This window comes from Puntigrus tetrazona, chromosome 6 (assembly GCF_018831695.1).
Source record: "Puntigrus tetrazona isolate hp1 chromosome 6, ASM1883169v1, whole genome shotgun sequence".
NCBI classification, from domain to species: domain Eukaryota; kingdom Metazoa; phylum Chordata; class Actinopteri; order Cypriniformes; family Cyprinidae; genus Puntigrus; species Puntigrus tetrazona.
Genome location: NC_056704.1, coordinates 22,068,095 through 22,212,273, shown reverse-complemented (window position 1 = coordinate 22,212,273; position 144,179 = coordinate 22,068,095). Strand labels below are relative to the sequence as shown.

At 37.4% G+C, this 144,179-nt stretch overlaps 1 protein-coding gene across 4 annotated transcripts; it reads left to right on the top strand.

The window, feature by feature from the left end:
* The first annotated feature begins 63,790 nt into the window (after positions 1-63,790).
* pdzrn3b (PDZ domain containing RING finger 3b) lies at positions 63,791-138,651 on the top strand. 4 transcript variants are annotated; one of them, XM_043242832.1, is made up of 10 exons: positions 63,791-64,645; positions 67,578-67,664; positions 69,673-69,780; positions 131,633-131,886; positions 132,566-132,653; positions 134,386-134,484; positions 134,615-134,677; positions 134,762-134,863; positions 134,958-135,074; positions 136,366-138,651. In XM_043242832.1, exons 1-10 carry the CDS (start codon positions 63,932-63,934, stop codon positions 137,896-137,898), a joined length of 3,165 nt encoding a protein of 1,054 aa, XP_043098767.1. In that variant the 5' UTR covers positions 63,791-63,931; the 3' UTR covers positions 137,899-138,651. The 4 variants fall into 4 exon arrangements, with proteins under 4 accessions (XP_043098767.1, XP_043098766.1, XP_043098768.1 ...); XM_043242831.1 differs by having other exon boundaries at positions 136,363-138,651; XM_043242833.1 differs by lacking the exons at positions 63,791-64,645; positions 67,578-67,664 and adding an exon at positions 109,006-109,114 and having other exon boundaries at positions 136,363-138,651.
* Positions 138,652-144,179: the final 5,528 nt, after the last annotated feature.

The following is a 144,179-nucleotide window of genomic DNA, read 5'->3' as shown; positions in this document are numbered from 1 at the left end:
TTTTAATATTTTTATGTAATTTATTTCCGTAGTGGCAAAGCTGAATTTTTAAAAGTCATTACTAAAGTCTTCAGTGTCTCAAGATTGTTCAGAAATCATTCTAATCTGTTGATTTGGGATTTGAAATTATTACTATTATTAATGTTGAAAACAGTGCTGTTTTTTTTTTTTTTTTTTTTTTGAACAACTGGTTTTGGGAATTATTTAAATATAAAGTTCAAAAGAACAGCATTTATTTGTTTTGTAACATTGCAAATGTTTTCACTGTGACTTTAGATCAGTTTAATATGCCCTTGTTAAATAAAAGTAGTCATTTATTTCAAAAACATCATACTTAAATGTTTGATTTCACAGATGTCTCATCACCTTGAATCGCTGCAATGTCACTTCTTATAGCTTTTGCTATATATATAGCATTGTTCACTATGTAAATCAGTACAGTTTTTTCTGTATATAAACTGTACAGAAAGAAAGAAAGTATAGCACATTACAATTAACCATGACTCTTGTTTAAAAAAAAGCACATCTGTTAGAAATTTCTCATCACGCTTCCCTTAGAAATGAATGGTTAACTCTATGGTAAACATGGTTTCATTTCCATTCTAAACACAACCCTCGATCATAAGATACATCGTTTGTTATTTCTAACATCTCCATTAAAGTTCTAATGCTATTTATGTAGATCACTACCCACGTAGGCATTAGACAGCAGTGACACTTGGGTAGCTGCAATTCAAATGATGTTTAATAAAGAGAAAAGAGCGAGCTCTAGCTGTCTAAGTATGTACAGAGCATGACATGTACCTCTCAGGCTGATATGCCTTAATCTCATTAGTTAGAAAATGAAGTCTCGATTATTGGCATGTTGTCAAGCATAACCACCCCCATTACTGGTGGCAGGCAGCCTGTTCATCTGTGCCTTTGACAGATTCAGTGTGCACATCCAGAAGGCAGAGCTAGCTAATAAACGTCAACATGAATACCCGATATATCTTATTCACATCACAGAAAGAAAAGAGTAAAAGAGTGCATTTGTAATACACAGATAAGCTGCTCTATCTATGCATATCACATCACAGGTTATTAACCACCTAATGACAGAAGCGCACGGGGAAAGAAAACATTAGCTCAGTTTGTTGTGATGCAATGGCACAACCAGCTTGAAAATATGTTTTTATATATATGACAGTTCGGTTTTATTGAAGGTTGATTTAAAAGCATTTAGCAGAGTATTAAACACTTGCTTAAAGTGGCTGTTATGGATTTTTGAAAATGTCCGTTCGTGCAGTGTGTAACAACTCTAAGTGAATGAAAACATCGGGCAGTTTTAAATCGGAACGTATAGCGTGTATGAAGTTATTGTCTCTCAAAAGAAAGAGTTGACTCTGAATCATTGTCACGAGTCGTTTTTTAAAACGAATCCCAAGTCATTTTATGTTGATGTTAAAAAAATGCTAATTCTTTCCTTGCACCTAAGTGCGCTAAGTTTTAAAATAGCTGTTTCCCTGGTAACACCGTAAACAAAGCAGCAAAAATGATATGTTTTGTATCTATTGACAATGGTTGCACACATTCATCAGAATATCTTCTCTTGTGTTCAAAAGAAAGACGTTCACACGGGTTTGAAAGAGCATGAATTTTACATGATTAGTTTTTTTTCTGAACTATGCCTTTAAGTCTACAATGCGCCTCTTGCAACAAGCCATATAATTTGAGCTTTCTAAAGCACTATTCAGTCCTTGGGGGCGCATTCAGTCCTTAAACCTTAAGATATAGACATGTTACATACATTCACACGTGTAGGTTGAGAATAAAACAGGACATGCTTTTTGACCTAGCTCCAGGCATTTCTTCCAGGATTTTCCGTGTTTTTAACACACGTTTCATGTTTTCTTCCTCACGGGTCATTTCTTCAGTCATGCTCGTCATCTTTTGTGTGGCTGTCAGAGGAAACACCGCTGTGAAGCTGCCACCTGAGAGTTCAGAATAATTCTTACAGCGAAACACCGAATTGCCTCGGCTTACATCAGTCTTTCGATCCTAGAAAGAGAGCACCTGTGAGAAAACTCTTAATTATGATCTACCAACACTTCCTTCAAAATATCAATCTTGCTAATTCTTCTTTAATGCTTTGCCGTCAGAGTGACGGTTATTCACAAAAAGAAGTCTTGAAAGAGGGTGATGCATGAGCGTAATGCCTTCACTAGATTACAGGCCAAGCAGACAACTCGTTCTCAGTCACACCTGATCTTTGAGTATGTGTTCGTCTACCATCAGCAGCAAGCTAACATGCCACACTGCTGCATTATTAACCACACCGACGGGGAAAAAAAAGAGTTATGGTCAAGAATGAGAAATCCACAACCACCTAATGAAGCCGATTCCTGTCACATATCAAATTTACAGACTTGCTTTGGGAAAACAGCAGGCAATCATTTACATCTTTGAGCAATGTTTTGATTGAGGCCGGATTTTCACGCAGTAAATTCTCTAAGAGCTTTGAAATCTAAAGGCACAATGAAAGCACAAGATATCCGGTGAACCCTAGACGAGCAAGTCTTAAATTATTCATACTATACACTCTCTTCCATCAAAGCCTTTGAATACATACATGCAACAAATAAGAAAGGAAAGGGCCTGGATTTGTCTCCCTTTTAATAGCTCTAAAGTGTGGTTCCTAATTGTTTGGGATTTGAGTCGGGGGGGAAGTACTAGATTTGAAATGTTCATGGCACATTTGCCATTTTTTTTTCAGATGGTTGATTTTTTTCATCTCATCTTCAAATAATTAAAATTCCAAACAGCTTCTGTCCAACGTCTGTTACTACCAGTGAGCATTTGCCTCCAGAAATGTAAAACTCAAAGCCTGGAAAGACGAGAAAATTATATATGTTTAAGATTGAAGCTTAAATAAAAAAATAGTATAATTCTAAATAGCATATAATAAAATATGCATATATAAATATTAAATAATTAATAACAATAACCCCTCCTCCTGTGTGTGTGAGTGTGTGCAGCTGGTATTTATCATGTTATGGGGACAAATGTCCGCACAAGGATAGGAATAACAGTATATTTTTTAGGTCCCCATGAGGAAACAAGTTTATAAAACATACAAGATAGAATTTTTTGACAAACTACAAATGGCAGTAGTTTCCTGTAAGGGGTAGATTTAGGTCTAGGGTTGGTGTAGACATACAGTAACACATACAGTCTGTGCAGTATAAAAACCATTACGCCTATGGAGAGTCCACATAAAACATGGAAACACAATGTGTGTGTGTGTGTGTGTGTGTGTGTGTGTGTGTGTGTGTGTGTACACACAAATACCCAAATGTTGTATTATTACTTCAGTTTTTCTGAAAAAAGCATTTGTACTCCAGCCAAGCATGTTGAGATCGTAACAAATCGTATGAAACCCCCAATATTTCCTCACAGTTTTCTTCATAAGACAGAGTGCACCACACATGGCCCGCTGCTTGCATGTAGACCACACAATCAGTATCCTGACCCATATCCTAGAGTTTTCAGGAAATGGGTCACCCCTTCTCCCCCCTATTCTGATGAAAGCAAATAGAAAGACACTTGTGTGCTTTGAGGTATAATGTGTACATTGTCACAACAGAGTCTGAAATGTCTGCATCAGCCACTTCCCTAGATCAGCATCCTGGAAGCTGACACAATGGGGCTGCGGTGCCGTCACTCCGTTCAGAGCCAGTTTAATTAAAACAGAACCACTGGAGAAGACTCTGCCATTGTAACCCACCCATCAGATTTTAACTTCACTATCAGAGAAGAAACCAAATGAATGGAAAGCCCCTTAACAAAATGTTCTAATAATGAGATGTGTACCCCTGGGGGGGAATGGCTAGGCTATTAGGAGCTCAATTTAGAAAGAAGAATTTAAAAAATATATTAAAATAAATTAAGTACTAAAAAATAAATAAATAAAATGACAAATTTTCAATTAAATTGCTACTATTATTATTAGAACTTGGATTCCTATGTAGATAAAGAGATCAAAAACGAGCAAAAATGGCTCCAAGCTAAATCACAGTTCATGTTAGTCAAGCAAGGCAATAAGGAAGTGCAGGTTACTTTTGTCCTTTGGGCATTTGTTACATTTACCAACAAGCTATGCTTTTACCTAAGGTCAAACAGAGCTGCTTTCTAAGGAAGCTGAGTTATGTTGGCAGTACAACTTGCAAGAGTTTCTGTCACAGTCTCACATATATAATTTACTGCTGATGCTCTTTTACCACAAGACCTTTAAAATTAGATTATCCTCAGACAGGAATGCAATAACCACGGAAAAAGAAGGGTATTTGCTCAAGTGACCTCCCTAACAAGCTTGATTCTCTCTAGCCTGTTGTCTTTGCATCGAATGTAGTTGAGAGGTCGGTTTAAGCAAAGCCCTCACCCGCAGTCACTGTTCTCGAGCACTCAGCAGGATGTCACTTTTTTTGCTGCCCTTTTTTCCCCCTTTGCAAAAAAAACCCAGGGGTTCTCAGATCCCCCTGGAGGCCTGGCCTGGGACTCAGCGTGTCCATCACAGCAAAATACTCAGCAGATTCTCTGACAATATGGGGCGTTTAGACAAGCACATTAACAAAATAATTCTTTTGCAGAGCTTCGGCTGAATACAGTGGTTATAAGAGACGTTTCTTAATAATAATTTAAACCATAAACTGTGCTTAAATGCCTTACCATAAAAGGGAAAACAGTGAAGACACAATAACAACTCTCAACTCTAGGTAGACTATAGGTTGACTTGCAGACACATCGAACTGAATCAACAATCTTTCAACTGAATAACAACTGTTAGGAAATAACTGCTTTACATAACTGAATTCTGTTTGCATCATTTAATTATTATTTCAATGTTTATCACTAAAGCTGCAATTTTTAAGACTGTGCTTAATAACAAAACAATTTAATGCTCAAAAAGCAACTATTGCCAACTAACGCTGTAAATATATATAGTCAATAAACAAATCTATTTAGTGCACAATTTAATAAAACTTGTGTCACTGTGATAAATCAAAATGAATATTGTGATAACTGTACAGTGTGGAAGAGAAGTGCAAAGGTGAGACTAACAACAAAAATCAGTATGAACACAAGCTCTGCACTTAATCACAAAACAACAACCTAATAACAAAACCTCTTCTGAATCTTAATCTAACAGAACATTAAACACTAACAAGTTCCTTCCTCCTCTCATCTTTCTCAAAAACAGTAACACTCTCCTCAACAGTAACAACTATCCTCATCCAGTCGCATGCAAAGCATTCTGGGATCTGAAAATCGCCTTCCTGCAACAAACAAAAAAACTTAAAATCTCAATGCGAATGGAATTATTTAAAAGACATTGCAGTGTTAAATAGGTTGAGTGGAAAGACAAAGAATTTTTTTGCACTGGCTCATTTAAATTAATTGAGCAAGCAGTAAAAATACATTTTTATTTTGAGTGCACAGTGGAATTTAAACTGAGTGCTAACTTATTGCTTTCCAAAAAAAGCTAAACACATATTACCTATGTATTCAAAGATATTATGGGAATAATAAAAAAAATAAATAAATAAATAAATAAATAAATAAATATATATATATATATATATATATATATATATATATATATATATATATATATATATATATATATATATATATATATATATATATAGGATATATATATATATATATATATATATATATATACACACACACACACACACACACTTTCTAATAGAGGACAATGTAATGTCAAGCACTTATTATGCATTTCAGGTTTGAAATGAAACAAGGGTTAATTTTTGGCTAAACCATCCATTTAATACATTGCATTAAGAAAATAACTCTCTTATTCCACTAAAACCACCACGATCACAAATAACAATGAGAATGACTTTTTTTTTGTTGTTGTTCAGATAAGCAATCAGAGAAGCCGGAATGTTTCTCTGACAGCACGCTGGTAATACTTCAAAACAACAGGCTCTGTCAGCTTTGAGAATGGCACTTTGAATTAAAGTCCAACTTCATCAGACAGAAATGAGCGGCTGGATCAAAAAGGCATGAAATGCATGCAAAGCTTTTGTTACCAATTTCCCCCGCCCCAGGGCACACATGCTGAAGTGGAGGTAGTCAAATTAGACAGCAAATTGCACACTGAATTGATGCACATTTTGAGTCTGTTCGGGGGGGTTGGGGGTAAAACATGCCTTCATCAGAAAAGCGTCATGAAATCTGTCGACCTCTAACAAGGACTGATAATGACATCCACTTCGGTCTATAGTGTCTGACTCATAAGATGTGCCATCATGCAAAAGAGGATGTAAAATTAATATAAAGAAAGCATACAGGCGTGCAATTTTATGTGTCATTTATACTAAGATCTTTAGAGAAAAGGTGACATAATGCAGTGACGTATGTAAAGCAGCATGGCTTTCTATAATAAACAACATTACTCACAATTACCCTGCATTGAAAAGCATTGAATTTTTGCCACTAAAATGTCTTCCGTTCGCTGAGTAGCATGTGATTTGTGTCTTACTTAAAGATGTGCTAATGGTTTCCACTGTCTATGAAGTCCAGTTGAATCATCGCTGCCTTATGCTCGAATCAATATCAGGATGTGAGACTGAAGCCTTTTTTTTTCTCTCACCTGCTGATTTGAGACGGCCTTAATTGCTGAAAGCTATTCAATTGATAAGGAATCACTCCCATTAATGTGCAGCTCATTAACTCACAACTAATTAAAGGGGTGAAATGAGAGACAGAACTGGCTAATTAATTGAGCTAGGCTCGATTATATTCAAACAGCACTGATGCCCTGATCGTCGTTTCGACCAAGTTACAACTACTGTGTAAATATAACATTCTAGCTGGCGAGATGAGGCTGGCTGCAGAACAAAGAAAAATGTTCCTTTTCATCAAATTCATTCTCAGAGCATCTCTTTTCCTTACAAACATGCGCTTTAACAAGGTCTATCAGCAGGGAAATGGCTGTTATGTGACTGTTTGGCATTCTTAAAGGAATAGTCTACCTAGAAAGGAAAGTGCTGTTATTATTTACTCGCATTGTTCCAAACCCGTATGTCGTTGTTTATTTAGTGAAACACAAAAGTAGAATTTTTTTTAACAAATGTTATGCCGCATGACGACAATTCAAAGTGACAAAAAGCACTATGAAACTGGTCCGTGACTTATGCAATGTGTTCCATGTCTTCTAAAGCCGTATGACACTCTTGTGTGAAACACAGACTGAAGAATAAACACAATAACTGAATGATTATAATGACGATCAGTTTCATTAACCACACTGTTATTGAATCTACAGTAAATGTTTATTATGTAAAAGGTTTATGAGCTTGAATTGCAAATATGTGATGAGAGAGATGAAGACTGGGTGCTGCAAAGTAAAACAGTAAATTTGTAATACGCAGAAAATTGCTTTTTTTTTGATCGAACAATTATTTGTAATGAATCGGCCATGTCAATTATGAACTCATGAATTGCCGTTTGAATCATAACTCATAACACATAAACAATTGTTTCTTTGTTACAGCATGCGAACATAAGATTTGTGAAAAAGTGATACACTTTTGGTTTATTGTACTTTCATTTCATTTAATTGCCCTCAAACACACACACATTCTGGTTTTCCATGTTTTTGGGGACATTTCATAGACATATTTTCTATCCCTCCACCCTAACGCTAAACCTACCTCTCACAGAATACTTTCTGCAAAAAAAATCACTATGAGGTCTAAATTTACTGGTATTACTATCCTTGTGGGGACAAGATTTTGGGAAAATCAGGACCACACGCACACATACACACAAAACATACTCGCAGTGCAATTACACTGCTGGAAAGTCATTTCTGGGTGCTGCGGTATGGATTATAATAGCAGTCATTTTATAAATATTAGCGCTGGTGCATATTTTCAGCTTGGCTGGTTCCATTCATTCTTATTAGATGACAAACAGGAACAGACGCCCTTGTTTTGGAGGCAAAAAGCTATGCCTGCCTCATGAAAAAAAACAATATACTTTTAGAAGCTGATTCTACAATGCCAAAAATGAAAATAAAAATAAAATTTATGCTTGCAAACAGGCACAATGTATTGCAACTGATTCTGCATGCATTTTCTGCAAATTAGTACTACTTCATTAGACAGACTATTATGGTAATGATACTATGGTACTGAGGTCAAATTATTTTAATTGCGACTAGTGAGGTTTAAACAATTAATTATATTGCATGGCAGTACTATTATTATTTTTTTGACTACTACTACCAATGCTTCTGCATTAAATATTGATACCTTTTATCATATTGCTGTTACCAGTGCTTTATAAGCAAAAAGATAGCTTCACCAACCCGTGCGATGCCATTAGTCCAAAATCTTGCTCCTACATCAAGCAGTGGAAGTTTTGTGGGACTAATTGAATGTCCCATTGCACCTCATAATAGCTTTTTGCTTTAGGACGATAAGATATTTTTACTGAAAACAGGACAAACACATCGATTAACACTGGGGAACTTGGACACATCGTCCTTTTTTGACCACAGACAGAGTAAAACAGTCCAGTAAACAGTACAGAATGGCATTCAGTGCATTTAGGTCAGCTTCTCATTGTTCATAGTGTAAGGCTGTGTCAATAATTTAATAACAAATGCTGCTTTTAATGTCAAAAAAACGACCCACTGAATCATTTACAATGAGTTCTGAGAGTTGTCGCCAAGGCCTCACAGCGGCACTTTTCATCCCTCTGTTTCTGCCGGTGTTTTCATGCCTCCCTTTCCCTCCTTTTCCCCTTGAGGGTGTTTCATCCTCAGCTAATCAGCTCTTTTTTCTCCTCATGAAAAATTTGTGAACAGATGTCCGTTGGAAAAAAAAGAGCGCAATGGGAAAGAGCGGGGAAGAGAGAAACGGAGATAAAAATGAAATAAATAAAACAAAAATGAAGTCCTGAACTGTGGTTCCACGGACGCACATGCCAGCTCAGCTATTTTTAGCTGCTGGTACTGAGCCAGGGGACATGAGCTGTTGCGGCCAAGGTGGCACGGACAGAGAGAGAGAGAAAGAGAGAGAGAGAGACATTCATGAGAGCCGCTCCTTATCAGGGAGTTGGAGATTACTCCCGGTACTTTTTTACTGCAGCCCATCACCTCTGCAGCCCTAGAGGCTGCACTCATTTACAGAGTTCAGACGTAAAGGACAGCAAGCTGAGAGAGTAAACACATAAACAGAACTGCACTCTCCCTCCCTCGCTCCTTCTGTGAGATACTGCATGGTGCTTCCTTTACCCACAGCAACTAATGCCCTTCTGTGTACGGGAAAAAAAAAAAAAAACATCCATACTGCCTGGAGTCTGTTTGTCTAAAGCTTCCACTGTCTGAGATTGTGGGGTTTTTTTTCCTGCCACATTGTATGACAGTTTGGAACAGAATGTTTTGGGGTTTTAAAATAAATAAATACCTGTACGAGAGCTTATGCTGAGACGACAGAATAGCTAGCTGTCACACTGTTCGTATGAAAAGTCTACACACAAAAAGCTAATGCAAAGTTAAAATAATCATATTTAATTTAATTGATGTACTGCAACCTTGTTATAATGTGTCTTTGTTATGCATTGTAGTAAATGTCCTCTTTTAAAATACAAAGAGTCTTAGAAACAAACTTTTAATGATGCAGAAGATCCAGCCTGATCTCATGTTTATAGGTGAATATGAATACCCAACATTTACAAGCATAAAGTGTACAAATAAGTGAGAGCAAAGTACTTAACAAACATTTTTTTTTAACACTTATCACCAGTACCAATAACATTTAACCTGATGAGCATTAACTCTGATCTTGGTCTTCACACTCTTTTCTGGTCTTTCTGTGCACTGCTGAATGTTTTGGCAGTATAGAAGTTTTTTTTTACTGTGGTAATTTTTAAAGGTGCTGTAGTTTTTTTTTTTTTTTCTTTGGTCATTTTCTCACAGAAAAGAAATGACACACATAAGCAGAAATCTATTATACATTGGTGCTAAACGGTGTGATTTGTAGGCCTCTCGGTAATAAGTACATTAAGGTAAAAGGTTGGAGAGGTAAAAGGAATTTTGTTATTGAACACTTTCACTCAGAAAGTTGATAAAAATTTGTAATTAGATTCCTCGTTGAAAAACATAAAGTGGGCTTAAATGGTTCCACTGTTAATATTGAAACTATGGGCATAACTGGAATCCCAGTGAGTAATCCTTTAAAAATGCAAGATATGTTTACAAAACATGCATGGAACTTAAATATAACGTGTACTAGGCATCATAATCATTTCATTGTGCCCACATTAAGTAATGTTAAGTTTTTTCATTTAACGTTAGCGTGTGTTGGCTATAGTTTGCATGTGTTTTATGGCATTGTACAATTTAAGCCCATCTTTTAAAAATAGCTAATTCATTAAAATTATATGCTCTACATAACAATTTATTATGCATTTATTTGTAAATTAATATAAAATGAATTAAAAAAAACATAAACATCTGGTTTCACAAACAAAAGCCTAGCTGAGGTGTTTAAAATTGAAAGAAAATTGCACTGATTGATCTTAAAACATGTGCCTTTGTCTTGTGTTAAGATGCACACCAGTAATGTTTTTTTCAAAGGCATGTTTAGATAAATTACTTGTCATAATTGAACTGTGGTCTAATCCTGGCTTAGGCTAAGCCCTGTCTATGAAACTGGGCCTCAGTGTTTGTAGTTCACATGCTTAATTTGTTGGCAGTCTATCTTTCAGTAAGGCTAACGGTTTGACCTTGAGGTTAGCTTTGTGTGCAAGATAATAAAACTCACCTTTACCTTTAAAGAAGAATTATATAAAATGATAAAGTACTATTTGTTTATACATAAACTCTCTCTTTTTTTAATTTGATGTCAAAGTTGAAAGTGGGCTTAATGGGTAAACTTAACCTATATGCATATATATAAAAACATGAGAAAATATTTCATATTCAAATATTTCACTAAAACAAACTAAACTCAGAATTCTGAGAAAAGGATTTCTAGAATTCTCAGATGTAAATTTGCAATTTCAAGAAACTTTTCCTGAGAAATGTGAGTTTATATCACGTTTTTATCTTTAATTTTGAAATCTGATTTTGCATATTGCTTTTCAGAATCACAGAATTGCAAGAAAAAGTTTTTTTTGTAGCACAAACAGGCTTTCTAGGTGCTTGCTGGAATGACTGCTACTGTAGAATGATTTTTATTTGCTACTAAAATGTGAAATTTGTTCATAATATTTAAATTCTTTAAGCTGCTGAAATGCAGCCCTTGTTGTGACAACTAGCCCCAGTCTCCTTTATATAGGTCATAACTGCCCCCCGTCAGGTGTGTTGAAACTACCCTGTTACCATTTGACCTTTCCCACCATATGAGCTTGCCTTTTTTCATTTCCATTCCTTCACTGATTCCCAAGCATCTCGTGTGTTTATTTCTCTGTGGCTTTGGCCGACATTTTAACTTATCTCATTAAGATATGGGAGACTGACATTTTTACGGGAAGCAGGCAGGCATCCTTCTGGCGATTCCCACATGAAGAAGTGAAAAACACACACACAAATCCCCGGCTCTTGAGACACTCAGACGCATGAATGTTTATACGATAACGACGAACTGGCTCGGTATTTCAACACACGCCACTGGATTCGCAATCCCCTCTCGAGATGAGATTATATCTGTCTGGATGTGTACACTCGTCTGTGTGTGTCAAGGGGCCGAGCTGATGTCGATGTAGGTGGCCGGAGCCTTGTACTCACATGTTATTTGTGTTACGGGTTCAAGCCTTGACAAGACACGTCAAATCATATTCTGTCTAATGAGACACCAGCAAGCATCGGGAGATCAGTTCTCTCTCCCTCACCAGTCATCCGTCCCATCAGCCCCAAACTCCCACCCCCATCATGACAGAATGTCGATCCTTTGGGAAGACCTTCTGGTCATTAAAGTCTATGGGTGGATGGACATTATTCACAGAGCATAACTGCGTTCCAACTTAACAAGATAACATCGAGCTTCTTGAAGGGTGAATTTCCCAGTAGGCAAGTTCTTGGTCACTGACTAATTGATCTTAACAAGTGATAATGTTTAGTTTTATGTTATTTATTCTAAATGACAGGCATCATTAGTCATTCTCACAGACTGTGGCTTGACAGTTCTTCAATACAAAGCCGCTCCAACCAGATGTTACCTTCTGAATAACGTTCATATGTTCTTTTTAGATGTTTGCTCACATATAAATTGTCAGTTTTGAAAACCGTATTTCCCAAAAAGACATATTTCTAAACTGGTAAGACACTCAAAGTAAAGATAAATTAGAAATGGCAGGCGCAACTTTCTCACTTGGGACTAAAAGCAAAAAAAGTCGCTCGTTTATAAGACACTTTGATTGCCAAACCACCGAGACTTAAGAATTTATTTTATCCAAAACTAAAAATCCTGTCATTATTTATGCATCCAAATGTCATTCATGCAGCTGTTTTTTGATGCCAAGACCCCTTAAATATGATGCCTTTTGAAAGGGACCCCCTTCCTAAAACATAATATTTATTAAGCATAACATATGCTTATCATGTTGAAAATAATTGTGCTGCTATCTTTGTGGAAACTGCAATACACTTGTCCCATACAGGATTCTTCAATGACTAAAAAACGTTCATTTTGTGATCTGATTAATTGTATTTTAATCCCCAAATTCTGTAAATATGTAAATATATATATATATATATATATATATATATATATATATATATATATATATATATATATATATGTATAACATATTTAATATCTTGTGCTTACAACTTCAATGCAAATAATTCTCTTAGTTTGGAAACTTATAGTGAGGTTTTATAATGAACATTTGTATTCACTGAAAATCTCACTCTTGTTTGTTATTAAACTTTAGATGTTACAGTTAAAACATGATAATAAATGCTGTTTGGCATCTTTGACATCAAAACGAAGTATCTTCACACACTGTATTTAAGTAGATGCAAAAGTGAATGAGTTCTGAAAGCTGCAGTGAAGGAGAACATTTTCACTGAATTATTTGAACACAATACGAGAGTGAGAAAATGATGGTGGAACATTTCTTTTTGTGAAAACCAGGGCTTTAAAATACATAAAAAAACAATCTTCCTTACAGATAAAGTAGCGAAAGAAAAACTGTGCTTCATTCTGACACCACATTTCAAGCTTAGGTTCTTAATAGCTCTTGAGGTGATTTGTAATGGACTTGAGTGCGCACTCAGCATTCAAAAGCACCTTTAGATGAAATGAAAGAGGATGAGGTTGGTTACAAAATGCATTTTGTGCTTGAGCCACAAGCTACTCTGGGGAGCTGTCTACTTTTGTCAACATTTCCCGGTGAACTGCCCCTTGAAATGATCCAAAGGTGTATTTGCACAATACTGTCATGCGAGGTATGATAACACTACATCAAGGTCTTCCAAGTCTTCTATGCAGAGCCTTACCCATCATCCCTCTCTCACACATAACCATAGCACGTAGTGACATTCATAGTGCGGTCTTGCTTTAGAAAAAGTAGGCAGTGTGACCTCCTTTCAGATCTACTGTTTCGTGCTCATTCTGCAGAAATATTGCTTTGACCCAAAGCCACTCTGCGTAAATAAAGTTCAAGGAGAACATCCATTCATCAAGCAGCTGATTGCCCTGCTCAGCTCCCTAAACTTCGGCCAACCACAATTAGCGTCTTAAAACCTTCAGAGTAGAAGCGGAGGAACTCAAGAAACCACTAAATGGTGATTAATAGCTGTTGTTTAGTGGATGATATATAGATTGTTTGAACAGAGGCCGTTCAAGATGCTTTATGATTCATGAGAGAGAACAACAGATCAGTGTGCAAATGTTCACCACACTAAAATTCAACAAATATTATTGTTGTATTCATTAAAATAGTTTTTATACAGTATTTCTAAGTATTTTGAGTTTTTAATACCATATACAGCACAAAAAAAAGCACCAAATCCAATCCTAAATATACCCAATAGTGTTAACAAATGCAAAAAATTTTGCAAAATTACACTTTTTTAATTAAATTTGTGTGAAAAGGAATAAAAGGTTTTACTGCCTCTAGTGTTCATTTCTTTTGGAAACTGTACTTATTGGTACATATTTTGTGTCTCGCTAAAAAGCGCACCCAAGTATGTTTATGCCATAAGACCAGGTAGAAAAACGACAGTTCGTATAAAAATGGAAATGTTCATTGAATATTCAAATGTTCATATTGTTCCAAATCTGAAATCACTTTCTTTTGAATGTGGGGTAAAAAAAGAAATTAAATTAAATTAAATTAAATTAAATTAAATTAAATTAAATTAAATTAAATTAAATTAAATTACATTTAATTTCATTTAATTTAATTTCATTTCATTTGCTGCATATTTAAACTACATTTTAGCTATTATTGCATGAAGGTTTCCCCACTAGAATGTTGTTGTATGCATTGGAAAAACAAGGGGGTGGATAAATGATAAATGATGTCAGATTTTTAGTTTTTGGGTGAACTATCCCTTTAAGCTATACAGCATTGTTGATTAAGCTTATTAAACAGCCTGTTGGGGACTTTCCTGCGGGGTGCCGTATCTTCTCTCTTTTTTATCAGACATTAGGAAGATTCCCTCCTGTTCTCATCATCCCTTTCCTTCTCTTGCAAACACCAGGCACGATCTCTCCCTTTCTTCTTCTCCTCCCTCCTCTGCCCTGAAAACCCAGCTGTGCCTGTGGAATTGAGACTTCCATACACACCGAGACACTCTGCTCACCTTGCACTAGACTCCCGTCTCCTTAATTGGCCTCATTGATGATAGGAGGTAAACAACATTGCACACACAAACCTCAGAGCATAGGCCTGCTTTTCCACTTAAACGAGTAGTTCTGTCATTATTTACTCATCCTGTCATTCCAAACCCGCTGCTATTGTTTCCACTGAACAACCAAAGAATTTCTGAATTTCTGTATTGATCAAGGGCTGTCAAAGAACAAGTCACTACAGAAGCACCCAAAAAAGTGGTCTAAGTGCACTACATTTGCAGGTATAGAAAAGCTTTAAGTGACCAGAAGATCATGTGACTCCCAAAGAAGAAATGGAGCCTATAGAAAAGGTTGCCCTCTCCCCTGTAAAAAACACTCCAGTTATGTCACTCCAAATGCCTTTTTTTCTTCTGTGAGACATAATCGAGGTACAATGTGCAATGTAACTACAGTGGTGAGTACCAAAATACCAAAAAGTCTTAAATTCTTAAAATTTAAACAAGGTGAGAAAACAATCAGAATTTTCATTTTAATTTGAACTATCCCTTCAAAGTCCAGTGTTTTCAGTACACAGTTATAATATGAAGGCATGAGGGTTTTGATAGCGATTATTAAATAAGGATGGAACTTTTATCATTTTGATTACTAGTATTTTGCATTAAACACTCAATCCAGCCATTATCACGTCTTTATCATTATCACTTTTTTTTCTACTTCCTTTGTAATTATTTGTGTAATATACAAGCAATTTCTGAATTGTGTTTTTAAACCCAGTGTATCTATTAAAAAAAGAGAAACACCCAAATAACAACCATTTATTATCAGCATTTAGTTTGTTTGAAATCGTGAAGCATGAGCTTGTTTGGTGGATAGTTTATACCATATTTCTTTTTGTTTATGAGGCTCTTCATCTGCTCTTTGTGTTAATTAATCTGAAAGGGGTGCAGAGTTAGATTGAAACCCGATCACGTGACTTCAAAACCCTATAATAGCTTGCATTCAGTTAATGCTACAGCATGTTTCCCAGTCTGCTATGAGACGCTGCCGTCTCAGAAGTGAACATATCAAACAACATCAGTTAATGAAATTACTGTGCCATGCTTTAAGCCATTATGTGCCATTGATATGCTTGCAGTGTGATGATAAAGGCTATGAGAGAAGGAAAAAAGGCAGAAGGAAAGAGATGTGTGTGGTGTGTTTCTTGTGAGTGTAGGAGCTCTGGGGGTGGCAGAGAGAAAGAGATCATACAGCATAGAGGATGATGTTTTTGGGAGTGATACAAAGGCTACAGCATTTGAGGATGTCTCCAGAGCTCCAGCATCAGTTTGAGGGAGATGGATAAATATGAACTGATGGAAAACGTGTTCCCAGCGGCATGTGAAATGTGCTATGCTGTTTATAGTGGAAGGATGGTGCCAGTTGAAGAGCCAAGCACTTTTTTGCTCTTCTTACTTGGGGAGGTAGATCCCAGAAGGGTGAATCCAAGAATTTACTTTTAATGTGTGAATAACTGTATTGACCATTTTTAAAGCGATATAGTCTTAGGTAATATGTGCAATAATATATGGATTCTTCAAGGTTTAACCAGTGAACATTGTGTAAAATAAGGTATGAGAGATCAGGGATGGTTGTAATACTTTTTGCTTTAACATCTGTAACTGTGATTTTGCTCTATTTATCTCGTTTTAAAATAACTGTATATAATATATAATATCTGATATAATTTACAACCTTCTAAACTGTACATGTAAAGTGCGTTTTTATAACACTATAAAAGACATAGATGTCTTTATCATTTTTGTAAAGGTTCTTATTTTGTTAATAATACAGTATTTTTTGTAAATATTACTGTAACTTTTTTACTAGTAGTATGTATACAGTAGAAAGCATTTTAATAAAAAAAAAAACATAAGAAAAAATTAATTAATTTGAAATTAATAAAATGAATAAAAGAGAGAAAAGTATAACAACCCTACTCAAGCTAAGGCAAAGCAAGTTTATTTTGGTTTACACAAACTGCTTTACATAAAAGGAAATAAAATAATCAACAAAAATAATAATCAATATAACAAAGAATTTAACTTTAGAATTATTAAAAAAAATATTATAATGTTAATGTTAAATATAAGATTAAACAAGATTATAATGTAGATCTAAAATTATGATTTTTCTCTCTATGTTTATTTTTTACTATATGCATAAAATCATGTATGATGCACCCTATTTCTAAACTGATTTTAACTGCATCCCAGTCTCTGTATTCAGTATTCGCTGTGTGATGCAAACTTACACAAGAAAGTTTTACTAAACAGAGTGTGTTGTTAATTAGTCAAATCAAACTTCAGATTTATGGCAACGTCTGTAGATGATGTTCTAGAGATTAATCTAGTGCCACGCCGATCATGATAGATGTTAATATCAGGCAATTATCGTTCATATAATTCAAATACAGCTCCTGAGAAATGCTGACTGTGTGAATCAATCCCTGTAATGAATGATAATGCCTCTTTATTCAACATAGCATCTGCCATTGTTCTCTTTATGAGCTATGAGTTATACCTACGGCTGGGAATATTTCGTACATGCTTAACAGTTTAATCATGCTTGGTTGTTTTCTTCTGAAAATTTATCATGCCCCATTTGTACATTATGGAAAGTGTTTGTGAGTAAATTCAGTGCCACTGCCCCATATACATTATACCAAGTGGATTTCCACCGTCACTGAAAAGCCAATTCCTCAGTGTTTTATGAATAGGCCCCTTCCCTGGATGATATATTATTATTTCTCATTACCGACAGAGTTAACCACCAGGGGATTATGTTTGGAAGAGCAGTGCACTTAGGTGATTGGCTTCCCTCGCTCTCTCTTTCACTCTCTTGCTAGAATTGATTACGTTTGTTCTCCCACCGTTTCTATTTAATCTCAAACTCAAAATACATTGACCCCAATTTCCATGAGAAATGCTCTGTTAATGGATGTGGTCATGTGGCAGGTTTGGGCCACTTTTAACACAAATGAATACTTAATTTGCAAATTACACCTGCAAAGAGATCATGTGGATACAGAAATAACAGTGGCTTGTGCTACAATACAAATATGTAGCTCCACTGAATGAATTCATATTACTGATCTCATAGATATCTGATTGTGACTGGGAAACGAGGCAAGCTGTTAGATGTTAAAAGATGAAAATTACCTATACAAAACTGGTGCAAAAATGAAAATTCTGTATTATATTCATGCAAAGCAGCACATGCATGAAGCAGGCAGTATGCAATTGTGAATGTGACTTTGCTTTTATACAACATACATTTTAGATGCAATATTTATTAACTGAATAAGTATCTCTGAACAACACAAAGTCTATAAATTTTTTTTTTTTTTTTTTTTTTTTTAATGAAGTGATTCAGTGACTTACTCAGTCATAGGGTGATGGGCCATTTTCACATGACAGGTCCTTGCAAGGATTGCCTAAAATATTTTGGCTATTTGCACTGTCCAGGTAAATCATTGTGTGACATTCATGAGAGCTATAGAGAACAGATTGGGTGGCTCCTTATGCTTTTGAATCACCCACCGATATTGTGGTGTCTTTTTTGATTGGTGCTCATTTTTCACGAACTTATTAATGATGTACTACAGGATATGCTGGATAAGTTTGTATTTTCTAATTTTCTCTTGTTGCTATAAAGAGTATTTCCAACATGTCCAAATTGTTTTATCTCAACTGCTGAAAAATGGCTCTTTGTCAAACTGGAGAAGAGCTTCCCACTGTCTCCTTTCTTGGATTCATTGTCTCTAGTGGCAACGTCCAGATGGATCCTGGCAAGATTCAAGCAGTTCTAAACTGGGACTAAACTTTCTGGGATTTGCCAACTTTTATATGAGGTTCATTAGGAACCTTAGTGCTATTGCAGAACCACTGACTGCTCATACCAAGAAGAAGTCAAGCCCATTTAAGTGGACTGAGAGGGATAATCATGTATTCAACTGACTCAAGCAGCTCTTAATTTCCACTCCCATTCCGACTCTCCCAGGTGTTGGAGTAGAAGCAGTCTTTTTGCAGAGAGCAAGAGGTGAACACAACCTTCCTCCTTGTGCTTATTTCTCATGTTGATTCTCCCCAGCCAAGATTAATTATGTCAGATAAATCAGTCAAGTTGGCAGTTTAATAGTGGAGACATTGGCTGGAGGGAGCCAAACAGCTCCTTATCTGGACAGATCACAGCAACCTCACCTATATCTGTAAGGTCAAGAGATTGAGTTCAAGTCAGACTTGTTAGGCCCTCTTCCTTAACCGCTTTGACTTTACTCTCTCATATCGTCCAGGTTTTAAGAACTCATAGCTTGATGCCCTCTCAAGGCAGTTTGATCCACCAGAGGTGGAGGACAAACCTAAACCAATCTTACCCAGCTGTGGTGGCATCGATCAAGTGGGGAATTCCCATCCCAGGTAACATCCCATCCCAGGTAACCCTCTGCTGCATAGCGTTGCCCTCAGGGAACAGAAAGTTTTTCTTATGCCCCATGTTCAGTACATGTTTTTTTTAATTGATTGCAACCAACTTAAATGTTTGAAAAGTATCAAAGAACAGTCCAATAAGGTGTGGGAGTCACTATCATGCAACATTTTAAGGTGGGACGTCCTGTTCAAAAGTGATGTGCAAAAAGTGTAAGATGTACCTTTGTTTCACAGCAGAGAAGAAGTGATTCTTGAAGTTTAAAGTTGAGTAAAATCTCAATCCAAGAAGTAAATGATATGACACAACACACCACATAAGGGCTAAGAACCTTTGCTCCTGGAGGGCCATTGTCCTGCAGAGTTAAAGCTCCAACCCTAATCAAACACATCTGAACTAGCAAATGAATGTATTTTAAGATCACTACAAAGCTACAGACAGGTGTTTTTTAAATTTTAAATTCTGCAGGACGATGGCCCTCCAGGACCAGAACAAGAAGAGCAGAACCCACTCTCATGGCCTACTGCACCCACTACTATGGCTTTCCCCAAGATATGGTGTCTGACTGGGGATCACAATTCACCTCCCGGTTCTGGAAGTCTTTTAGATACCTAACTGGGGCATCCATTAGCCTGCCCGCAGGATTTCACCTCCAATCAAATGGACAGACAGAGAGAGTCAACCAGGAGATTGAAAAGAATCTCAGATACCCCTAACAATCAGAATGCTTGGAGCACACAGTTCATCTGGGCTGAATTTGCACAACACGTTACACCACTCTCTTTGAATACCAGTTTGGTTTCTCTCCCCCTCCGTTCCTTGAACAGGATCCCGAGATTTGTGTACCAGCAGTTGCTCAACTTGTTTAGAGGTGTCAGGGGCATGACAGAGACCCTACTGAGAGTCACAACCACGGTAGAATTGGACCATCACTTAGATCAGGACAGAGGGTGTGACTGTCTACTAGGGATTTCCTGTTGCACGTTGAGTCATGAAAACTAGCACCTCGCTTCATCGGGTCTTTCAAAGTCCTTAGAAGGATTAATCCAGTGTCCTACTGACTTCTTCTGCACATTCATCCCACCTTTCACATTTCCCGTTTGAAATCAAACCACATCCTTTTAATGACTCTCCCAGCCACTAGGTAGCTCTAGCAACTGTAGAATTCATTGTATTGCTACTGATTAGGTCTTGATTGTTTTTACCTGTGGGTCATTACCTTGCTTCCTATTTAAGTATGTTTCAGTTGTGTTCAGGCTACTATGGATGCGTTATTCTTGTTAAGAAAGCTAAGTCTGTTGTTTTCTTTGTATGTAAAGCACCACTTCCTTTTGTTGTACTTTTGAATTTGGATTCCACAGTAAAGCACTTTTGTTCAGTCATCTACCCTTGGTTATTTGTCACCCACCAAAGCTCAGTGATAAAGAGGCAGTTCAATTCCAGCCTTAGACACCCATCACATCACAAGTTGCATTGCACACGGAGCTATAATGTTGGTTATCATGCAAATTATATGAAAGGCATCAATAGCATCATATTTAAGAAGACTATTGTAAGCAGCACCACATAACCACATAAAAACAGCGGCACAATCAGTGTTTATCATAGCAAACATAACATACTGTATCATATGAATTCCGAGAGCAGAGGACAAGAGTTAATTAGCATTAATTATTGCATTGAAAAACTAAGTTGTAGTAGAAGTCACAATGTAGCACTGTGTGCCAAATTTTCTGATATTGCCAGAATTTTGTCTTAGGTAAAAGTTGATTACAATGGCCATTAATCGGCTGTCAGTAAACATGTAAACAGTAAACACAAACCAACAATCAAAGACTATAGATTTTAGCCTAGAATTATAGAAATCCTTCAGTATTTTCAAAATGTTCTCTCAGTCAGCCAAATTGTGGCAAAAATCATATAACGGGCTTTAGAAATTTTAGGTTTTTATTGAAGTCAATAGATCATGATTCACTATACTACATGTGGGTTTTTTTGAGAGGTTCAGTAATGCACATAATTAATGTTTTTCACATATAGAACAGTTTACTGATTAATATCTTGATCCAGGTAATATTGTTCCTGTAGTGGCATAAAGCAAGCTTTCATGAAGTCACAAAGCTACTGATCAGGAAAATGTTGATTACATTCACAGAAGGAGATCTCCTGGGGGGAAACTGAGAAGAGTATAGAAAAAAAGCGGTCTGTTGCATGATTAGAAACCAGGCGTTACTGACATCAGAAGGAATATCAAAGTCTGAAAGAAATATAATAGGTCTATTCCACCAGCACTTTTGCACATAAAGAAGCCTTTGGAAACTTAAGCCACATTTAAAGGAATTTCACTGCATTAGATAACAAAACCCCAAACCAAATGGGATCTGCAAACAAATTATGCTTGACCTTTTCTTAGAACCACATTCACTATTCTTAGCCTTTTTGCAATTACTTTTAACCTCATCCCAATGTCATTTATAGTGAATGTGTAAGAATAATAAGAGCGTGAAATAAATTAAGCTTTCTGACCACACTGCTCCCAATTACAGTATCTAGGGCAGGAGACACCATAACAATTAGGCTCCACGTTCTTTTGCAAGATTAATAGTCGAGTGTTGCCAAACATCAAGACTACAGTATAGGGATTTAGTCTTATAGTCATTTAGAGCCTTTAAGCAATAACTTATGGCAAAGTATTAAACGTGTCTTATGTTCTGAGCTTTAAACACTTGGCACTCATGTCAAAGCTATAGCTAAAACCCATTGCAGTGAAGTTCAACAGCAAATAAAGCAGCATCAGGTGACACAGCGTGGTGTCTGCAGCAGTTAGTATCAAAACTACACCTTTAAAAAAGCAATGTAACACCAACAACTACAAACCTCTTAGAAGGAGTGAAGCAACACTGTTAAAGTGGCATTAAGGCTAAATAAAGTTGAAATACAAGACTTTAGAGAATGGCACATCCATTGATGATGTGTCAAGGACTAAGAAGACAGAAGTTACAATTGCAGCAAATGAGACAACGCAATTGAGCATGTTCACAAGGTAATATGTAGACTGGATAATATTGTAATCGTTTTACATTACAATTAATAACTCAAATACAATAACCCACCCCACAGTGAACAAAACAATCCCAAAAACACTCTTATCATACATATCAGTACATATTACAGTTTCCAAAATAAATGAACACTATGGGCAGTAAAACTCTGCATACATACCTGAAGCAATGTAATAAAAAGACAGCAGTGTGTACCTATATCAGCGTGACAAAAACATGCCAGGATGCCATTAATGGAAACGACGAATTTAGTGGAAACTGCAGTGATATGTATTTAATGATACATATTTCAAGTTGACAGGTTCATTTATGCCATGATACCATGTTGAAGACACTATATAAGATAATACTGGTTAACAACAGAATCCACATACATATGCTATCCTGATATTTTTAAATGCAATGACATTCGTACGGCTTGTTTACACTGCACACAAATCAGGTCTGGTTTTCAAATCCAGTCTTTAGAACTGACTATCATTTCGTAAATGAGGGATTCTGAACATCAGCTGCTATATTAATGACGTGAGCATCAGCACAATGATAAGAGACTTTCTCATACTAGGACAAAACTGGACATTTGCTGAACTCTGCTTACATCATGTCACGGCGGTGCTGAACTCACAAGATGCATGAGGGAACATGAGCGGCAGAGACATCTTACCCATTCATGCATATACTTTGTCCAATACTGCTGACTCATGCAGTCTTTCACCATTTGCTACATAGCGGATGTCATATGAAATATGATGTAGAATAAAATAAAATATAACAAATAAGACAATCTTCCGCATATTGCAGGATGTTATGTACATGTCACTTTCTGAGTCATAGAAAAAACTACCCGAAAGATACATTCCATAAAAAAAAGATTTCAAATTGAGTTCCATGTGTTTTATTATTATTATATTTATCTTCTGCTGCTGCTCAGTCTGCAAGGAAATAAACAGATTCGACTTTCGGGTTTTATCAAAATACTTTTTGTTGTCAGTGTCTTTTGAATCTGCTGACTTGATATTTCTATTTATTTAGAGTTATGAAAAAGCCTATAGACAGTGAGAAGCCAGTGTTAAGGGCACAGAGCCTGCAGGTTTGTGTGAGTGAGTTGACAGAGAAACCATGAAAAAGAGAAGAGAAAAGAAGTGGGTGAATGTGGACTTTTCCTCTAAAAGGTAACAGCAGTAGGTGTACGATTAAAGTGGCAGGGGGTGAGCGAGCAAAGGTCGACAGTATGTTCAGGGGCGTCACGTCTCCTGAAGAAGCAGGTCAAGTTTGTTTGCCAGCCTTGTGAGGCGAGAGCTTTCAGGAAGATCACAGACATGTGATAGAATACTTGTAAAGCAGAACGCTAACATCTCCTTGAGGAGAAAGTGTGGAGTAATCATCGGGGAGTGGCTGAGAAGCACGACTTCATCCAGATAATTGCCCAGTGGACCTGAACAAGGGCACAAAACTACAATATTTTAGCTTAGCAAGGTGGGCTGGTAATTGAAAAGAGAGAATAGAAAGTTCAGATGAGTGTGAGATGAGTAAAGCAGTGTTCTCTCGTGACTAGAGGGGCGTGAATGCAGTGAAGAATCTGTAAAGTAATTGAAGTCTCTGTGAGTGCCTGAAGATGAAGCTATCAAACTGGGCTGAGTGATTCTATTTTCCTTAAGAGACATTCGATGACGTGACCTGCGATTGGATCACTAGGTTTACTGGAGCACAGAAAGGATGTCTGGACAAAGGGTGAGAGAAAACAAGAGAACAACGAACGCATGTTGTGTTTTGATCAGTTAATTAAATAAATAAATACAAATAAATTTCTTGGAGCAAACTTTTTTGATTGACAGCACCAAATAGATCTTTTGTCCAACAAGGAAACAAAAAGGCAACTGCTACAAAGCGTGCTTCCCATTTGATCAATAGCAGTACCAATTAGTTAATTTGAAGGCAGATGTGAGTTGTTGTTTTTTTACAGCTCTCTCAGAAAAATGACTTTTCATTAAATACCACAGCATTTGACGCAAAATGTTAGCAAATATAACTAACCTGTTCAAAAATGCTCAACAGAGGTTTTGGATGTCAACGGCACATCAACATGAGAAACCAGAAAAAGTTTATTAAATGCAGTGATAACTATTTTTAAAACAAAGAGAATTAATTTAAAAATAATAATTTTTTATTGATTCAAGAGAGCTCATTTGAATTTAACACTCAATATATGGTGGTGGTTTTGTTTTCTTAGAACATCAAAGGATAAAAAGAAGACCTTCTTTCATTTTCTGTAAGACATGTTTAAAATAGAGCCCGGTCTCATAAAAGTGCAAATAAACATTACCCTAAATAAAAACAAAAAACTTGCTGTACTGATGAGCAAAAAAAGTTGTTTAGAAGTGAGGAGTACCGGTCCGAATGTAACTACTGTTAGAAAAACATCTCAAATCTGTGTAAAAGGAAGTTGAAATGGCACAGTTGCATTAATGTGTTCTTATATCAGTTTTGCGTTTGTTAACTGTTGGGTAGGTTTAAGATAGGATTTGGTATAGGGCAAATTTACAACATGATATTAATATTAACCTTTAGCAACAGTCCTTGGTGAATTCAATTCTGAACTGCTGTAATACATATTTCAACGTAATTTAAACGTGTTAAAATTAGTAATCTATTGCATGTCGTGCATTCTCTCAATCTAAACTTCTGAACAAATATTAACAATAATAGTTGTATAATATCGTATTGAACACACATTAGAGGATAACATTATTTCACTCAAAGCAAAACATTCAAGAATAAAACTGTCCTCATTTATGCACCCCGATGGCTGTCTTCATTGAAATGGACACTGATTTTTTTTACGGCATGCTCCAAAATGCCACAAAAGCTTCATTTTTGTGGTGTAAGAAAAGGTGCAATGGTGAGTTTTCCTCAAGATGGTCTTGCCCTGGTCAGAGACACTGTACGTGGGGTATTTGATCTCAATCTAGCGTGAGTCCATGTAGTGCGAGTGGGGTTAATAGAGTTCACTTTAATGATACATGCAATTCCAGTTAAAAAGCCTCTCATTCTGCAGAAAAAAATATATTATGCAGTTATTATTGACTAAACCCAAAGCAAGAGACATGTCATAATTTAAAAGGATGAGCAGGCAAGGAAAGTGTAGTGTCACTTTCACTTTACATTTAAAAAATCATTGGTATGCCTTTGGACCGAAGATTTTCCAAAATGCAGGGATCTAAACTATTCTGCCTCAAAAATGATTTGTTTTGGCTAAATTCTGAAACAGTTAGATATGTGTACTCAATACTTTATTTTACAGTCCTGTAGATATTATGTACTTATTATAGTAATTACAATTACAATGTAATAACTAGATATTAACCCTAAAACTATCCCTAGACCTATCCCTACCCCATACAGTTACCTTATATTACAGTACTAGTTGCTATGCATCTTTATTATTGTTAAATCATATTTTAATTATTAAAGCTTAGCATTTATGTGGTGTTTAACATTTGGTGCACAGACTTGTCGACCATATAGAGTGTTAAAAATTGGGCACTTATGAGGTTCCATGACAGTGCTGCCTATGTAGACAGCCGGCAATGTGGCACCTCACTAGGTTTTGGAACAAAGCTGGCCTGAGATGCATGATTGAGTGATTTAATTGGTAGCAAAACAGTGGAAAAAACACTACCAATTGGAATTAAAAAAACTCTTTAAGTCTCTATCTGGTAATGCAATACATATTTTGCTCAAGTTGGCTAATGAGGTCAGAAATCTCAGCAAGACCACCGTGCTACCCCAAATTTGTCACGGAAATTAAAAAACACGTAGCTACATTCGGTTTCTGCCAACCGAATCAGGTTCGAGAAATTAGAGCATTAACTGACTTGATTAAGTTCATTCCAATACTCCGTGCGGGACGGCAGCTATCAAATTGATTCTGCCGACACAGAACATTAAACATCATGCATAACAAGCAGTGGGCATGATGTGTTGCGTTAGCATTTAATTACTTCTGATTACAATTAAACAGAAACATTGCGACCAAAATGATTTCTCAGGACATTTTTCGATACCTTTTCAGTTTTCTTATTAAGTAAATGGTAGAGGGGAAAAAAAAAGGCCAGAGAGGTAACTCACTTACCCATCAATGTGTAGACGACGTAGCAGAAACCGTGTAAAATTGATCATCCCATCTGTGTGGCACCCTCAGGAATAGCATTTCTCTATCAGTGTCGCTGGCAGGCTGCAAGTGCTAAAATATGATGTGTGCCCAGAAGAGCATTCCATATGGCGTGTGTATTTTGACAGAACCGTGACCTTAAACAGATGTGTCAGTTTTTCGGGTGTGCATGCTGGGTGGGTGTCACACCTGTTTTTTCCATGACAACGCAAGCAGATTTCAAACAATCACTGGCTTGCAACTGGTTTTGCTAAAAAGCCCAGATTTCTTGATGCAAGAATCTGAACAGCTGATAAAAACATTCTACAAGGATTTAATGTGACTACATTATGGACTTTCACATGTTGGGACGATGTCTTTCATGCTTTTCTTGACCTTGACAGTATAATTTACTTGGCAGTCAATGGGACAGTCACAAGCCTCCCGGTCTCAAATCTTAAACTGTGTTCCAAGGACAAACAATTTGGAATGACATTGGGGGAAGTGATTAATGACACTTAGAGTAGAGAGTAAGGGTGATTTTGGGCAAATTTTTCCCCTTCCGACAATCTTAGTTAATGTCCTGATTATCTTGGTGGTTCTAAAGATTATCAAATCAGATTTTCCTGTGGTTTGATGTGTGTTAAGAGTGACTGAATCTGCTCTGAAGAAAGTCAGAGGTGCCCCTATCTTGAATGCGTTGAATATTTATGTTCAGAAATCCGGATGTGTGGTGGAGAACTCAGAGGACAACACACACTATAGGAGAAAACGGTTAAATTTATAATTTAATTTCCTCATGTTTGGGGTCTGTCACATTTTGCGAATATAAGATTCAAAAAATCTTTTAGTGTGTACTCCTGGATTACTGTGATGTTTTTTGGGGGGTTTTTTATGAGCTGTTTAAGGCTCATACACACCGGGATGATTATTGCGTGCAAACATCGTCAGCGTTTTTCGCTGTTCATGCAGTGAATGAACCGGACCAAACGATTTTCGTTGACATTGAGCCAACGGTACTTGTTTAAAAACAGAAATACCTCGGTACACAAGGTGGCGCTGTGTAACTTTTTATGCTTCGGACACTCGCTTGTCACACAGAATAAGAAAGGAGCCAGAAGATGCAAATCCTATTTGATCTGCAATTCCTCTCCATAACGACTCCCTCTTATTGAGATTTTTGTAGCCGCTTCCGCACTTGTCGTACAGCTCTTTACTTTCAGAAACCAACGAGACCAGCAGCTCTACATTCATCTTGCCTCAGTGCATCTTCTTCGTCTATTAACTTCCTTACTTGCTTAGCAAGGCCATTTTGTGCTTAAGAGCCACCAAGCCATGTACTGTAGATTCACCAGCTCCAGGCAAGTGAACAAAAGCAGCAATTTTATTGGTTGGCCAGTTTTTAACGGGGCGTGTTAAACAAAAACGAGTTATGCTTTTACACTTTACGTTTTACACCTCGGTGTGCACACTCACATTGGCGCCCTTTGTTTAGTCACAAGTCATTAAACGTTGGTGATATTTCTGGGCAATAATCGTCCCCATGTGTACGAGACTCTCACTTTGACGGTAGCCATTCACTTCAGAAGATCCCTTTTTTTTTCTTTTATGGTCAGTTTTATCATTTGCCTGATGAAATCTTTAAGTCTGATGCCATAAAAGTAACAGTACAATACTCTTAATAAGCCACATAGTTAAAACGTTGGGGCTTATAATGAGCAGTAATGCTAGTAATTCTACCCACCACTAATATACATAACATTCACCACAGAGAGCCTTTTGATAACATTTATGGCTCATGTATCAGTGATCTAGCATTTTGGTTCATGACTGCAGTATATTTTCCAGTAGACTAATGTTGTAAATTATGAAGCCTGCCAGTCTTGATTTAGTGCATTATCTCCATTTCTAACATGAGCATGTTAAAAATTCATAGGGCAAACTGCATATGACACTTTATCAATATTATACTGTGATAAAGCGAATAACACCGTGACTAGTGTACTAATTCCTTGTCTTTCTTTTTTAAAATGTATTTATTTATTATTATCTATTTATTTTTGTAGTTCTGGACTGCAGATCTTATATTTGCTAACCAGAGGATGGAAATCATTACATATGGTTATGGCCAATACTTGCCATAAAGGCCAAATAAAGCCCTGAGAAAATATGTAGTGCTAAATTTACATACTGTAAAGCAAATACAAAAAGCAAAAAGAAGTACAAGAGAACCGTTCATTACAATAAGCTTGCATATTAAACAAATAGCCACTTGCAATTGGCCATTTTAATGGTTTAGGTAAATTTTTTTAAACTTTAATACAAAAAAGCTGTACTACAGATTAAACAATTACTTGTGATTTAATATCAATGGTAAAAATATCTAAGCATATTTAAAACTGGCTTGATATTGCAGCTCAGTAACCTAACAGTGATACTCCATGGCAAAGGTTTGCCTCATGAATATTAATAAGAATGGATTAGATTACCTGTCTGGACATCCTTTAAAAAGCTGAACTGTTTTAACTGACACAGGGTGTTAAATCCAAAGTGCTCATAAACTGCAAAACAACCCGAAGACATTTATCTAGTAAATAGAAAAACAACTGCATAAAAGCAGTAGAATGTATTATGTGAAAGACCCCTATAGGAAGATCGCCTAGCAAGACTGCAGACTAAATATACCTACACTGTATGCAAGCATACCGACAACTGTCCACAGCACACAGAAATGCTTCAAGGATTTAAAAGGCTTTCTGAAGTAGCGGCTAACCTGCTCACGGTTATTCTTTCAAAAGATGTGCAGTTTCACATTTCACGTAGCTGAACACCTGCGAAGGACACTGATTGTCACTTAAGAGGTGAAGAACAGAATCCTTCCGAGGCTGTTACTGAATACTAGGAGCTCGAGTTGCATGCTTAAAACAAGCTTTACGGTTTGATACACCGACCGTGTGAAGTACCATCAGACAGGAGACGCTGTGATGTGGAATCTACGGATCCATTGTGTATTCTGCGCACAAGTGTTGAGCGCTGTGAACAGGTGTGAAGTACTCCGGGCTTCACAGTATAATTTGTCTCAATGACATATCTGTCATCCGCAGCTCTTTATTGAGGTGTGTCCGTTATACCACAGAGTGCATCCAACAATTTTCCTAAAAAACGGAGACAGAATCTGGAACCAGTTATGTGTGACGAAAACATGGGTGATAGATTGATAGCTCGTTGACAAATGAATTAAAAAGGGAAATTAAGGAGAGTTTTGTGCTGGGAAAAAAGTATCAGTATTTAATATCTAAACATCTTTACGACTATATAAATTTACTAGTTTTTTTATTATTATAAAATAATTAATTAAAATGCAATAATATGCTAAATATACACGCTAACTTTCTTTTAAGATTTTTTGAAGAACTGTTCTTGTGAAAAAAGTATCCCAGTTGCCATGAAAGTATTAAGCAGCACAACTGCAAGATTTTTAATAACGTTTCATGGGAACCATATATATTCATGATCATTATTATTATTTTATTACAGGGTTGCTCTGCTCCCAACCATTAGAATATCAAAATAGCTTTTTAACCTTCTGATCACGCTGTAAAAAGGTGTTAATTTTCCTCTATGGATATCATAAGTTTCTTGAGAAATGTTTATGATAAAACAAGAAGAAATAGGTTATCTAGGATAAAATAACTTCATTCAAAAGGGAAAAAGTTTTCATTCCCCATTTGACAGATATGTGGTCATGTTTCAAACATTATACTTAATTATAAAAATGTATTTTGTTCTGTTTCCATCAGTTTCCATCTAGTGCATCTTTATTTAGGGATGTTTACATATTTGTATTGAAAAAACAAACCTAATAAAACTTTATTTTTTTAGTGAATGTAACATTTCATGCCAGGACTATGCAGGATTATGCCCAGATTTTTAATATTTTTTTAGGCCTTCCGATATTGCCACAAATGAAAAAAAGGACCACCAAGAATCAAATAATCCAAGTGTGTATGAAAACATGGCATAACCTGAGACCTATAGAGGGAATCTTATTTAAAGAAGGAGGTCTATCACCTGTTGGTGATCACAGATAATGGCTTCAATTTGTGCTGTACCCAAGTTTTATAAGAAGTAATGGAAATGACATTTCTTTAAATCAGATCATATAACACTCTCCGGTGTATTGCTGAACTTTTTTTTCCAAATGAGGTGCATTCTTCACTTTCCATAAATGAGGAGGGGTTCCATATTTAAATGTAGTAATTAAAGTACAATTAAGGTCCACTAATAAAACCTCATCTGATTCCTTGATGATCGGCAAAGTCAATTACTTTGTATCTATGCATTTTATTTTCTCATTACAATTTCCAGCGCTCCCCTATTTGCCACTTTTAAATTAAAGCAAGCACTCAGTGCATCAAGCTCGGGTTTAATCAAGTGGAAACCTCCAAAGCCCCTCTGACTCTGCGGCATGCAATCAAATCCAGCCTCTCAACCTATCACCAGGAGCCTGAGCCTCATCAGGATCAGCCACACTGTGGCATATCTGCATTACGGCGGGCAGCAATATCGGCGACTTGCTGAAAAGGCCCTCGCTGTGACTAATGTCCAAAAGTAAGCTGAAATCTTGCCTGACTTTCAGAAGAAGACAAGGTGGGGGAGAGGAGATGACCTCTCGACATTGTTTGAAAGCTATAATAACTTAAATGATGGCAGGCTGAAGTCTCATTGAATGATTTATGGCTGGCAAAGAGTAACATCTGTGGCGGGATGTCAGCTGTCAGCTGTCAAGAGATGAAAGCTTTCAGACGAGGCTTGCAGCATTTGCCAATATGCCACAGTATCCTGCAGCCCCGGGAAAGAGTGAGGGGCATGGGGTGTCTCGAGCAGATGTCATGCTTGAACGCAGCCTCCGTAACACATTATGATGTGGGACGTGGGAGGGAAAATGCTGGAGGATGCTAGCCAGACATAACGTGGCGACTAGTGCTCTTGTAGAACACATCGCTTTTCCCAAAGGTGTGGTAATCCCATACTCACAGGAGAGCCTGCGGGTCATAAAATCTCTGAATGCGGTAACAATGTTACGTACACACATCGGAGTGCAAAAAAACACCCCCTCTCCGCATATTAGGACAATCCTGATCATAACCAAAACCTCTTCATTATTTAACCCTGATGTTTTTGCAGCAGTTCTTCTTCAAGGTTTTCCGTCTTCTCAAAGTACTAAGCTGAAAGTCGCACTAACTAATTCACGAATGCTTATTCATATACAATGCAATTAGACTTTCTGCTGCCTCCATCAGTTCATCGTGTCATTGCAGGTAGGCTGCTGGCTACTGTACAGTTTGCATGTATTAAAGTGCCCCTATTATGGATTTTTGAATATTACCTTTCATGCAGTGTGTAACACAGCTCTAAGTGAATGCGTCAAGTGTATAAGTGAGCGTCAATATGAAACATTAGCATGTTGCATGTCCACTTGTTGGCCTTTTCACGTTGGCCTGAATGAGAATGCAAATTCATTCTTTGACACTAGGTCCTGGTATTGTAGCGGTTAAAAAAGCCGTTTCCTCTGTAACGCTGAAAAGCAACACAAACACTACTTTATCAGGCATTACAGGCATTATGATAAAGGAAATGAGACCAATCACAGCAGATTAGCATCACACAAGGGAGTAGTCTGGATATATGAATAGCTAAACTAATTTTGAATGAAAATTTTTTTTTTTAACTTGCATGTATGTCAAAATATGAAACTTTCATTTCAAAATTTCAACTTTAACTCTTTCCTTGACATCATCAAAAATTTTTATTAAAGGGCTCATCAGATACGACACGCACTGCTAGAAGTACACAACCACCTTAATGATAAACATCTAACCAGGGTTTTTTTTCATTCTTTTTCCTTTTTTCGATCTCAGATGCCTGTCTGTGTGACATCACACAGACTCAGGACCTCCCATGACTGTTGATTGACACTGGTTTGAGCACTAGTTTTACCTTTATCTTCAGTGAGTATGGAAGTGAGTATAAGGCCACAGATGTTACTGTTTGCCAGCCATAAATCATTCAATGAGACTTCAGCCTGCCATCATTTAAGTTATAATAGCTTTCAAACAATGCCGAGACTTCATCTCCTCTCCCCCACCTTGTTTTCTTCTGAAAGTCATGCAAGATTTTAGCTTACATTTGGACATAAAGAAGAACCATTCCTAATTGCGTGCTAATTAGAAAGTTTCATGGCAAAAGTAAACAGTCTAATAAGAACTGTGTGTCACTCCACAGAAGAGAGGGGCAGAGCTAATTAGCATTTAAAGAAACATTCACTAAAACAGATCGCTAGAAACAGAGCTGATTTTGACAAGTTCTCTCTCTTGACTGTTTTAAACTACCACTGAGAAATTGTAACCAAAGTATGTTACAGACTTTTCACTAAGACCCTGAAATATCATATGAACTTGTGGGAAATGGGCACTTGATGACCTCTTTAAAAAATATTCAAGCGTTGATAAAAAAATAAATAAATAAATAAATAAAGGAAGCTACAATAAAACAAGGGTTTTCATTAAAAGTGGTGGCTCTGTACTTTCTTTTAACTGCATTTTCAGATATTCATGCAAAAAAATATTCTGGGGACTATGAAGATTTTGTGAAAATGATCCAAAATGGTAGTGGTAGCTAAATATATTTTCTGCCGATATACTTTTGGCCATTTATTTGCATATAATATATTTTATAATATATTTTTGTGAAAAATATATATTTTACACTATAAATTTTATTTATATATATTTTTAAATCATTCACTTATGTCACCTTTAAAGAAAACCAAGAACTTACTTTACAATGTTCAAAAATATAGGTATATATAGTTGGCTGTACACGCTTTGAAAAATAAGGTCTTTTATTGGCATCTGTGGTTTGATGAAGAACCTTTAATTTCCTTTAAGTTTCCTATGATCATTATTTGATTTAAAATGAATAACTGGCCCTAAAGTCCATTTCAGCTGGAAACTGCAATGTAGTTAATATATAGGTATACGTTTGAGTGAATGTCTTCTCAAGTTCTCTGTATGTATACCTTTTTAAAATGTACCTTTTGATGTCAGTGATGTCTTATGTGTATATCCCTGAACTGTATCATGTATTAATATAAGTTTTTCCTTGAGTCTCAATTAAAAGATTCATCTGTAACTTTAAAGTCACAGATCATATGTATTTCATACCACCAAAGCGGTGATTTGCATTTGTGAATTATGTCAGTATTCAGCAACATTTCTGAATAAGAGATGGAGGGCAACCACAATAAGACAGCAAACATACAAAATAAAAGGCTTGCATAAACTGAAGACTGACCATCAGATCAATAGGACTGTAGGCAATTATTTCAATCCAGATATTAATTGCCTTACTTGAGACTTACAAATACATACAACAGCATCAAAATATCAGCTCCAACAGCAAAATTAAAGATAATATAAAGATATGATATATATATATATATGAATTAAACATTATATAAATAGCTAGTGTTGCAGTTTTTATACAAGAGGCACTCTTGCCTATAGCCGTTTTCACATTTATTTCAGCCCTTGCACTGGAAATCAGTAATATAGCAAGGTCGGTATTATTCAAAGGTTGAGAGGAGGTCAGGATGTGCACTACACTATGTCTGAAACAACAGAGCATGTTGCCGGTGCTATTTTTATGGAAGAAAATAACAGATTTTTAATTGTGAAGAGTCATTGCCTGGAGAGTTCTATTCAAAAGGGGGCAAGCTGCAGAGGTCAGTTTTATCAGATGCAGAATGCACAATATGTTAATTTCAAGTGAGCGGTTTGCATTAAAATGTCATGGCAGTGTTCCTTTCATATTGCGCAGTAATCTGTATGCTCTTGAATGTGAACAAGGAATATTTTTAAATTTTAAGGAGAGCGTGTCAGTGTTGGGAAATTACTCAAAATACAGCTCGCTGAAACCAGCTATGCCACAGATTAGTTGATGTTAGCTGAAAGCTTGAATTTAGAGTACCACAAGATAAAAAAAAAGTAGCAAGCATTTAAAAACATTCTAAAAAAAAATAAACAGTAATTACTATACATGGAAACATGCTACATGGACGTGTATATGTGTGTGTGTGTGTGTGTGTGTGTGTGTGTGTGTGTGTGTGTGTGTGTGTGTATGCAATAAAAAAAAAAATTCAGCGATTTTGATTAAAAAATATTTGAACATTTCAATATAAATATAAAAGATTTACAAACAGTATAAACATTAGTCAACTGTAAAATAATAATATTAATAATCACCAAAGGTGTAACAGGGTTGAGAAAACCTGAGAGCAGTCCGAAAAAACAAGCGATGGTGAGTCCATGGCAAACGTAATCCAATGGGGTGAGACAGAGAGATAATCCAGGGGAGCAAGCAATTAATCAAGCGAAGTGTAAAACAGTAGGCAAAGGGTTAATCCAAAATACCAAATTCCAAAAGTCTAACAATGGGAAAACAGGTCAGGCAAGATAGTATACAGAATGGCTGTTTATGGTGTGTGTGAGTGTAATGTCTTTCAGGTGAGTGTGTGATTGGTGACAGCTGTGTGTATGGAATTAGGCTGATGGGAAATGCAGTCCAGGATGAAGTGCAACAGACTGAGGGACTATAATGGGACGGTGACATCTGATGGTAAGTGAAGGAAAGTCCATGGACTGAGTTCATGACAAAAGGAAGTACAACAGATTTTTTTCTAAAGTTACAATTTTATATGTATGAAACCTCATTATATCTAGGGGTGTAACGATTCACATTGTGTGTCATATGATTCACGGTCATTTTCTAAATCATCAAAGTGATCATCCTTATCCCCTTGTTAGTGGGAACTTGAAGAGAGTCATTATTTAGTCGTTTGGAATGCACTTGTCAAAGGGAGCGATGTAATCTCCTCATTATCTTCAGCTGGGATGTTCCCATGACAACGAACGCAGCACGGAGTACTGTATCACAGGGGTACTCTTGCACATTTACATAATTACTAAGGGGAAAAAATGTGTAGCTGTGCATGCACACTATGAGTTTACCTTTGTTTGGTAATGAAAGGTAAAAGTAAAAGGTAATATGAGGATTTCTCCGGTTCTCTGCAATGGCTTTTGGAACAACCGGAAGTATCTATGCACACACCCGCTAGACCGGAAATCCAAGATGGCGGAGATATGCAACTAGCCCACAAAAAGGCATTTATGACTAAAACAGTGAAATCTGCTGATGCACATCGTGCTGCGTTCATTGTCACAGGAACATCCCAGCTGAAGATAATGAGGAAATTACATCATTCTCTTTGAGAAGTAGATAGGGACGATCACTATGATTTGGAAAATGACCATGAATCATGAATCACATTGCATGATACGCGGTATTCGACTCGTTAAGCCCCTAATTACGTCAAGTCAAGGGATTTAAGTCAAATGTCTACATGATTCACTTTGAATATGTAACTAACCTGTTGAACAGAACCGACTCAAACTAGTGATTCAACAAGTCACTAGTTCTGGTGCAAAACGAACTGAAAAAACACACAACTCGATCGCTAAAAAGTCTTCTGATGAATTTTGGAAATGAACTGAATCAAGATTGAAATAACTGCTGTCTTCGGTGGTGTGGAGTTTTGCTGCTAAGAAATTTATTTAATTTACAATAAATATGTTTGTTGTATGTTGCAATAATACCATTACTATGTACAGAAAGCTCTTCAAATGTAATATCCTGTATCCAACATCATCAATGGACTCAAGCTCCATTCTGGGGCTTCTATAGATGATTTTTAAGGGCAAGACCTGAGTATTCCTTCAGAAAAAAAAAAATCCAAACCTTTGGAAGTATCTCTCACGAGTCTGGCATCAGGTTCACTCTCCCATATAGAAGCATCTGCAGAAACTTTGATGCAAGCAGACATTCTGGTGCATAATTTAGTGATCTGATGCAAAATGTCCAGCTATTCCTTCTCATCAGTTTTCTCCGCACTCCAACTCACCAGACGAATTAATGCTTTCATGAACTTCTCAAACCAAAACAATCAATATGCTCAACATATAAGACCAGAGTAAAGCAGCTTACATCTTAATTACATTTTGAATATTTTTCAAATATATTACAATAAAAATATATTTTAAATCATAATAATGTTTGTTTTTTTCACAAATTTTAATTGAATAAATACAGCTATAATGAGCTTAGAAGACCTCTTTCAACATAACTGTGCCACACTTCCTACAGAACAATTTCCAGAAACATCTCTTGGCCTAGCATTTAATTCAGACGCCTGTTTTATCCTCGTACTGAATTTTCAAGATCACACAACTTAATAAGCACTCATGCTTTATAAACCCGTCTGGGATGAAACGTCCTCTGGTCCAATAAAAGAGAAAGACTTAAGGTGTGTTCTTCCAGCTGACATTAATATTCCATACTTCAGAACCAGCGCTGGATATCAGACGCCTTTTTAACACCTCTGAGAGATGTACTGGATAGGGACCTGAGCCTCCGACCAAGAAACATGAAAAATACTGCCTGACAGAAAATGGAAGGATTTAGCGAGGATTTGAAAATGAATCTTTGGTTCTGTTATCAGGCAGGATCAGCCGCAGCAGAGAGATGGAGAATCTCTTCCTTCCTCTGTAACATGAGCCCTCACATTCTCTCGGCTCTTCTCTTGATCTGACGACATACGTGTCTACTCAGCAGTGTGCAGGGAACGTGTTCTGCAGAGAGCAGCGTGCCAGAAAAAAAAAATCGATCTGAATAGGGGGGAATAATCATAGGAGTCCATCCACTTATCAGCTCCTATTAAATTATTATATCTATCTATTAATATTTCAAATGACCTATATGTACATTATATGTGTGTGTGTGTGTGTGTGTGTGTGTGTGTATATATTTATAATTTAATTTGTTTTTTGTTCATTTTGATTTGTCTTTTAATTTTTATTACAATTTTAATTTTAGTAATGTTTATACTTTTATATCAGTTACATGGCAACAACTTTCGCTATTTAATTATTTAATTAAAAAATATTTCATTTTAGATTTTCTTTTAGGTAGCAATAACAGCACCGCAAAACCATCCAAACCAGTCTGACAAAAAGTTTCTATGATTTTGTTTAACGTAAAGATGGTGTCGTCTTAGATCTGTATTCTTTGTTTTATGTATTATTCATTTGCTTATTGGGTAAAAACGGGGATGTTTTATTTAACGTTATCAGGTTAAACGAGCTACATAATAAAGTGTTAAAAACACAGCCTCTGTATTTGAATTGTGATTTACTTAGTTTTGAAGTAAGGGCAGCAGACATAAAGAAAAGGCAAGAGTTGACAAAGCCTTATATAACCTTTCTCATCAAATATCCACTATTAGTATGCACCAATAATCTCTAACAATATAACATGATGTGCCATCTAGGCTGTAATCACTAACATTATAAAATTGCGGAATCATATCACTCAGTACCACTGTCATTATCCTGATTAAAATGATGGTGCAATTTATGTGAGCTGCGAATGTCCTCTTGAGCCCTGTTAAGTTGTATTGTATTTTTACGGCAGTGATTTTACCCCAGCTTTGAATCTACAAGGTCGAGCAATAGGTATGAAATGTTGTCAAAATTCAGTATGATTAAAAATATCAGAGCACCATAACATAACCTTCTAGTTTCGATTGAGTGTCTATCACAGGCTAAAAACAAACCTTCACCAATTTTTATAAACAACATAACTTCATAAGAATTTGCAGTCATATACTTCAGGCTTGATAGCCAACAGAGTTTTATCTTCGTGTTATTGCGGACCAAGTAAGAACTTATAAATCAGACGAACCAATTTGGAGACCCCAAAGCTGAAAAGGAACTAAATTGGATCTCCGGTGAGATAAGAATGACCAGCTATCTAAAACAGCAACTTACAAAGATTACCGGAGGAACTCTTTTAGGGTGAGTAACTGGACAAACTTGTAGTTCGAGTTGTGTTTTTTGGTGTTTTTAAAGTTTCTAATAAGAAAAACCAAAACCAATCAGCCTAACAAGAAGATAAACACTGCAAAGATTGCTATCTTATAATATCAATACCGTTTCTCGAGGTCTTTTCCACTACAGCTGATAATGTAAGAGCGAGTTTGCGGTATGAAAGATGTGATATTAGCGTGGTTATCTGGATGAATGGATTGATACACAGGAACAGCGTTTTCATGGATGACAACAGAAATTAGAAAATCTCTGACTACTGAATATCATCAATCAATCAGGAATAAAGCAATAGTTCACTACCAAAAAATCTGCATTATATAATTTGCCCACCAATGGATCCCAATGGGTGCCGTCAGAAAGAGCAAGAAAAATGTGAAAACCCACGTATTTGTAAGAAACAAATTCATCATTAAGACACATTAAATATAGATTGATTCATAATAATGATGTAGAAGCTACTCATCTACATCTTGAATTGCTTAAGAATAGGAACATTTTCAGCACATTTTCATTTCAGGGCTAATTATTGCTTTACGTATTCTAGAGAGTTATACCAAAACAATAAAAAAGTTTTAAAATGTACATTATATATTTTTTTCAGGATCACGTTTTGCACGCTGAGCTTTGTTTTGGAAAATAACTATAAAACTTTGAATAACTTTTAACATCTGCAAATGTAGAATTTAAATGAGAACTATACTCATTTACTGATAAAAAAGAAATATTTAGTCATTTATATAAAGTTCGACACATCCCCTGACTGCAGATTTAGTCGGTTTTACAAACAATATTAATTTTTTTGATGTTTCGGTAAGCTTTTATAATAATGGTTTCAGTTTTACACGTCACCCCAACCTTGAGCCAAAGAAAAGCTTGAGTTCTGCATTTGAAAGAAAGTTCAACATCCTTGATTTCTTCTGAGCTTTCACACGTTTGCCCTTGCATATGTTTAGCTCTTTCATGCCTGTGGCTTTCGCACTAAAAAAGCGTGCGTTTCACATTTGATGAAGAAGGTAAAAGGGCAGCCTAGTCCCTATTACAACTTCACCTGACAGGGTTTAATCCCTGCAACCAATTCTTTTTCTTCTTCTTCTTCTTCTTCTTCTTCTTCTTCTTTTTACCCCTCGACTGGCATTTCCCTTCTGCACCTGACTCTCTGACTTGAAATGGAATTTCGTCTCGTCAGCCTTGAATGTATAATACAAAGGGATACCTTTGTCCTCTCTGTAAGTGCTGGGTAATGAACTGTGTGGAATGCAATCTGGCACTAACTAAAAACCTCTTTTCAGCCCCATTTTAGAAGGACAGCACTTTAGTCTGAAGAGCCTGACTGGCTCCCTCTTTTTTTGTATCTTCTTTACAACGAGAAATTCTTACCAACATGAACTTTGCTATAGGCACTCAACAACATTCATGATTCTTTTTCATGATTCTAATAAGGACATTTGAACAATCATCTGGCCTTGAGACTAAAGGTTACCCTATTCCAATTATGTCCGCTCCCTCATGAAAGCCATTTTGATAAATATTATACAATGATGTAAAGGAGAAATAATTATTTGCTGGTGTCTTTTCAGAGTCTTCAAGCCGAGTATGCCAAAGGTTTTAATAATGAAATTAAAAAGCCTTTCATTTGAACTCGAGGCAAGTTTTACTTTAGCATTTAATGTTAAAATGATGACACATGAAATTAAATTTTTTTGCATTTACAGGTTCAAGAATGGCGGGCCTTGACTGGATTGTGAAATATATGGGACTTAGACCACTCCAAAAAAAAAAAAAAAAAAAAAAGTCATTTCAGAGGTGAACCAAATTGACATTTTGATCAAATATTACTGCACAAAAGTGAATATTTTCCTCAGCTCTGCTTGTTTGCAGTATTCGGTTATTAGTAATATTCTGATCATGCTTGAAAGAGATGAGGTTCTTTGAGCACAAAGCGTTATCTTCTGAATATAGGCTGGAACAGGACAGCTAGGAGAAGGAAAGGACAGAGAGGGCGCTCCCTGATGAGTGATGCATGATTCTTCTTTGACAACCTGCTGATTACCCTCCCAGGGAACGAGCGCATAAATCTAAAGTAACTGCCTGGAAGAGCAGATCGAGTGTACTTATACTGCCCCCTTGTGGTTGTGATAAATGCAACGGTTGGGATTCATTGAACATGTTTTGACCAATCGTTGAAATGAAATACTTTCGTGAATGTGGCAAAGCGGACGCACAATTTAATTCTATAAAAATTTAAAATATAATGGACGTTCGATATTAGTATAATATAATATAGTATAGTATAATATAATATCAGTATAATATTTTACCTTTAAACTAATAATACTGGTTCATTTTATTCATATTCCAACCCTAATTCGTTCCCAACCTCGGTAAGGAAGTACACAAGCCTCAACCAAACCTAACTAATCTAATCCCATCAGCAAAGCCATGTTTATTTTATCCCGGTTTGCCGCATTACGACGGAAATCAGATTCATCACACAAATAGGGAAACGGCCAGTTATGGTCTAATTGTATCATTTCGAGGACTGCGATTTAAATAAACATACCTAACCTTCGTTTATAGCGTGGAAACGAATTTGAACATTTAAACCGAAAGTGTGGGGACTTGGGATATTTCGTAAAGCAGTCCCAGATGTGCTCGAGCAGCCCTGTCCAAACCGAACGCTGCTGGAATGCATACAGAAGATGGTCGGTACGGTGCAGTTCAGCCGGGGCTGAGAAGACTGTTAAGGGGGTTTCCTGAGGCGAACAGACACAAATGCCGAAAGGTCAAGCGTGATTCTGGAAGTGACCGGGCGCAGGAGTGCTGCGAGGGGTTCGCCAGAAGGGGGCGATGTAAAGCTGTAGATGTTTTCATCCGTCTCGTTCACGTGTTGGCCCTTGTGTACTTGTATCCTCCATAATGGCTGACTGGCTGCCCAGCCTTTAAGGGTTTGGGGGTAAGGGCTCAATCAATTTGCGAGGGAACTTTTGCCAGCGGGCTTTCGCCGTTCCTGTCTAGGCCAACCAAATGAGGTGGGCAGTGAGCACGTCTAATAGCGGTTTAGTACTCGCTTTCGTTTGTTTGTTCTAATTTAGCTTTTTAAATTACACCAGGCTCGTACGGAGCAAATCCGCCTTGATGTTTGAGGCACGAGAGACAAAAAAACATGGTGAGTTTGGAAACAGAACAGAGGAGCAAAAGTCTCAGTCAGCTTAACCATATCCTCTACACGTCTAAATTTAACAATCTTGCGCATTGATTATATATGTCATCTCTTTTTAATGAGGGCGGTTTAACACACACGCACACAAGCACGATCCCACAGATATACAAATATACCAATACACACACATTCAGACTCGGTAATAACCACCTTGTAAATCTGACTGAGGTTGAGCATTCAGATGTCTCGGCCAAGGGCACAATCCTAGCGTAGACATTCAGTTGACCCATGTGCTGATTAAAAGATTCATACTCTCCAATCTGGGCTGTCCCACCAAACTAAACATGCCAGCCCATTTTCATTAACTTCCAGAGGCCTATCAAAACACATTTGTGGCCAAAATATACTTAAAGGAGAGGAGAATTAAATCGAAGGGCCTTCTTTCCATGGTCTTTTTGAAAGAGAATCTGGAACTAAATTTGGTTGGTGATTTATCTTATTGGCTCTTAAAAATGTCTAAAGGCGGCTATATAGCGAACACTCTTTTTCTCTCCTCTTTTCCACTCTTATGCATTCAACAGGTGTTGTTTTGCTGACCTAGAATCCATTACAGCCCTTTACATTGAGACTTCCTCACATATATACAGAGAGAAGAGTATATTGCGACCAATCATCCTTAGCTATCTGAAGCTTTTGGCACCAAGCAATACATTTTAGCCTGTTATTTCGAGGGTAAATGTCAAAACGCATTCAGTAAAATTGAGAACACGAAATCATTTCTCGCAAACATGCCATAAACATTAGTAAACTGTTCAAAGAAAAAAAACAAATAAATAAAAAAACAAATAAGCTAGGAATATGGGATCAGTTTCAAATGAATACTTGCACTGTTATTGATTCCTAAGGATTGATATTGCATTGTGTCTACTGACACCTAGTGGTGTGAACGAAGGATCATGCAAAAACAGAAAAAAAAGTTATGAATGCAGTTGTGTATTAGTTGTCATTCATGACTTCTTTTTTCTGTAAGCAAAGCTAATATATGTTTACTTTAAAAACTGGGTTCTGGAACATTAGTCTGTATGTAAAGAAGTATCACTCGCTCATCACAGCTGCATTTATTGGATTAAAAATACAGTAAAATAGTGTGGTAATGTTGTGCTGCTGTTAAACAGCAATTATTTTAAATGGAAATCTTTGCTAAAATTATAATTCTTTTACTGGTATGTACAGTATATCATTATTATACAAACATTGAAATCCAAATCCATGCTCAACAAGCATGTAATTAAAAATACAAAACTTTACAACGAAATTTCAAACTACATTTTAATTTGGGTTTCAACCTATCTCTTGCCCTGTGAACTTTTCAGTAACTTCAATAAAGAACTCAGTTTCTCTGCCATTCAATATTCCATGGGTCAAGCTGATGCTTCGCTCTGTTTCAGCCAAGCGCACGCACTCACGCACACACACACACACATGCGCGCACACACACCTCATAGATGAATGTACTGCACCTGGTCTCCATCATCCAAAACCGACACAAAAGGCCAGATGACGCGTATCCTTTTAAGGGGTCATGTTTTAAGATATCTTTCCACCCTCTGCTTTTTTCCCTCCGCCTGTACATGTGGAGAGGTGCTCTAACACTTATGAAAAAAGTGTCAGTTAAGTGTTTGGGAGACAAAAGCGGTTGTTGCATTTGAAGGGGTGGGTGGGGGAAGTTAGGAGTCTATTCACAGTATTTGCGGTGTGAAAAGTGGAATGAGTAGTGAAAGAGAATAAGAGAGTTTAGCTGCGGTAAATGGAGCGGCGGTTCAGTGAGGCTTAAACGTTATCTCTTTGGAGTTATTCATGCATGCATGTTGAGAGACGCGAGGTGGAGAGCTGTGGCGTCAAGTATTCAGTTGATTACAGGAAACAGGAGAGGATGCGCTAAAGAAAGACTGCATGCACTCCACATACTTCTTTTATTCTCTATTTGTTATGCTCACTTAATCTGTCTCCCAGTGTCTGTTCATGCTGCTCAATGCATGGTGCTGGGAACTCCCCTGATTCCCAGGAAACATATACTGATAAAATATATATCTTGAATGCACGCAATATGTTGGACCAAGCCAGCTGTTGCTGATGCATTTGCTGTCCTCTGTCTACTGCATCAGTGATATAAACGGTGTACAAATATTAAAATATAAAATGCCATTCACCCTGTAATAAAAATTGTTTAGCCTGCATGTGATAATGCAAAACATTTTGGTGATCAATGCTAGACATAAACGGACACCAAACCCTTAGAAACCATTGAAATTCCTTAATAACCTATAGGTTAATTGTTATTGCAATTACTGCTATAGCAATAAGCAAAAACAGCAATTAATATTTCAATACGCTAATCAAAACCAAACACAGTATGAAATTGAAATTTATAGATGGATAGATGGATGGATGGATGGTCAGATATATCTACAGCATTAACTGATGACTTTAATGATCATTTAAAAAGCAAACCATTAGCTAAAACCAAACACTAAATGTTAATTCAACTTTAGATTTAAGTAGTAGTAATATCAGCTCTAAAATATCATGCATTTCATGTCACTACGGCATGTATCTGATCTGTATTAGATGTCTTCCATCTCTCAAACAGGGAAACTATCTGTGTGAATTAAAATATATTTGGTCGAGCTGAATGCTATAACTGTCGCTTCTGGGCTTTTCTGAAAATCTTCTGATACCTCCTTAAGTAAACAACATGTAATTCCAGAACATCACCCTGTGGCTAACCATTTCCCATGTGTTTTATTTTGTTTGTTAGTCTGTAATATTCAGCATATAAATTATATCATTATAGGTCAGACCCTGAAGCTACTGGGGAGTGACACTCAAACCATGTACTTATTGGCTGGATGCTTCTTCCTACTTCTGTTCAGACATGCTTCCATTTCCTACTCAGATCTGAATCTGTGTATTCAACCACATTCTTTTCACTCCAAAACCTGTGAAATTCCAGCATTCCACACAGTCATTTCTTTCCATCTCTATCTGTCTCTCTAGGATTGTTCATGCCAATTTTAACACTGCAGTCAAACTTTAGCCATACCTTAACTATGGTTTTATGAGGTGAAATGTGTTTTACACTGTTCTTTAAGGCAAAAATATTGTTTGTTCAATAAAACATAAGTTCATTTTGCATAACGTCGATTACGAATAACTTTTTTTTAAGCCCTACATTTCTTCAAATCTAGGTTACAGTGAAGTGACTAAAGCCAATCTGTAAACATACAATGTTTATACTTTAGCCTCAAGACTATTAAAATTACAACTTTGTAAACATGACAATGCAACGCCATAAACCTAAAATGGCAAGAATAAGTTCAAACAAGGCTTAGCACACAAATGTAAAATTATACATATCATACTTATTCCCATTCATTTCCATTGTTAATGACTCATCGTGACTGTTTTTTTTTTTTTATAACATTTGATTGTTGTCCACCTACACTTCTAAAAATAAAGGTGCTTTAACATCTGAAGAACCTTTCTGTTTCACAAAAGGTTCTTTATGAAAAAGGAAGGTTCTTCAGATTATAAAAAGGTAATAAAGAGATGGTTCTTTAAAGAATCTCGGACTGCATGCTTCTTCAGCGCATCTCTTTGAAGAACCTTTAAAGCACCTTAAGAGTGCAGCCGATATGCAGCCCTCATTTAAAGGATTCAGTTCTGTTACTCTTTATCTAAATGACAACATAGACTTCAGAATCCTCCCGCTGTCGTTTCCCAATTACAGTTTTCAAAATTCCTCAACGCTAGCCGATATCATTCATCAGGAATACTTAGGCAGACTTTCAATGTTAAATAATTTATATCTATTTAGAAAGGAATAGCTTTGTCAGGATAAGCCTGGCTACCGCAAGCCACCTAGACAAATAAGAGGACATCTTTCTACCAGATGTGTGTTCATTTCCCCATTTTGACATTATTGTTGTTTTATTCTGAGCCTAACTGACAGGTCTTGCTCATTCAATTGCATCTTAACGTTCAATTATTTGGTGCCGGGATGTCTCAGGCCTGCTTCTTTTCGCTGATTTTCACATTTAGTCATATCGAGCCGCCTGGCGGATGGAGTATTAGCTGTATAATTTTGTGGTCTGCGGACTGATGGATTGAGTTATCTGATATCTCCAGAAAAGAGAGAGAATTTTTCAGGTCAATAAATGTTTATTTTGAGAAACGTCCAGATGGGATGAGAATAGAGAATAGTTGTGATGGAAAAGGATGATAAAGTGATCTTCGTTATTGAGAACGCTCGGTCTCTCTTCGAGTCTATGTCTCCTCGCGTCACCTCTCTCTCTCTCATGTCTCTCTGGTTTCCTTCACCCTACACCTCTTAGCTGCTTAGCTTACCGTTTCTCCTTCTGTCTCCCTCTCAGATGAATGTTTTATCTCATAACTCATTTCACAGCCTTGTAAATCGTCTATAGGCATTGTCAGAGTCTCGCCACGGGGCCAAAGTGCCCACCCTCAGAAGAAAGTGCACTCTTTGAACTTGGTTCAACTGCCGACTTTATGAGACAGAAATATTTGCAGTGTATGATGGCGAGAGACAGAGAGACTCCTGTAGGTTATGATTTTGGTTACTCCGTCAATACCTTCATGGTAACATCATGTAAGAAACCAGGAGGTTGGAAACGATCTAGTTAGAAACTGTTAAACTCATTAACCGTTCAGATCAACTGCACTGGCTATGTTGACCTCTGCGCCGCTCATTTGGTTTCAAGCTAACCACCAACTCCTCATTGCTCTTTCTCTGTTGGAGAGGGAAAGTCCCCTCAATGATCTTTCAGTACAGCCTCAATGTTATCTGAAGTTTCTAATTAGTCGCGATGCAGTCCAGAGAGACGTTGGCGTAAAGCAGACTTGGCTTGAATGTCTCTAAATGGCCTTTCAACATCACAACACCAAAGCTTCTTTTAGTAAGCTTCTTTTTATTCTAAAACCTCTACAAAGGTTTGTTATACTTATTTGAGTAGAATTTAAAGAATGCAGCTGGTCCCACCAAACTTTATATGCTTCCAGCTATGCATGTTACATGCATGGGCTGAACATCTGCACAGCTGTAAACGGACCCTAAACTTTCATCAGCTGCTCGGTTTCAAAGTCATTGGGTCCAAGAGCTTTGTGGCAACTTCTGAGCAGGAACGCCATGAGTCATTTAGCCCAGCTTTACCTCAATCTTGTAATCCTCAGGTCACTTTAGTTTAGGTTTTTGATGTGGACTTTAAAGGATAGAAATTTTTTCAAAGTCCAAATCGTTGTAATACTGTTCCATGTTATGCAGCCTCTAATAAGATTTAAAAAATAAATAAATAAATAAATAAAATAAATAATATATATATATATATATATATATATATATATAAATATAAATATGGGTGAGTATATTAAAAATATATGCCTGATTAATATATAGTATTAATAATATACTATTATTATTTTATAAAATGGGGCAAAAGGGTCTTTTGGCAAAAATGTGAAAAAAAGTGATAATAACAATAATACACAAACTACACAAATTAATTTTTTTAAGATAATAATAATAAATAATTTGTACCTTTATTAATGCAACTAATTCATTTTGCTGCCAATATAGTTTTGAAAAATATATGATAGTATATGATGAAAAGTTACTTAGTAATATGATGAATGCTCACAAATATCACAAAATTGACATTAACTGATCAAAGATAAGGTTTGTTAATTATACCTAATTGTTAATTATCTAATATTAATGTAAAGTGTTACCAAATGTTTAAGGATTTTAGAAGAAATCAGTAGGTGGAACAGGGAATATGATAGTAATCTCTCTTATAGAGAAAATCAAAGCTTTAACCTACATAAAGAAAGAAATGATTACTACGATACAGCTCCTGATATTAAATGAACAAATGCTTCTTGAAATAATCCAAGGATTAGTTTTACTGCGGTCAAATGTTCAAGGTCAGTTCACTGCAGTCAGCTCAGTGAGGTGGACAGCTGCTCGACTGTGCTTTCACTCACCCCGCACCAGGAAGCAGATGTGTTCTGAGGTTAATCTGAGGGAAAACAGGACCTAAGAACATTCACCCAATACCTGTGTTCCGTCTGTATCCATCTGGCCCTTCAATTCAGCTCAGCATTGTTCAAAAAATGTAACCCCTGCATGGAACAGAACGCGTGCTTTTATAAAAAAGCGTCATCATAATACTCAAACAGGCGTGGAATGCCTTGCGTTGGACTTTAACTCGAGCATCTGTAAAGGGTTATCACCTCAGGCTGCTGATTATAAATGGCACTTTTTCAAAATAGAAAGTGCGATCAAAAGGAACAAGGAAGCCCATGTGTTTATATTTAAAACACTGAGCCCGGCTAGTGTGTCACTGGCCCCTTGTTGCTCAAGAGAGCGATCCAGCTGTTTCGGATCAGTCTGTATCATTCATTCTCTTTTGAAGGACACAGAGATCTCTTCGTGCTGAGGAGCTCAGTGCGTTTGTTTTGGGTAAAGACCGTAGGCTTTTTTTCTTTTCTTTTTTTTGCTTATCTAACCTAGCAGTCATGCTGAAGATGAAGTGGTGACATGTATAATAAAGGTTTATGACTCACCGTAGTAGTGGGAGATCCTTATTTTATCTTTTTTTTGCTTAAACAAAACTATATAATGATTCATATGTAAAGGTTCAAAGAACTCTAGTTATTCAAGTGAAATTTTATCAATTGCATTGATTTATACTATACTTTCATACTTAACAAAACAAGAATTTTCCCAATGGAGCGCTATGATTATGATTATAGGTCTTGTTTTATTCTATAAGGTGTTAATAAAATGTATTCTAGGAGCAATTGTAAATCCTTATTGATTGAACTGCATGCAACAGCAAGAATCATAAACTTGGCACATTAATTGTTCTGAAAGCTTTTGTTACAGACGTAAATGAGACCTTGAATAATGAGATGTAACATTACTTAATGGAGGGACCTAAGTAGAACGCAGATACTAACTCAAAAAATAAACAATCGTGTATGAAAAACAGCACAGTTTTAAAAAGGAAAGCACTATGAAGTAAATATCTACTTCACAAATTAATATTGTATTGATAAAGCTGTACTTTTAGTTCCATTTTTAACAAATTCTATTTATAATTCCAATCAGCAGGATTTCCTCCTAAAATCATGCAGAAAAGTCTGCAGATTATGTGGTGATGGGTGAAAAATCTGTGCCACCTGTCTGTATAAAACCATCTGCGACGAGCTTCAACCTGACAGACTTCTTGTCTTCTCAATCTCCAAGCTCCCTGTTACAAGAGCGGGCATGAGCACGTCCCTGTTCCCCCGCATGCATCCCTGCATCTGTGTGCGTTTTTTATGTGTGTGCTGCATTAAATATGAAGATAGGACGTTTGATTCCTGCACAAAGAACAAGAGATCACTGATGCTTCTCATAACTCAGGCCTGATGAGGACCGACGATAACGTCTTCTCATTCCTGGACATCTTCCCAAAGCTCACTCTGAATTCTTCCACATGTCTGCTGCTCCGCTTTTTGGCTTGGCGGCATTTTTATTTTCTTTTGTTGCATTTTTCTATGATTACGTTCTATGATAGCATCACTGTCATCGATTCATTTAAGCCTTTGACCTGAGTCTGTTTTCGAGGTCATATAAATTAACAAACTCATTATCTCGTCAGGTGTTTGGTCATCTCAGATAATTTAATGGTTGGATCCAGACTGAAGCTTGTGTAATTCCTAGTTAACACAGGATGTTAATCCCTTGGCAGAAACAGAGAAACAAATAGAGAAATAATTAGTGTAGCTGCTGTTCCATCCAAACAAAAATGATTTGTTCAAGCCAAGCTAAAGAATAATAATTTGTGTTGGATCAGATGTAACTGCAGTACAATATTATGAGATGCATGTGAAAGCTTGGCAAAAGGGTTCTTTAATCTAGATTTAAACACAGAGATTGTGTTTGAACCCCCAATGTTATCAGGAAGGCAGAGTTTGGGGCAACAGTGTAAAAAAAAATCTCCTTTAGTGTCCTTTGCTATCCTAGGTTTACTACTGAAAGTCCAGAGTTTTGCAACCTAAGGTAGTGGATAAAGTATAAACCCTTAGGGGCTTCATAGGTAAGTAATAGTATTTTGTAACTGATAAATGAAACTCCAAGATTTTTGACTGTAAAGGAAGTAACAGTATCCGTCCAGTTGCAAATTGTAGTCCAATATCTAGATTTAACAGAAGAAAATTATTCATCATCCAATCTCTTACGTTTTTTAACACATTCTGTCAGCTTAGATCATTTAGAAGATGGTCTGGTCTTGTTGAGATATAAAGCTGATTATCATCAGCATAACAATGAAAACTAATCCCTTATGTTCTAATAATATTACCAAGGGGTAACATGTATATTGAAAATAGCAGAGGACCTAGGACAGATCCTTGTGGTACTCCATACTTTACTGGTGATAATTGAGATGACTCACCATTTAAATAAAAAAAATGGTAGCTATCATACAGGTAGGATCTAAACCATATTAATGCCTGCCCTTGACTATCCGTATAGTTTACCTATACATGTATAATCTACCAAGTAAAAAAAAAAAAAAAAATTTAGAAATGTTATAGCACAACTCTCCTGAACAAGCCACATACGTTTGGGTATTCATGTAAGTAGCATACACGATGCAGGAAGTTATGCCTTAGTTTAACATTCAAAACAAAGCTCTAATTGAATGCAACACAAATAGTGATAGATACTTGCCTTAGCAAACAACTATAACAAACATACAAAATATGGTGCCCATAATGTCTCTTATGCTGAAGCTCTCTATAAAAATACCACACTTAGCGTTTACATTCCACTATGCAATGCTTTCTCTCTGTCTTCACTTTAGTTTACATATCCCATGGTCGTTCCAGATGTTGCAGATGATTAGAAGTATGCATTCTGATAAATGACTTAAAAAGCATATGTGTTGAAAGCTTTCATCAGTGACACACATCATTACAGACGATGTCTACAACTGTGTCAACATCAAGTCATTCTCCATGGGATGTCGTAAACAGAAACAGCTAACTGCTGTGGAAAGTTTTACAAATGCAGTTGCTTTCATTTGTTAGTAATTTGCTATCAAAACAGTGTTGTCACAGCGCATTAATCCATGACCGAAATTTCCTGTCACTTCGAACATCGCTGTGTGTTACAGAATGTCAGAATACGCATGTTAACATTGTAACTCTCAGTAGTTTAACCACAAAGTCATAACGTGAGCCAAAATGAGAACTATTTATCATCTAAAGGAATTAAAAATCCTCCACAAATTGTTAATCACGAGTAGAAAGCGTTGCATGAAATAAAGAAGCTGTCTTTGGACATTAGCAAGCACACATTACTCTGCAAAAAATGAGTGCCTGGCATCTGCCACGTATTTAAAGATTCCAGGCTTGTTTAAGACACAAATAATGATAATCGGACCACCCGTAGTTTGGCGTGCTCTGTTTGTTGATATGCCTGATGCGGGACAGACTAAAAGTCCTTACCAGATTTGGAAGGAGCCACTTTGGTTGCAATGTCCTGATAGGTTTGTCTGCTGCTGAAATGTATTTTACAGATACGCTGCTCTTTTCATACGAGGGAGGAGAAGTGCGATAAATTATATGAGAAATATTAACTAAACATTCTCTTTCTACTTCCTTGAATTTACCTTTATGCGACTTGAAAATCTTTTCCTGACTGGAGCTAACCAATTATACATTTATAATGTTTTATTTCTTGTGCTGTTAGGAACTTTAGAGGAGATTTATAAGCTCAAAGACAGGAAAAAAAGTTAACAAAATTTACAGTAAATGGCTATGTCATTAGAATAAAAATTGCTTAGCCTCTTCTGGAATTGGTTTAAGATTCACGTGTAATTTGAGACCATGTGGTACCTCAGCCTTAACCGAGACGTTTCAACTGCCTCTTTTGAAAATGTGCACTTTGGTGGTAAATGATGATGGCTCTCTTTTTCTCTCTTCCTTCCACTGACAACTTTGATGGTCTATTATATTTAATAAACAGTTTTAGTGCTGAAATAAATCAATTTCAGGAGTGCCTAATCCTCAGCTCAAGCTGACTGTAAAGCCACAAGTTCTGGAGAAATGTTTGAGACAACTAGTAATGGAATACATATGTCACAAGGAGAGGGCCTTTGGGAGCCTTGTATCTACCAATGTATAACTTCAGATGATGGGGCTTTGTCTTAGACGTGAAAGAAGCCTCAAACAGACATCCCCTAGAAAAATGTAATGGAACCAGTTGATCTAGTGATTACATATGATAATACCATAGAAAGTAATACCATATTCATAAATGAATGCGTTATTATGCCTATTCAATTAATATATATATATATATATATATATATATATATATATATATATATATATATATATATATATATATATATGCCAATTAAAAAATTATAAAATGCATTTACATATGGGGTTATGCAGAATAATTTAAAGTTCTCTTCTGAACTGCACCTTCACATACATTTTCCCTGACTTTAATATTTGATATTTAACAAAACTATATTTTGTAAAAACAATATTTTTAAATTGCCTCAAAATGAGCACAATAATAGGTACATCATGGCAATATTGTTATAGAAATCTTAATACTGAACATGTAATTGCATTATCGTGCGTCATATTTTTCTCTTATGAAAATTATCCATAGTTTTATTAACCATGCTTTTTTGGCAAACTGATTGCCAATTTTACAAAAATTTCAATGGTTAATTTGTGGCAAATAGATTGCCATTTTTACAAAGATTTCAATGGTTAATTTGTGGTTTCCTTGGATTAACTGTAGTATACACTGTTTCTACATTTTTTAAATAGCAAAACCATGCTAATTTTCTTAAGGGCTATAGTGTTGTCTACCCTAGCTCTCACTACATAAAATCCATTATAAAATGATGTGAATATTTGTCTGCTAACTTACAACTGTAATTTTACAATACATAACAATCATGTACTAGCTTACAGTGTTTTGAGTAATGTGAAATGGGCTGCTACTACGAACAACTGCTAGCAATTTAATATTTAACTAAGTAAACAAAGACAATACATTAACCTATTTATAGATGAAACAGTCCTGCACTTGAAGTCCTGAACAAGTCAGTATTTTTGCCTTTACGCTCCACCCAGGTGCTTCTACTCCATTCTCGACTTGCATTGATTATTTCGATCGAATCCATTTGGAGCCAGTCACATTGATTTACGACTAACTGATTGGTTATTAATTAGAGATTTATTGTTGAATTTCGAATTCAGAAATAATCGCTTTAGTACATTCGACAAGCAATTACATAATACACAGATTATGCCTGCTTGCTTCTCTTGCATGATAAACGAGATAAGAGACAGAAAAAAATGCATGTCTAGAAAAACCATAGCAATAGCATGGTACTATGATCCATGTATGATTCCATCTGTATCCAGGAAACTCATGAGTTTGATCATATTCTGTTTCAAGCCTGTTGTACATATATTAAGCATTGGGATTTCTGATAAACCAGTCATCTCCTCACAGTCGCCACTGCGCTTCAGCTGCAAGTCTGAACTCATGTGGCAAGGACAGTTTACAAACTATTGGGTCAGAGGTTTACTCCTCACGGCCGCTTGGTTTAGCTGGAAAAACCCAAAGCTTCTTCTGGCACTAGCTCAATCGACAGCGGAGTCACTTTGAAGAGTCTCAGTAGTTGTTCAGTACAGAGAGTGTAGGATAAATACAGCAGGAAAGTCATCCAGACTTTCTATATGAGCATTTTTGAGACTTTTCTTTGTTCCTGCTGAATGCCATCTTCCACAGTTCATGATTACAGACAACCAATAGATTATAACAAACGAAATGTAGTAAAACAATTTGTATCCCAGGCTGATTGGATATATTATAAATAGCTGTTTTTCTGGCTAAATCTGCAGATACTTGCAGAACTAGTTAAAGTGTCGAATAGAATGCAATATATTTGACTTATATCTGTTTCTTCACCAAGAGATGATATATTTCTTCTGTAATTAAAAGTATAGAAATGATATATGAGCGCAGCCACTTCCTGAACTGGCCTCATCCTCCTCCCAAATGCCTTAATGATTTGAATGCTCTGTTTTGTATGGTTGGTTTTGCATTACTAAGCAACCATGGAAATGTTAAGTTATTGCTGGGGAGCATCCAGGAGGTTAATGAGAAAGGGGTTGACCACTGGGCTTTGCGATCTTTCCTGCTTATCCTTTGTGGTTTACTGTCAAATGTCTTTAGCATGCTAAAAATGGCGGAGGAGTGGGAATAAGATAATGCTACTGCCAAGCTGGAAGACACTAAAGATTTTCCTTCTACTGTACCAGTCCTGGATAAATGATGTTTCTAATTGGAAATTTGTGCTGTACAGAAAAAAAGGCAAATTACAGATAGACAAGCCTAATTGGAAAATAATAATTACACCTTCCTGGAATCAGAGCTACAAAAACCAAGATTAACTACAACATAGAGCCCTGGCCAAATGTTTGCTTACCAAATGTGTAATCCATAAAACACAGCTGGTCCTGCTTAAACATTTTGGGACTTTATTAAAAAATGAACTACAAAAGTGTGCTTTTATTACATGGCCATTCAACAAATAAATAAACAGACATGTTTACTTCTTTTGGGTTTAAATGCCTTAAAGAGTTAACTTACCCAGAAATGAAAATTATGTCATTAAAGGTAAAATGCTAGATGTTGAAATGGGTAGTGTAAACAAAGGCATTCCACCCCGGAATGCACATTTCAGAGTAGAATTACTGGCTATAGCATTATTTTTCAGAGAAACAGCTATGTAAACATATTCATTGACAGCAATATGCTGTGTTTTCCAAAAACTGGAAGTGGGTAGGGTCATACAGATTAAAGGTGCAATAATATAATATATAATACTGCAATTCCGGCCCGGAATCAGTAGAAAAAGCATTTCAGAGGTAGAATTACAGGCTAGAGCTATATTTTTCTAAGAAACAGCAATTCAAACAAAACATATCTTCTGAATCTATACAAACATATTTTTTTTCGACTTTAGAAGAGTCAAAATCTTACATACAGCACCTTTAATTACTCAACGTCAAATCTGTTAGACATCTGTTCATCTTCAAAACACAAAATATTTTTGATAAAATCTGAGAGTTCTCAGACAGCAAGGATTCTACCACAATCTGCAAAGACATTGGTAAAATAGTCCTATGTGACATCTGGGGTTTCAACCGTAATTTTCCAAAGCTATGAGAATAGCAAGAAGTTATAATAAAGAAAGCAAAAAATTATGCATTTATTTCAACAATTCTTCTCTTCTGCGTTCCTTATGCTGTGGCCCACACCGGCCCACAGTCCACAAACCCATAGATTGTTATGGCCCATACTGACTACATACAGCAAGAAACACTTATTTACACTCATTGACCATATGATCCCTTCATTCAGCAATGAGTCAAGAATTTACTGTGGTCTGCCATGTTAGCTGATTAGTGCAGCTTTTATCCTTGTTGCTAAACTCCAAGCCTTTGATGTTTCATGCCCCAGATATTAGGCCTATGTCCCTTACCCCTGACATAAACGCTTTAGCTGGGAGCTCAGCTGTTTTGCCTTTAGTTTTATTGACATTGTGAGGAAGACTTTAATTGAAGATTCATTAAAACCGGAAAACGGTGGTATTTAATTCTTAAATTATTTATTGTGGTCTCCATTTTACGTGCAGACAGCAAAATATTTTGCAATATCACGCCCTACAACTTAATTAGCGCAGATCTTAAAAAGCCTTTAATCTCTTAATTAGTCTTATTTAATCACTTGCGTTCACTCACAGCTGATGCTGTAGCAATTTTAATCCACCACAGATGTTATGCTTGAGTTACTTTACCATATGTTGGTATGTTTACATTTAAAAGCATATGAGGCACATTAGTGGACAGATCTGTACGGGAGGAAAGCTTTCTGTTAGTATTATGAACACACTAAACCATATACCTGTCTGTTTTTAGTAAAACGTTATTAACCTCATGTCACAGAATTATTAATTTGTATTGCTACAATTTAGCCTTGCAATAAACATTTAATAGCAGTTCACCTCATAGCAACTAGCAGGAATGGCATTTCGCTACTCACTAAAAATGAGTAAATAAAACAAGAAAATAAGACGTCAAGCAGGGAGGACATGCTTACATGCTGTTAATGTTTCCTGTTTTTGTGGTCTGGAGAGGATGAACCACTTTCTATGAGCCCATATGTTTACCAGTGCGCCGTAAAAGGTGATGAGACGTCTGCAATATACTGTATATGATCAGAATAGAGTGATGGTGCACTAGTGCATGTCAAGCTCATATGTCACTCTGATTCTGGAGGGCACTTGAAGACAAGTGAAAAGTTCAGACAGGCCTACAGGTGAAATCTTCAAGCTGGGTTAAAAGTGCAAAGAGCTTTCAAAAATTTGTAAAAAAGAGTCAATTTTGCATTACATTTTAACATCCTCATGTCATTGTAAACATTCAAATATTCACAAGTGTTCAAAGTATCATGCCACTACAGGCAAATTTTCAAGTAGTCATTATCTTTACTAACAAAATGCATATTTGAAGTCTACATGTCTACATTCTCATCTAAAAGACACAAAAGAACTATTTCTTTATAAAATTAGAATGAATTTGGGCTTTCACAAAATAACAAACGGAAGAAACAAAGTGATACAAACAGCGAAACGGTTGGAGTTCCGATATCACTGAAATACTCCTCTCAGCCAATCAGATTCAAGGACCAGAAAGAGCTGTTGTATAAATAAATATCAAACAAGCTTTGTATGCAGACAGCAAATGTCTGGTATGTTGTTTGTTTTTGTACTTTGTGCCGCGCATAGAGGAAAGTATCACTATCTCAACTCTCATCTGGTTTAAAAGAGAAGGGCAGAGGTATGGCAAGAGGAAAGCTGAAGATGGAGTCCAGGTATTTGCCTCTGAGGCATCTTCCTTTCAGGAACCCTCCACTCACAGAGCTGATAGCTACTCCAAGCCACAATAGACCAGAAGTACCCAGAATGCTTTACGGTGGTCACGACCTTGCAGTGTACCATAATTTTTACAGAGTGTAGGAGGACACTGACCACACCTAAAAAGGAAAAGATTTACTTAAAGTGTGCTTTGAGAAAATAGATATGTAGAGTTCAGATAATGACTAGAAAGGAAGAAAGTGGTCACCTGTGATGTGGTGTATGATACACATTTCATAGGTCATTCTATGAAACAAGTGTTTTGTTTTGGGAGTTTTGGAAAATGGATTTGCTTTCAGACATCCACAAGTTTTTAAACATTTTATCAGAAAAAAGGGTAGAAATGATATAATAATAAGTCTTACTTAAATATGTACACAATCACAGCTTTTGCTTTTAATATAACCTTTTAGCTTTCGAAAATGTAATTTTCAAAAAAAAGTTTTAGTTTTTTTTCAGGTATCCTTATTAAAAAGAGATAGACATATTATAAAAATACAGTGTCATTTGTTTGTTGCTATAGCTAATTTATATTTAGCTTGACCTGCTGAAGAATTTCCCGCAAGGGACAGTAACAATGGTCATGACTTCAGCTCGTTATTTTTGTAATGGATAATTAGAGCAGGGTTGTTTCCGATTAGATCCTCATGTTACTCAGGCAGTTGCCTTGTTTCCGTGCTGATTAAATTATACTGCTGTGAACCACTACTACAGCACTGCAGCTGAGCATTACGCTTAATATTGCCCACTAGGACTTTAGTTAACTGCATGCTTTTGTTTTCATGCACTCAGAAGCCTTTGAGCCAGATTGTTTATTCATGTATGCTAACAGAATTTGTCTAAACTGTATAAATATGACATTTATCTACGCACTAAAAAATACAGGAAAATATTCTCTTTTGTGAATAGTTAAAGTTTCCGCACCAGTTCTGGGCTACGTAAACATGATGAAAGAAGCTTTATGGCTCCTCAGAGCCGAATCACTTGTAAACACACATGCTCTTTGACATCTCATTCCCTCCAGGACAAAACCAAGGATAACAAAGACAATGTTTGTGTTGTTTACATAAGATTGTTCTTGAATGCTCAATGTCCTTTAGGCAGTGGTCCAAGGCTCATTGTGAAAAAACTGGTTCTACTTGATGCTGATCCTGTTCCTCCCTTTAACCCCCTTTGTGACTTAAGATTGAGCAATATTTGGACATACCAATTCACAGGAAGATGTTCTGGGTTTGACAGGCTTGTACTACCTGGATCTGTCTACCTTGCACAATATTTAAACCTGGAATTCTGGTTGGATTCATAGATTTCTAAAAATCATTTAATGTAAATATGGCCTGCTAAATGCATTAACTTTTAACCACTATAAGTAAAAAAAAATAGAATGCAAAGGTGCACAAAAAGATGCACGAGTCTGTAAATAGGCCATTCCATCTGTTTCATAGATTATGTTACAAGCCTTGGAGACAGAGTGAACATATGCCAAACTATTTAATATTAGACCTAATGGTTTTTACAGCTAGATGAAGGTTGCCTTCCTGCCTTTAACAAAGGTGATCCCAAAGGGCAAAAATAAAATCTATGAAGACAAAATATAATGTTAGCTGATGAATGCTTTATGAAGGTGCTTTATGAAGGTATTGTGTCCCATAAGCACATTCAAGTATAATGGTTTCCTCCAATTCAACATAAGCTTGCAGCACAATGTGAGAATGCTTTCCTGTTGACTCCTCATTAGTTATAAACGCTTAGCTACTTACTTTCGCCACTCATCTCAACAGGACGAGACACATGTCTAGTTCCAACGGTGTCATCACCTCCTCTTAGTTCTCCGCTGTTCTCAGATCAGCTTCCAACTCAAACATCTCTAAGTGCCTAAAGCAGATGATAATACATCAAGAAACATAGTGAGGGCCAGGTATGAAAGCTAAATAGTTAAATAAAGCAATAAAGAGAATTTTTGAATGAGTGATTTTGTCAGATTAAAGACTTTGTTTTAATGTATGAAGTGGAATACAGTCTCTTGTGCTTTATTGATTTGATAAAATGTGGCAATCATACATATTTTTCACTAATTAATATAGATTATTTGCATAATTTATGAACAATATACATGAAAAATTCCATGAATCAACATAACTTAAAGTTCAGAATCTAATACCTATCTCTACCATAACCTTTCTTTGTTTTAAAATGTTCAAAACCCTAAAACTTTTTCAACTTTGTTTATTTCCAGGTTTAAATGAAAAGTACATTTTCAATATGGTCTCAGACTTTCAGGGCCCTTTGTGTAATTTAAATCATGTGCAGTCACTGGCTATTTTATGACGCCATCAAATGTGGCTTGTCTAATCAGTTTTCAGTCAGAACTGTACTTTCTAGATTTACTTCATAAAGATTTTTAACAGCTGACTTCCAAAAAAAACCCATTGGAACATTACTGTAAGTTTTTGTAACAAACCTTATTTTGATTCAGGGTTAGCCTGTATTTTGGATAAGTTGAACTTTGAAATCAGTTCAATCAAAAAGAAGCAGATGCAAGACCACACAGTAAAACAAGCCTAATCAATTCTCTCTGTTTCATGTCTTAAGGATGTACCAAAACAATGTTGTTTAACACACAGTCTTTAGTTGTTTTTCTTATTTTGCTCTGTTTTAAGCACTTGGGGTCGTTTGCTTTGTAAAAGAAGTCATCTGTTTCTAATATTACACACTTGTTATTTGGGAACCTCTATGGGTAATGCACTACGCTAGCTCACTTGCCAAAAGCATTTTCATAAAAGATCGAATGCAGACCCACTCTGCCGATGAAAGATATTGTGGAGGAGGTCCCAGAGTTCCAGGACCTATTGTGTTCCTGCATTACATCAACACTGAAGTCGACCAACGTAAGACTTATGTCATTTCTGTGTCTGACCTGAAGTTCATCGCTAAACCCTCTAAGGGATAAAGGATGCTATTCATCTTTTCCACTCATTCTTATTCTCTAAAACACAGCTGTCTCCTAACCACCCTCTCCATCTGGTTAGTTTTGGATCAGTATTGGTCTTTCCACAAAGAATGTATTTTGATTATTTCCCCACTAGACCTAAATTTGCACTGTCAGCAGAGTCCATCAGCAAGTTGTTTGCACAAAAGGCAATGCCACAGCTACAAATTCTGATTATTCTAATTATTGTACATGATGATTCACATTACTAATAATGTTGATCCCAACAAATGTATGTTTTAGGCGCTGCATTGTTATTAGTGTTGACTGGATAGTTCCTAAATGCTAAATGAAGATATCCAGCTTATTTCATAACGTGGAAGTAATATTTTCTGTGAATGTGCAGGACCTCCAATTCATTAACTGCTATAGGTAAACAACTACTAAATAAATGTTATTTATATGTATATAATAAATTATTGGCCTTGAAAGCGATATGTTGTGTTATGTCACCCAACAGCACACTCCCCCATTTCCTATTGGTTACACAATCAGAGGGCCCTGCCCCAGACTCAGGTCATTGGTTGTGTTTCACTGTTGCTGTGCAGGCTGCTTAGGATTCTCAAATAAACAGAGCAGTATATCGAAAACACCCAAGGAATAACAGTGTTTACACATTTTGGGGAAATCAACCTTTGCCTTACTTTTATATTAGAGCTTAATTTGCCGAGACAAGTATAAGTGTTTTTAAACACTGATTTTGTTTTTTTTGACATTTTAAAATTTTTCCTGACATTGCATTTCTGTGCTGATTTTCCACATTGCTCCATATATAAACACAGAAACATAAAAGGTGAGCACTCTGCTGTCATAGGTTTGGCTCACACCACCTGTCATCGACATCTTGCAGGAGACAAGTGTGGCCTTGCAAGTGTTGCATCAAGGCCCGTTTCCTTACCAGTTCACAAGAACAAGATCGCAAGGTCAACGTAAGATCTGCATAGACTTGTCTAACTCCTACTGCAAAACAAGAGTACACAGCCTAGGGATAAAGACCCTAAAAAGGTCCATGAAGAATACAGGAACGGTGCTTTTTTCTGGGTGAACTACAGTAATCCTATAAGCCAGTAACTGTACTGGTTCCTTTCAACTGATTCAACAATGATCCCGGTGACTAAAAAAAAAAACTTCACAGACAATTGCCAGACATTTTTATAATAAACTGCAACTGGTACAAGAATATAAAGGAATGTCAAAGAAAAAACAGCAGACTATAGGAAACATCTGTTTCAACCTCAGGTGGACACAACATGGGCTCACTGCTAACAATCTCTGATTGGGGTCAATGGCAGAGGGCTACAGACCTAATAAAATAAAACGAATGGATAACGAAGTCCAGTTGCTTTCAACTAAATTTAATTGACTCGTATGGATGTGGGCACGTGTGACAATGTGCACTAGTGAGCAAAAGAAAAGAAAATCTGAAAATGCGTCAGTGCTTGCAGGCACATGCATTTCATAGCCCGGTGTTTACAACTGACTGCAATATGGAATGATGATAAAGAAAAAATACCAATTTTTATTATTATTTTTTTGAAATAACTCATAGCCTTTATAGGAACTCTGTCGCAATGCAGGATGAAAACGTATATCCAGAAAAGCAATTAGTCTTTACAACATCCCGCCATCCCACATCGCCCTCATGTTCTTGACATATCATCACTATAGCAGAGTGGCGATGACTGCAGTATGGCTGGCATCCAAAGCTCCAAATGAAGCCCTCATCTAAAGAAAGGTAGACATTACTGTATCCCTATACATTAGATAAAAGCTTCAGCAATTACACTTTCTACATAGGGAATCCACTATATAGGCTTAGGAATTACCAGTCTTTTCATGGATTCAAAAGTGAGATTTTTTTTTCGATAAAGGAAACAAACAAAACAGAAAAAGCTCAGGAATTGGATGAACTGGCAGCATGTGGATTTAGAAAATGATCGCAACTCATTACAATGCTTTAATGACAGCTTTTTAGTGCCAACAACCAATGCATTGCTTTACTGAGCCTCTTCAACATAACAAAGAACACTCCAAAAAGATATATTCTGGTGTGCCATCATGGAAAGAATTTTTTCTATACATTATGAAAAGATGCAACATAGCGTACACTACTTTAAACTGCCACTGCATAAGTCTGAGGGTCTCTTTTGACTTAAATATTCGAGTTCATTAGATCCAAAAGGGTGGGGTGAAAGATTTTAGACGTGAGCTAAGATGGAAGAAATGTAGAGCATGAGAAATGGTTCAGTAACATCCAATACAGCCCGGAGTCTAAAAGCTAGATCAAATCTTATCACAAATGATCTTTATTTTTAACCTTGCATTACTTGATCTAAGTCATCTGAGTTCTCTGCCACGGCCAACAAATAAACAAGACTCGAGTTCTTTCCTAATTTACAAGGATTATGTTTTTGGTAAGTGCACTTCAGTGGCTATTGTTTATTTTGAATGTTTCGTATTACAACGTAATGATCTAAACTGCATCTGTAATGCAATTATCTGGTTACACATGATCGTTTGAATAATAGCTTGGCAGGTGGTTAAATCAAGGCTGACACTTTAATGACATTACATTAAGATCAACACTATACTGAGTTCGGAAAAGAAATATATCTTATCAAATATCCATTTGTTTTTCTATCTGTGTGATTTTTGATAATTTACCAGTACCGTTTTTTTTTCACTTCTTAAGAAAACGAAGAATAATTAGTGAAAGCTGTACACTTTGGAATACAATATTCAATATCCTTGACTCCTTTGAAGTAATGATTGGATTACTACTATCAGTGCCAAAATTAAATTACTGGGCCACTTTTGTTTTTCTGAAGCACAGATTTCCATCTAAAAAGACACAAAATTATGCGTGATTGCAAATGATATTTTTTTTTCATTTTCCCCACATACCCTGGAGTCAGTAATGAACTTGGGAGTTGTTATTTAATAATGCACATGTGGATTGAATCGCTATGTCACGGTACAGCAATGAAATATGATTTCACAGAATATTGATGAAAAGAATTTCCCATCTTCAGATGAGTCAATAGCAGGAGAGAAGCATGCTGTTCACAAAGGATAGTTAAGCTGCAAAAGTAAAGGCCTTTTTTGTCCCCTCACTGCACATAGCCGCCAGTGACCCCGTCTGTGGCTCTCAGTCATTTACAATTCAAATGCTTTTATGACTGCGCTACTTCCTACCGAGATGGAAAATGTCCTTATTTAAATGAGCTGTATTTAAACTCCAGGTTTCGCTATACACAAAACACACTGAACACAAATACACATTTTTAGGCAAATCATACGCTCGCAAGCTCCTTTTTCCTTTTTAGAAAACAGTTCAGGCAGTTGATTATTTCCCCCTAAGAGGCATCACTGGCCACTCATGCAAGCCAAAAAGACATGAAGCAGCATCTTTAGCTCTGGGGCTTTTAGAGTTTGAAATCCGTAATCTTGCTTCAGCTTCTCAGCTGCTCTGCATGAGCGCACAAAAGATGTTCCTAATGGAACATTTATTTCATTTTTTAGTAATTTATGTGTGTGTGTGTTTCTTTAGTTACATTTCTGAATTATATCTAACATGGTCCAAGTATTTAAGTCGCATTTAAAATGTATTAATTTCACTGCATTATATAAAACATCAAACCAAGTGGCCTCTGCATACAAATAATGCCAAAAAATAAAATCAAATAAAAAATAATAATAATAACAATGGTGCAAACAACTCGTGTAGCATAATGCAATATAATACAAAATATTTTATGTTAAATAAAAAAATGGATCAGATAATATTTGGTTCTGTATGAATCATGTAAAAAGAGAGATTGTGTAATTATTTGTAATAATAATAATAAAAAAATCAAATAATTGTAGTAAAACGTGTGCTAGCACTGTAGCCCATTTCTTTGTATGAATGTTAACTAGTGAACAACTTCCAAGTTTGGCTTAACTGTTTAGAAAGTCTAAGCAACCTTGTTGAGTGCGCAGTTCTTCAGATCGTTACGGTACCCAAATCTGCAACACTTTTCTCCCCCATAGGAAGTCTCAGGCAATTAGTTCAGTCAGTAGAAGTGCTCGTACTAGTCTACTCAGTTTCTCTGAGCTCTTCTAATGACTTAGTCCGAAGAGCGATTAAACCCCTGTGCTATTCTGTGGGAGTCCCGGTTGCGTTTTGGATTGTCCCTTTTTTGAAAAAAATGGGATTTGAGTTGGATCGTTTCAAGGGGGCTGTGGACCCAGACTTCAAATGCAACTTGTGTAATAAAGTTTTGGAGGATCCGCTCACTACCCCGTGCGGTCACGTCTTCTGCGCCGGCTGCGTGCTGCCGTGGGTCGTCCAGCAGAGCAGCTGCCCGGTCAAATGCCAAAGGATCTCCACCAAAGAGCTCAACCACGTCCTCCCTCTAAAAAACTTAATATTAAAGTTAGACATTAAATGTGACAATCACGCGCGGGGCTGCGAGAAGATCGTCAAACTCCAGCATCTGGCGGAGCACGCGGAGATGTGCGATTATTCCCCTGCCAAATGTAGGAATAAGGGATGCAGCGAAGTGCTCAACCTTAAAGATATGGATGCTCACATGCGTGAATCGTGTGATTACAGAGCGGTCGGGATATGCGAGAGTGGATGCGGATTGATGCTCACTCACAAGGAGCAGAAGTTGGACAACCACTGCTGTTTGAAAGCCCTCAAAGCGCACAACGGCGCGCTGCAAGGGAAAGTTGTCAGCTTGGATAAGGAGCTGAAGAAACAAGCTCTCAAATCGACTAAAAGAGAGAAATCACTTTTGGCTCAACTGTCGGCGGTTCACAACGAGCTTCAGATGACAGCGCTGAAGTATCAGAAGAAATTCACTGAATACAGCGCCAGGATCGACTCGCTGTCCAAGAGCCTCTCTCCGCCGTGTAAGGTAAGAGAACGATATTGACAACAAACTAATAACCTTTTGAAATATTTACCATGATAACAATAGTTTCCTACAGTAGCGCTGTGGTAAAGCGCTACTCGTCAAATAAACAAACTGGCTTACCTGAACTAAGTAGGCTACTCGAATGAAATCTCATTATGATTTGTAGCAGTTTTACAGTATCCCTACTAATTTTAGCAGATATTGTGATTGCCTGATTATGAAAACAATGCTTCCATAACATAGAAGCTGTTTTTGTTTTTGTTTTTTTGCTGTAAATTTCCCTCAGAATTTTTTTCCCACTTTTCTCCCTATTTATTTATGTTTTTGTAGTCAAGACATAAACTCTGTATAAAATTTCATTTAAGCAATATCAATCAAGGATTCCTATGGGAATCGGTTGTGATTGGGTGGTAGGCAACACGCTGCAGGTAATCACAGCCCGTTTGACATAACTTTTTGATTGCAGGCGTGATATTGCTTTTTATAGTTCTAGAAATAGGCTTGGACAAGTATATCCACTGACTTGCGTTTTGGATGGTGGCTTCGTATGTTTCTTTTCCGCCAACGAAAATAGGCCAAACCATGCTTCGCGCTGTAGTTCAATCAACCCTGGCCTGAAAAAAAACATTAATGAGTGGAACGCAGCGACGGATCTTTTACGTCCTCGCTCAAAGCGTTCCAATTCGTCAACTACAGCTCCACTCCTACTTTTCCATTTTACTAAGAAAGAAACCCGCTTTGAGCGATTCTAGAGGCAGGGTGCACCTTTAAAAAAAAGTAACTCAGTATAGACAAAGCTAAAGACTAACATTTTGGAATCATTAATGTTTATATTCACAGTATGAGCGATTTTTATGTCGTCGTTGTTGCTGTTATTATACTTGCTTGTTTGTTGATACTAATGTCAGATTTTTTAAATCGATCAGATTTTTTATGTCAGGAGTTTCTCCAGCCTTGCTTAAGCAGAGTTGAAGTGTACACCTAATTGTTTTTAATATAAACCTTGTAGTTTAGTGTGCGGCATTTTAGGTTTTTTAAAACGCTTCATTCAATTTGGTTACATTAAGAGACTAGACTAGCTGCTTGAGACCTTGTCACTGAAGGAGGACTTAAGAAAATTTCCGAAGTGGGAAGTACATTTGGATATTTCACTTAAAATGTTAGCATATTTATACCATGAGATTCGAAAATGTTGTATTTTATTTACGGTGACCATACGTGCCATTTTTCCCAGACGCGTCCTTGCTGGGATTTCTGCATTGCTTTGATTCACAGTACCTCAAGAACATTTTGAAAACACAAGAAACCAGTCTCATACACCAATCGGTCTGCACGCAAACAAAACCAACATTTTTAGGCAATATAGAAATCCTGGCCAGGAGTCAAAATGTCTCTTATGGTCACCATATTTTATTCATAACTAGTTAGTACATTGGTACATGAGATACGTATTTAAGTGTAGCTATACTTCGTACTCCATGTGCTACAAATAATACTTTGATGCACGGCTAGTTTTGAAGAAAAAAAAAACTTTACTATAGCACTTTCTTCTTAGTGCAGTATGCCCTTGCCATGTCTTACATCGAGTGCTGTGACATCTTCTGGCATGTGTGATGCCCTTCAGATTCGCTATAATATATTCTCACCTCAGGACATCATCAGAGCATGGAAAAATGTCAGTGAGTTACACTTGTGACAGATAACCTCCCCTGACCGCTCCGTGAAGGAGCACAAGATCCTAAGGCTACCTCCCAGTGAGTGAACATGTTTATGGGCTCTAAATGATGTCTTAGTGCCAGCGACTGCCTTCCTGCTGGGGAATGTAGTCTCTCTTGCTGTTCCCATCACATGGTTCATCAGTCAAGTGAGTTGAAGCAACGCAGGGCTGGGAAAAAGGAGGGCGATGATGGGGAGCTGACATTTGCAGGATTGGGCCTGTCTGCTAAACGCTGGCCTGTTGATCCAGCTGCTCCAGAAGAAAAAAAAAGATATCACAAGGGTATTCAAATCATCACTGGAGCATGCATTATGCAGTATGCATGTAAATGTTTGTTTGTTTATCACAATTCAAGAGAATTAATTCTTTAGATGAGTCATGTTCTGATATCATTTCACACTCGTATTATTTACCAAGCTGCCCTGTTATTGTACAGTAATCAAACTGAAACATAATAGCAGAAAACCGTTGACAAAACCAAACAACAGCGATGTGCAATCAGCTAAAGTGGAGTCACTGCCTTCTACGGACGTTGTTTCCCATGGAATTATGGGACTTGTTCCCATGACCTGGTCCGGTGGGGTGCATTCCTCACTAGGAGGCATACATTGCATACACTCAGCAAAGATAGTAAAGAGGACACTGTACATGCATGCCATTGATGTCTGTATTATATTTAGACACTGTATTCTGTGGCCCACAGAAATGACAGCTGCTTTAGTCGCTGATCCTATGCAGTGCCACCCTAAGCGAGGAATAAAATGCTGACACCACTCTTTTCTCCACGTTCCGTCATTCATCTGTTGGGAGATGTTTGTTGCAAATGTATTAATATACTTGACCGAATGAGCAGGGAACAAGGCATTAACCCTTAAAGCCACCGGCCAGTTGACAGCTCCTTTCCCAAAATGCTTTGAGCTTAGAAGAATTGTGTAGATTGCGGAACATAATGTTTAATGATTCTAACAGGTGTACCTCTTTACTTGTTTGGTCTCGTACCACTTTTGGTCACCGTTAAATGTAAACCGTGATACCTGCAGGTGATTTGAGAGCATGTACTATAAAAGCACACCCTGAAGGGTTGATTTTACATATTCTGTTTGAAAGCTCAAATGTTTTTACTTCCCAAATGTAAATGCTTAGTAATTTCATTGGTGTTTTTCAAATAAAATCGTGTGAATGATGGGTTATTTATATGGTTTTCTCTTTTAACAGGGTGGAGAGACCAAAAGTGTCACAGCTATACTCCATCGTGAGTCTGGATCTTTAGGCTTCAATATTGTTGGTGGACGACCATGTGCGGTATGTTTAGAAATATTTGCACTTCGTCTTTAGCTATGTTTTATGATGCATGAGGTGGTTTTTGAAAAATTCAAAACTCACCTCCTAGTAATCTATTATATATAAAAAAGCATTGTATTTAGTGGCTTCTCCTACATTTCCTGGTGATACTTAGTGCCAGATCATCAGGAAGATGAAAATGGTGCTTATTCACAAATGTTTTATGAAATATTCCAATTTTGCGCTTATATTAAATTCAACTTTGAATGGAAACCCAGCTATTGGCTCATTCTCTTTACTGTTTGAGTCCCAGGTCTGCTGCCAGTTTTTCCAGTTTATGAAAATCTAATAATTAATAAAATCCTAAAAATATAAAATAAAAAGTGGATTAAAAATAAATATACGCTTTTTGTTAACCTTCATGTGACATTAACTGACAACAAGGAACCATGAACATGCAGATATGTCGATAACTTATTAAAATAACATAAGGGTGTTTGGATCATGTAAAAAGTAAATAAAAATTATGCATATTTTAAATATATATAAACATATTTGAAGTCCTTAGATTACTTATATAGAGTATATTATTTGATTTTTAGCTAGTCTTTAGCAAACCTCAAACAAAATATGACACAGATCTTTAATATCTCTTAGGTTATTTCAGATTCTCAGTGCATAACTGCATAAATAACTTTAAGTGGGAATGGCAAGTGGGAAAATACAGACATAAATTATATCTAACATATAAAGTGCCACTTTGGTACATCGGTCCACCCTGAAGTGGTAGATGTGGTATCCATATCAGTGTGAATAAGCACCAAACCCTTTGAGAAGTGTTTGTTTGTGGTTCATCTGAAATAGAAGTGTGACGCACTTTGGTCTGAACTGGACTTTTGCAGCAAAACCTTTCAAAGGGGAAAACTACTACTACAGCCAAGTTTCCAGGGCTTCTTCTAAAACCCAGATGTTGTCTCATTACAAAGACAAAGCTTTATTTATTTATAAAAATTCACCACTCTTATAGCATATAGCACAAATTGCTATGGCTGAGTTTATGCTAAAGTGGAAGAGGTCAGTCACTAATGAGTGACACACATGGCTGCGTCTCTTAGCAACTGTACAACTACTTCAACGTGGCCATGACCCCTCCCTAGCAAATGTTTGACATGCCAGCCATCCTGTCTGCTTGTAAGACCTTCTATCTGTTCCTAAAACTTCATGCCTATTCACAAAGCATTTTCAATGTCAAAGGGGCCAAGAATTGTAGTAAACAATGTTTATTTTTCTCTCTGGAATACTTGATTCTGATTAGTCAGTCACAGCATTCAGTAGGCAAATATTTTGGTATGTTGTACCAAATTGAATTTTGTTTATTTTTTCAAATATATTAGAGTACTGCATCTTTAGTTCAGGACATCAGGTCACTTTGTTCATGTTAGTTCATGTAATTGTAATTAACAATATATCTAAATTTGTTGGGATATAGGATCCTCTGGTAAATAAGGATGTTGTTGTTGTTGTTGTTGTTGTAATGGGTAAGAGGGAAGGGCTTACAGTAATTAACTGCAGAGTTCACAGTTTGACTTCCTGCGGTTTCTCAAGTATTCCATTAAAAATTACAGCACAGTGTCACACAACATGGCACAGAGTTAATGTGGTTTGATGTGGTTGAGGGGTGGGTTTAGCAATATTTTGGCAGAGGTTTTGCTATAACCTTCCTGTCCAGGTTAGAGTTTCATATAATGAATGGTGATCATCTCTTTTAGTCACCCCAATCCTTCTACGCACACAATATGTTTTTCATTTGACAGTGCGTTTGCAGACAAGCTAAACAATAGAGCCCGTTGCGTGTGCACCTGCAAACAATTATTGTGTTTTGGATGCGTCTTAAAGGGAGTGCGTATGCGTTTGCTATTTATTTTATTTTTATTTTGCCATAAAAATTACTAAAGAGGTTTATTGGATGGTAATTCAGATTTATTGATCTTTTTTAGATAAACATTGCTGCCTTGTTTTTGAATTGCAGGATAATAAAGATGGCACTTCGAATGAAGGAATCTTTGTGTCGAAGATTGTGGAGAATGGGCCGGCGGATAAAGAAGGGGGTTTGCAGATCCATGACAGGATAATGGAGGTAAATGCCTCTGTTTTATGCCGGATATTCTGGCCTAACCGAGATGCCATGCAACAACTTGAGAGATTTATTTATGATTTCCTGTCCATGCTAAAAATGAAATTGTTGTGCAAAGTGATAATCATAACGTATATGTCATGCATTCACAGTTATGGAGATTTTGGACCAAGTAGATGCAGTGCAATGTTGTTTGTTGAAATTATGGACAGAAACTTTAAACGTGTTGCACCATGTCAGGACAAAGTTTCAAGATTTTTGCCAATTACAGCTCAACCAAAAAAGAACAGTTCTACATGCCTGAGTTGATACCTGTACATAAAACATTAAATCAAGTTATACCCTAAAATGACTTGGAGGTAACTGCTTTTTACAAATTCCTGTTAAAAACTTCAGAATATCTCCATTTGGTTGGTTATTGTTAGATTTATTAGATGTTGTTTACTCACTTGTAAAGGAATCTTTTCTGGCTGGCTTCGGGTCAGAAGGCTCTCTTTTACCTTGGAACAAAATCTGGACTGTTTACAAAGGCCAAAAGTTCCCAGTGTTCACTTTTAAGGGTGCACAGAAAGTCAGCCCTACAAAGGTTGCTTTTATAGCAGCATGAAACTCAAGTGTGGTACAACGAACGCATTGAATTCTATGTAGCATGTTATAAATATGGCCTGGGTCTGTACAATTGTTTAGCTAAGTTAATGTAAATATTTTCGCTTCGTGTAGTCGAATCATCATTCAACGAAATGGTAGCTTTCACCACAAGATTTTTTCCCCTCAAGAGTTTGTTGAAAACGTTACTTTATGGTTGGGAGATTTATTAATTTGAGCTTGACGTCAGTATACGCAGTGTGTAGGATGATACTAACTTTTATGTGCGGCCACATGCAGTGTGCTAAACGTAAGTGTATTAAACTCTTCTGTTCGTTTAGATATGCCGTAAGCCCTTGAGACAATGGATAGATTGAGCCACCTAAGGCGACAGTAATGCACTCGGCGCCTGGTGACTTAAGACCACTAAACTGGGGAAAGCTTGGGTCCCAGATTGGTTAATGCACTGGACGGAAATGTGCTAGTATGATTTACTTGGAGGAAGGGGCCAGAGTGAGGGGGAAAGCTTTGGATTGTGCTTAGTATGCCAACTGCTTTGCTGTGATATCCGAGAGTGTTCCTTGTGGTTTTTGTGGATGTCACCTACATCTACGCTTTTTTCCTTTTTTAAAAACAGGACATCAACTTAACAATACACTGAAATTTGAGAAGGGTTATCAGTGACTGGTTTAGTATTTTCATTGTAGTGTAAGCTTTTTCAAGATATTTTGCTCTAGGATGGCACTAGACCTAGAAAGTCACTATTTGTCTTGTGAATAATTAGGTGAGTCAGCATGCGTGCCAGAGGATGTAAATACATAAGGAACATGAAGCACAAAGCCCTAGGTCAGTCTATTGAGTAGACCTTTAAAATTTATAGTCAGAAACTCTCTCCCACAATGCAAAGCTGTTCCCACCCTGTGCAGTCAGTTTGGATCATGTGTACATGGGAATAACATTTGCTGCTTCCTTCAGGAGATTTATCGACGCTTTTAAAACTACTTTAATAATGTTTCCGCCAGTCGAAAAGGATGCAATAATGCTTTCCTTTCTATCATTGACACCTGAGTTAATGTGGTCTCTGAGATCAAAATGTGCATTCTAGCGTTACTTTAGTGCCTCAGGTGGTATCGCATATTTAATTATGTTGACTTGAAAAATGACTTTCTGTAGAAATACTATCACTGGGGAAGAATTAATGCAAAATTGCTTACAGCAGTTTTGTTTCCATTGAAATTTCACTTGTACATTTTTTAACCAACACCCTGTAGTCCTATCCTTTATAGCCCATGAGAGTTAGACTCAGCTGGAGTTTTCTGTTTAAAATATCTTCCTCCAGGCCCCAGAACTCCTCTGTCTCTCTTGCTACATCAGCATTTTTTCATCCATCATTCGTGTTATCCGTTTATGACTTTTCCCCCTACAGCTCAGTTGGATACACTTGTATTCCTTGGCAATTGTGCTTAGATGCTATAGATGCCGCTGTCATTTTGAGGTGTAGCACCTTGCTGCATGTTATGTAAAATTATAATATCTTTTTAAGTTGTTTCTTTAATGTCAATATTCCTTTTTATAAAAGCTGTTTTATTATGTATGCCCAATATATAAATTTCATTTTAGTGGGCAAAATTCATCAAATGATAAAATAAATATAACCAATAGATTAATATTGGATACTTAATTGTGAGTGCCATTTTATCCCATTTTTTTACAGTTATTTGCTGTGATGTATCGTCTTTTAGTAATCAAAAATCATACTGTCCTCATCAGTAGTAAAATTGAAACACATTTAAGGCTTAATATTAAGAAATGTGCATTGAACATAAGTGGTACTGCCAAAAAAAGTTTCATTATATATAAGTGTCAAGCAATATGTTTGAGGTATTTTAATAGATTTACTTAGTAATATTTAATATACACTTATTTAATACTAAGCATTAAATGAAAATGCGTATCAGCTTATAAGCGGGACACATTTTTTAAACTTTGGCCACTATGCAACCAGCAACATCGTTGAACATGTCGACAAATTTCATCATAGCAGTCTAGAATCATTTAAATCTACTTTAATAATGTCTCGGCCGGTTTTAAAGTTGTGTTATAATGCTATCTTGTTGTCAGATACATGCCAGAATCCAGAGTCCATTTTATGCAGTTTACTATTCAAGCGAGAGACTCTTGTGACTAGCATTCACTGATCAGTACAATGCGTTCTGGAGTTGCAACGGCATGTATGCCGAGAGCATCCAGGCGGAGCGTGTGAATTCGTGTCATAGGGTGAGCAGGGCCATCACGGTACTCAGCGAGCTTTGTGCACATGTTCCTGACAGCAGCAGTGATGGGTGACTCACTGAGCGAACATGAGAAATTCAAGTCAGGAACACAGTGCACAGATCATCTGGCCCTTATGAACAAGCTGAAATAAATTTCACTGCCTGACTTTATAGAAAGTGAAGGAATGTTTAATTTCTCTCATTTTACTGGGAGTGAATTGGAAAAATCATGAGAAATCCCCTTATTCTTCATCTTCTTTTGGCCTCAGAGATATTATGTGCACGTACATGACATGCCCATAAAGATGTAAAATCTCCCACGGCCGTCGATGGAGGAGTATCATGGCAGATGTTCTTGTTAAGCACCAGAGAGGCAGGCTCAGATAATTCAGTGGATGAATAGCGCCTTGTTCGCTGTAGGCATTTATTTTCTCATAAAAAAAGATGTAAAAGGAAAGGGACAAAACGCTGCAGTGTTTGCGCTCCACACTGTTCGAAAATTTTCACACATAGTAGTCGTGTTTGCCTTCGACAGTTTAATTTATGCATGATTGGATTCAACACAGCGCTTGTATTCAGAAAAACATGTTTATTCCAGACCTCAGCTTTAAATTGTGAGTGTTTGTGTATCACAGGGATGCATGTTTGTTAACATTTAACTAATTTGTGCTATTCTATGTTTTTGAAATGGTAAAAAAAAAAAAGGTTTTCAATTTAAAAAAAATTGCCCTAGCCAAATGGCGTAGCACCTCAAAAAGAAAAAAACATAAATAATTTTTTTTTTTCAAAAATTGGAGCCCAGTCTGCCATTGTATGGTAAAACAGGTAGTCTTGCACCATTTGCCATTGGTTGAGCCAGGAGTTTACATTTCAGACCACTCAAATAAACAGAGCTATGTTAAAGTGCTGCAGAGTCACAGTGTTTACACTGGTCTGGGAAATCAACCCACAAATGGCTTACTCATAGTTGTCTCTAAACATTTAGCTAGGATAGAAAGTATTTTACCACAACAAAATGGCACACACCACCTTTAAGTATACTGTTCTGTGCAGCTAAATTCACATTTTCTATTTCGTCTCAGCATAGGAGGCTTTGGGATCACAGTACATAGCTATGTGTTGTAATATGTTTTTTTTTCATAAAACCATGTTTTTAGATATCCAAGTGTGTGTCGTGGGGCTATATTCAGGAGCATTGGATGTGTTGGGGTAGAAAGAGGTCATGCAGATAGACTGGGTTGTAAATGTCACCTTGTAAAAGCCTGCAAACAGACAAAGGTCAGAGGTTGTACAACATCCAGACTTTAAAAAGCAACTCCACTGAGAAGCCAGTGTTTGCCATCTAAAAGAAGCAAGAGTCCCCTCGTAACAGAAGACTGGTTGTTTTCGAACAGGAGTTGAGTACGGCTGGGATTATTTGAGAAACATTTGCAATTTTGTGATTAATAGTATAGTGTATATATTGATTATCACTTTTAATTAGCATTCTATTTGGCCTATTTCGCCATGCTAGTTTAGCATCCTTAAATACAAGCAAGCTAGTTTTAATTTTGCTTAAAATACAAATAATGCATGTGCAGCCTTCTAGTAACACCAGTGGTTCTTTATCTTTTTCCAACTCCATATAGCTGTAAGGTTACCCACAGTGCACCACTTAACACCCAATGGTGCTTTCAGTTATTTTAGTGTGTGCTCCCTGTCAGATGTGGCGTTAAATGGCATGAGGGGTGAGTGGCAACATGAAAAGAGTGGCAGCTTGAATAGATATGTTAAGAGTCTGGAGAGGATGGGGCCCATTTCTAGCATGCAGATGAGTACTCAGGCCTTTGAACTCAGGTTGTTAGCATTCTTGTGCACTGATGATTAAGAAGAACCAATCTGATTGTAGATCAGAGATGTAGTGAAAGACAGAGGAGGAAAACATGTATAAAATGTGCAGTTGGTTTTATAGAAAGGGAGATTCGGGATGCCCTGATTCTTTGATGGAAATTTATTTCAACTTCAGATGATATAGTCTTGGTAGTACCCTAGGATCTTTCTTTGGTTTTGGGTGGAGTGGTTTATGAAGTTTTTTTAATTTACCTCATTCGTTGATCACATTTCTTTGTGAAATGCTGTTTGGGAAAAAAAGAAAAACATGCTACATTTTAACCTTGCCTTTTAGAATATTTTGTAATGTCTAGATTTGGTAACATCTAGAACATGTTTGTCATTACTATACTGCATCTTTTCTTAGTAATATTAATATAACATTTTTAATTGTGCTCGAGTAAAAAAAAAAAAAAAAAAAAAGAACAGTACTCTAACTCATCCACTGAAACAGGCATTAACTCTGAACTTTATGACCAGCATGTACATACTTGTGTCTATCAGGAGAACGTGTTCTTGCTTTCTTCGGGGACACAAAGCCAGGTCAACCCAGCGTGGGGCCGCCCTGCAGTGTCCAGTCTCTACCCTTCTTCCTTGACAACTAAGATATCACAGCACATGTCATCTTTAGCGTGGAATGTGTCACAAGGTTCTCTCGTGTTATTTCTGACCGAGTCCAGCAGAGCTAATCTGAGGTGGCAGCTAGTTCACTGTGGGCAGTATCACATGTTATTTGGCATCTGATAGCAAGAAAAAAGCCTTTGTCAAAGACTTTATTGGATTTGTGCCTCTGTCTTTTTTCTAGATAGAAGTTAGCAGGGAGAAGGAGAATAGGCAAGTAACACTGTTAGTCCCAGCGGAGAGCTGCTTTCCAGTTGACTGGAATGGCTGACTTAGCTTATTACAGGACATTAAATCCAATGGAAGTCTTAAAAGGGATATAATAGGCTTCTGGTCTTGGCTTCTGTTATAGCAGAGCATGCATGGATGAAATGGACAGTCCTGTGGTGCATGTATGATTGCGTGTAGCTGTACAGTTGAGGCCAAAATTATTAGAACAGTAGTATTTTTACTAGCTAAAAATGGTTTTAAGTCAGTTATGTCTGTTTTTGCTGTGGTGTGCGAGTAGGAAGTATCAAACATTTCCAAACATTAATTTTGCCATTATTTGTAGTAATCAAGTACGTTTTAGGCACTTGTGTAAAAAAAAATGCTATAAAATGAGTGCGCTGTCAAAAATATCAGGAAAAGATTTTATTAATCAGTTAACTTGGTGTGACTACTTGAAGCATCTTGGAGATGTTTTCTTCTGGGCTTAGTCTGTCTCAGCTTGTTCTGTTTCTTCATGCCACTGAAGACAGTGAAGAGATCATATCCAGGAGCACTGGATATTGTCAGATTCCTTGTGCAAGCAAACTTCTCCCTGGATTATTACAATTAATGGCAAAACAAATGTTTGGAAATGTAGACTGATTTTTCTTACTGACACACTACATGAAAAGATAGAAATAACTGACTTAAAACCATTTTTTAACTGGTGAAAATACTACTGTTCTAATACTGTCCTGCATGTTTTAGAGAGGTGAAGCCAATGGGCATTACTAGAGACACAGAGCATGTCATGTCTGTAATATTAGAATGACTAATAACTTACATAAATCATAAGAAGCTGATGAATAATGATAGAAATAACAATTTCTACAGCATTTGTTAACAGGTCACTTAAACATTATCATGGGCTGAGACTGTTAATCTCAGATTAGCCAAGAAATTGGCAGATAAACTAATATCAAACAGACCTTTTTTTTTATCACTATTCCTTTCAGACCAATATAGAACTTCTTAAAACTGCCTATTAAGGAGCAGCTAAATATGGCTTAGCCTTCTGTTGTGAATACTGTCCAGCAGGCTTTTTCTCTATTTTGACAAGTCATGTTTATAATTTATAGCTTCTAAGAGTTTTTGAGAGGGGGAATATGTAGTTATAATTAAGGCTAATTGTATTTCCAATCAATCACCAGGCTTGTGTAAACATATCAGTAACAATAGTCTCAGGTTGCCTTCCCAGCTGCTTTCACAGTCGGACCCGTTAACCCCCACCCTCCATGCAAGTCGCCCACCCCCACAGCCTCTCTAATTAACTACCCTCAATTAAACGCTAATAGGCTGATTAACAGACCCTCGGTCGTGAAGTAATAGGCAGTCGTTTCCTTCTTGTTGCCCTCAGTAATGCAGGCCAGGCCCCAGGCCTGTTAATTACAGCCCACATCGAATGCCCTCAGCAGGACCTGAGAAATGTAGCCTGTCCAAGTCAGGAAAGTGTGGTAGATGTTGAAAAAGAACATGTCTGCATTATGGATTGTTTCAGCCATCCGTAATGCAAAAGAAGTAGAGAAGGCTACCACAAAATGCTCTCTGCGGTAAGGCCACTTGTTGACTTTCGCTGGCCTTTTAACTCGTGGCTCTCTATATCACAGTAAATCAATAGGAATGGACAAATCATTATTTAATTTTGTTCATATAAGGAAACTCATAATTTTTTAGTGGCTGGGTATCTGAGTCGAGACGTCTTATCATCTGTGATTTTCACCAAATATGGTATCAAGGAGTCAGATCATTTATGAATCCATCTACTTTTATGAGAACACATGAACACAGTCTTCCTGTTTTAAGACTTGGACATAAAGGTAATTTTCTGCTCACTCCCTCTTTTTATGGACGCACAGCCACAGTGATCTTGTAAATGTACTTATTGAATGTCTGTTCTGTAATTTAAGCTTGGTTTTCACCATATTTCAGCAGCTAGCTCATGATTAAAGTAAGCACGTTGCAGCCCAAGCTGAGAACTGAAGTCCTATTTCCTGTCATAACTCACTAAAGTACAAGACTACACTTCTCTGTCCCTCCTCCCAACAGATATATAGCTTTACTGTACTCAATGTGACTATTGCAATGCCAGAAGCATATGCAGACTTGAATGCTTGCCCAGTGCAATGCAAACATGTGGCCCAGCTGTTGTTGTTGCTTTATTGTACCATTAATTAAGTAACATTCATTAGTGGGAGACTATAGATTTGATTTCTAAATGTCCTAATCTTTAAACCAAGTTGCTACTATTCTGGTGGCTAACTTAGAAGAGAAATGCAACAGTGCTGAAAAAGTGGGTAACTTACTTGCTTTAATGGAAAGCAATGAAGTGGAATTTTTACTCCTTTTGTAAAAAACAATCTTACTTTAAAAGTATATTTTTGAATGCATAAAGACTCTATTGCAGTTGTTGTATGTCTCACATCTGGTTTATGCCAAATTTTACCGCAGATTGCATTCAGGTTGATCTTAATTCATCCTAACCTAATACTACAATATTTCTTGTCATTTTTGGTTGTTCCTGGTATAGTCTTTCAGCATCTGGTCTAATAGCCTAGTTGAGTCTTCTATTTGGCCACAATTGAAACATAGTTGGTCCGAGTTTGATGATTTAGGTCTTTGTGTTGACAGGCCTCAATAATCAAATTCCTTTTAAATTCAGACAACACAAGTTGGTGTAGAATTCCTTCGTTCCTATCCTGACAAGCTTTCTTTTCAAGAGCCGTTTAAGAAAGCAGTCTTTCACACTCCAAACAAAGTGGAACCAGCAACCGCTGTGCACCCTTCTCATGTAAATGAGTGAAAACACTATTCCCAAGTCAAGTTATTGTCCTTGTGGACCTACAGTGTGCGTCCCTGTTCCACTGAAAGAGATGTAGTCTTTTCACGCGTACCTTCTCTATTTGATTGTAGACTTCCTGCGTCTTTCAGTTTAGCAACAGATAAATTTGTTTGACTTAATGTGACAAAGTGGGAACTGGATACTCCCAATATATTGCCCTGTTATCAGTAGGTACTTTTATGTGCTTTATAAATACGCTATGTTCTAGATTTTCAATAGATGTTCAAACTTTTAATTGAATTCCCCAGTAATAGAGTTGCAGTGTGCTACCAGTTGAGTTTCTAATGTCAAGAGCAGCTATCAAATGTATTGTAATTTTTAAATGTATTTTAATAAACTCAGGACACTTACTTCTGGCTTTTAAGATTGTTGAAGACCTTTATTTGGTTAGCTGGTTAAAGCTTGGATACTGTGCTTAGTTGTGATGTACAGCCTGGTGACAGAGTCCATGTTTCTTGTGATCTGGTTATGTTAACTGTTTTTGATTGTTCTGGAAATTAAAACATGGTGTAACCCAAGTGCAATACTGTCCTCTAAGACCTTTTCAGACAATGAGTCACTGTGGGCCACAGTTTAAACTTTCACCTGACCGCAAGCGAGTTTTAATTTATTAGTTTTCCGAAAGAAATCTAGCCAAATCATTTCACTTTTATTCATTCTTTTCCATTTGTCATCAACCTCGTCTGTTACTCTTACTGTGTGAAAATAATCATTGCAGTGTTTGAGTTGGCAGCACCTTAGAGCGATGTGAACTGAATAAAGCACAGGAGAACTTCTGGACACACTGTGACTGGTTTTTGTGGGTCGAAGAGAGGCAAACAACATAGGCTTCGGTCAAAATCGTACACTCTTGGGGCAAAGAGGTATGACTTCACACGGAGACTGCAGACAGGCCCTTGTGGTGCGGAGTTCAGCAGCATTACAGGGAGTCATATTTAGGGCTAGACCTTGGAGATGTTGAGGAAACGTTGGGTCAGACATGAAACCGATGGATGGATAGCACAGCCATTGATCGTCATGGTGGGTTTAGTAGCTTTAGGAGAGGCGGTTTAGGGTGGAGTAGAATGAGAATAGATATAGTGGGCCCTTTTGGACTAGGTAGGTGGTGTTAAATAAACCTGGCCACATCTGCAGCGAGGCATCGGGTTTCTCACACGCCGGGCAGCTTGACAAGCACTCCTTTGTAGACTCTCTCCCCTCACCTCACACTCTCTCCACACCACTGTCCTTTACTTCCTCACTTTCTTTTGCACTGTTGGAAAATTCCCATAGACTTTCATTTATAGAGGGACCTAAAATATTTTAGCCTTTTTTCTTATTACAGTCTTCTTCCAAGCAGGGTTTTATTTAGAGTATGATTTTGAAGAAAGAATAGGCTCCTAATCCAATTTGAGAGATGCCCACCTTAGAATACAGATACAGTTTGGAACTAAGCCACGAACACCATAAACATGAATAGTAGAAATGGAGGCAAAATCCCTTTTTTATGAAATTGTGAGAGGAGACATGCCAAAATTGTGTCTTGCAAGGTGAATGTATGTGTTGATGCGTTCTTATAATGGCAATATTGTTACATGGTGTGACTTTGTTTTTTTTTTGTTTTTTTTTTTTTAAATAATAGATACAGTTGGAATTAGGTGTTTTAGTGTTCATAATCTTGTTTTAGATAAGTTGAACATTCTAAAAGTTTGTTACCAAAGTATTTGATACTGCTTCTAAATTCCTTGGTTTGGTGCCAGAAATACATAAATCCTCTTCCAGCTGTCTTCCGGCTCTACGTCTGCTCTAGATCTAAGGCAGAGCCGAAAAGCACAGGAAACAGGACCATGGATTTTTTTTTTCTAATGGCATGAGAAAGATTAGAATCCCCTATTGTTGGTCTTAATGTACCTAACCTTACTGTTAATGTGCTAGTTCACTAAACATTTCTTCAGTTAGCACTTCATGGTTACAAGCCATTTGATTTGTTAGCCGTGTTAATATAACAAATGCTTGTCCGTGCTTTGCCCTCACATTTAATTCCCCTTAAATTTCCTGTTTTATTTTTAAAGCAATTGGAATCCATCACTGTTATATTTTTGAACATTATCACTTTAACTAAGCTTAGATAATGAGAACCACATGTTTTTGCCACGTTCTGAAGGTTTCGACCAAGACTGTTGTTTTTCACAAGTATGTTTTTAGGCAGTTGTGTCCACTTTCCTATCTAAAGGCCCAAGTTTTTGGTATGATGTTTTTTAATTTGTACAACTAAGGATTAAATAAAGATCCGTATGTGTCTGTGCTTAGACTTTCATGTCTTAACACAGGTCACATTTCTCATCCGTAAGCAGTGACCTCGGGTGAATGTCAGGGCTTTGATTTATTTTTACATGTTCAAAAAATCCAATGTAGGTTGTGACCTTTTCAGTCAAAGCCAAATGCAATCTGTTTTAGCCTGTGTTGGAAGTATGTACAGCCATCTTGATGTGACTGTTGTGTCGCTCTTTTGTCAGCTCTTGTAGAAATAATAATCTAATAAGTCTTTTGTAGTTTGTCCATAACTGCTTTGTTTTAAAGAGATTGACTTGATTATTTTCAGAGCATAGTTTTCTTTGTAGTCAGCAGGTATTCTCCATCTAAACCCAGATGTCAAATGAGACATAACATAGACATTTTAAATGTTGCCAAGGCACATTTAAAAAAAAGATTTATAGCTTTTCTCATATTTAGGTTTCCATAATATTTGGAAACAATGTTGGTAAATAATGATTATTTACCATTTATTACAAGTGTACTGTAGACTACCTCAAACAGGTACAGCAAGTACATTTTGGATGCAGCCCAGGCATTCTCCAAGAATCATTGTCAGCATTTTCATCTTGCATGTTCTGACTATCTCCATCTCTTCTGTTTTGGAGACAATTTGCACGGCCCTTGAAACGTTGGTCAGTATTTTCATAAGCATTTGTAGTAAGAATGAGCAGACTGCTCTGTAATCAAATGGCGCTTTCATGTGTGACCTTCGGACGACTCTGCTCTCCAAGAAGCTCTAACGAAGCTGAGGGTAATCAGATGACAAAGCGGGCGGTTGGCATCCGAATCACCAACTTTTCAGATGGAGCATTGGTTGAATGGAGCAGCAATTTTTAGTCCTGTCTGTATGCCAGGTTTCTGATGTCTATGTAGAAACACGTCCCAAATGTTAGATGTTTGATGTCCTTGATTTAATCTATTGTACTTTTTGTGCTTTTCTCTAGATATTCACTTACAGTAGAGAACTCATGTTAAATAGAAATGTGCGCATTTTTACAAATGCATACTTAAAAGGTCCTTCTCTTTAGTACTCCATATGTGCATATCAAACTTGGGCCATGGTACGTTTAAAGCCACAGGTTGGTTTGCGAATTTTGTGGTGTTTCTGCGAGTTTCACTTATTCCACTGTGGCAAAGTTGCTCTCCAAAACGTGTAATCCACCAGGTCATATATTTTCAGAGAATGGCTTAGGAGGACCACTGAAGTCCTTTAGAAATGTTTGGCAACCATAAGGAGGGTGAAACATGCTCTTGCAACTCCTGGAAATGTTTTGCTTGTGGTTGGACGGGTTCATTTATCATGAAGTCAATTAGATAGAAGGCCACAGACTGGCTTGGTAAGTAGAAGAGACTGTAATTTAGCAATATGAGAGGCAGTTCTTTGTCAAATGCTTGCGTTTAAGTAATGCTAGTCTAACTCTCTGGCCGCACAGTAGTATGTGGGTGCTGGCGGTGACGTGTGGTCGATGAATGAGATGACGTGATTCACGAGCTGTGGGGATCCAGACTCCTGACTCCAGTTTGGACCTAGTTCAGTCATATGCTGTGCATTGCAACCATAAAGGAGGCCGGTGCATATTTCATTTTGCTATACATTTTTGTTTTTGTGTCTCTGTGTGTCTTTGCATTCCAGCCTCTTGATATGGCCAGAGAATTCACTAAATGTCTTTCTCTCTCTTTCTCTTGTGTGCGCTCTTTTCCTTTTTCCTTTTTGGAAATGGTACTTTTGATTAATGAGGTATGATTCTGGAAGGAAATGTGCAACCTTGGGGTTCTCAGAGTGAAAAGACCAAAACAGAACAACCTAAATGCTACGTCTACAGAAATGGCTGCCAGAAACCTTAAGGACCTCTAAAGTGTTTTGACGAACACAGTTTGCGTTCCTGTGTTGGTGTATTTTCTTTTGAACCAAGATGTTTTTTGTTTTTTTTTAAATGGCTAGTAGCCTTTAGAAAACATATTATCCAATGAAATTTGTGTAAACAAAAATCAGTTCACAGATCAGTTTAAAAAATCTTAAATGATTCATGAAAGTTTTTATTTTTATTTTTCATTTTCCTTTACTTTTTTTTAAATGATTTATAATGTCATATTTCATCTCTGAGCATTTATAGAATGTATAGTTTTCACATGACTTCACGCTCTGCTCTACTCACCGGTTTTTTTACACAGTTTTCATTGAGGGATAATGTAGTAAAATACATATATTAAAATGTGAAATTCAGTAAACACCTTATTGATTATGTATTTTGTTATATTTGGCAAGCAGATGAAGCCAGAATATAGAGTTTCACTTTAAGTGGTTCCACGTTATATGCCTGATGGACATTAATTAAAAACCTCAACTTTCTTCTGTGAGGTGCATCTGTTCACTGCATAACGTACATCCTGTTCAATGCCGAACAAAAATCATTATTTGGCTTCATGGAAGACTTACCCACAAAATATTAACCTCTACATCCTGGCCTAACACAGGGCACAGCACACAGTATCTCACAAGGATGAACATAAATGTAAATGTAAATGCACATTACTGACGCTTACACATGCTCATTGAGTTGTTACATGACGAATTTCACATGTGGCTGCACTTCTGATGAGAACAGATCGCAGTACTGGGGATCAGAGCGGGCATTTCTGTCATAACTGGATTTGTGTGGAAGGAGAGATTATTTGTCTGTTTTCAGGTCGGCTTGTGGTGTGATGTTTGTGAATGCTTGTTTGTGTTCTCGCCACGGCCCATATGTGCTTGTCGGTGTTGGCGCGGGGCAGTTGTGTAACTGTGAAGCAGAACTGCACGTGGATTAGCCATGTTTGACACTTCTGTTTTCATTGGCGCTGATGTTTTGGTGAAATCAGGTGGCAACTCTCATTTTCACAGAATGAGAGCGTCCCAGTACAACTAAATAAAATTACTTGATAAAACTATTGTCACTAATGAACTGCCTGCTCATAATTCAACAAATTCCTATCTCGCTCTATTTTTTAATTTTTTACATTTCATTACATTTTACATTTTACATTTCCTTCTGAAAACTAGTAAGTAATATGTATACTGTGAAATTAATATTACATTTCACAAATTTACATTACATAATTTTACATTTGTAAGTATTGCTTTATTGTTTTTTTATTTGTTACATTTTTCATACTACATTTTTTAACTCTTTAATGTAAATATTCACCATTGGCATTCATAGGCCATGACCAAAAATAATAATAATAATAATGATAATAATAATAAATCATGATTAAAAATATTGATTAATTTACTTTTTTTTTTTTTTTTTTTTTTTTTTTTACTCCAGATTATTATTCACTTTCATTATGTTAGCATAGAAACTGTCTAGAGTTCAGCAGCGGCAGCTGGTCAGAAAACACATGACGCACTGACTCAATTAAGTCCTTATAAGTGCTTCTTTTTATATCCCTCCCCATGATGCCTTCATTCCTCATTCATACCACGGACATAGCTAATAGACAGGGTTGATGAACACACAGGTCCCAAAGCTGCTGATCTCTGGGTACACGCAAGAGTGGAAATAGAGGGGACCCGAGTTAGGAACAAGCAAAGATGGAGCGAACATACCCTAGGGATAGAAGTTCCAGTGATCCAAATTACAACGTCCTGACACTGGGATCATTTGGAGGGAGTTAATTAATTAAACACATTTACAATACATCACACACACACGCGCACACACATACACAAAAGCACAATTATACACTTTCTCTCCACTGTACCTAAGGCATACACTTGTACCTAATGAGGCAGAATATTCCCCAGATTCAACAGTGAGATGAAACAAAGCTTCTTAAAGCCCTTGAACTGCTGCTGGTGATTAGCTCAGTACATTAAACTTAATCAGAAATTTGTCCTGTGCTTTTCCCATGGTGGTAGAAGGTGAAATCATGTGTAGTACATTTACTTAAAGGCATTATATCACAGGAGCGTGCACTTGATAATCAGAGGACTTTAATCAGCTTTTTAAACCGGATTGGATGATGCACGTCTTAAGATATTCAGCACTGAATACTTTACCCTTTCTGAGAATTTTCTACCAACAACAAATAATCAGAATAATCATTCATAGAAATGTACATTCAATTTACATGTACATTAGGCCAGCATATATGTTCTAATTTTTATTTTTGTGAATTGATCAAAAATTTAAAAAACTTGAAATCGTTTTGAACACTGATAATAATTAGGAATGTTAATAATTAGGAGTGTTGAATGTTTCATGAGTTCCAAATCTGCATATTTGAATGATTTCTGAAGACTAAAGTATAAGTGCATCACAGAAATAAATTTTGAAATATATACTAAAATAGAAAACGTTAAAGTTAAATTGTAACTTTCTCAGTGTTAGAGCTTTACAGCATTTTAAGTAAATCTGTGGTGAGAATTCTTTCAAAACCATTAAAAAAATGTTACCACAAATGGATGTCTTAGGACCCTAGAGACCCTTTCGTATCATTCGATATGCTTAATCTCTCTGAATGCAAGAAAATATCCTATATGACAGTGTTGAGGACTGATGCAAACTGAAAGTCTATGTACAGTTGCTGTCCTCCGACCACAAGGTACTGCCCAAAATGCCATTGCAAATGATCAAAAATGTAAAATTAATGTTTTGAATAAGAAAAAAAGTCAAATTCCCTCCCCTCTCCTTACCGTCCCTCTCTTTTTCCTGATTGATAATTGATGTCACTTGATAATACATATTTACCTTTCCTGCAGGATTGTGATTGAAACCTTGCGGTTTCGTAAGGATTGCGAAAGTTACTGGAAAATCGTTCAGGAATCCAAACTGAACACTAGGAAAATTGTCTGGAAATTCTTTCTCATAGTTGGGTAAACGATGAGTCAACTGCCAACAGGGCAACTTTTCTAGTGGATGGAGGAGAACCAAAGGAATAGCGTAAAAAAGGGAAAGAAAAGCAAAAAGCAAGTGTCATGCTCACTTTTCAAATCTTGTTAGTATTTGATAATACAGTACTGTGATTTACTGTGCATCTTTTCGAAGCATGATTGGCTGTTTAAAGTGAAAGATGGGACATTGATTCCTAAAGTGTTCATTTATTTTTATAATATCATGTGTTTAGGTTTTGGTTTCGTTGCACAAAGCTGCCTGCTGCGTAAACAGTTTGAGCAAAAACTGCAAACCTTACAGTTGTCTCTTTGCATTAACCGTCTCTCTCCCTCTGTCCTAGTTTCAACTGTTAATCATGTTCTAAATATGCCTTTGTCCTTCAGCTTTGAGTGAAGCACAAGAATTCCCTCCAGTTGTTTCATTGCTGTCAGATGTTTATCTCTAAAGACATCACCACATGCAAAAACCCACATCAAAATGTAGCACGTTGAACTTTATAATGAAACACAATGGGTGTGATTGAGTCACGGTGAGGGTTAAAGCTGCTCAGAGCTGGATAAATCATCATAATCACACCAGATGTCCTGCTCCAGCCTCTACTGAACTCCAGCCCAGCATTCTCCTCAGCTGTTCCACTCAACCCGGCCAAACTCTCCGTGCTTTGCTTATCTGCTCATATCGGATTCAGTTTTGAATCACTGCTCACTTGAAGCCAAGCTCAGCTGCTATTCAGCTGGCTGTGTGGTCCACGGTTACCACATTGACACGCAGCACAATGGACCACCAGTGACAAGGAAAGATGCCCAAATTGCTGCCAGCTAGCTGATCCAACAGACAGAAGATGTAGTGTTTGAAGGATTGACTCTCTCTGTCAGGGTTTACAACATTTCCATTTGATAAGACAGAGAATTTTAGAAAATTAACATATTTGGTTGAGCGTTACGTCTACTTGACATCCAGCCATGTGGCATAATGTTTGTGGTTTGTAGGGATGTTTTCTCAGTTCATTAAGCAGCTGTATTTTAGTGCACAAACCTAAAATGATGCTGTACTGAAATAACGCGGAATAGTGACTTTTCGTTTTGCTGTGAACACACCTCTTTTATATATAACTTTGGCTCGCTTTTTCAGAAATCTCACTGCTATCTGCCTGGAGCAAGCAGATATAGTTTTGTTTAAAAAAAAAAAAAAAAAAAAAAAAAAAAAAAAAAAAAAGTTAATGTGTGATGTTATTTAGTGATCTCGACAGTAGCAATTCATGAGATGATGACACGCATGGTATAGAAATGCGTTTTTAACCATTTAAAGAGAATTCAGGTGTCTAGTTTGCTCAAAAGATTTCTGGTTTTCTGTCACGCCATTGTCAATCTAACTTTATGCATGTGCAAATAAATGGCACTATCAGCAAGGTACAGTTAATTCTTGGTGAATTCTGTGGTTTGGATTCACGCATTTATCTTTTACAAAGGAAAATGCTGGTTTGCTGGTTTTTCCCCCTTTGGCACAGAAACAGCTGGCACAGTGCTAACATTTCCCCACACAGCTGTGCTTCTCATATAACAGGGGTTTGTTTTTGAGTTGTTGCAAGGTAAAGCCAATAGAGAGTTACTGCAAAATGAGTTTGTCATTCGGTGCCTTAAGCGCACTGCACATGGAAAGTTTGCCGACAGGTTTTGCACGAGTAAGCACCATTCGCCAGTTTCTAGTGTAAAAATCTAGTTAATATTTCTAATTAGTAACGAGCAGGAGTATTTGGTCAAAGCACTTTGCTAAACAGCTTATAGTCAGGCTACACAACACGTTGCTTTTTCTTCTGTACGATTTCTCTGTCTGGTATTTGTTTTCTTTCCCTTGACTGAGTATGAGATTTGATTCCTTTTTCCTTTGTTGTCTTGGATTTATTATTGTTTGTTGCCTTTGGTAGGATTAAATATTGCGAAATGTGCTTACATAAATGGCTCAGAACAAATTATGGAAAATTTGACATCAAAAGTGCCTGAACTGAACACTCCTCCACCTCTGTGAAAGATGATGGGCCCCTGAACACCACATCAGATGTCTTCAACAGGTCAGACGCATGACAGGTTAGACACATAGGCCCTTGTGCCAGCCATGTGTTGATTCACAGATAGCCTTTCTGTCCGACAGCTCAAAAAAGGGTCATACTTTGCATTCTTGCCCGGAGCCTCTGTTCTCTGAGGATGACCTTCACGCTATCTGTCTATCAGAAGAGGCCTGAGTGCCAGTGACGGGCGGGAGGGAGGTTGGGGGATGAGGGGGTAACTCGCTGACCTATGATTCTTGCGCATATCTCAGACATGACCTTGTCACAGAGACTTTGAACAAGAGAAAGAAAAGAAGAGAGGCTAAATGTTATTGATGTAAGGCAAAATCTTGGGCGTTATGCATGGAGATGTCATTGAGCCTTGTCCCAATAGACTGGGCAGAGGTTCTCCAAGAGGAAGTGGTTTGAGGGGAAGGGAAAGCCTAGTGGGGCTGGGTCCACTTCAGAGCCAAGCCTGGCCCCAATGGGACGTAGCAAGTCCGTTTGATGTGCTGCCACAAACGCAGGTTCTCATGATCTTCGCTGCAAGCGCACACTCATGCAAACAGCTGGATGGAAAATAAAGCAAACGGAAATGTTTTGAGCCATCAAGCGTAAAGCTTCCACATAAGTGCTCAACATGTCAAGTCCGGTTTAGTAAATCAGGCTCTTAGCGTCATGCAAATAAAACAAAAAATAGAGGGATTATGCGTCACCGTACTGTCACAAAGCCGAGGGGGCTCGCCTCCAAATGACTTAACAGAGGGAGTGGGAACTGAGCTTTCATGTAGACTGTCTATCTCTCTTAGGAATCAAACCTCATTCACTTTCAAGAGGTTTGAGCCTAGAGCAATGAAAGCAGCATGGGAATCTAACATGGGAGGTAAGACATTTGTTAGTCACTATTTCAACTTCGTGACTTTGCAGATGTTCATCATAGACTGATTCGTCAGATCAGCAACAGCTTCTTTTTTTAGAATGCCATTTAATGTTCAGATTCTCCGAGTTTATTAAAACTCCTATACACCCATTATTCCCGACAAAGCCTTAGGTGTTCCTGGAGGTCTTGTAAACCCTGATTTGCTAACATGCTGCAGCTAATTGAGAGGGGCTTCTCTCCTTGTACACAATAACAGCTGAGGTCCAGAGATGTCATGCCTGCACTAATCAACATCAACTGCCTGCAAATTACCAACACATGCTGCCCACTTAGTGCTGGAGGTGGGACCCAGACAAGTGGCTGTAAGTCACACAAAAGGCTGCAAGACACCATAAAGTACTTGAACTGGAAAAGTGTAATTTCCGTGTTAGCAATGCCCTGAATTAGGCCTAGAAGTTTCCTGCATCTAGTTAACAATCATGTTTTTTTTTTTTTAAATGTCTAAAAGTGTGCACTTCTTATTTTTATAGTCTAGATTCCATCCACATTTCTAAAAGCATCTAAATGTGACTAAAATCAAAAAAGCACATAAAAAAGTCAAGAGGCTGAATGATTTGTTCAGATAATTATTTTTATTTACTTTTTTAGGTTTCAAATCTTTATATTTTTAAAGATACCAGTCCTGTCAACCAATTAATTGCCATTAATCGTACCCAAAGTGGGTGTACTTTGTATATTAACAAATCCATATGTGTACAGTGTATATTTAAAAAATATGAACATGTATTCACATGGATATATTTATATAATTAATATTATTTATAAATATATTTCATATACCAATATAACATATTTTCCTAAACACATAGATGCATATGTGTATTTCTATATAAATATGAGGTACATACATATATATGTAAACAAAACTTTTATTTTGGATATTTTGACACCAATAATTTTGAAAATATGTAATATTTATATAATTTGTATAATATTTAGCCCACCATTACTGTATTTGGCTCTGATCATGGACCACATGCGAATAGTCCTGTCATCTTTGATTATTGTATATTTGGCCAAATGTTTGGGACCTTCAGCCTACATTAGTTGCAGCAAAGCTGTACACTGTTAGAAAAAAATACCATCCATTTCTGTTTTCCAAATTAGCAACTTACTGTTACAGACATGATTTAGATTCACGCAAAAATTCGCCCATTCCCCCCTCAGGAACCCATAAATCTTGCTGAACAGCCCAGCCATCAGTGTGAGAAAAAGAACATGAAGCATCAACTAATTCACACGCACAGATTACTGCCTTTAATTTCATTAGCAGACCAGCCTCCGCTCCGTCTGTTGCAAGCAGTCGCAGCATGAACTGGAAACATAACATGTAAATGAAATATTCTGACTTTTTTTTTCCTCTTATTTAACGATTTTGACTTTTCTGATTTACGTATCTGCTGAGTTGACATCTCATGTGGTCTGACTTTGCCAGGCTCGGTGCAAGGCCTGAATTATGTCTGCAGTAGTTTACGTCCAGCTGGAGCTAAGAGGCAGAGTCATTTTTAATAGAAGAAGCAGATGATCTTATTTTTGGCTTTGCTGTAGGTACATTAACATCATTTATTCCAGGCTGTTTTAAGCCTTTTCTGGTGGGTGGCCTCTGTGTTTGAAGCTCAGTCATCTTGGACACTTAGAAACTGACCGATCACTCCACCCAGCAATGTGATTTATATGAATTACATGCTAATCCTCTAACCCAGAGGATGCATTCCATATTAGCCATGAAATAACTTTTTTATGTTTACATTCTTTTATATTTTTGCTGTTTCTTGACCTAAATTCAGGAATACTTGCATTGTTTTGGTTGCGTTTGCAGCTATCAGGGAAATCAGGTTTATTTTGTTTCTGTTTTTTTCGTTTTTTTTTGGCCTGTTCATTTTGCAGTCACTTCCACATTGTTGTCCAAAAGTTCACCATATATCACACTTCAGCAGTGCAAACTAAGCCATTGATGATATTTCTCATGACAGCACTATGCAAATCTGAGAAGCAGACGTGTGCCATTCATAATTGTTTTAAGAGTGCCTTTATAATAAATAAAAATAGATAATCATGAATTACTAACTAGAAAACAAACTCTGTAAAAACTACCTGAACATTGGCTTGACAAAGTTTTAATTGAAGTGTAATGAAAAAAAGACTTGTGGATTTATGGATAGACAGAAATGTGGGGGTAGATGGATTGGAGTGTTGGAAAGGTGTGGGGTTTTTTTTTTTGGTTTAGATACTTCATCAAAGTAATATTAACTTTTGTAAACCAGGGAAGGGAGAACTTTGGATCAGCCTCATGAAAATCATCTTTTTTTTTCTTTTGGGGTACAAGGACACTTGACAATGTATTTGAACAGGATAGGTATTCTTTTTTTTTTTTTTTTTTTGCCTGTCTGAACAAGGCCTGAACTATGTTGTCTGTCATGTTCTTGAGATGTTTGAGTAGAGATGACATCTGAACGGAGGTTACTAGGTCAGTGTTCAACACTGACACTGACATTTTGTTTCTTAATTTGTGTTTTGTCTTGTTGCTATTGCATTTCAGACATTCAAACCCCCCACTATCCAATGTTAATGGATGATAGAGTTAATTTGTCACTTACTAGTGTTGACATGAATAACTCTCAAGAGACTTTTTATGAACTTTTAATTTATTTCTATGAAATGTGATTGCTTAATTACTTTTCAGTCCTTTAAAATCCAGACATTAATATCCTGTTCTTAATTAAAATGCATTAAATGTGCATTGATGTAAGGCTAGCTTGCTAGGACAATTTCCCATGAGTATCGATGTTAAAAATGAGCTGGATATTTGTTCGATGTAACCTATGGTTTCTCAGTGCCGTCATGTGCTTTGATTCTCCGCCTGGCATGCATGCTATTGCATTCACATTAACATATCAAGGTTCTGTAATTTATCAGGCTTCAGGACTTGTCAAGGAAAGCAAGCTACTTTACCTTCATGTCTCCCAGTAGCAGTCACCAACGTTAGAAAGCCAATACGGTTGAAGAGGGCACACTGGCACGCCGTGTAATTTTATCTACATGCATGCCTTACTTTGTAGATTTATGCTGATAACCACCAATGATACGGTTCAGTCTTTTGGCATGGCTGACGCTCATGAACATCTGAGAAGCCTGCTGACTGCTCATTAACAGATTTTATTATTAGCCGACCTCGGTTACTGGCATGTCTTCGGTGGGTCTGCGCTTCTGACATGTCTAACAAATCGCTATCCGTTGTTCTAGCGAATCCAATCGCTTTGACTTGGAACGCATCTGCACACATGCTTAACTACAGCTGTTTTCGGAAAGTTTTGAAAAGCACAGTCTTCTGGGAAGGGCTTAACGATGGTATAATGCGAAGAGCAGAGCATCCACATGTTGCGTCTGTCACTTTTCTGAACCCTGAGCTCCATTCTATGTGGTTAGCAGACCCTAGCTCAATGGCTTTTTGACTCGGGTTCTTGTGTTTGTTTACAACATGTGTTCTTCACCAACGGCAGGCTGCTGCAAACCCCCAGCCTGCTGCTTGGGACATGGGGTTTTAATTATGGCCAAGTCTGTGAATAGTTTTTTTTTTTTTTTTTTTTTTTAAATGTCCACATTCATGCTAGCCTGGAGCCTAGCAGACCCTAGCTCCTCACAGAGGCCCTAAACAGAGACGCTCTTGTGCGGCCCCTGTGTAAGCGCGTCAGCTCTCATGGGAAAAAATGTGAGAAATGTCTCGGACTCACAGTTAAGACTGTTTTCTGCAAAGGACATTATGTTTCACTGTCAGAAATGTGCAAAATTGTGTCTTGTCACTGGTGCAAGACCTTTGTATCTAAATGTAGTGGTAAAGTTGGGTCTTTGAAAGGCAGTTTAGTTGCAGTGTTAAGTATTATCTTTTATTCCTGATGTTCAGCTACTACATATAATATCTTTAAAATCTCAAAAGCCAAGCCAAATGACACAACCCATGCCAACCAAATGGTTTAGGCAGGCATTCTGTCCTTCGATCTTTGGAGCTTTTCCAATGTTCTAAAAGTCAATATTGTCTATAATATCCTGCGTGATGAGATATTTAACAAGTGTCAACAGCATTCTTTCTAGAGACATTTGATCCATTTCCTTTTGAACAGATGTCTTCTTCACCTCATCAATGTCGCACTGTTTTTAGGCCCTGTGTCGTGCTTTGGAATGAAGCTAATCGAAGACAGGTTAGTTTTATAGCTCTATTTCCCTGTGGTCTGCAAAAGTGATCAGCACAATCCCTCCCCACCAAATCTGCAGCTCCAGAGCACACATAATTCACCATAATGGCCGCATTTTACCCAAATCCATTGTCCGAATAGGATATTTTGTTAACTGACTGCTTGGACAGACCTGAAAATAGCAGGCAAGGACTGAAAGGAAGAGATGGAGGGAGGAGTTTGGGGGGGGAATGAGAAGGATCAGCACAGCTGTATTTGCAGCTGAACGTTGCGCTGCAGCAGTCTACGGACTTGATTGGCTACATCTGGCATCATTACGACCACATTTAGACCACGAAAAGCGGACATCCTTCTCAGATTGCTCTTTTAGCCAGTGTGTGAATCTAGCTCTCTTGAATCCATCAGAGCAGCTTAATAATTTCTGACCCTTCGTCCTTTAGTCAACCGTGCTGGTTATGTGATCCAGATGGAGATAGTGGCCTTTTGCTAGCAATGCTAGATTTAACCAACGTGACCTTCTCGTGACTTATGGGTTTTCATTGCCCTTCACCCCTGTAAGCAAGCGCAAGTGTGAAATGTGATACCTCCCAGACAAAGCTTTTTGGCTTGAACCCTAGACCTGGAAAGTCTGACAAGATACAGAGGCCGCTTGATGGACTGTGGTCCTGACCTGGAGACAACGAGAATGAAGGAGATACATAGAGGCTTTTGAAAGAGGAAGAAGTGGAGGTGTTTTGGGAGAGTAGATTTTGGGAGGGCGCCATGGCTGTGGATCCGCACCCCTCCCCCCGGAGGAGCGGCGTTTCCTGCCTCAGCTCTCGGCTGAAATCAGATTCCCAACCTTGCTCAGGCCTTGTTTTTCTTGGCACGAGCCACGCACAGACACTCACAGAGAACTGCTGTCAGAGTCTTCATCTCTCGTTTTCTCTTTCTTCCTTTCCTCTTTTTCATCTGCGTCTCCTCCTCAACCACCTCCGTTTTTCTCATTCGTTCTAAAGAAACAGCATCCCCAGTACTCTCTCACCAGGTTTTTTTTGGACGTAACCTGATCTGTCCTCACCCTGCACACATTTTAATAACATTTAAACATCTCCAGATGCAATTTGAAAATAAAGCAGCACGAACGTTTGCTGGAGGCTTTGCGGTTTCACGCTCTCGTTTTTTGAACATCGACTGTTGAGCCATGTGAGATCTTTCCTCATTCTCTGCCAGCAGTTATCTTGATGCGCTCTATTATTTAGATACAGGACCCAAAGGAAAACCCAGCTCACTAAGAAATATTCACAAAAACCTAAACATATTGTATTGTTTTCATTGTTCTAGTTAACTTACTTCATTGTTAAGCTGATGTTGGATGATGCTTATGAAAACATAGGAAAAACATGTCTTAAGGTTATATCAAGGCAGTATTGGACCCTTTAGCTCCTGCTTATATATATATATATATATATATATATATATATATATATATATATATATATATATATATATATATATGTATGTATGTGTGTGTGTGTGTGTGTGTTCTGTGTGTTCTGTGTGTTGTGTGTGTGTGTGTGTGTGTGTGTGTGTATATATATATATATATATATATATATATGTATGTATGTATGTGTGTGTGTATATATATATATATGTGTAATTTTTTTTAATTAATATTATTGTTCCATTATAAAACAGACTGCTTTGCCAGTGCTTGTTTTATTTATTTCTCTCTGCTGCGGAAGTTTAAGAACTTGGGACTGTGAGCATTCTTCTGCTACCTTCAGCTAAACAGCATTGTCATGACATTGCTTTTCTATGGTTCCAGAGTGATTAGTCACATAGCTTTTTATGATTTAGATGATGAGTTCAAAGTCACGTGGTTTCCATGAACACAGATGGCAAATCTGAGTAGATGCATCTAAGTAGATCTTTGTCAACAGCATCATTGAGATGAATGGAAATAATAGCTTAATCCTGAATTTGTGCCAGTATATTTGGCATATCGGAATAATTTTTGCCAGTTTCATGCATATATGCATTGCAGGCTGCAGTTGGCATACCAATGGCTGCCTTTCAGCCTCTGGCTACAAAAAATGACCACCTTTGTGTTTGAAGGACTATAAAAAGGGTCTCTCTCTGTAGTTCCCTGTCAATGGCTCTGAAACTGAGGGTGTCTTATATATTAAGACTAAGGCACAGTCCAGTCCTGCAAGTGTGTGTGTGTGTTGCGTGCATGTGTGTCTGTGTGTCACTTTCTCAAGGGGAGGGGCTATTGAAACAGACTGAGCTCATCAGGACAGTTAAACAGTCCCACATTTGAGGGAGTCAGAAGAGAGAGAGACTTCTGGTCTATGTTTAGTGTGTGCTTGTATGCGGCTAACATGCCACTGAGCTCCTAAAAAGACTTTTATCACATCGCTGGATATCTCTTCTTCTTTTACCTACAGCAGAGCCTTAAATTAACTCCATATGACGTTTGACGACGTTACTGAATCACAAAATTACACCAGCGTTTGGCTTTCCGTGTCATACGCATGAAATGTTTTCCATTGTTTTTCAGCAGTTTGTGTTTAAACGGAGGGATGCTGTGGGGGGAAGTTCAATATTACGTCACGCCATCAATTTAACCACCCGACTGAGTGATTATACTATTATGGCTGTTTATAAATAGACAACAAAACCTTGTTAAACTATTGGCAGACCACATTCCCAATCTTAAAGAATAGTCAGAAAAGACATTTTGGATTGATAGGAAACCAGAATCATTCGTCTGCATGTCCTGTTTGACTTTAACAGCACTTATTTTAAAATCCCTAACGCATACAGCACAATTATTAACCAATGCACCGGTTGAAACTGTTGCTGCTTTGTTGTGCATGACTGTTGTAAGTAGTACATGTGGGGTAGGGGGTCTCGAGGCTTTGTGGGGGGTTGTAGTGAGTTATACGAGAAGTCATGACAGACGTAACAAAACAAAACATGCACACACAGCAAGCAGAGTGCGTGTCTCTACAGCCCTGGCCAAATTGAAAGCCTCTGTCCCTGCATTCAGTACCAATTAAATGCTCCCCTTTGTGGCCGGGCTGAAACAGCTGCAATGACTCCACTGAGTCTGTTAAGACCAGGCTAGAGCCAGGCCCCCTCTGCGCTCCAAAACACACACGCTTACACACTGAGAGAGCGAAAAGAGAGCAAACAGCAAAGGTTAGATAAGAGGCAAAAATCACATCCAAATGTTTATGCAAGAAACAGCATCGCTACTTCACTCACCTTTATCTCGTCTATATAATAACGTACAATTATAGAAGAGATAGCGGCGCACTGACAACAGGACGGTGCTGCAGGAAATGAGAAATGGCTAGTAAACAAACACTTCGGAGAGTGTGCTTTGATGTCAAACACGAACCTCATAAAGGCTGGGAGACGTCTATTGTTTAAAATGACTTGGATTTCTCATGTAAAAAGATGTTATCACTTGGTGGGCGTCTTGGCATCTTGATTATACACATTTTTTAAATTTTAGTTCAATCTTTCTTTGCAATTTGAAGTGTTCATGTCTGGACATAATAACTGGATTTCTTCTCTTTTGCAGAGGCGATGTATGAAGTATAATTTGTCCAGTAGCGTCTCGTCCAGTGGAGATGATAATACTCCTTTCAAAAGTCTGAGATAGACTGATCCAGGCTAAATTTAAACCCGTGGACAGACATGGCGCGCCAGTGGTGCATGTCTCCATTCCGTTCTCAGCTTGCTATGTGACTCTGTACGTTTCTATAGGCTTATGGTACACTGCTCCGTGTAATATTACAGCAAGTTAAAGGTTCTTTTGGTGCATTTCAACACGGTTACGTAATACGCTTCAAATTTTGGAAAGAGGCAAAAACACTTAACATTTCCAGACCTTTTCAGATAGTAACTGAAGTCATAGATAGTAACAAATTAAGTAGAGGGGTCTGAAAAGAGGAATGTTGACATTCTTAAGAAATTATATATTTAAAAATATATTATAATTGAAATTATTATTATTTTTTATAGTAGGTATGTTTTTGTAGATGAGAAGGTTATTTAAAAGGTTATTTAAAAAAAAAAAAAAAAAAAAAAATATTATTTAATATATATTAAATAAAACAAGTATTATATTCTATTATCTGTGCTCTAGTTACTAATTAAATTATTTGTAGATAGTATTTAAATTGAAAATGATTTAATATATTTAGTTGATATCCATCTAGCTATATTTGACTTAAAATATTTAATTGGCTGCAAATTGCTTTTTATGAGTACATAGTTACATGTGTTTATGTTAGTGCAATTCCGCATGTCTTTATGCATAGATAATCTATGTTCTCATGCAAGGAATAGTGTTGAAATGCATTGAAAGAGTTCAGTCAGTTCAGTCATACTATAACTAGAGAACATAAACTGCTCACCAGCTTTTCTGTCTGTCTTTGCCTCTGTCTCTATCTCTCTCTGTCTCTGTCTCTTCATTACGAGACCCCTAATCTGTCTTTGAAGATGACGGCAGGGATTAAAACTGAACCCTGTGGTTATAACATCAGTCACTGGTGTGTGTGTGTGTGTGTGTGTGTGTGTAGGTGGGGGTGAGTGGGACAGAAATCCAGACAGACAGTAGCTTTTACAAGTAAGCTTATTGCAGTGTCACATTTATTGGACACTATTTGTACTCTAGTTTTATTTTTTTAGTAATACACTTTATTATGTCCATATTAAAATATTTTACTCTGTCACTATCTTATGTCTTTCATCCGTTTGTAGAAATTTTGGTGCAGCAATTGCACACTTTTACTAAAGTCCTACACATTCTCTTTCTACATTATTTGACCATGGTAAAAATATATTTTACTAACACAGAAAACAACTGTTTAAGAGAGTACCGATAACCTTTATGTCTGTTAAACAAAAAGCTCAATAGTAATCTGCAGTCACCTCATTGACCCGAATGCGAAGTGTTACAGTGCCTTTATCGTCCTCATAGAGTTAGCTGTTAATGTGACATTTGCTGACATGCTCCATTACATGTGCAGTCACCTGCCTCAGTGTGAGTGTGTGCACAGGAATGCTAATAGTAGACCTGCAAATTAATATAAGATTCTGCATCGTCTGGTGTTAAACAGCATTGATTCAAAGAGCAAAGTTTTGTGGCTCCGGAAAAAACTATGAGAATTCCACTGTCTCCCGAGTCAACATCAAAGTATCATATTTTCCTTAGTTCTTCAGGAGAAATGAAATTACGCACAGTTAAGTTATGCTGACATGCAATAAGAGTAGAGCTAGAAATGAAATGTAGGCACCATGGCTTGGTCTTTTATAATTTATGGGTATTTGAGATCTTCTGTGAAACTGTAAAGGGTCTTTTACTTATAAGTAAAGTCTGAGTAACAGGATACTTGATTTAAGCCTCTGTCATTTTATATACTCTATAAGAGAAATAGTAGAGATCTTTTCTGTAGGATGTGGCGTAGCATGTATGTTATATTTTACCGTGAGAGCAAGTAAAAATTTCAGTGTAAGATTTACTGCTGACAAATAGAAAACCTAAAAACCTTGGTGTATGCGCATGCCTTTCAGTGTAGTTTCCCTCGGCCAGCTCTGGAAAGGCCAGTGTCCTTCATTAAACACAGCCAGTCATCCCCAAATAAGGCAAACACTGTGCCCTTCATACTCTTCCAGCCCCCTGCTGTACTGCCAACAAGCGTGCATTTAACACCAGCATAAAACCAGACCCTCCAAATACTGCAGCACACTAATGCTTTACAGCCAAACTTCATCAAGAGAAAAGTGCTGTTGTTAGTGGCATTTGCCAAGGCAAGATTTGCTATTATTATTGTTAATATCTTAAAGAATCTCATATCCCAAAGATGTTTTTTTTTTTAAGTGTTCTTTTTTCTGACTGGCAGATTTGACCAACGAGACAAAGCAAAAAACGAAAGAAATGAAAGGGGGGAAAAAATACACACGTACAAAAAAAATCACTCAAGTCCCATAAATAGAGATTACAAGATATTTTCAGCTCAATTTATTGATTCTCATCATCCAAATGAAACAATTTTGCTTTTGCCCATGTATTTTTTCTGGTGTTGCTAATAATGTAATGTGTGAAAAAATGTGTGATGGCGATTTAACATATAATTACACTGATTATAAATTATTCTAATAATACAGCTATCATAAAAAAATATATAATATATTGATATACAGTATATAACAAAAAAAACAACAATTCTGAGTATGACACTGAATGTGTGAGTAAAGCTATTTTTTTCTGTCAGAATGTACAGTAGTTGTAATGTTATTTTAAATGACATAGATTTATATTTCTGTTTTAAATTTGAACTTAATAAATGTAAATCTTCTGTTCTAATATTGAAGACAGGTGCTTTAGATGGAGAAAGTGATGTAATGTCATATCTGTGGGGCCAACAGACTTATTACAGTCTGTGAGCCAATCAGAATTAGTCATTCAACAGCGCTGTGATACTATATGCTGTAATGCTGTGTAATTTGTTTATTAATCTCTTTATTTTCTCTCTCTTTCTGTTTTTCTCTCCCCAGGTAAGACTTGAAATCTGAATCTTCTCATCAGACGTGTAATATACCCTGGATAATGTTGTTTTGACAAACCCTTGGGCAGTTGTGTCTTTTGAAACATCGGGAGCTAAGCTTTCCCTCCCACCTCTCTGCTATCTTGTAATCCCGCTGTCAGGCAAACAAAGCCCCTTTGCGGACGTGAGTTGATACCATCTTTTCTCTCTGTTCCTCTGCTTTTTGGAAAAAGGAGCCTTTTAACCACTTGTAATCTTTCCCGACCACCACTGGCATAGCCATAATAGATCCTTAACCTGGGATGACCATCTCGTTAGCATAATCAGCAGTTAAAAAGCAACTTCCCAAGGTTTTTTTGGAATTGCCGTCAAAGCAATACGATGGAGGTAAACCATCAGGGGAATACTCGGGCTCATTGAAAACGATGTGTCAGGATTTGAGGGATAAAAGAAAGAGAGTGGGCCTTTTAGTCAGGGCTTTGAGAGGGTAAGTGCGCTTCTCGCTTCTAGGGCCAAAAGGGAGAGAGTGAAAGCCGTAGTTGTGTGAGGCTGAGAGGCCGGCGAGCAACAGGTCATGAGGAGCATTATGTTGAGCACTTAACCTCAGACTCAGAGACCCTCGCCTCCGCACGCAGCTGCACGTGCTCACGGCCTAGCTAGCGTTATCTCAACCAGACTCTACCTGGGAAGACATGCTTGGCTGGGAAGAAAGACAGATAAGAAGCCTGCAGAACAGGGAGGACAAAAACACACCGTTCTGCTGTCTGGAGATGGACAGGAGAAAGACAGGAAGGGGATGAGAGAGAGGTATTGGGTCATTTCTCTCTTTGTTGCTAACTAGTGCACATTTACATTTTGGTTACCATGAAATGCTAACTTTATTAGTGAAGATTTCCATTATTGCATTATTTAGTTTTTCTTGAATCTGTTTTTGAAACCAGTTTCTGTCTTTCTGAATCACACAATGGAAATATAATGGGGTTTGAATGCCATTTCATGTAGATTTTAACCGTATAATCTAATTTTGCTTTTTTTCAGTAGTGTTAAATAGTATTTTAGGAAATTTCATTTTGCCAAACAGGATGTGTTCTTGAATCAACAACTTCTGCAGTTTCTGGGACTACATTCTTGTCAAACAAACATAGTCCTAACCATAACCAATAACTACTTTTTATACCAAATGATAGGTTGATAAGAATTGTTGTTGAAGCCCAAACCTCAGCCTTAACCCTAACCCCAACCATAAAACCTAACCCTAAAATCTGATTGAATAATGTTGTTCCAGGAACAACAAAGATGTCAATCCAGGAATACGTCCCACTTGGCAAAGTCCCAGTAAGCTTCATGAAAGTTCCACCTCTTTGTCTGTTTTTCTGCTTAATTAGTTGGTATGAAATTAGCTAGACTGATAGTAAAATTTGCCAATATGCCATATATGTAATTTTTTTTCTGTATTGTTTTACTGACAAAACCCAGCCACATCAGTGAGCCTCTTCAAATTACAATCTTGGATGAGAAAAGGCAGCTTTCCTGTTTATCACCGTCATAATGCCACAAAACTATCACTATATCACGCCTCACCCCAGATTTATTTTTCTTTCCAAACCTAAATGCGTCTAGTCCAGACCAAAAATGCTTGGCTAATTGCTGTTCTTTTTCATTTTTGTTCCATCGCACAAACAAATTTCTTTAATTTTTTGTATTAGTGTAGAATTGAATGCAGTTTTCTGCTGTGCATTTCACCCCACAATATTTACAGACATTTTAAATTATATTTGTTTAAATAAATGTTCTGAGAATAGTCATGGTTAGCCAGTTGGGCATAAACATCTCAAGCAGAAGAAAAAAAACACACAGTCGCCTCACCTAATTGTGTTTATAAGGTTTGGTCTGGGCCGTGACACTGAGAATTCTGGGTAACGTAATGTAATGGCCAACCAAGATGATGTAAGATAAGTAGTGGCAACTGAGTAGTAGTTTTGGAGCTTTTCTTGTTTTCTCAGAGAGCAGGGGTTGATGGGGGAGTGCATGAGTGACATGCGTGTCAGGCAGCATGTGGACTTCCTGCTTGCACTCTAGATGCAGCGTTGAACTTTCAGTACTCTGGGTCGGGACAGACATAAAGACATGTCTGAAGCTATGTGCAGAATTATGATGGATTGAGTTGGGTTTATTAAGAGGAGAGCTCAGGAGTGAAAATAACAATTCATGGGGCGACCCTGCAAACTTCAGAGGAGTTTCAAAGCTCTAGGCAAAAAGCCGAAGAACATGAAGAGTCAGCAGGGTGGAAGATGTGAGACAGCATTTGTATGTAGTGAGAAGAGATTGAATAAGAGGCCAAGTGGTGCACATTTTGAAGATAATTAACTCACTCCGTCCAGAGCCATCTGCTGCCATAGTGCCCTCACATGAACTTTCTTTTGCCGACTTTTTCTTTATCTTTTTATATAGTCAGTGTAGTGCAATAATGATATATAAATTCATACATATATAGATTCAAATAAAGAGTTTATTTCAGTCTTCTCTTGAAATAAAATCTTAGACCTCTTAGAAGTAAGTATATATGTCTCAGCTCAGGTAATATTTTTACTCTTTTACTGTAGTTGGCTTGGGCAACTTTCACGGACAGTTTCTTCTCTGATTGACATGAAACTTAAGTCAGCTGGTTTTCCTTACATGTTTTTCCACTGGGCCCTCAATCTAGCTCTGCTCAGACCAGCACTTCTGATTTCCAAGAACAAGTCCATAGCATCCATCCTGTTCTATTTCTGTACAAAGATGGTAATTTACAGTGTTCAGGAGCATGCAGACTGAAGATCGTAAATGCGAAGGGAAACACAGAAACCGAGCAAGGCGTCAGTGGAGTGGAACAGCATTGGAGAGGCTCTCAGTGTCTTTGGCTGGGCTCTAATAGCTCCCTATATTAGCTTTATCTTTCTTCTGTCATGTTGAAACGAATTCATATTCAGCTTTTTTCATACAATGTATAGTGTCCAAGAAAATTTCTACAACATTAACTGGTATGAGCTATGTGACCAAATTTCATGATGGCAAAGCAACAATACAGTATGTGCCACATTTGATTTATGAGCTGCATAAACAATGTGGTTTGAGAGTGACTTTTGTTCATCACATCAAACCATTGTGTGACTTCAGAAGATTTGAATAATAATCATTTGGTCTACTTTATGGTGGTTATGGTAAATTTGACAGCCTGTGGAAAACATCTTTGTTTCAATTCCTTGTAGAGATGTATTATGAGTTTGGGTTGATGTTAATACAGTTGTTTAGTTTAGAGAAGGACAAAAAGTAAAACTCCAGAGATCAGCTAAGGACAATTTAGACATGCATGAAGGTGAATGAGATGATGCTTTTAGGTGGCAGATGTGATGCTTGACCTCTTTTACAGACCGGGTGGTTGAGGCATATGGCTAATGCAGTCATTTGTGCATTAATACAGCAAACATATGTCTGTGTGCAGTGAGTCCAAGTCAAGTAATGCTTTGTTGAGAACTTAGGACGGAATTTTTCAAGTTTTCTTTAGAATCCCTGGTGGATTTTTTAGAGCTATTTAAGATGATGTGCTAGTGTTACAATTTACATTTCCAGTGATATACTTCTGGTTATGGGGTCTGTTCTATTACGGTGGTCTCTGTGGGGTCTTGGGTTTCTTTCTGTTTTTGTACTGTTATGACCTTCTGTGCCAGCTCTGGGTTTCTTGTTAGCTTTGTGATATTTCCCTTCTCTTTAGATATTTTTTTTTTCTACTTTAATCTTTCTTCTTCTCGCTGAACTTTATAAAAGAAGTTGGATGTGGTCCAAGAATTAGTCTTCATTCAGAAATACCTGTATTAGCACATCAAAGATCTTGAGATGTTCTACAACTCACCCATTCCGTTGTTAATTCAATTAAAAGCCGAGAGACAGTCAAACCGAGACGGCGAAATTAAGAGTTGCAGGGGGTGCAAAAGGATCTGCTAATCCCAGACGTGCCTTATCAGCCCTTGAGTCAGGTCTAGAGTCAGGCTCCAGCCCCCCTGGATCTCCTCCATCAGTGGGAATGCCTTTTATTCCACCCCACTGATCTGACTTCAAAGGCGGTATGGGGCCCATGGTCCACCCCTGCTGTATACCCCAGCTTTCATTAGAAAACAGATTACCGCTAATCTGCTGGAGCACACCTGACATTCACCCTGCACTGCCGGATGGAAAGCGGCTGTAGTGTAAAGGGGGATTACTGTGATTGCGGAGGTCACAGCATTAACTGCGCACAAGACCTGATCAGAGATCAAGGTGCCTAGTGGCTAATTTGTTAATTGGACACACAGGGAATTAGAGAAGCGAGAAGAAGGATAAGTAGCATAGTAAGATGCTGATAAGTACAGTATTAAGGTATCATTTTCAACAGCTATCTATTGAGCATTACACAGATAGAAGGATTAACTCAGTGTTTTTTTCACATTGCTGTAGTTCTTTGCAGGAATGCATGACAGACAAATTTGATTTTAGTATTTATTTATTTATATTTGTTTGTTCAGAGCCTGTAAGAATAATTTTTAACTGTGGCACACAGACCTTTATATATTCTTTATTATACATGTGCAAGTTATATTTTTAGTTTACAAAAGAAATTAGGTGAACTACAAATACTTCACATGGAGTTCTTTTGACTTTTAAACAATAAAAATAAATAAATTTAAATAAAAAAAGTTTGTGCCATATCTACCATTTATATTAGTTATGTGCTTCTGAATATATTTATCATTTATTTTTGAATTAGCAAAATTATTAATGAAAAATAATTTAAGCAAATTAGACCAAAAAAAAAAAAAAGTAATTATATTAATTTATTTATTAGCGCCATTCCAGCATCTAAGGTTATATTCATGGTGAGAACCAGTCAATCTATACACTTCTGTCTTCTATTCGGTGACAATTTAGAGTCTTCAGTTAATCTAATGTTCATGCTTAGGGCCTGTGGGCGGAAACCAAAGCAAAAATCTAGCTTATACCCAAGAGTTTTTCAAAATTGTGTCTGAATCGCAACATGAATTTGTGTAGTCTGGTGACTAGATAACTTTTAACACGAGTTTAATCATTTTGAGCTTACGTGTTCACAAAGGTTGTATTTATCTCATGTGACTGAACATATGGTCTTCATGAGAAGAATCATTACTGTCCACACATTTCCTGTTGTTTAATGTCTCTAGGGTGATTTAGATCTGCACTTCACCGCAGCAGGCGCATTGGCCATAATCTTGTGTTAAGACTTAACGGACTGATCTGGATCAGACATTGATCTTTGCCTCTTGCCCGTTACACTCATATGTGCTCACACATGTAATGATCCACACCAACCTTTGACCCATGTCAGCGAGGGGGCGATATAATCGCTCACAGCTGATGTACATGTATATAAGGTGACCGCTGCAAAAGCTGAAGGTTTGTGAATATTGCACTATCCAGTGTTAATCAATCATCAAAGCAAGTAAAAGAGGTTTCCCTTTGAAAAACATTTGGTTTACAAATTCTTGACTTTACCCAGAGTTTTACTGAACTCAAGTTTGTCCACAATGAAGTGAACAGAATTGTGATGTTTTATCCAAATAAAAATCCATTGTACTCATCAACCATTGATCTAGGATTTGTCTAGGATTTTATGGTTTCTTTTCAGGTTTAGAGGAGGTCTGTTGTCAGGTTACTGCATGTGCTGCCCATATTAAGCTCCATCACTGCAAGGAATGGCTAACATCAGAGGCTTTCTAGTTAGAGAAGTTATTATTCCAAGTTAAAATGTAACCTAGTCCAAAGCAAAACATATAGGTAAACTGCAGGGAATTACAATATAAAACATATGATGAATGCAGTCTTGTTTAGGCTAAAATATTAAAGTAGATCTTCGAAGATAATGTGTTTTTGCCAATTCAAATGTCCAGATTTTGCAGTTTGGATGTGAAGTTGTTCTCGGGTGCTTCATGATGTTATCATCTCTTTCCTTTAATCTCTATAAGAGTGATTTGCCGTTTGATTTTAAAGTTCATGAGATGAAAGTTTAATTGCTCAGAAAAGTGATAGCATACCTCAAGCAGGCTAATTTGAGGTATCATTTATGCATGATATTAAAGTCAGCATGAAATGGAAATTCACCCCATTTTCTAAATCTATCTTAATGGTTTTATTGTGAACGATTCAACCATGCATACAGTTCTTTTTTTATTGACATCAGAATTTTTAATCAAGTTGTCATAACTTGATCTTCCAGTGAAACAAAACTTAGTTGATGTATGCCAGACTTTTCAAATAATTTATTTCTGCATAAACCTCGTCTCTTTCTTAAAATTGACTGCAGACTCTCGGTTGACTTTGCCTCCATCCAGTCCTGCCCTACTTTAAACAGATTTGCAAATGATCAATTGCTACTTCCTGTACTTAATTTTAATACTTAATCTTAGATGTATGTTTAGATAGAACTCTCTAACAAGCAAAGAATGCCAGTAGCAAGCGCTGCTAATAAAATGGTCTCGAAAGAGGTAGTGATGTCACTGTGTGTGGACTTAAAATTAGTGAAAGAAAACAGTTTTTTTTTTTTCGAACGGTCTTCGTAGCCCTTGGCTTCATCCTAGTGCCTCACACATGAGAGGTATTTTCAGAGTGTGCGGTACCGAGTGTTCTTCCAAGAAAGAGAAGTTTAGCAAAGCTAAGTCGTGTATACTTAGCCTCCCTCCTCATATAAGCATGCAGTAACGCTCACACAGCTCCGGTTGTCGTTGTGGACGCTGTTATTTCTGTGCCACAGATGGCCTGTCTTCGAGGTGGTGGGGATTACTGGTGTTTAGGCAGGCCGGTTTGGGAAAGAGCTGTTTACTGTAGGCTGCTGGACTCCGTGCTGCCGTGGCCACATTCGGTTCCCTTTCCTGTCTCCGTGAGGCCAAGTCACACACCATACGGCAAGTAGGACACACTTATGCACAGACCCACACTTGTGCAGCGGCTGAGTTCTGATGCCACACAGACAGAAGAAAAACAGATATTAAGGCTTTATTTAGCCTGTTGAAGGAATAGTTAATGCACAAATTAAGATTTTGTTATTATTAGTCATTACGGTCCTGCATTCATTGTTTTTTATTTAGTAGAATGATAAGGCTTCCCTTTTCAATAACAATCTATTAAAGCTTACTTTGGCGGTTTGAAACGCTCATGCTCATGCTATGTTCCAAGTCTTTCTGGACAAACTGCCTCTTTAAATCAACGTTTGCTGAAAGGTTCCCTTCCTTTATAGATCTCAATTTTTGTTTGCACATATTTAAACATGGTGCCTGAAACATCATTGGTTCTGATGTGTTGTGATTGGTCTGTCTGAATGTTCTGAACTGAGAGCAAGAGAGCACCTCATTGGTAGACTTTTGTTTACAAAGTATTTATAAAGTAAGCGTCCATCCCATTTCTTCAATAAAGGTATAGTTTGCACAAAAATTAAAACTCTGTCATCATTTACCCAACTCTAACATTGTGGAAAAACTGTAGGACTTCCTTCTATAGAGCATAACACAAGATTTTGAGAATCATCAGTTATCAGCATTGTTCAAAATATTTTTTGTGTTTCGCAGATGTAAGTAAATTGTATGGGTTTGCTGAATAAATGATGACAAAATCTTCAGTTTTGCGTGACCTATCTCAATTTTTATTCACATGCCTTAGTTCTATTGTTTTGAGAGGTGATCTGGAAAACAGAAGGTAAACTGACAGGCTTTTGCTGCAGTTCTATGGATATTTAGGTCTTCGAACTGGTCACGTGACTGAAAACTATGGGTTGGCTGGCTATCCAGTGTGCTATGATTGGCGCATACCTCAAGCAGTTAAATAAAATGTTACACCCTTACCATATTCGGAAACACACATCGTTTCCATGACATTAGCAGGTGGGTTAGTCCCTTTTTGACCATAAAGTTGGGTTGAAAACAACCCAGCAAATTTAGTTTGTAAGAAGATGTGGGTCTTAACTTTTAGAAAGAAGAATATCTCTGTGGGTTCCAGACTTTAGTCTTTGCAACTTTATGGATCTTACATATGCACAAACAGCTTTATGACCCCTTTAATACCTTGCATTGACTATACAGCCCAAGTTTTTGAACCCACTGAATAGGTGTTGCTGACGTGTGAATGTTTTTGTGTTGTGATGTCATACTGAGATGTTTTTGCAACTTAACTTCAATAAAACATACTTTCTTTATTGGCTGTAAGGCTTTGAACTGTAACCCAGTCTTTGTGGTACAGCATGTTTGCATAGTACTTCAAACTCTTTCGAAAGATGACGATGAAGTTTAAATTAGATTTAGTCTGAGCTGTTTCATGGATACACAGGCAAACTCACTAACTGCTCTGCATATGCTAAGCTCCATTGGAGACAGAGGTGTCTCTGTGCTGCGTGATGGGAGAGAGATGTTTGTGTGGTACGGCATGGCTGGGTAACTGTACACATTCACACAAACATTCCAGCTGCACTCCTGCTAGAGCCTCTGCACCCAGGTGCTTCCTGTCTTTAGTTGGAGTCGTAAGAAAAAATGTAATAAACCTGAATCAAACAGAGATATAAGCTGGCTACTTTTACAGTCTCATAGTCGCCCATATGTATTAATTTAAGAATTTTAATGTTTATATTTACATTGTCATAATTTTCAACATATTAGAATGATTTCTGACATTGATGATTAAATTAATGGCTGCTGGAAATTCAGCTTTGCCATCACATGAATAAATTATATTCTAAACCATATTATGTAATATAATTACTTGTATTTGATGTAAATACGTAATGTATGCAATTTTAGAATATTAATGTTTTTATTATATTTTTGGTCAGATATTTGCAGCCTTCTTTCTAAAACTTATTTTAGATATTTTAAACACCAAACTTGTAAACAGTATTGTAAATGTTTCATATTCTATATCAATATATATGAAAAATGTTTATTTGTTATTATTAGCCATTTATTAAGTTGGTTTGCCATTAAAAACTGCAAAAGAAAAAATTATGTAAATAATAAATCTTTCGCTCTCAACTTTTGGCAACCTGTTGTGAATTGAATTGTTTTGAATTGATTACAAGCATGAATGAGATTTGAGAGTATCTCTGTCTCTCTCTCCTTCTCTTTCTCTCTCCTCTCTCTCTCTCTCTCTCTCTTTCCTTCTCTCTCTCTCTCTCTTTCTCTCTCTCTCTCTCTCTCTCTCTCTCTCTCTCTCTCTCTCTCTCTCTCTCTCTCTCTCTCTCTCTCTCCTCTCCTTCTCTGTCTGTCTCTCTCTCCTTCTCTGTCTCTGTCCTTCTCTCTCTCTCTCTCTCTCTCTCTCTCTCTCTCTCTCTCTCTCTCTCTCTCTCTCTCTCTCTCTCTCTCTCTCTCTCTCTTCTCTCTCTTTCCTTCTCTCTCTCTCTCCTCTCCTTCTCTCTCTCTCTCCATATGTCGTGTCAAATCATTGACATCAGTATTGTCACTCTTTTACGTGTCTGGGTTCACGGTCATAAAATGCTTAAAGAATGTTTGTATCCTTGAACGAAGCAGACTTTTTTTTCCGACCAACAGTGAGGCTTCAATCAAAAGTGTTCATGCCTTATTCATTCCAGATCTTTTTGCCTCATCGATGTCAAAACACAAACACAGTTAGTTTAAGCATTATGGTGGCAAATATTACATTACCATGCGTATTTTCCAGCAAAGTGCACCCAACTCTACATTACACAACTGTTTCTGTCAAGGTGCGAGGATTTACGGGCTGTTAGGTGCCAGGTGTGCCGTTACTGTAAAATATTTATGTGCTCACTGAAAAATGCGCTTTGGCGCTTAAGTTGGGCTGTTGTCTGTTGAAGCAGGTCTCTGTTGACCTGTTACAATGTCTTGTTTTTAAGAGACTGAGGGAATGTGATGTTGTTTGCCCTGCCTTCGGGACCAGCTGGATTCAACCATTGCAGTGGAGGTGAATTAGACAAGAGGAGAGGAGATCCCTCTAGTGGACAAGTCAGTGCAAATTATTTTCCAGAAACATTCAGAGCAATCCTTCTATATACAGATTTTATTAGATTTTGGGTATAGATATTAATATATCTGAATTGTGATTTAATGACATTATTTAATATTGTAACAAATTAAAATGTCCCCCAAAAAATCATTAATTTTATATTTATTTTTTTTAGACTCAAGTTTATACTTTTAGAAACATTTACAAAAGTACATTTTAAAATGTGTATTATTTTAATTGTCATTCATATTTCAGTGCAGATTTGAAAAAGATAACACCTTAAATTTGTACCAAAATGTGCTAATTTGTCTTTTGCCATTGCATGTACGCCAACATGTTGCCATGTTATTAAGGGAAATGCCATAATATTAGTCTAAGTTGAAGTGCCCTATAAATACCACGAATGCACAGTATTATGATGATCCAAGCAGTACTGTATTATGGTACCACTATGTTAAACATCAAAGTGGCAGAAAGATAATGGAATAATGTGCAATTAATCTCTTTAATTTACTCATGCATGAGCAATAATTGTATAACTGAAGTAACAATTCAGCAATGAACAAAGCTCATCATCAGGACATACTTGAGGAAAAAAAACAGAAAATGTTTTGTGCAGCTGTCATTGTAGTGGCTTTACTCAGCGTGATTCACAGGCTTTTATCTCTGTAGTCTCTGACTTTCTTTTCTGAGAGTCTTTGTGTTTAATATAGGCTCTGTCTGTGTTTGAAGAGCTTGGATTGTAAGGCGGACTGTTGCGGTTTCTGACGGTGTTTGTTAAGTTGAAATGTACTATTGTACGGCTTAAGGAATCTTTAGGGTCAAGCTCAGAGCAGACACTGACATTTGTTCTGTATCCGACCCCAAACAACCAGCAGACATCACATAATGCTCTTTTGGTCACCTGAAGGTCTGTTTAACTCAACAAACAGTTAATAGAAGTTAACTGAAAGTGCCTTTGTGGAGAGAAGCCCATCTGTTTTTGTGTAAAGATATTTGAGAAGAATGCAAGTCAGAAGTGATAGAAAATTGCAGTTGTCACTTTAAATCAATCATTTAATCATTTATTCCTGATATCATTTCAAATGTATTCCTGTTTACGGTGGTTCGTTATAATTGACCACATATAGGAGGACATTTTTTTCTTCACTCACAGTAGTGCAGATTTTGAATTCAAAAAGATTAAGGAGAAATATAGTACTGGTTTAGTTTCTTTTGGATACTGAGACATTCAGTACTAGAATGGTCAGAATGAGGGTTAATGGACTCACAATATTTTCATTTAATTACAGTTTATTTTATTTATTGATTTCTATTTATTTTGGTTTTGGACATATACCCCCAGTTTTAAAGACAATGCATAAGCCCTGGACAAAAGTCTGAGCCTTTCCAACTGAAAGAAACTTCAGTTGATCTTAAAGTATATCGGTGCCTTTGTTTTGTCTCAAGATGCACATCATTTTATTTTATTTGTATTTATTTATTTGGATTATTTATTTAAAATAAATAATTACCCATATAACCATATACTAATATATTTTAAGGCAATGCTCAAACCTAGTCCTAGACTAAAATATAAGTCTGAGCTTTTTCAACTGAACGAAACTTGCATTTATCTTTCAAATATATTCATTAAATGTCCTAAATGCACTATGGCCTCAAGTGAACCCGGGCCACCCATTTAAATGCATTAAAATTATTTAGCTATTAATGTTTTTTTTTTATTATTATTATTTGTTTATCATTATTATTTGTTTTAGTATCACAAATTAAAAAATGTATTTATTTTCATGGTTAGTGGTCTTGGTTCTTAAAGTTCTTGCTGTAGAGTCGTGAACTGTGAAACACTCTTACACATCATTTTTAGCACAGTCCAGGCTTATTGCACCTGATTTTTATCCTTTTTAGCTCTAAATGCTGGAGATGACACAGCAGTTAGCCTTTGAGCTTGTGTTGCTCCTGGTTGCCTCATAAAGACATTCTGTGTTTACAAACACGCTCACAGATTCTTCTTGTTCTTACCGAGAAAGGTACAGAAGCTTTTGAGAAAGTGAGCAATAATGGGAGGGAGATGTGTTTGGATATTTGGCGGCCTGACATCTCCTGAGGGCAGAGTTACAGGCTGGATGATTCGCACACACACTGTACGTCCAGATGGACTCGGAGGGGGTTCATGGGAATGAAATCTGAGAGAGATTCAGAGGGAGTGGAGTGGGTAGAGATGAGAAAAATCCTCCTAGCGAGGGGAAAAAAGCACAACAGAAGAGCATAGAAAGAAAGAGTGTGAGAAAGACAGAAGATCACAGACTTAGAGACAGGTAAAGAAAGAACCTTCAACTGAAGATAAAGAGAGAATCGCATGGGAGAGCAGGGAATAACAGAGACGTCCCGAGGAGTGTTGTGTGTGTTGTGATGAGTTTCGGGAAGATTTATGAGATGCTGTTGAATGTAGCAAGCAAACAGTAGACCTCCTCCACCTGCTCTCTCTTTCTTTCTTTCCCTCTCTATCTGTCTTGCTCTGTCTGGGATTTGCTCTCTTGTTGAAACTGTTTGCACAGATTCTCAGTTTGCTATAAACTCCCAGACACTCTCAACTTTCACACACATACATTTTTCCCCCTTCTCTTGCTCTTTTCACACTCTCTACATATTCACACCCATGATTCACCTTGGTTCAAAATGGTTTAAAAAAAAAAAAAAAAAAAAAAAAATGTCTTAAAGCATGTCTTAAAACATCAAGAACACAAAAATGTGTTTTAATTTAGTGACACTCCTACTGATAATAAGAATAAAATATAAATAACATTCTATAAATACTAGATAAATATTATGTTTAAAATAATACATTATTCAAATTTATTAAAGATGATAACTGACATAAGAGAGTGTACTTCAGGCAAATACCAATAACATGGTATTTATTGGTATAATATATATATATATATATATATATATATATATATATATATATATATATATATATATACACACACACACACACACACACACACACACACACACACACACACACATAATAATTTTTTTTTATTTTTCAATTTGTAAACTCTAGAGTCCTTAGTTTCCCATTCAGTGGGTTTTTAATGGCTCTTTACCCCCCAATCATGAATATGTGTTTACAGTACTGTCCAAACTTGTTACCAATAGGGGGAGCTAAAACTTCAAGAATCTCTCCCCCTATCACTGCTATTTCTAACAATCTAGTCTCCTCACTTCAAGTGATATATCAATAACTGTTTGATTATGAAACGAACTTATATTTTCATATACCCCGCAATAGCTCATGTGTGTATAGACATTTCATAGATAAGCATTAACGTCATTACTGGTAATTCTTAGTATGTGAAGTCTTGTGATTCCAAGATTTTTGTTAGGATGAGAGTATGACTATGGCATTTCAAGTCAAGTCAATTCTTGAGTTTTATGCAACCTAAAAACTAAATTCTGAGATTATAGTGGAGAGAGATCAACGCATAAGGTTTATGGAAATCTGTGCATTAAACCAGTTCACTGATTGGATTTGTGACATAACCTTAAGCTAATCTCTCTTGTTTAGCTGCACTGAACCTCTTGTTTGCTGACGCACTGCTCAGTTCACGATGGCTGAAACTTCCATTCTGCCTAACCTGGTTCTACAGTGAAGTCTTTATGATAATCGCATTACAGAACAACAAAAGGCCCACTTCACTTGAGCTCTGTCTCTCTCCTATATTATACCTAACGACATAAAGGCTGCTCTGAGGAAATATCTAAACTCTAACTTGCATAACAGCCACAGCACAACAGCAATCAATTTTTCTTTTGTTAGGGTAGAGGTGCGTGTTCCTTAGCTTGATTATACTTATCGTGCCATTTCTGTGGTTTTACCTCACTTTTTGGGGTTGTTATGAACAGTTAGATATGATAAAGCCAGTCTGTAGCTTTTTCGGGTTCTTTGATATGTGTGCACTTGTAGATTGTTGATGTGAATCTCTCTGTCTGTGTGTGTGTGTGTGTGTAGTTCGCTGCTCACCTGTTTGCCTCATTAGGGTGCTGGTGTTTGATGAGCTGTGAAGAAACATCAAAGTGGAGTTGTGGGTAATGAATCTCCATCATCCTCGAGACACTAATACTACTGAACATAATGGCTCTTTCCACTCCCCACTGAGAGAAAATGAGAAAAAAAACAAAGAAAGGAAGCAAGGATGCGGGAATTTGAAGAAACACGTTAGTATAGGAACACACAATATCTAACATAGTAATATTATTTATTAATATTAGTATAATAGATATTAATAAATAATTAGAAGCCAGTTCTGCCTGCACACTGTGGTTTATTTCTTCACATTACATTTTGGGTTAAAGGATTGGTTTAGTAACAACTTTAATTCATGCACCCTGGAGCTAAAAATACATGTAGGAGCAAATCTGTAGAGCTTGTAATATTGCTGTTATTCGTCAATTATTGTATTTGCCTCATTTAGTTTTTTGTGCCTATGTGAGAGCTTTGAATCATCTGCCAAGTGTCTGTTTTTTTTTTTTTGTTTTTTTTTAATATATAAAGGTGGCTGTTTTAGAAGGGCACAGTTGAAGACCCTTTCTCTCCACCCCATCACACATCTACACACACCCTCACATATAACACAACCCCTGAAGGCCCTGCGGGGTCTCGGTGTCGATATTTGAATGGCGGGTACAAAGTTAGAATTCATTGTTATGGTTTCAGGGAGAAAGATGCAGAACGGCCACTGTCACTCACCCGTTACGCTGACAATGAAGGGGGCTCCTTCTGCCCTCTTCCCTTTGTGTCCTTATTGAATTATGGCACTGGTTCTCTTTGTGTGTTCTGGCAATAGTAATTGAAAACATGTGACAGAAAAAGCAGTCAGGAGAGAGAGGATATGCCTCGCCGAATATGACTCCATTAGAGAAGCCAAAGTCAGAGAGAAGCAGTGATTAATATTACAGAGAGATGCTGGGTTGAGTGAGTATGGGGTTCAGTCATAAACCTGATGGCTTAGGAGTAAAAGTTGTTGTTTTTTTATCATTCGGTATTAAATTCCATGATTATAGTTTTAATCTGTATTGTATACGTTTAAAAAAATGCAATACCAATAGCAGTATTGCAATCAAATACTATAAAAAGCGTAGCACAATCCAGTAATTTGTGCAAACAAATTCATACTATACAATGATAATATTACATTTTAAGCAATACTTTATTTTAGGGTCTTTCTTAACTAGTTGCTTTTTGGCATGCATATTGCTAGAATATTAGCAAATTATTAGTAGTAATTAAGCGCATATTAATGGATTATTCTATATAACCTTATTCTACTTCTCTAATCCTACCCATACATAAACTCAAGAACTACTTTACTGTTATTAATTAGCTACTAATTAGAAAATTTATTGAGGGAAAAGTCATAGTTAGAGAAATAGAGAAAATGGAGAAAAACCTTTATATTCTGAAGTGTTAAAACATTTTATTTTACTTGTCATCCTTTAATAGGATCTTATGCAATTAACATGTAATAATGTAAAATATTATAATGTATTACCTTAACATTTAATATCTATCCTTTTTATATATATATATATATATATATACATATATACACACACACACACACACACACACACACACACACACGTGCATATACCAGCATTTGACATAAACTGTTCCCTTTGGTATGTTAGACGGTATATAGATCTAGTTATAATTCCTATAATTCCTTAACACAACGATTAGGAAATATCAGCCCAGTAGCAAGCAGACAGTAGGGTTTTCTCCCCTTTGTCATTGAACTATTTGTGTATATGTTGCCAATTGTGTAGCAAATATTGGTAGAGACATTGATTGAGATTTTTCTGTTTTCCAAACACTCTCTCTTTTGCTCACTCACTCTCCCACTCTTTCTTTGTCAGGCGGCCGACCATGGTTAAGACACTCCTCCGTTCCTCCGCTTAATGGAGTCTGATGCCCCTCTAACTGAGCCATAGTATTGTATGCCATAATGACAGCATTTGCAGAGTACTTCAGCACAAATGAAGTTTGAATTGGATGAAAATTATAGGACCTGGGGTCTTTTTAAAAGCCTCAGACAACCATTTTCTCCCCCCTTTCTCAGCCCCGGAAAGAGGGGCTGTGGGAAGACTAGGGTAAAATTATCTTCAAACAAACAGGCAGCTCGCTGTGGCTGTGTGGGGACAACAGCTCTTAGGGAATTAGAGCCACGCTAATAACCCTGGAGTAAGGGAACACTGCGGCGTTCGCTAATGGGGAAACCGCCTCTTTGTGGCTGGTGGTTCTCTCTTAAAGACATTTGAAAGAAACAACAAATACACTCAAAAGCTCCCAAATGACGGTCTTGATTAGCATTTGTCGCTTTTCTTCTGCTTTTGAAAACCGTCTTCAAAGCACTTGTTAGTTTTTACCACACACAATTTTGCGTCATTAGCACTGGTGTGATAAGGCTGTTTAATCTAAATGTTTTTAACAAAAATCTAGATGTGCTTGATGATACATTTGACTCGACAGCAATATTCCACGTGCTAATCTTTATGAACTTGCATAGCAAAAAGGTTCTGGTACCTTTTGTTATGCAAGTTCTTAAAAAGTCAATATAAGATTGGATAACCTTTTGGAAAATGAGACGTTAAATAATGGCAATTGTTACAAATGAATTTTTCATGCAAGCTAAAATGATTAGAGACTGCAGTCTAAACCCCAAGACGACGGTGTTTCAATACAGAGAGGCAAATCTGAGGTGAAGATTTGATAAATTGCACTTTGATTGTTATCTGATTATGCTTTGACATGTTATCCAATTTAAAACGTCTCGCTAACAAGATTTGTATTGTCTGGAGTGGATCTGTCTGGAGACAAACAGGCAGGAAGTGTGATGGCACAAAGTGAGCTGATGCAAATGTTGCTGCATTTAAGATCAGCTCTAACATTTAATATGAAATGTGCAGATTGTCATATTTTGAATGTTTTTGCTTTCAGTGCAGAGAGACAAATGAAAATAAATGCAATTTTTCAGCAAACTTGCAAAAAAAAGACCCTCTAACTTTTTTTATTTATTAAAAAAATACGATCTATCAATAGAGACCTCTATTTGTATTCTACCAACTTGTTTTCTTTCTATTTATTATAAAAAAAATCATCCTGAACCCTTATAAAGTGCTATATGTATGTGTATGTGTATGTGTATGTGTATGTGCATGTGTATGTGTGTGTGTGTGTGTGTGTGTGTGTGTGTGTGTGTGTGTGTGTGTGTGTGTGTGTGTGTGATATACACACATAACACACACACACACACACACACACACATATATCGTTGTACCACCAATAGAGGTGCTTAGGTAGAGGTACTTCAGATTTGATTTCATAATGGTGCCATCATTGTCATGGTTCAGCACCACTCCATAGACACTCACACAGCTCATATAGACAACATCTGGCATTTATTTCATTTTTTCAAAATCCTATAAATAAGTAATCAGAGTAGAAACGTACAGGGTGTGTCAGAGGTAATCCCAAAAGCCTGTAGTAGGGAACGTATCTCTTAGAAATTCCCTGATCGGCTTGCAGTGCGTAAATGCTTTAAAGTCTAAACAGATTATTCTCTTCTTCTTTTTTTCCCCCCGATGTAATCATCTCTGACTGGGCTTGTTCAGATGTCGACAAGGTTTTTGTGTAACCTCAATGGCCCCTGCTGTCCTGTTTGTGATATTTCAACCATAATTGGTGGCTTACTTGTGGGTTTTTTTTATATATTTGTAAGTCACGCTGCATATGCTAAATAAAGACAGCAGAATCTAACAAGGACTCCTGATTAGCACACCAAGGTCTAAATTGTAAATCACCTCATTCGACATTACTAATTTAAGATCAGACGTTGTTGATTGTGCTGCATAATCAGATTAAGTGATTCTGAAATAGAGCAAAACTGATCGAGAAACAGCTGTGCTTTAGTAAAATGCTTGATAAAACTGGCTCTCTGCGCATTAAGAGCCGCGAGCTGAATATGAAATCTTTTAATATCCCGTCTAATAGCAGTGGTGACAAGCTCTGGGAGTTAGCTCCGTAAAGGAATGTCATGGCATTTAGATAATGAACCGTAAATATTGTTTTATTAGGCTTGGGTTTGCAAGTGAGGAGGTTTTATTGTGGCAAAGGTTAGGCCCTGATTTTAATGCCCTTATTATAGTCGTTAATTCCTCTTTGTACCGGTGAGGGCAGATGACTGCCTGCTGGAACCCAGCCAGGGCCGAAGACATATTAGACGTGCCAGTCAGAGGCTGAGAATGAACTTACCTCAGTTAAGACCCACCTCTGTCATCACCTCTGCCAATTTATTCACGTCTAAATCCGTTTTTATCCTCTCAGCGTGGAGTCTGACAGCTTCTCACTATCAGTTGTTCATTTACTATGAGTCCTCGACCCCATTTTAGGACTTTTTCTGGCTTTGTCAATAGAAAAATCCTTCCAAATGGTTGGCGGTGTCTAATAATTTCAGGTGTGCGCTCTTGTGGTCGTTTTGCGATTTCTCGATGGCCTCTCTCTGTCTCTCTCTAATTGCAAAGCATCGTCATGTTTTTCAACAAACATTTTTATGAATTCATGGAGGTAAATTTATTGCCAAACAATTTTGAGTGGCAGAAGTTCTGTGTCTTTATCTTAAATGTAAGATTTTTTTGTTTTTCCTTTAATTAACGGCTGACTGTACAGTTTCTCTCATTCCACGTTGCTTTTGTAGATCAATATTTTGCATGGTTGAAACACAAGTTTGTGTCACGCAAGCTTGTTTTTTGCTCCCTCCTCATCTGGTGTCTGTTCATCATTGCGGTGTCCTCTTCCCCCTCACCGTGACTCTTGCTCTTTACCCTGCTATAAAAGTGTGATGAGCACCTTTGAAACTCTCTCTCTTCCTTGCAGAGCTGAAACTGTTCGATAGAGAGAGTGATAGTGTGGCATTTAGCCTAGCGGTACGTCAGAAATGCCGGGGCACGGCTCCATTAACTCCCAACCACACCTGGACTGAATTCTGATCTTCAGCGCAAGGTGCAGGAGATACAGCTCATCATAAACAGTCCCTGAGAAAAACGGGTGTTTCAGACTAGTTTATTAGGCTTTAAAAGATATAAATTACTTTAATTTATGTGAAAATATGTTGGAGCAACTATACTGCCCCCAAAATCAGAAGGTGAACAGTTAGCCTACCTATAGAATTTCATTTGTTAATTGTTAAAGTTCCCCTAAAACCTTACCTTTCTTGCTGTGTGTTACTCAGACTGAATGAAAGCGAATGAATGCTTTAAGTGAAATAAATCACTGGAGGGGTTTGTAAAAGTGTATTGTCGAGTCGTTGAACAAATATGGTCAAATTAAATACATGTTATAAGAAAATGAAACTGTTTTTGGCCTGTTGTTTGCCACTCCCAAAACCACATTTTGAACTAATAGGGGCGCTTTAAGGGCTTGGAAGTTCCCAGCATGCATTGCAAAGTAAATAAGCTACATGGTTACTGTTAAATGATACATTTCTTGCAGTTTGCTGCCATATTTATAAACGTGTTATTTATTTTGTCACCTTTTGGTAGCTATTGAGCTATTGTTGAAATCTGTGTGCAAGTGTATGCAATTATTGCTCATGTATCATTTCATATTAAGTGTCAAAAGATAAAATATATATAAATATATATATATATATATATATATATATATATATATATATATATATATATATATATATATATATATATATATTATTATTATTACTATTATTATTAGAAATGAGTGCTTTATAAAGAACCTGAAATTTACCCTGAAATGAAAGCAAGTACCTTCTTACGGGTGGATTCAAAGTGTTGTTTTTAACAAAGAATTCTTGCAACAGAGATCTCCTTGGCCCCCCTGTTGTGGCTGTTAAAACATCAACAGAGACAACTGTTAAACCGGTCCAATGGGGCCACAGCGAGACATCTGGAGGTGCAGGCGATGAATATGAATGTTTGCATCAGAGCTTAGACCCTGAGCAGGAGGACACTGCTCTCCCAGTGCCGGTGTTGTCTTAATTAAAGTGGAGATGATGTAGCCGCCACCCCCCTCCTGTCAGCTCACCTCCTCCCTGGCCCTTCCTCCACCTCCCATGTGGCTCGTGACACCCCAAGAAACATCATTATCTGTGACTTGGGCTGCTTCTTTTGTTTGGCTCGGGCAACAGGAGCCCTACTTTCACTAATGGCTATTTTATTTCATCTTTTTCTTTACTTTCAAAGATCAGTGGTCTGGAAAAACAAAAATTCCCCAGTAAAGGATGCGAGATGCACTGTTGTCACAACAAATCATTACCATGACAAATATGTTTTTTATATTTACAACATATTAATTTATAATTGTGTGGTCAGCATATTAGAACAGTGATTAATAAAGCAGTTTTGTTGGCCTTAAATCTATTACATATTTTAAGTGATGCAGTGTAAAGTATTGCTAATAATGTAGTGCTAAATATTTAGTTTTTTTATTTACCTTTTATTATTAAATATGTTACATAATCTTTTTGAAATATGAAAGTATGAAATGTGAAGAAAAAAAAAGCATTTATTAATTTAGCAGACCCTTTAATCCAAATCGACTTACAATTGAATAGATGCAACATGCAACTCATCATAAAGAGCTAATAAACACAGGGTGTGTTTAAGTTTAAAATATACAAAGTTATTTTGGTAATTTATTTTACAGTTATACCTATTGTTTATTAGCATTCTAGAATATTAGCCATTTATTAGTGCTAATTTAACAACTACCATATAGCAATTAATAAGTAGCAAATAAAAAAATTATTGAAGGAAAAGTTGTAGATAATACTTATGTGTTACCTATTCTAAAGTGTTATCATATTTTTTTTTTTTATTGAGATAATTGAAGATTACAATAGTGTTTGTGTGTGTGCAAGTGTTTGTAAAGTCGTGCCTGTATTGTAATCTTCTGGCTGGAGGTGAGATCAGTAGAGGGTCTGTAAATCTCTTCGATCATTTCAGCCTTAAGCAGGTCAGAGGCTAATCCATACACACATACACACTCCAATCAAGGTCAAATAATAGAATACCTCTAGGGACTGAAGACAGAAACGTGAAGATGATGAAAAGAATGAAAGTTTTGATATCATGTCTTCAAATCAACCATACCCTCATCATCTGCTCGGCGTGATGCCTCCTGCAGTCCTTTGTTTTCTTTAGGAGCTTTGATAACATCATTTGATCTCAAACGTTCAGGGCTGTCAATCATTTCAAAAGCAGAGATGCCGGGAAAGGATTATGCTTACATAGAGGACATCAGAACTGTCCGGGAGTGATGTGAACATTGGAAGAAGAATGATCCTATAGAGCCGGACCGGGAAACGGCAGGAAACTGGGACAGCTATATATCGTATGGAAACATCTGGTCTGAGGAAATCCCTCCACTGCCAACAGATTAAACATAAACATGCATACAAATACACTTCGGTTCTCATCATAGCCTTTCTCACAGAGGCTGGAAAGGATGGTCCATGCCAGCTACCTTCCTGTGCTGCTCCCTGATGACACATTCCCGGTCAGTTCGATGATAGCTCATACAGGGCAGAGGCAGCTTAAACACACGTCTGAAATAATATTTTCTCATCTGATAACCCTGAATATACAACAAGACAAGGGATTCCTCTGATACCTTTTGGAGTGCAAAACGCGTTTATGAAAATACAGAGACGTGCGGAATGTGGACAGACATTCAGCTGTCATTTTGCTATGTTTGCTATGTAAAAAAAACTACTACAATCGACAGGCTTGTAAATGAAATCTTGTTCAAATAATTATCCACATTTTGTAGTGCACATTATAATGTTGTGAATCCTAATTTTCAATACTTTTTAATATAGTTATTTTTTTATATCAAACCTGAACTGACCAGATTTTTAATATTGGTCCATCCTTTATTTTAAGTATCTTTTTTGTAATTTAAAATGTGTACCCAGCAAAAGACACCCACTTGAAGCAGTCATTAATTTCCAGCCAGAATTGGCAATCTGATGTAAAATGATTTATGAATTTGAGTTGTTTCCCTTAATGCAAGTGATTCATTACAGTGGTTCAGTAAGAGTGCCTATTACTAGCAACCTGTTGTACAACGATTGGCGAAATGCCACATAACTGTATGAAATTATATCATAGTTCCCCTTGCGTGAATAAGAAACACTGCCCCAGCATGGTTTCACATCCTTCTAATTGGCACTTATGTTTGGTTGGCTGAGTGGCACCACAGTGGTGGACATGGCCGATGCCAGGTCTGCACTGCCCTATTGTCAGCTATGGTGGCGTAAAGGGCAACTCACGCATTAGCAGGGAATCAAGGTCCATGAGGCGAAAAAGAAACGGTCGGTCTGTAGATTTGTTTGCTTGGCTGTCAGCCCACTTATTAGCAGAGAAAAAGCCCCAAGGATTGCCTTGAGTATTCTTTTGTCATTTTGCATGCTATAAAACAAAGGTCAGCGAAATGAAGACGAAACTCAATGTTATTGTTTATAGAATTCTTTAAAATTCAATTATCGTTAAATATTAGGGAAGAAAAGAAAACCTCTTTTGTTGCATTTACAATGATTAGAATGGCTTGTCACAAATTACTGCAATTTGCATAATGATTAGACCCCATTCAGCAGTCACTGCTGTTGGCATGATGCATTTGTGTTTACACATCAGGTGGGACGAACGATAGATTCATCCCCAGCACCCAAGTCTCTATATACACACACACAGCACTGTAGGACAGCCCGCTGATGAATATGCAATGAGGCACTACTTAATATGCATAAGTGGGCGTGCATAAGTAGTAGAGGGTTGCCAGTGTAAGCAGACAGATTCATAGAGGGGGACTGGCACCGACCTTCATACACACACTCATACTGAATGATAGTTCATGCTGCTGAGCTTGTGTGAAGCTTTTAGAAGACAGAAAGTGAGAAACACTGAAGAAGGAGGAGGAAGAGAAAAGGTGTATGGTCAAGAGGGCAGCCACATGTGAAGGAGCGAGAGAGAGACAGACAGAGGGAGGGAGCGCACTGAGTTCCTGCTCTCCTCCAGGAGAAAGATTAGATGGTGTGATCTGTCCATGATGGGGTGCAGAGTATGTACTCTACAGAAGCCTCAAGAGCAATACAAACTCCTGTATGAAGTATGCCAGGTAACTGATCTCTTTTGTTCAAGTATTGATTTCAATCAGGCTAATTTGCAGTTAGTCGTTGCAAGCGTTTAGAACTGCTGCTTGATCCATTGTAACGCTGTTCAACGTGTATCATATTTATAAAACTCATTTTAGACCGAATGCAGAATGATGTTGTGGCATTGTGGTCTCAAATACTCTGTGTAGTTTTGAGGTTAGGATATCTTATATTGAGTTTAAAAGACAGTTTATGACCGTAGATTTTACAGGGTTGATGTGTGGACAGTACTCTCTTCACTGTCTTCCCTCGTCTTCACTTATTAAAACAGCTTTTCCAACTTTTCCATTCTGAGTCTGATTGTGATTTTTGTGTTTATAACCAACCATAAATTTGGCATGGCTAGATATTTAGTTTGTTGTTAATGTATTTGATGTAATACATTCTGAATCTAGACTGGTAGTTTGTAGAAAGTGAATTGATGAGAGGGAAAATATTATTTTGGTTTTCACAAAAAATGCATATGGACTTTTAATAGATGCAACATTGTAAAAATGGTGGTTAAAGTACATTTTTATACTTTTGAATCTACCTACATGTTTGTGTACATACACGTTGTACTGATAATAAGTATGTGCATTGATTTATGTTTGCATTTTTGGTTCTAGCCATCAGATATGATGTCAGATGTCATGCAGCATGACTATATGAACCACGTCCTTGTGAGCAGCGTGTATCATCAGCTCTTTTGTCAGAAATTGCTGTCAGCTCTGATTTAATTTCCTGTGGGTTTTGTGATCCTGATGCTTACGGCTTTAGGATGTCTGACACAATATCGCTGAGAGGCTTTAGATGAGAGCCAGTAGGGGGCCTCTGAGAACATGACCAGAAACATGCTTGTATGAATATTTATGTAAATATGCATGTAAACGCATTATCCCACATATCGACCGTTGTTAACATAAATTATCTGTTTATTGTTTCATGTGTTATATGTGTTAATTGTGTGGGGGCTTTTTGTTGATTTGAAACGCTTACACAAACTAAAAGATACTAATTTATTCAATTCCTGATAAAAGGAAGCACTATTTCTTGGCATGAATGCATCTGGAAAGAATGTTCGACTACGTTGTTAGCCCTTCCTCACCTACTAAGGGCTGAATTCTTCATGTTGTATGGTGTGTAGAGGGCGCTTTGAGTAAACCTAATGAGTGGCCACTTCGTCTGCTCCTTTCACTATATTCCATAGCGGCTGTTTCTCTGCATTAGCTGTTGATGACAGTGCAGACTCCTTTGTGAAACACCCCGCTTTGATCGTACTGACTGTGTGAAAGCGGGACTAAAAGCTTTTTCTCCCTTCTATATATCTGTATTTGTGTATGCACTACAACAGTAAATGGTCTCTGTTTGTTAACAACCCAACAGCCGATGTTGGGCTTCAAAGGAAGCATCAGCCTTTTCAAATCACTCCCTGGTGGAAAAAAAAAAAAAAAAAACTGAATGAAACAAGAAAAGAGACAAAGACACATTGGCCCATCATATGAGCTCTTTATCCAACCCTCTACTCAGTCCAACAGCATCTGTCATGCTGCTGTCAATTACTTTTGATTGGCAAGCTGTTAGTAAAGGGAACCTTGCTGGTTTCTCTAACAGCGCGTTTATTTTGGCAGTTACTCGAAGCTGGGTCATTGCATGCCTGAGAAGAGATTTGGCAGACAAAGAAACTCATCCGTGTTTAACATCAAATGGCATTCATCACACCTCGTGATATTCGTTCGAGATGCTTTGAAATCGCTGTTTTCTGTGGGGATTGCAGATGATACGGCTGTTTGTACCATTTTTTTGTGTGGGATAATACATCAAAAAGAGACCCCATTCATCTGTGCTGAACGAGACAATGTGACAAAATTAGCCATGAGCAGTTGAATTTTTACGAATAAAACAAGTTTTAAACAGAGCAGTTTAGGAAGACAAAAGATGGATGGATGGATGGATGGATGGATGGATGGATGGACTGACTTTATTTTTTATTATTATTTTTAAACAACTGTAAAAGTCAAGGCAAGAAATTTTTCCGAAACTGCAGCAAGCACAAACAGAATGACATCATTATATCGCATCATGTATATATTCTGTATGTTATTGTATTGTCTGTGTGTTAGGAGATAATATTATAAAATCATCTTTCCTGATGTGAAAGTATATTGTTCATATATAGTGGAGATTTAGATAGCACAGACAGATAATGGGGTCTTTGTGATGTCCGATCGGTCTGGCTCACACAGACAGTAGGTGCCTGGAGAAGTATGCGGCAGAGGGGGTTGTTGTTTCGTAGGGTAATGTTCGGAGTGCTTTTGGCTGGCGTCGGGGTCACTCACAATTAAGGCCTGTGAGTGGCGGCAGGATGTCGCAGGGCTTTAATGAATAGAGTGAAAGACTCGTTTGAAGTGTGAAAGTGATCTGTTGACTCATCCTTTCCCAGGCGCCCGCTTACCCATGTGTCCAGCTGGACTCCGCTGACCTCTTTAAAGCATGTGCGTGAACACACGCGTGTTGTAGATTGCAATATGGAATATGCAATGGATTGATATTGGTCTTGGGGATTTACAGCTTAAATTGAAAAAAAAAACGGAGGTCTGTCAGAATGCATATGGTTTGTTGGATGGCATATACAGGGGATCAGGCTTCCGACCGTTCCTATCCCTAGATAATACACACAGATCCTCTTCATTAGGGTGTCTGGCACTACTTCTACCCCCTCTCTCTTCCTCTTTCTCTTCCTGTCCCTCTCTCTCCTTCTTTTAGAGCTCCCCAGAGGCTGACTGATACAGAGGGATATCTCCTTCTTACATGAACTCACCTAGAGAGATTCATGGGCACAAAGAAATGTTTTCACAGGCCCATGTGCTGCAGGACCTAGAAGCAGAATATGGAATTAATGCATTTAATCATGCTATTCGACTTTTGATATCAAAGGACCACCTTAATTGGTCCTTTTTCGCGAATCAATTTGCAGGCCAACTTTTGAATTAAAATGCCATTTATTATTACAAAACCCATAATAGAAAGTAATATATTCAGTGAGAATGTCAAAAAATGATTTGAGCGTCACAGTTTCAACAAAAATGTTATGCTGGACGAAGAAACATTCATCGTAAGACTGTTCTATAGTCACCAAATCAGAATATCATGTTGTATCAGAAAGTTATTATTTTTGATCAAGTAAAGGCATACTTAAAATGCTAAAAACATAAAAAATCGGACCAACCCCAAAGGTTTGAATAGTAGTGATTCATTTAAAAAAAATTTTAGTGCCAAGCAGTATTCGTGGAAGAGCTGCTTAGCTTCCACTGTGCTTTTGTATTGCATTCTGGCAACATTTGCCAAAATCCTCTGTTAAAAAACAGCGGTTCAGCTGGCCTATTGATTTCAATGTGGCAGCCCTATTTAACAAAACCGCTCACAGGAAAAGAGAATTAGTCCCTGTAAAGCTACAGGTCGAGAGAAGGTCATTTTCCCCTTTAGTTAAGATAATTAGAATGGAGAGAGGACGCAGTGAGCATGCCTCACCATCCCCGAGTAAACTTGATCTCTCTGTGCTGAACTCTCTGCTTCAAAGCAGGAAAGGTATGCACCATGTGGAGATCTAGTCTCTTTTGTCCCTGATGGGCCCATGTTGGCCGGCTGGTAGAGACTGTGTTTGACAGCTCTGTAGCTCCTAATCTCACTAGAAGTGGCCTGTAATGGCCATGGCGCCTGTCTGCACCTCATGTAAGACCTTCGTTTTAATTAGAGTATCACAACAGTCAGGCTGTTGAAGCTTGGACCCAGATTAGGTTTGTGTTGGATGAGTGCTAGTTTATTGCATTTTTGCTAGTAGATTTACACACTTAGGCAGTTTTTTTCTGTAACATGTTGCAGAAATTAACAAGAAATTAAAAGATTTGGTATCACAACACTACGTCACATTAATTAATTTATTCATAACTAAATAAATAAATAAATTAATTATAACATATACATTAAAACAGCACTCCGTAACTTTTTTGTGTTCAAAATGTACCAAATTGGTATAATAAGTGAGTACATCATAAATCCATTTTTTGGTTTCCCCAAATTTTTTATAAAAAACTAAACTAAAACTTAACTAAAAAGACATTTTCAGATTTATTGCAAAGATTCAACTGCTTCCACACTCACAATTCTTCTCACTGTCTCCCTCGTCCCCTAATTAGTTTTTACAGCGATTGAAAGCAAAAAGCAAACGGTTTACGCTTTACTGTTGGGAAATCGACTGAGCGCAGTCTAGTTAGCTTAATCAGGGACAGGTCCAGCCCACAGCTGCTTCACGCCGTAGCAGGTGGCCAGCAGCCATTCGGGAGAGATCGCTACCCTCCAGTCTGCAGCACTCTCGTCCACTGCCACTGATGGGTAGACAAAGCACAGAACATGGCAAAGCCATACACAAAGCGACACGATACAGATGGAACGAGACAAATGGGCGGATGTAATACAGACATAACATGTCAATATTGATGTCACTGACAATGCTGTAGACGCAACATTAATTTTTCATAGCACGATAAAGACTCTAGGTCTAAATGTTTAAGCTCCTTACAGATCGATCTAACATCTTAAGTTTTAGACATATTGAGCATGAAGAAGCATAGTGTCCATTTGCAGCGTACTGTAAATATGCATGTCCGTGTAAAAATATCCACGTTCGTATTCTCAGTGGAGCATATGAATAGATCGCATTTTGCCATTAGCCTCCATAAGTCCGGCGCAGATGTGATAGACAAACACAGGTGTGCCTTCACATTTTTATGGACAGCTTTATTTGCACAGATGCATCAGATTCTCCGCAATTAAAATGAAATAAGACCAGATTAAGTGCCCCAACTGTCTTTGTTTTGCACCCGTGATGTATCGTCTGCCATTTGTTCTGTCTAATGATAGAGGTCAACTGTTTCTGCTGTCTGTTTCATAATCGCGTACAAGGAAATAGTAAAAGCAAAGCATGCCAGCCTTGATCCATTCTAACCAAAGCGATGACTTGATTATGAATCATTTATATTAATAGACCCATTTCTGAGAAGCTAAACCATTATTAGCATTTCCATCAGAGGCTTTTCCACTCCAGAGACTTGTTATTCTTTAGAATGTGATAAGACACAATTAAACGGCATAAAGTATCGAGTCTGTGCATGTTGGGGGGTGAATGGTGACATGCTTCCCTGGTGTCCATGCTGAGTCATGAATAAAACATGCTAACAGAGAAGTTTGAACTCGCTAGGCTGGAGCAGTTGGCTGATTTTGAATGCTGATGATGGGCCTGTTATATCTCATTTATATTCAGAATGAACACTCTTATAGTGGTTAAATATCGCTTGCTGTGCAGCTCACTTTAAAAATATAGAGCTAAAGAACTGTTTTAAACATTCATAGGTGCTAAAGGCTTTTGTGCAAGTGTGTGATGATGGCATTGTCAGCATTTCCAGTGGCAGCTGCCTTTGCCCAGATGGATTTTTATATGGTATGTCATCATTTGTCAAATATATGTTTAGTAACTAATAGGACAGGAACACAGAGTGCCTTTGAGGTAAAATTATTTTAGTGGGAATTTGAATACTTCTCCAAGCATATTAAAGATAAAGTAACTGAAATATGGCTCAAATTCTCAGAGTTATGTGAGAGCAGTGCTTGTTGGGACCTGGTTATAACCTCAAACGCTTCTAGTAAGGTAAGAAAATGCATCCTTTTATGTGGTAAAGTGTGGGAAATTGTACTTTCCTCAAACGGAAAGTGACGGACAACTCATTAATAGGAGGAAAGCAAGGACACAGGAAGCTTGAAGGAAGTGATTTAGCCTCCCACTATTGATCCTCTGTGGATAACAGAAGGCCTCATGCTTAAACAGGATTAAGAGCAAGTAAACAGCGGCGTCTTTTAGCAGGCGTCCATGCTTATCAGAGGCATTAGTTTCCCTCTGTTTGCTGCTTAATCCACACTGAGACGGCATGCCGCAGCGTATAAAGGTTGCTGTGTTTTAAGTCAGCCAGAACTGTAAGGAGGTTTCCTGCTTCTGAATGAAATAAGACGCATACATACACATCGAAAGACCATATCCATCCCTGCCAAATTGCACCCAATTTTTTCTTTAGAAGAAAAGAGGAATTAAGTCTCTAGACAGGACACATAGTGAGAATGTTCTTTGAGGGATTCTGGGAATAAAGCCTTAAGCTTAAACTTCATCTGTCAAGTTTGAAAGATGCTTGTTTTTTGTGCTTTTCTTCTTAAAGTCATAATGCTTGGAGTATAAAATATGTGCCTGACTAGAAAAGACAATATATAATGAGGCAGTCTGAGAAAATCAGTAGCTTCTCATCTGCTTTTGCATCTGATATTTCTTTTATTGCGTTAAGTTGTGTCTCCAAAGGAATATTTAATTATGACTTTTTAATTGAGTTTATTGATATTGACTAGTGGTGTGAAAAAGGTCCAATCCATCTCAAAAAAAAAGATTCAGAGGCAGATTTTAAGTTGACTTCTGATCTCAGTTCAGAAAGAAAGTACATTGGAAATATGTGGAAGATTTGTTGAAGGCCAAAAACCATGACCCAGATTGAAATTAAAAGCATGGCTGTGTGTTCTTTCATAGTTTCCACACAAATATTAAGCAGAACTGTTTTCCACATTGATAATAATATAAAATATTTGAATGATTTCTGAAAGACCATGCAACACTGAAGTTTTCTAAAATCTATATTTAATTAAAAAATGTTTGTTACTGATAATTCCTATTGAAATTCCAGTATTTCAGTAAACAGTGGTAAATGTGACTAGACCTTTATCGTGAGGTTTCTATTTTAGAATTGATCTTTCATGTTGCGTGTAAGAATTTTGTTTCTGCCCATTGACTCGGTCAGTAGTCGTCTAATGGAACAACATGTGTCAGCTGTGAATGGCCGTTCCAGCGGCTCTATGTTAAACAGAGGGTGAAGAGGCTCAGTTTGCAGCGCTCTGCTGTGTGTACTCCTCAGAGAGATGTGTCAGAGGTGAGCTGTGTGAATGGGGGTCCCGTTTCCCCCCCGTCCTCCTCCTTGCTGGAGAGGCAGTGAGGCAGAACGTTTCCAGGGTTGAGGCTTTGTCTCGGGGTCATGGGCTACGTGGAGGAGAGGGATTCCTATGCACTTAAGTCCTGCTGAGAACCAGACAGACACGCAGAAAGGGATGATTGTGTTATTGACCTAGCTGACAGAAAGATAGAGGGAATTAAAATCTACGCGGAATTTAATCCAAGCAAGTAAAGGTAAAAATAGAGAAAAGAAAAGAGTTTTAAACACTTTGCTTTAACTAGTTGCTCATTAACATGCGCAGTGCTAGGATATTAGCCATTTATTAGTAGTAATTAAGCACATATTAAAGCCTTTTTATTCATGATCCTGATTATATTCTGACATGATTCTATCACATAGTTTTGGACACATGCCATGATTTCTGATGGTAATACTCTGGTGCTTTGAAATATACCTTGGTACTAAAATGTATTAATTGTGGCTGTGTCATATTATCATCACACAAATACCATGATATGTAAAAATGTAAGGCCATACTACCTATAAAATGGAAAAAAACATTAATTTACGTTCATTTTATACCATTACTGTACCATTAATCTGTGATTGAACATCAGTTTGGCAAACGCTTTCTAATAGGCCACAGTGTTCCATTATTAGAGATGTCGAATCTTTGTTTTGGTTTGAAAGTTACAGAATTTGGATTCATATTGGATGTTCCAATTATCCCTCAGGCTGGGATTAGTTTTAATCCTCTTGGTTATTAGTTAACATATTCTCTCTTCAAAGCTGAAGTGCTCTGGTCCTGCCTGTTTGGAAATCCGAGAATGGGATCCAGCAGCTTGTGAATTAGACTCTTTATATGTGTTTCTCACAAGTGATTTATTTATTTATTTATAAAGAAAATCTAGAATGCTCAGAGGATTTTAGTGGATGCAAGCTGCGTGAGAGTTTTGATTCTGTGATAAAGCTTCAGTGTATCACATAAAAATATGGCATACAACGTAAGAAACCGATGAGTGCTTTTTAGAAAATGAGTTGCTAATGTATTTTTAGTATTTGTATGTAAAAATATATGTGCATGCATTTTGGATGTATTCACTTTGTGTGCACTAAGGCTTTTGTGTATTCTCAAGCATTGCATCACCTAATTTCTTGTGTTTTTTCCATGGATTTCATCACACTCTTACTACTGTAAGCCTGTGTGTGTGTGTGTGTGTGTGTGTGTGTGTGTGCTCGCAAAAACAGGTTTGCATAAGTAGATGTGAATGCCTCAAGCACAGATCCTATCAAAGCTGTCTCTCATCTAGAAATCAAAAATGAACAAATGGGGAATGCTTTGTTTGTTGAGACGAGCACATGGGGAAAAGCTCTATAAGCCTTGAGATAAGAGAGACGGTTCATCCAAGGTCAAACACCCTGTTAGCAGACTCGCTAACAGAAACTGTAATGCCTTTGCATCCTAATGAAAGTGTGTTAGCTGTTGGCTTTAGCTTGACATCAGCCTAACCAAAACGTAGTGAATATTTCTTTTTTTCAAATTATTTTACACTTTACAATTATTTGGAGGTTGTTTGACAATATTGCGCTTTTTGGACATAGTTATAGTGTTACAGTGTATTTATTTATTAGTAGTAGCATCATTGTTACCTCCATATTACTTTTTTGTAAGGGTAGCAGCAATTCAAATTTGAGTACTGTTCAAATCCGTTTTAAAATTTTCCTTTATGCGCGCAGCTCAGACCCCATCTGGCCTTGCTCCTCTGCACTAAAAGATTGCTTTGAACCTCTTCTTTCTCATTTCGTTCAGCCCTCATCAACAGAGCACTGCTCTTGATTGGTGTGTCATGCTTCGGCCCTGAAGCTCACATTCATTTCCTCATACAGCGCCCACATCATCTTCCAGGGAAGCCCTCGTCTTCAAATTAGCTAAATACATTTCCCTGGTTCAGTTTGTTTAATGACCCTGATTAATTAGCAAGAGAGCACTTTCTAATTTATGTTGTTGTTTTGCTGAGTCTAGCTTTGACCCCTGAAAGCAGCGAGAGATGCTTTGTTTTGTTGCAATGGATGTTTTTAATGCTTTACTCTCTTGGTTTTCGATTTCATTGGATTCGTCATCTCGGTGGAGCTGTTGAATTCTGTGGTGTAGTTTTTGTTTGCTCAGTTGTATGCTATACTCTTCGTGGATTAATGCTAATGGCGTGTTTAATGTTAGTGTTATGTTTGTGTGTTTCAACAGGTCAATGGAAAGGACTTGTCAAAGGTAACTCATGACCAGGCTGTGGAGGCCTTCCGTACAGCTAAAGAGCCCATCATGGTCCAGGTGCTACGCCGGGCTCCCAGGCCCAAACCTACAGGTCCGAGTGGGGAAGCACAGGTAGTGGACATCAGCACCCAGACGGACATCACCTTCCAGCACATCATGGCCCTCAGCAAACTGCCTGCATCCTCCCCGCCTGTGGATGTGCTTGAGCAGTATCTGCTACCAGAAGGGTGAGTGACAGCTACCTGGACCAATCACTGTGCCTTTCACCTTTCACGTTCTAGAAATAAAAAAAAATTCCTCTACTAGACAATCTAAACCTTAATACAATGTTTTGGCCCAAGGCACAAAATGAAATTGAGTTGCTTTCATTTACTGGGATTTGCTAACTCACTTCATGTGTCCCCAGGGTTTGTCTTTCACACGTTACTGACAGGAACTTAGTAACCAAAAGAGAAAAATTTAATTAATTTCAAAATATACTAAAATTAAGTTTTTTAATATCTAATTTCTACAGATGCTTGTTTTTACCTTAAGTCTTACATTTTGTAAAAGAGTTGTTAAATATATTATGACTTGTGCTGTCAAATAAAAAGAATGGTCACATACATTTTTAAAAAAGTGGGAATCGTATACATTTTGCAGCTCTGAAATAGCTGTGATGTAATGTATAATTTTATATTGATCTGTAGTTTTGTTTTTTTATTTATTAATGCTACTACAAATAATCATTTATGTGTTGTTGTCATTTATCATGTACTTTTATCAAATGTTTTATCCATTATAAGACTAAAATGTGTAAAACTGTTAATATCTAGCATATTTATAAAATTAAATAAAAATTAAGCACAGTCATTCTATAATGTTGTTCTTTATGCTATGATATGGTTTTGTTTTTATGTTATTTAGACACTCTCCTGCTCATGAATACTTCGACCCCAGTGAATTCCTGGAGGGCATGCAGCATGAGATAGAAAGAGAAGAGCTGGAATATGAGGTAATACCTCACATATTCTCTCTCTTTACTCCGTCTTCTGTCATCCCTGAAACGTGAATTAAGACATGCTGACGCCAGGCCTGATGCAAACTGTCTCCACTGATCTATTGGTGAATTGACCAACCACTCCATCCATAACCTCAAACAGGCCCTGAAGCAATCAGCTATACTGATATAAAGTAGCCTTTTTAGCCCTGTTCCCTTGAACAGATGCGAGACGGGGATATCATTATTTACTTTTGTCATTGACTTATATCGGTGGAAAGAGATAATTGGATAGCTTGGAATTAGAATAAGAACTAGCGTGATGGATCTAAGTGTACAATAAGCATAGACAGATTGCGCTGTAATGATAGTGGTGGGCAGTGAGTCATGAGGGGTCACCAACGAGTCCATAAAGAGATGAAGTTCAGAGACTTATAGCAGCAGATGTTCTGCACGCAGCACTCTCGACGACCTTTCATTGGCCCCTGAGGGCCTCCAGGTGCCGCAGTGGGGGCCCTGCAGACAGAGATCAATGACCAGGATGGGGCCAATCTGAATGCCCAACAACTCCACCACCCTCCTGCCTTGTTTACCTTGATTAATGCTCTCCTTTGGTTTTCAAGGACAAAGGAAAGTGTTTTAGATGCTGTGAGTTTTCTTACCGTAGTGCAGTGTTAGCAGACATGTCATAATCGTATTATATAAGGAACTAACCAGCTTATCAAATACTTCCTCAATATGGTCATAAGCAAATTCACACTCAAAGAAAGGATCAAGGTCTGAGACATTTATTATGGATAATTACTGCTGGGGTCAGTCTCATGCAAACTGTCAAGCATGTTACTATTATATTTCACCCAAAAAATATAAGGAAATAATGAGCAATTATATTTTTCAATTAAAGTTGGTTTAGGGTCATTTAGATGTTATGCATTTAGACATAATTTTGGCCACAATTCTCTTCATTATAATACAAAACATTATCTCAATTCTCAATACTGTCAGGCAGAAAAATTGCAAACATTTAATTATTTAATTAATGCCTTAGAATAAAAAAATGATCCCTGTTTTCACAAAAAGATGTTTTGTTTTCAAATAAATAATAAGAAACGTTACTTGACCACTAAATAAGCATACAACAATCATTTCTGAAGTGGAACTGAAGACTTAAGATTGCTGAAAATTTTGATTTGCCATCACAGGAATAAATTATATTTTAAAAGGGTAAATATAGATTAAAATTGAAAGCAGTTATTTTTCATTGTAGTTATTTCACGGTATTACTGTTTAAACAGACCCTAAAATTTTAAATAGTATATATATAACATTATGTATTTCCTTATCTGGACATGTATTCATGAGATTTGCCTGCTTCCGTTGACTAAGATTGTTGGTTGGTTTAGATTACGCCAGGTTTTTGCAGTAAGCTGTTTGATTGCTCAATAACAGCCTCGTTCATGGCTGCTGTGATACCAGCCCCGTGAGAGCCGTGATCTCCATATGTATCTTGCAGATTACAGGTGTTGACACAAGACTGAATGAGACTCGACTCATGTACATGTTTGTGGCAGCATGTAGTTCTGTCGCAGCACTCTATAATCTGGGAAATTATTCAAACATGTAGATCAAGACAACAGATTGTGTACATTGTTATGATTAAGCTGCTGTGTTTGCAATGTTCAGCAAGTCGACTTACAAATGACTTATAGTCATTGCTGCGCATTAATATATCACACTCTTCTTTCAGGAAGTGGATTTATACAGAACTAATATCCATGATAAACTTGGGTTAACCGTGTGCTACAGGACCGATGATGAAGATGAGACTGGGATCTATGTCAGTGAGGTGAGCTGTATTCTAAAAGTAACCATTTGTGTGCATGCTAATGTCCAAGGTATGTTCTTTAAAACCTTTGTGGTTTCATTTAGATTCATTGTGTTTAAAACTGGCGACCAATTTTTTTCTCATTTTGCAGATTGATCCGAACAGCATTGCTGCAAAAGATGGACGAATTCGAGAGGGAGATCGAATCATCCAGGTTTGCTGCATATCATTGATCTCATTTATCCTATTCTGCAACATTTAGGCTTTTTTCTAAACAAATCTCTGTTACACATCTAAGATCAATGGCATTGAGATTCAGAACCGTGAGGAAGCAGTGGCTCTTTTAACCAGTGAAGAACATCCAAATGTGTGCCTGCTATTGGCTCGACCAGAGATACAGGTGAGAGACCCAAGCCACAAACACACAGTTCTTGCAGTTCACCAGCTTTGAAGGATGGCTCATAGCTTTCCTAATTTTTTTTTTCTGGTTGTAGCTGGATGAAGGCTGGATGGATGACGACAGAAACGACTACCTGGATGACCTCCACATGGATATGTTAGAGCAACAACACCATCAGGCTATGCAGTTCACAGCAAGCATGCTCCAGCAGGTACAGCAAATCCATCAAAGAGTCACTCTTGGAGTTGGTCAGGAGGCATATCAGTCAGTCATAACTCAGCCTGTCATGGCTTGACATCCTATACATCAATCATAATTCTGTGTCCATCACTGAGCAGGAGGTAATCCACTCAAGCCAAGACTTTAGTTTATAAGAAAGCATGACTTGTTTAGCTCCTGTTTGCACCTGCTATTATCATTAATTTCAGGTGGTCAGATTTGAAGTGGACTGTGCAATGTACATGTGTAAACAGGGTCCAGTGCTTCTTGGCATCTAATTGAACCAATTTGGAGGTGGTCAGATCTCATGTGGCTGCTTTGAATTTGTAATATAAATGCTAATGTGTGTAGATTCGTCCTAGATGATATTGAATAATTGGTTACTTACTCATTGTGCCAAAGCTAGAAACTCTGCCATCTAGTTTTCAAAAACATCCTCTGTGGGCTTATCCACACAAAGCCAGAGCCTTCCCTTTCCAATTATTTTTTTTCCCTTGTGCTAAAAAATTGAAGTAAACATCACGTTGTCTACAGAAATAACAGATTACACATGAAGCCACTGAAACGGACTCAAAACGATGTACTATACATGTTAGTGGGGACTTTGGAGTGAGCAGAGCATGTGCGTGCCGTTATGTAGTCGTTTGGAATGCACTTGTCAAAGGGAGCAATGTAATGTATGAATGCAGAACAATTTGCATCAGCAGATGTCGCTGTTTTAATGTCATAAATGTCTTTTTGTTTTTGTTAGCATAACTGCTGCAAATGAACAGACATTTTATATTTTAAATGTATTAAAATATAGATATATATTAAAATATGCAACAATATAAAAACTTTTTTTATATATATATATATATATATATATATATATATATATATATATATATATATATATATACACATACATATATACGCACACACACATATAAAAAAGTGTGTGTGTACTTTTTTTTAATGCCATCCCTTAACAAATTTGTTGGCACATAACAAAATAATGGGTCACACATGCCCTGCTCACTCCAAAGGGACTAAGGATGATCACTTTGATTTGGAAAATGTATTTTGGAAAAAATATCCACCCCCACACTCGTACACCAATCTTAAACCTTGTGAGTGGCTTGCCTCCTAATCTAGTTGCCATATAAACCTGCCATTGTATATTAAGAATATTGTTGACTCCTTATCTAATTACTGTTGCTCCTGTTTTGTAAGTCAGATGTCAGATTTTTTTTTTTTCACGTTTCCTAACTTGATTTTTTATTTTTATTTTTTTTCAGAAGAAGCTTGAGGAGGATGGAGGTACAACAGACACTGCTACGCTGCTCTCCCACCACCATGAGAAGGACAGTGGAGTGGGCCGCACAGACGACAGCACTCGTAACGATGAAAGCTCTGAGCAGGAGAATCTTGCAGATGACCAGACCAGCGCCTCCACAACATTAGGGAGTCGGCGCAGGCTCGCCTACAGTCAGGACACCCTAGGCAGTGGCGACCTTCCCTTCAGCAGCGAGTCCTTCATTTCTGCAGACTATGCGGATGCGGATTTCTTGGGTGACTTTCCTGCTGACGAATGCGAGCGGTTTCGTGAGCTTTTGGAGCTCAAGTGCCAGATGCGGAGCGGGGGCAGCAGTGGTACCCCAGAACAGAGTTTGTTCTGGCCTGGTGGGGGTGTAGGTGGCGGACAGGGCACCGTTGGCGAGGAGGGTGTCGACAAAGAGCTGGAACTTCTGAATGAGGAGCTCCGCAGCATTGAGCTGGAGTGCCTGAGCATAGTCCGAGCGCACCGCATGCAGCAGTTGCGTGAGCAGTGCCGCGAACAGTCCTGGATGCTCCACAACAGCGGTTTCCGCAACTACAACACAAGTGTGGATGCAAGACGCCACGAGTTAGCGGACATCAGCGAACTCCCGGAAAAGTCAGACAAGGACAGCTCCAGCGCGTACAACACGGGCGAAAGTTGTCGTAGCACGCCGCTCACCCTAGAGCTCTCACCAGACAACTCCTTGCGACGTGGAAATGAAAATCAGCTGGAAGCAGGGGCGAGTAGTGGTACCTCGGGTCCTAGCAGAATCCTCAAACCTCTGTTGTCTCCCGTCCAAGAGGCTTGCAGCCCTAACAGAGTTCGTCCGACCTTGTCAAAAGAGTCCGAGCCTGGAATCCAGCCTGAAATCCGAGAACGCAAATCTGGTCGCCATGCCCAGCCCCAGTCGCCGTACAAACACGCCCACATCCCGGCCCACGCCCAGCACTACCAGAGCTACATGCAACTGATCCAGCAAAAGTCGGTGGAGTACGCTCAAAGCCAAATGAGCCTAGTCAGCATGTGCCGGGACCCCGTCGCTTCTGCCGACTTGGGACCCAAGATGGAATGGAAAGTGAAGATCCGCAGCGATGGTACACGCTACATTACCAAGCGGCCTGTCCGGGACAAACTCCTGAAAGAGCGAGCCCTACGGATTCGAGAGGAGCGCAGCGGGATGACTACAGACGATGATGCCATCAGCGAGATGAAGATGGGACGCTACTGGAGCAAAGAGGAGCGCAAGCAACACGCCGTCCGTGCCAAAGAGCAGCGTCAGCGCAGGGAATTTATGAAGCAAAGCCGCATGGACTGTCTGAAAGAGCAAGTGGGTAGCGCTGAAGACAAGAAGGAGGTCAATATCATTGAACTGAGTCACAAAAAGATGATGAAGAAGAGGAACAAGAAAATCTTTGACAACTGGATGACTATCCAGGAACTGCTGACGCATGGTACAAAGTCCCCCGATGGGACACGAGTGTACAACTCTCTACTGTCAGTGACCACGGTGTAGGCTCTGTAATGTTCTGTATATAGGACACTACCAATTGGGGTAGACAATCCTGCCTCGTTCAATGCGGCAACATTTGTAAATAGGAAATATGAATACCTTGTCTGAAGGACCTTTGCCATTTGTCAAGAGAAGGTACAACGAGAGTCTCAACGATTGAATAGAATGGATTTATACAAGTGATGAGAAGGTGTTTTCTTATTTGCTCTGTTCAGTTCTGTGTTGCCCTTGTGGTTTTGAATATTCTATTAAGTAACTGATTCATGACCATTCAGCTTCTTTAAAAGGTTTTGGAAAACAATACAAAGACCATCAAGCATCACAAACCATCAGCATTTTTATTTTCTTTCAAGTAACTAACAGCGGTATTGTACTTTTTATGCATACATATTGCTTATTAAAGTAACAGATATTTAGCTTAATGGTCATCACATATACTTTTCAGACAGGGAAAACAAAAATAACTTTGCTTTGCAGACTTTAAAGAAAAGGTGCTGTTTTTCCTGAAGTTAATATTTCACACAGCTACTGTTACATTAGACATGCATCGAAGTGCAGCCATTTATTGAAATCTAAATCTGTTTGTATTATTGTTATTAATGTCTGTTGTAGACAAAAATCCTTTTTGTATAGGCCTCCATTGTATTACAGCAAGATGATACAGTTTAACAAATCATTAGCTAGAAACGCAATTTGATGTCTTGTAAAATGAGAGAAATAATAAATTATTGTTTTATATTTGATGAGCTTTCAAAATATTGTGGTGGGCTTTCTTATTTTCAGTACGTTTGTATTAACGTGAAGTTTTAGTTTGCATCTGCAGTGGGTTGGGAATTTCTTCAAACTTATTTAAAAGCACAAAGCATTCAGCAGAAATGTGTCTGTCTGTTCGTGTCTAAGTCGGTTAGGGGGTTGTGGGTGGATAGTGTCCACACTTCAGTGACCACTCGACCTCAGGGCCACTGACCCAGCCAGGCCCCTGTTTCTGCTTATCTGTCCCCAGCTGTGTGTAGCTCTGAAACATAGAGCTCAGGTCAGTGAACAGACCTTTATCTCATTACAATCACACTGAAAGGTCTGCAATGCCACAGCTGCAATGAGCGGCACAGCCAGCTGCATGCAGAAAAGACTTCTGTTCCCAGCACTCTAGCACAGTATCATTCTTGCAAACTGCTTTTCTTGACAAAACATCAAATCATGTGCAAACAATTCATTTTTGTTTATTTTAACCAACTGGTGTCATTTTTACTGGATGTGTGAGTCATCGTATGAAGTTCAGCGATATATAAACATGTTCTACAAGGTTTAACAAACAGATGTCCAAATATTCTTTTTTCCCCTCATTATTGTAGCAAATACTTTTTTTTTTTTTTTTTTTTTTTTTTTATGAAAACTTTTGCTTGAAGGTAGCCATTTGGTTTTATATTTAATTTAATGACCATCGTCATTTTAAACATGGCTTAGGGGGGCCAAATTATTGCGGGGTTTATAATATTACAGTCCATTTATCACTGTATAATCTAAAGACTTTTGTCAGTGCAAATGCAAGACCTATTTAACACCTTGACACCCCGAAAAAGAAAACAACCACAGATAGAAGGTATGTTATGCTAAAACCATTTGCCGCTTTCTATGTAAGATTTGTTTCTTAAAAAAAAAAAAAAAAAGCAATACCTATGGTAGCTTTATGCAAACGTTAAGGGAATAATTATGTTAATAAGGGAGGAGAGGTAACATGCTGTCACCCTCCTCCTCTCTGTCTGCTTGTATGTAATTGATTGCTTTTCTGCTTGCCAGAAGGAGGACTGTTTGTGTGATTTATGTCCACAGAGATCTCTCTCACACACTCTTTTAATAGGAGATAACAGCGTTCCATGCAAAGGCAAACAAAAAGAAGCAACAGCAATCAATTCTGAGTTGTTCCCTATCCGGGCCAGGAAGAGAGGCGAAGTGGAGATTGCTTTGATCACACTCTCTGGTTTATTTTTATATTGGTAATAAATGAAGGTGGGCAGCATGTGATACGGCCGGCCGTCCTCCGGTGTTAGTTTTGGAGCTCCTCTCATTTGTCTAAATGCCACAGTAGAAGAAAAGGAGAAGCTCTAGAGTAAATCGGCTGTTGACCGATAAGGCCACTGTTTGCGTCCTTGGCTCTTGTTCAGCTTTGTGAGAGGAAACGGGCTGACAGGGGATGCTTTTATTGTTTAGAATGAGAATGAACTCCAGTGGGCCATCCTTGTACGAGAAATCGGCACAAGTGAGCCATGAGCACTATGTTCTGTTGTTCTGTAATATTTTTTTTTTTTTACCCCGTTGTACCATTTTTCTGATAGACCCTGTCTATTGATTTAGCATTTTACGCGTTAGCAATTAGCGCGCAACCCCCCCTTAACTGATAAATCAATCTGAGGCGAGGTTTTGAGTGGCTTTTTGCTAATAAAAAGGCAGCGACGGCAATATGATGAAAGTCACCTTTGTGTATGCTATATATTTACATTTAGTCATTTACCACACACGACTTACAAATGATGACAAAGCAATCGATAAAAAAAATGTTGATAGGTTAGTATACAATTACATAACATACAACAAAATACAACGTCGTAGCCTATTTCAAAACATACAGATTCCTAAAGTGAACTCTACAGCTGAAGGGAATAAAATATAATAAGGTAACAATAAGGTAGGAGTTTAAATCATCGTTATCGCGCACCAGAAAGAAGAGATTTGATTAGCCTGACGTGGACATAGTGTTGCCAAGTATGCGCTTTTCCCGTGGAATCGAGCTACTTTAACACTGTTTCCCCCTGATGTTTTTTTTTTTTTTTTTCTTCATGTCCGCTGGTTGAAGCGACAACTATATCGTGATATTATTCCCTGGAATGCGACTTTTTTTTAGTAGCAGGCTAAGACCACCATATGTTATGGTAAGTTATTTAGTAAGTAACGCAGCAACTCGGCTAGTTAATATGTAGAATGTTCGTCGTGAGTTCGTTCAACGCCTTCAAACATGGTCGGTCCCGTCAGAAAGTACATTCAGAACTATTCCTTACATCATATGTATCAAAAGCAAAGCTCTGAGTAATTGGCCATTTTCTCGCCACAGTTAATATTTTGTTCACGTTTCAAACCCTGTAGGGTTTCTTGTTTCACACTTCTCCAAGTCCCAAAAAGGTCACAGTACAAGATGAAAATGTGAAAACTTACTGAATGTTAATTAACTTAAGTCTGCTCGTTTTTAATTCGCCATAGGCAACTAACTGCACTTGTGTCATGTTTGGTTTCTTGCGGCGTGTTGTTAATTATTTGACATTTGCGAGCTTAAAGTGCATTGTGTGCAAATACCATACAACATAATTCATAACACTGCATCGATTCCGGCATAAACAGCAAGCTTGAGTGCGAAAAATCACAGATTGCATTGTGCATGCGTGTCGTATGGTAGCTGTATCTTCCTTCAACCGTCTGTGTGATGACCTGTTGTGTAGAAGTTACATTTTAGTGTTGCAAACAGCATAAACTGAATTCAATCTCCCAACAAGCTGCTATAAATATTGTGTCGTTCAGATTTTGATTTGAAATTTTGCTATGATAATATGGGAAACCAGGTTGCAGTCCTTCATTGAAAATATTAATTTCATCAAAACAGCTTAGAGGACCAGGCATGGGGGTTCATACCATTTACAAAGTATATATAAACCATATATATTACAAAGGTGAAATGGCATCAGACATAACAATGACTGATAACAGGAAAATACACTTCTATCTGATCATCCACCATAAAAGACACCCACTCACCCTCCAAAATGAAGACATCGGAAAGAACATGAAGTATGCACCCAATTCAATTAAACCTCCTCTGCTGGGCTGTCCGTTTTCCCAGACCCATGAATTCTGAATAGTGACATCTCATTATTTTTAAGATAGTGTTGTTTATAAAAAAAAAAGCCCACTGTCAAACACTTCAATCAGTTGAAAAGTGGGGCAGAGTTTATGTGCAATTTTCTGAATGCTCTCAACTGCATAACGTATAGCACTGCGGTGCATAGGCATGTAAGACTCGCAATTTCACACTCTCAGTTCAAAGGAACGTAGAATAATGGCAGGTCACGCGTTTGGATTTCTCTTCGGAGCATTTTCAGTGTGAGCACCCATTCTTCCATCGTTTTAATAGATTTCTAAACCGGATTTCTGTTTCGGTGTGCAAGGTGATGGAAAACAAAAATGCTTATTTTATCAAAAATGAATAATAACCCAGCGCTGAAATGTCTCTGTAAAAACGAAAGCGGTAATGCCAAGTGCGCTGTTTTCCCACAGGATTGGGCTACTTGCTAGGATGTAAATATTGAAATATTGCATTAATGAGTATTAATAACCGACGTGATCGTCACTACAAAGTTGTAGTTATGAGTGGGAAACTGAGTTTTCTTAAAGCCCTGGAATTCTCAGTTTAGGGCATGTCGGTATAAAAAAAACCTGTCAGGATATGATTGATGTAGCACCTGAAAAAAATAGCTTAATTAGCTAATATGAATCCAATTTATCCAAGCAGCATGTACAAAATGCCATAGCAGTGAACAATTGCAAAAGAATAACCTATAAAGCTTCCATTTACAGCGCGTTTGCAAAAAAACAGTATGCACTCTTTGTTCATAGATGTAGAGCTAATAAACTTGAGTTTTATGTTGGAAAGGTACGTCAGCCTTTCTTTTATCAGACCGGATGTATTTGAACACACCTGAAGTCGTAATTGCAGCTTCGCTACATCTCAAGAGGACTTAAACGCGCTTTACGATTCTATTCTGAATTCTAGATACGATTCACATGTTCCCGCGCTAACAGGTTCTTCTTCAGACACAGAGCTGTCACTGTTCCCCGGCTGAAGAAGCCCACACTTCAGTCACACTGACCTTTTCTTTGTCCACACATCTCTCACAAAGCTTACACTGTTATCTTTCAGGCTCCGGGGGCCGTAGATGCATTTTTTGGAGCGGTGAATTGAACTCTGGAAATGAAGAGCGGAGGACAGCTGCACAGCAAAACGTTCCACAACAAGTGAGGTTTATGTTTTAATGTGAAAATCTGATGACTTCTAGGACAGACTTTAAAAATAGATGATAGAGTTGATGGCAATTGAACTATTTTGATTCTTGTTATGAGGAAACATGCCCGCCGTCTATTCATTCAGCTTTGATTGAGACCTTTGGGGAGTTCACTCTGCAGTGATGCATTGCGTTCTTTCAGTAATGTTTCAGCAGCCTACTTGTCACTGATAACTTTTTCCCATTTGACTACACAAAATGAATGGCAGTTTTCAAGCATCACACTTCATATTTTCGCCTGGTTGATGATGATATATTATCTCAAATGCTGTTGTGTTTTTCACATCGGTCCTGAATTGAAAATAGGTTCTTTATTGATCCCTGTGGGGCAATTCAGGAAATTATACAAGTCGGAAAATATGCAATTCATGCATTTGTTTTGTGAACACACAAATGCGAAAGAATGGTCTTGACCCTGTGCATGACCGCAAGTAAAATGTACCCCCACTAGTCAGCTGACCCCTGAACTTAGCACGGACTTGTTAGGTTCAAAGGTCTGTTAAGCCATGTTGTTTATGGCTTAGTATTGCAGTAACTCAAAGTACGCTTTTCTCTTTAGCACCGCAGAAGGGCTCTATTCCCATCCTTTAAAAAAGGACAGAATAAAAATAGGGAGGACATCACTGTTAAAAAAAATAAATAAATCATGTTGGTTTCCTGCATTTTTGAAAAACTTGCAAATACAATTTAAATATTTGCTTTTATGATGAGAAAATCCTTTTTACTGCAGTTCATGTGAGTGAATATTATATGAATAATTTAAAAATGTATTATTTTTTTTTTTTAATAATGAATACCTTGACATTCCATGCAATTATTATTATTATATATATATACATGTTTGAGGGGTTTGTGAAATACAATATGACACACTCCAAAAATAATGAATAATAACATTTTTTTTAATCTCTTAACTAGCTGCTTATTAGCACACATATTTGAATATTAACCATTTATTAGTAGTAATTAAGTACATATTAATGCCTTACTCTACATGACCTTATTCTACATGGCAAGACCTAAACAACAAATATCTTAATAACTATTAATAAGCAGTAAATTAGGAATTTATTAAGGGGAAAAGTCTTAGTTAATAGAATAAGTATTCCCTATTCCAAAGTGTTATCATAAAAGTGTTTTTAAAGAACACGTCTCTAAGATTAAATTTGCTTTGTGTCT

What these genes read in the sequence shown, in the direction of transcription:
- pdzrn3b (XM_043242831.1), top strand. Translation starts at nt 63,932, where the DNA reads ATGGGATTTGAGTTGGATCGTTTCAAGGGGGCTGTGGACCCAGACTTC. An exon ending in GAGAAGAGCTGGAATATGAG is followed by an intron (nt 132,654 to 134,385) that starts GTAATACCTCAC and finishes CTCTTCTTTCAG; the next exon opens with GAAGTGGATTTATACAGAAC. An exon ending in TGGCTCGACCAGAGATACAG is followed by an intron (nt 134,864 to 134,957) that starts GTGAGAGACCCA and finishes TTCTGGTTGTAG; the next exon opens with CTGGATGAAGGCTGGATGGA.